Genomic DNA, 138847 nt, shown 5'->3' with positions numbered 1-138847 from the left:
AGACCCCCAGCCCCTCCCCAGCCCAGCATGGGGCTGGGCACAACTGTGGGACCTGTCCTATCGCATGCATGGGCAGTGGGTTGAGCAGGACACTGGTGACCCCTCAGCCCATCCGTGGAGGGCCATGGAGACCAGGCTGGGGACATGGGGACTTTGTAGCAGTGCCCGTGCCCAAGCCCTGGGGCTCCCTGGGCCCCATCTCCCTCCCAAGGCTGCTGGAGCTGGGGGGGCTCCCCCAGGCACAGCTTCAGTGCTGGGTTTGGTGCTGCACCACCACAGGGACAGCCATGCACCCTGTCCAGCATCTCCAATGTCCCAAACCTGGGGGGAGAGCAGGGCCCCTTTGATCCCCCCCATAGCATCCCTCCCACCACCAGCTCGCCCCTGCATCTCCACGCAGCAGCCAGCCCGTTACCTGCAGTCAGCAGCTGGCTCAGGCAGGGGCTGGGCACGGCCAGGTGGGGTGGCACGGGGGGTCCCGGCAGCCTCTTTGCCTTGGTGCCACTGGGCTTCGCCTTCGGCCGCCCACCCCCGCCCTGGGGCAGCCCCCTGGGGGGGGCAAACCTGGGGTTGCCCAGCAGGACACGGGGCAGGAGCTGGGGGGCGGCTGGGCCGGGGTACCCTGGAGGCACCAGACTGGTGGCATAGCCCAGCCCTGGGGCATGGGGGGCAAAGCAGGGTGCCGAGAGCGGGGAGGTGGGGTGAGCAAGGAGCGAGGGCTCAGGTGAACTGGCATAGGGGAACTTGGACCGAGGGGCCGAGGCGGGGGAGAATGGGGGGTCCAGGCCCAGCAGTGGTGCCCCAGGGGATGGGATGGGGGGTGCGCAGGGCGGTCCCGGCGGCTCCAGGCCAAGGCACTTGTCGGGGAGGCCATACTGGAGCAGGGGCTTGTGTCGGATCTGGGGGCTGAGGCTGCTGGGCGCCGTGGCGGGGGTCTCGGGCGGCAGAGGGGCTGAGGGGAGGTCGGGGCTCAGGAAAGCACCATGGAGGCCGAGCTGGGAGGCACCGCTGGGCTGTGGGAGACATGGAAGTGTCAGGAGGAGTGGCTGGGCCACCGGTAGCTGTGAGCCGCAGGCTGGGGCCCCACTCACCTGGAGGAGTGTGCCGGGTGGGAGCGGGGCCTCGGGGCTGGCGGGCAGCCCCCGCACACTCATCATGGGCCCCCCGCCACCAAACAGGGGGTCGGCCATGGGCACAAAGCAGGGCGGCTCCTGGTAGCCTGGTTGCATCTGTGATGGCAGTGGTCGGTGGCCGGTGAAGATATCTGCAGGGCCAAGGGCAGAGTGACGGGCATGAGGGCACCTTCCCAAAGATGGGGTGACAAGCCCCCGGGTATGCCGGGGGTAGCCATACCCCGTTACCGGCACTGTAGGGGACTTGCCAGTCCTGCCTTAACCTCACGGGGCCAGGGCAGCTCCTGGCTCCACCAGCAGATCTGGCACCCGGGTTGTGAAATGCTGGAGGATGGAGGGAAGAGGCAGCCCATGTGCCCCGGGCCAGCCTTGCCACATACATGGGGACAGGAAAACCCACCCAGGGGTGCCACCCAAGGGTGGGGACCCCGTCCCTGACACCCAGCTGGGCGCCACGTGCTCCAGTGCTGGGGCTGCTCCCAGGGGGGTTGCATGGCTATACTGCTCCTCCTGAACCAGCCCCAGCTGGGGCAGGGACCATGACACCCAGCCTGCAGGACAGCCACAGCAGGTGTCTCGGAGGAGCAGGTCACAGCGTCCCTGAGCCACAGGGGACAGTCCCCTGGGGTCGTGGCAAGTGCTCGTCTCCCCGCCCTGGCTCTGCCGTGCGTGCAGCCTGCGGCTAACCACATCCCATGGCCTTCCCGAATCTGAGCCCCGTGACCTTGCCACGACTCCCTCTCCCTTCCTCTCCCCTTCCCACATCCTGCTCTTTCCGCAGGCCCAGACGCTGTGGCGCAAAGTGCTGGCCTGACACTTTGGGCAGTTGCCTCCCCAGTGAAATGAGATCCCCAGGCACATCAGCCCCACGCACGCCTCGGCTCGGTGCCGGCACTGCCACTGCCTGTGCCAATGCTGGCTTGGGCATCGACACTGGGAGGATTTTCTCTGCAGAGGATGACTGTGGGCAGACCTGGGGCTGTGGCATGCTTTCCTGGAGGATGGAGCAGGAACACTGGCTGGGTTTGCAGGCACCTAACTGACAGCACAGGCTCTGTGCCCAAGCAGCCCCCCCAGGACACGGGTGCTTGCATCCCCTCCAGAGAGTGCCTGGCCATGCTCCCAGCCCCTTGGCTGGCATGAGCATCGCTGCCTCCAGGCCATGCTGCTGCTGGCAGAGCCCAGCCGAGCCCACATGCTGCCTCTGCCTGCCCAGCACGCGCAGCCATGCCACGGGCACCGGCAAGACTGCAAGGACTCTGTGCTGACTCCAGGCTGTGGCACAGGCTCCAGTGCCCGGGGTGCCCTGGCTGGGACCCACAAAGGCCTGAGACCCTTTTGAATCTACAGCAGAGGAGCAAACGTGCCAGCAGAGTGGGATTCCATGGAGCTGAGCGTGGTGATGATTCTGGCAGTGCCATGTGCTGCCAGCCGAGGGTAACACTGGTGTGAGATGGGTCAGTGCCGCTGCTGAGCTGCCCCACACAGCCCTCAGACTGCCCTTTCCCCCTACCAAGGACAGAGTCAATGTCTGGGACATGGCAGAGCCACCCTTGCCCCTCCATGGACCACACTCGGTGTGGGCCACGGTGCTGCCAGGCAGGGTCTCAGCCTTCCCAGGGCACAGCACCCAGCCCCACGCTGCCCCCAGCCCCCTACTGTGCCCATGCCAGGCTGTTCCCTGCCACCGGCGTTGAAGCTCTGCGGGTATTTATAGGCATTTCTCGTGCCCAGCTCTGCAGATTCGATTCCTCTTGTGCCTCTCGCTGTGCTGCAGGGATGGAAGATAGCTGGCACCCCCTGAGTGCCTTGTCCTCCCTTTCTCCTGCCCCTTCCCCATGCCACAGCTCTTGCCCACGCTCTTCACTGTCGCATGACCCTGACCAGCTCCCACGCCGCACAGCGTGGCCAGGGCATGTCACTGCTCAAGGGAGAAGAGCCTGTGCAGTTGGCTCACCACACCTTTGGCATTCCATTCAAACTTGGGGCTGCTGTCCAGTGGGATCGGGGCTACAGAGCCCGTTCCCAAACCAAGGATGCTCCAGCATTGGCCCCATCCTCTGGGAGAGCCCTGCAGCATGGCAGGACAATGCCACTCCATGGGATGGCCAGCCCAGCCCCCAGTGCCCCGGTGCCCGGCGCAGATCCTACCTGGAGCACAGTGCCAGCAGGGCACGGGGCTGGGCTGCTCCCTCGCCTCTGCCATCAGGATTTCTCCATCCACCCCACACTGCGCTCCGGCACCCACTGCAGACACGAGGTGCTTCCTCATTCAGAGACTGGTTTGCACGCACTGACTGACAGGCGCCCAGCTCTGCCACAGCCACCAGACACGGTGACAGCCCTGTGACCCAGCGGGAGCCCTGTGCTGACTGTCACGGTGCCCACCCCACACACTTGTGCCACAGTGCTCTGAACAAGGCTGCTGGGGGGATTCCTGTTCCCGAGCCACAAAAAGGTATTGCACGCAGTGCTAGAAAAGTGGCATTGGGGACATAATTGGGTTGGCTGGCACCCACAGCTCTGGCACGCAGCACCCAGCATTCACCTCCCATCTCCTCTCGCCACTCCTCCCATGGCCCTGTGGTCACACCCCCCGGCATTGCCTGTCACACACCTCTGCTCCTACACCTCCGCCATGCAGACCCTCACTGACCAGCGAGCACCCGTGTCCCACTGGCCTGCATATCTCCCACACGCAGCGCTTGGCTGTCATGGGACTATAACCTCTCGTCATCAGGGCGAGCTGCTCCACGCAACATCCCAGGAAATGCCACGTCTGGGACAAAACTCCCACCCACAAGTCTCTGAGCATCCTTCAGGGTGCTGCCCTGCCCTGGGGCACATAAGCCTCTCTCCAGCTGTGCTCAGCAGCCCCTGCATGGGCAGACAAGTAGCCACGTCTGGGAGGCCATCCCTGACCCCAGCTGGGCTTGGAACCCTCCCCAGCCCCATGAGTCCCCCCATGCGGAGCCACTGGGCATGGGCAGAACAGGAAGGGATGCTTTCTTGCAACGTTGTGGCTTGCAGTAAGATCCATCTCATTCCCAGATAGCACCCTTGAGCAAAATGCAGACCTTTTCCCCCGCAAAAAAAAAGACAACTTGGCTGCTCACAGAAATATATTGGTTCAGATGGGCACCGCGGTGCCCCTTGCCATCTCCTGCTGAGCACGAGGCTGTGCCACACCAGCGGCACGAACGGCAGCTGGGCCCACAAAGAGAGATGCTGAGGCTGCTGCTGTGACACTGTTGCGGTGAGGTGCTGCTTGGAAGGGGTTGGTGCAGCTTTCCAGCACCATGCACGACCTCTCGGGGGAAGGGACACGTGTCAGTTTGACCCATTTGGAGCTGTCCCACTTCTCAGTGACTGCTGCCCACAATACGGCACCTGGGGACAGGAGTCAACGGGCCAGCAGTGGGGACAGACCCTCTTCCCAGCACGGCTCACCCTGGTGGGACCTCTGGAGGGAATGAGCTGAGGAGGGCTGGCAAGAGCCTTCCCACCCCACCCATCCCTGGGGCATCCCGCCGCCTGCCCTGGCACATCAGAGTGCCGCAGCCTGCTCCCCGCCAGCATCTGGTCTTGCATCACCCCGCAGCCATGTGGCGCAAGCACCCTTGTTTCCTCCCGCCAAAGGAAGTGGAGACCAGCCGTGGAGCTCGCAGGGTGCTCACAGAGGCACAGAGGGGTCTAGAGATGCCAGTGCTGCCTGAGGCCACCCGCTACCTCAGGGGGCTGCAGCCACCAACCCACACTGGCTCCCACCCTGCAAAGTGTGCTCAGGCCATCGGCTCCGGCACATTCAAGGGCAGAGCTGGTCCCCGGTGCAGCATGCACCAGCAGTGCCTTGCCCTGGCATATGGGGACACTGCACTGCACAGCTGGGACCAGGATATGTCCCAGCTGACTCCACGGCGCTGATGGAGACTCACGGCTCAGAGCCTGCATGGCAGTGCTGGTGGCAGCCCGCGGGAGGATGCTGCCCTTGCTTGATTCCCAGTGTTCCCCTCGGCAGTCCCCTTGTCCCAGCTGGACACCAGTGCCAGGTTTGTCTCTTGGCTAGCCTGGCAGGGACAGTGACTTGTCCCCAGGGGATGTAGCACAGCCCAGCATGGGGCCCCAGCTCTGAGCCAGCCCCTCAGGCTGCTCAGCGTGGGCATGGCCAGGGAGTGGGGTGAGGAGGGGGACACAGCAGCACAGAGCCTGCTCTCTAGAGGTTTCCTCTTTCTTGTGGGGGACAATTGTCCGTCCTCTGTCTGCAGCCAAAACAAGGTGGTTTGGCACTCCTAGAAAGACCATCTGTTTGTAGAAATGCCTTTCCACAGCTCCTGGCCAGGCCAACCTCTCATGGCTCTGACCCAGGTGCAGTCATGCCAAGCCCCTGCCCCGCAGTCTGCTGCAGCACCATGGTCCATGTGTGCTGCTCTTTTCCATGCCAGTGGATGTCCAGTGCTTTCTGGCTGCCCCAGCAGCTCCTGCTGCTGCCTGGCCAACCCCCTGACCCCCCCATTTTGGGCTGTCATGGGGTGCAGAGCATGGTGGGCTATGTGGGTTGTGATACCGCATCCAGGCTGGCTCTTACCTGAGATCTCCATATCATCCAGGCTGGGCTGCAGGGGTGCCAAGTCCGGCTGTATCATGTCAGCATTCCCAACATACGCTGGAAGAGGGCAGAGCTGCAACATCAGTGCCTAGCCACTGCACCCTCAAGACCCCCTCTCCTTCAGGGGTCCTCCGACCACTGCCCTCACACCTGCCTAGCTGCCACCCCGCTGTGGCACCCCAGAGTCATCCTGCCCTGCAGCTGCGCACGGGCAGGGACATGGGTGCCTACCCTGTGAAGACCCAGGGCCATCCTGTCCCATCACCCTGCCCACCAGCACCTCTGGGACCAGCACCCAAAAACCCCACGAAAAGGCTGGTCCTTGGCATAGGACTTGCCTGGTGCTGCAGGAGCTCCAGGGACCTGAGCAGGCAGGGACTGCAAAGAGTGGCCATTGAAGGCAGGACCTGCTCGCTGCTTACCCTGGGGTGGCAGCTGTGCCCTGGGGTCTGGTGCAAGGTCCTTCATGGGGCTAGCACTCCCTGGGCAGCGCAACTGATCCCACCTGGGATGGCCCAGTCTGGTCTGTAGGGAGCCACCAGAGAAGGGGATGCTCCTGTCCTGCCCAAATGGCGTGAGAGCTGCGTTTGGGCAGGGCGGGAGTATCCCCTCCTCCTGTCCCAGCAGAAGGGATGCCAGGGGATCCTGTCTGCCCAAAGGACACAGGGGGCAGCTCTCAGGGGCTAGGCCAAGAGGCAGCAAGGTGCTATGGTGTGTACTGCCCACCTGGACCTCCTCCACATCCTGCTAGAGCATGGTCTGGGGCACCTACCATCCTCGGGGAGTGCCTGGTGGGCGCTGGGCATCTGTGTCATGGTGAAGAGGGTGTCAGAGATGTCTGAGAGGAAGGTGTCCAAGTCGAAGTGCTGCCTACCCCCTGTCTCCTCTTCCTCATCCCCAAGCAGCATGGGCACCACGTTGCAGAAGAGCTGGTTGCACCATTTCTCCGTTGGCCTCCAGACATCCTCATCCTGCATGAGATGGAGCAAAGGATCCAGATGGGCCCCTCTCATGGGTAGGGTCCATGCCTGGCTCCCCAGCTGTTGTCCCTGGCAGCTCCCATGCTCCCTGCAGCATTTATTACTCCAAAGCTTCACACCTGGCATGTTGATGCTTCCAGAAGGGTGAATCCAGCATCCCAAGTGCTTGGCATCCCATCCCATTGGGCTCATCACACCCTGGGGCTTTCATCCACCCTTTCCCCAAGCTGCCCAGTGTGGTGGTCCACATTGCACCGCCCTTTTCCCCTCTCCCCAGCCTTCCCCAGCAGACTCACCTGCTTTGGGCTGGAGAGCTCTCCCTCCCGGGTGGACTTTCGGAGCTGGAAGGAGAAGACAGCTTGTGTGACCCCCCAGCCAGGGTGGGCACAGCATGGGGCGGAGCCAGGGTCAGGGCAGAGGGGGACAGTGCTCAGGAGGGAGGTTCCTGGGGGGCTCAGCGTGGCCACCATGAGTTCATATCTGCCTTTACTCTACAGGGTTTGGGCTGAGCAGCCGCTGCAGCAGTGGGACCGGTGGTGTGTGGTGGTGTGAGGCTGCCAGCACCCTGCCTGCCCATGGCACCCCTGGCCTTTGCTGGTCCTAAATACCGAGCGGCTGGGGAGGAGGCTGGAGGTCGTGGTGCCAGCATGCCTGAGAGTGGGCACCTGGAGTGACGTGGAGCCACTCTGCCTGCCTGGCAGCACCTGCTGCCGGGATGACACACGGCTGCCAGCAAATCCCAGCCCAGCCGCAGCGCTGTGGGTGAGCCATGGCCCTGCCTGACCCACCCAACATGTGTGCTGTGGGTGCGCTGCCAACCCAGCCCCAGATCGTGCACCGGGCAGGGCTGCCGGAGCACACTGCAGTGCCACAGGCAGCTGGGGATAGGGTCCCCACTGAGCTCCCCTCCATCAGCACCACGGAGGCAGCCAGCATCCCCGTCCCGTGCTGGCAAAAGCCTGCAACGTCCTGCTCCTGGTCAGCCACAGCTCCATGCTGGGCACACCGATGTCCCACCCCACTGCCAGCACCGCTGTGGGATGGGGAGCGGCACAGGCAGAGCCACTCACCCGCTTCTTGTAGTAGATCCTCCACTTGTGGTACTCCCTCATCACCACCTCAATGCGGCGTTTCCAGTAGTTGCCCTCCAGCACGACAGCCTAAGGGGGCAGGACAGGGGGTCACAGCTGAGCCCCCCAGCCCCAGCACCCCACAGCCAGGGCTGGTTTCCCTGTGTCACGTCAGAAACACCTTTCCCATCAAATCTATAAAATACAACAAGCTCTGCTCCCCTTATGTCCCCAGCTCCCACCTGTGCCAGCCAGACCTGCTCCTGGCCTGGAGAGCTGCAAGGGACCATGCCCTACCTCTGGTTTTCGGTGCTCATCAGCCTCCGACCCCTCCAGTGGGGTGATGAAGCCACACACAGGGTTCTTCCTCCTCTCCACATCTGTACAGGGGAAAACACAGCTGGCTTTACCCATGGCTCCATAGCTAGGCAGGTGAGGCTGCCTGTGGCACCTGCACATTGCTGTGCTGGTACTAGCCCCATCCCGCTCAACATCACCCAGCATTTGGCAGACGGAGCAGGGTCTGGCCCTGTACTCACACTGGATGTACCATGCTCTCCAGATAGCGTTGTTGAGACGGATTTTATCCCGGCAAAGCAGCCGCAGCCCCTTGAAGTTCTTCCACTTTGGAGACACCAGCTTCCCACTAAAACACCAAGCAAAGCAGAGGCTGAGGGACACCACCCCAGAGCCCTCCCAGTTTGGGGTCTCCTGAGGGTGCCACCTTGAGAGATGCCCGGGGCCACCAGCCTGGTGGCAAGTCTGGAGCAGGCACAGCTGTGTGGCTCTGCTGCAGGCTGCTTGCCTGGCACCCATGGGAGCACCCACAGGAGCTCCTGTTCTCCCTGAGAGCAGCACAGACCTAAACTGGGAGCTTCATAGACCCACACAAGGCTCCTCAAGGCCCTGGGATTAAAGCACAGCACATGGAGGAATTGATTCATTGAGGCATGAACCCCAGGTCCGAGGTGGGACCCCGCTGCCGCTGACCAGGACGACGGCATCCTGGCCCTGGGGTACAGGAAGGGAAGTCTCCCGCCCAGGCGAGACGCCTGGAAACACGTGTTGCTGTGGCTCTTGCTTCATCGAAGCATTTGGGCAGCTATTTCTGACCCTCGTTTTAACACCAGGCAAAGCTTAGAAACGCTGCTTTCAGCTGGGGGCAGGTGCAGGCAGCAGGGGCGGGCAGGGGCAGCCATCTGCATGGGTCTGGGGAAGGCAGAACAGCAAGCTGGAGGACGTTAAGGACATAAGGGACGCTTGCCTGTGCCCCAAGAGGGGCAGAGAGCAGGACCAGCCCTGCCTGCAGCCCAGCACTGCCCTGGGCTCCTCTCTGCACCCATCCCTGCAAACCTGCGCCCCTCATCCCAGCCCCCAGCCCGAGCTGGGCTCCCTCCTTCCCGTTTCCCAGCTCTGGGAGGCAGCCGTGTTTGTTCTGCAGTTCGTCATGGTGGCGGTGATGTCCCTAATTTGCTTGCAGCCTCATTTCACTAATCGTCTTGTTTTCTTCCAGCCGAGGGACACGACCGTCTCACGTGCACCCGCTGGCGGGGCTCCTGAGGGTCCTGCTGGCCCAGGAACAACGTGGGGGAGGCTGGGATCTCTCTGTGTTACTTTGGGGTCCTTTTCACCTATGCTGGCGAGCCCAGCAGCTGCCCTGGCCCTCCAACCCACCAGGGCATGGTTGTGGGGCAATGCTGGCTGCACGGAGGGGCTCTTCGAGAGCACGCTGGGGGCTGCACGCCTGGGAAGCCCATGTCCCTCCCCAGCCACGAATTTGTCCCTTAAATATCTTGGTGCTGCTTTGGGTCCCACTTATCCTCAGCACATGCAGGGAGGAAGAAAGGTCCAGGCTGGGCTGGGTGTAGGGGTGCCGTATACCCCTGTTGCCAGCATCTCCTCGGGTGCACCCCAAGGTGCCATCGGGACATGTCCCCACGGAGGTGCCGGGGATGAGAGCGGTGCCTGGCTAATGCTTTAAGAAGCTGCGCACTTGTTCATTCAAGCTCGTGAAACCTTCGAGCACCCTTGAACAAAGACTCTGGCCAATTTTGCATTAACTTGCCTTGAAATCTGCCTCCCGCTGCACGGCATGGCACAGCACAGCAAGTGGGGCTCCCTCCCTCAGCGGCTGTGCCGGCTCGGCTCGGAGCTCAGCTTGGAGCTCCATGCAGCGCAGCGGGCAGGTGACTTGCCGTAGACAGGGCTGCTGTCCTCGACGTTAGAGCCAGGCAGCCCAAACAGGCAGCAGTGCAGGCAGCAAGACCCCTGTGCTGGCCTTGCATGGCTCTGTGGCCGGAGGGAGTGTGCTGGGGTAGAGGGGAGAGTGTTGCGGTCCCATCTCACTGTGGGGGACAAGGACCGGGGACCCCCTCCAGCTCCAGAGCCTGATGGAGGGGTGTGTCTGGGAATAGGTGCTCCCACCCGCACGGCTGGATGGGGTCAAGCCTCCCGAGGGAGACCTAGCCCGACCCATGGCCCCAGGGGCTTGGGAAGGACGTGTGTCCCTGCGGCTCCAGCCTGAAGAGAGTTAAGGACGCTGGCCACTGTGCTATCACCAGCATTTTGAACTTTCACCAGTGGCACAAGGCAAACAGCGTGGTGGTGCCAAGCCGAGGAGCCAATGGAAAGGATGGGTTTCCCGGGCGCGCGGCCAGATCCTGCTGGTCAAGGCCATGCTCCTCACCAGTGCCGCCCGCCCCGACAGCCAGCTTAAATGAGCAGTCCAAGCCTGCGGTCTGCAGCCCTGCAGCCACAATCGGGCACCTCGGCCATGTGTGAGACGGGGGGGCCATGGCCACGGAGCTGCCATGGACCTGGAGGCAGAGGGGAGACTTTGGGCTTCACCACTAATCACCTTTTTTCCCCATTAGCAATCCTTTCAGTTTTTGGGCTTATCAGGCTGATCTTTGCTCTCTGGTTTGCCTTGAAAATGGCCCCACCCTTTTCTGAAATTTTGTCCCTGGAGAGATGGATGCAAACCCCACACTGAGCCACGAGAAAGGTTTGGGATGCCCCAAACAGGCTGGCGGTCCTGCTGCTGGAGAAATGGGGACACAGACACCACCCACCGGCCAAGGGGTCTCTGTGGGATGGGGTGGAGTGAGAGCAGGGCTCAGCCTGGGATCAAACCCAGCGTGGGTCAGAGCTGACTCTGTTTCAGCCAGTCACACCTTGTTTGCTCCATGATTCACTTAGCCTGTCCAGAAGTTTAAGGTGTTGCAGCCCCTGTTTTTATGGCAAAATGAGTATTTTGCCCTCCATCAACAGCAAGAGGAGCGGGAAGGAACAATCTGGCGAGATGCAGGGCTGCATGAAGAGAAACGGGTGGCAGCAGGAGGGGCACAGCTAAGCTGAGGGTCCTCTGGCACGTACAAGCCTGCTCGATCGTCCCAAGTGCAGCAGGAGCAGGATCCCCTGGGGTCCATCAAAGCCCCCCTTGCTCCTGGGGCTGCCAGGACACAGCTTGGCCCTGGACTGGCTGAAAGAGGACAGCCTTTCCTGGAAGACCTAAAAGTGCACAGTTGATTTCTCACAAATTTTGCTGCTAAACTCATGTTTTTTCTTGAATTTTTATGTTTTAAAGTCCAGAGTCTGGGAAAGAAAGTTAAAAATTTAACCATAATTTTCCTGAAAAGTGCCCCCAAGCAAAAAACAACTGTGTTCAAACCTGACTTCAAACCTCTGTGATCTGACTAAGCTTTTTTCTCTACCGCGTTGCGCTGATGAAAATGCTGCTGTGCGCGCTCGGCTGCTCGCCGCGCTGCCTCCGGAGGGAGCGAGCTCTGCCCCGGCAGGCGCTGCCGTCGGCAGTAATTCAAGGGCAGTGAGGTAACAAAGATGTTAATAGACTGTACTGGGGCTTAGACAGGGACCCGTGCTGTGTATCCACTCCCAGATAGGACTGCCTCTGCCCTTACAGCTCTGCCTCTCGGGCAGCCATTTACCTCTGTGCAAAGTGAGCATGAAGTGCCCCAGATGAGAAGGGAAATAGTTTAAATCCTCTTGCAAACAGTTGTCTGGGAAGCTGGGTAGCTGCAAGCCACGCTAGGTACATCGCCACATATAGTCACTTTGGTGATCTGTGGAGGTGAGACCCCACTGTGCATCAGCATGGGGACAGGCTTGCACACCAGCCCAGCTCCTCTGCACATTGCTTGGGCAGGATCACCCCCAAATCCTTGGGAAATGACAGAGAAAAGGCATGCGGCTCCCTGCCGCTAATGACAGCACAACCACACTGCAGCGTGGATAGGTTTAGCCTAAGCACGAGCCTTCCCCGCTTGCCAGACCCGCTATTGCCTGTTCTGTGGGTAATTCATAGTAGAAGCTGCCCAACCCACCGCAAAGCCCCAAAGGGATCTGCCGAGCCAGGGCTGCCATCGGCACTGAGCTCTGCTCCCCCAGCCGGAGCACCCCACTGCCTTCCAGACAGAGCACAGGCAGCGCCCAGACTGTCTTAGGTCCGGATGAGACTGAAGCCTCATCAAATGGTGGGGGTGGACCCAGAAATCCCAGAATGTGGCCACATCAGCATGAGCCACTTCCAGCAGGTCTGAGCTAGTGCAGGTGAATGCTGGTGAACCGCAGTGAGCTGCGGTGAGCGATTTGCCAGGAGGGCAAAGGAGAGTGCAGGCTAATCCTGAGAGAAGGGCGTCAGGAGAGGGCAGCCCAGTGTGTGCATCACTGGGGGCTCTGCCCGGGTGCTTGCTGCCGCTGTGCACGAGTGCTTAAGGCACAGTGCGTTAGAGAATCAATTAGAAAGCACAGCAAAGCTATAGCAGCCATTCCACTTCTTCTAGGAAAGCCTCGGAGGCTATCAGCTTGCCAGGAGGATGAATCAGTACCGAACCATCATGCAAGGGTGTAATCGAATCCTACCTTGTTTTAAATCACGAGAGGGGCAGAGTTAATACTCCACATCACTTACCAGTCTGATGTTCCTCCTGCTAAATCTCCCCTCCCAGTATTTGCAGGGGAGAAGAGGAGGTTAATCTACATCACAGTCTGGGAACAGTTACAGGAGGCTTCCCCTGAAGCACAAGATAGACGTGTGCAAGGTAAGACCATGGGTGTCTGCACTTTGCAGTTCCCATCTGCGCCCAGTTTTTCTCCCTTCAGGAGGACAGTTCCCCGGGTCAGTCACCCAGGGATTCCCTGCAAAGGGTGACAGGAATGTGTGTGAGCCCAGGAGACCAGCTCTGCAAGGCAGGACACTGGGGAGTGGTGCTGTGGTGATGGGGAGAAAGCTTGCTCAGCTGGGAAGATTGTGCTAAGGCGATAGCATAAACTCCTGAAGGAGCCCAGCTCCACATGCTCAGCTTTTTGGGGCAACCTGGGGAGGCCACGTGTGCTGCAGGGAGGAAGGGATTCAAGAAACGCGGTAGATTGCAGGAGAAGAAGTGGAAGGGAATCATTAAGTCTTTGGCAGGAATGCTGCTGGAAGGAGAGAAGTGTCCTGGAAAATGTGTTCAAAGAGCCTGGGAACTGCTTCATCTCAACCTCCAGCACCAGGAGGAAGAGTCAATGGGGGGAGTTGCCTCTGAGGGATCTGAAGAAACAAGTTACTGCTAGAAGCAAGTCTTGATGTGGAGGGAGTGTTTCTTTCCCAGCGAGGGGGTGATGCGCAGTCCAGCCCATGGGAGGATAAAACAACAGATCCTCGGGGTGATTGCTCAAGCTGAGACAGGACTTCCATAAATGTCTGTGAAGTGCTCCAGAGGGATGCTGGAGAGGGGAGGAATTACAGTTACCTAAATAACTCTTCAGCTACAGCCTTTGAAAAACTACTGTTTAGAGAGAATTTAGCGTATTTGCCTGTGAAATGGTGTGAGCCAGGCATCGGACAGCAAGGAATGGGTGGCTGAAACAGCCACAGCTCAGCCAGCAGGTCAAGAGAAGTGATAGTTCCCCTCAACTCCGCACTGGTAAGGCCAAGTCTGGATATTGAGTCCAGGTTGGTCCCTCCGATAAAAGAGGGAGGTTCACAGAGTGGAGCGATTCTGGAGGAGTATGTTAAGATGGTTGGGGATTAATGTACATGACAGAAGAAGAGGGTGAGTGATGGGTTTGTTCAGCCTGAAGAAGAGAAGGTGATGAGAGGATCTACTTACTGTCTTCAACTACCCAAATGAGGCTATATAGGAGATGGAGCCAGACACTTCTCAGACATGGACCAAGAAAGGACAAGAGGCAACGGACACAAGCTGAAACAAGGGAAACTGCAATTAGAGCTATGGACAGCACTCTTCCCTGTGAGGGTGGTGCAGCCCTGGGACAAGGTGGACAGATGGTAGGCTCGCCAGCCTTGGTCTCCATCCATTAGAGTGATGGCCCTGAGCAACCTGATCTGGTTTTGGAGTTAGCCCTGCCCTGCACAGGGGTTGCACTATGAAGTGCAGAAGTGCTTCCCAACTGATACCTTTCTGTGGTTTCTGCTTTGTTAGGGAGTTAGTCTACAGCGTAACTGCAGACATGTAACTCCTGACAACTGGAGGACATTTGGATGGTCACTCCAGCTGAGGCTGTTCTGCACCAACACCCCTTCTGAGGAACCCTGGCTGGGAGGGAAGGTGTGAAATGGCAGATGATGCAGAAAGGTATTAAATAAGACTAAAAGTAGAGGAGTGCTAAGTGTCTTTAAACTCTGTTTTCCCCCTCTGATACCTCCCTCTAACTACTGCTTACAAGTCTGGCAAAAATGTATTAGCAAAGCTGCCATGGGTTTTCAAAGGGAGAAAAGAAATGCTTGAACAGCAGCTAGCCAGCAGACCGCTCAGCTCTAGAGCCAGAGTCCAGGCCCACCTTTGGAGAGGCATATCCAGCACTGTATCACAGGTCCAGGTTCATATGAACCTGATCTCTGATCAATGCTTATCATCCTGTTTTTAGGGTGCTGGCAAGCTGCAGAACTTGACAGCTGAAAGATGGAGGGGGAGAGCATCTAAGGATGGAAGGAAGGAACTCAAAGAGAGAAGAACCAAGCATGAAGTTTGGAGAACATCCAATGTCAACATTTCCCTGGTTGGGTCCCATGGCCTGCAGCTACCCTGGCTCCATGGCAGACCAAGAACTGCTCCCACAGGTGCTGAGCAAGACGTAGTCTTGCACCAAGGAAGCCAGGAGACATCTCTAGTACTCTGGACTCTGGGGTGGCCATCAGTGGTGGCACTAATGCTTTGTAGCTGATGTGGATCCTCCTGCTGTCCAAATGCAGTTACAGTTTGCGGTGGTGCCAGGCTTGGGGCTGGTGTGTGCATTGTCATTCTCCGTGCGGGAGGGAAACAAGGCCCTGAAAGAGCCCAAGGTATAGAGAGAACTGGAGTGATGGAGCCCTGTCTGCAGTCTAACGGCCAGCCCTGGGTGGCATACAGCTGCTGTGGTGTGCTCCACCTGCCAAAGCACTTGCACCTTGCCCCTTTCCCCTCTGCTGGGGGAGCACCAGAGCTCAAGGGCACATGCAGGTTGTGGTGCATCTCAGGAGTCAAGAGCTTGAGCACCCTGGGGTGGAGCAGTGTCTGCTCCTCCAGCCCCAAGCTGCAAGGCTTAAAATAAGGCAAGTATGGGGCTGGGAGAGTGAGGCCACCAGTGTCTCCCTGTGTGTGGCACTCAGGGGTGACTTGCCTGACTAGGAGGCATGACCCTCAGCTGGATCACCCCATGCTGAAGCTCACCATGCTCCAGCCTCACCAGCACTTTGGAGGAGAGCCGTGCTGCGCTGACTGTGAGCAAACCATGCAATCTGGGATGTGGCAGTGGGCCAAATGTACACAGCTATGTGGCAACTAGTACCCTTGGAGTGCCGTCACAGCACTTGGCGTCACCGGGGCTGCTCTGGCAGCAACCACATATTCCACCGCGTCGAGCACTCAAGGACTTCGAGGCATACCTGAGAGGTCAGCAACTAAATGAGACCCTGTGTGAAACAAGGCAACGGGCAACTCCTCAAGGCTGTTTTGCTGAGGTTTTGTTTTCATGCGGCACCAGGACATTGTCATTTCAGGTTTTCACCTGGATGTTCTGGGAAAGCTGTGCAAGCAGTTTTGCACTGACCCAGTAGAGCAAGTCACCCTGATGCTATGCTTGAGAGAGCCCAAAGCCTTGGCAGAAGAGGGGTGCTGCCTCCAAAAATGTGGACCCAGGCACTGAGACACGATGCAGGCTCTCCTGTTGTCACCAAGGAGCTGTGGGATGAGCAGATCTCTAGCATCTAGGGCTTGGGTGATTTGTGTCGTTGGGGGAACAGTGCACTCACCCACCTGATTTTGCAGGAGATAACGGGGGCAAGCTTTCAGGAGGCCGTGGACAAAGTCCCGTGAAGCCATCCAGCCCTGAGTGCTGCTGCATGTCCTGGAATATCCTCGGGACATGCGGGCAGAGTCAAGGACAGGAAGGCAGGTCTCCTGCTTTGGGCTGGATTGCCAAAGACTGAGCGTTGGCTGCCCACAGGGTTATTGCGGCTCTACAGAGTGTGCAAGACCTGTCGTGAGGGTGCTGCAGCTGGGTGCAGGGACTCCAGATCTCATGGGAAGGTGGAGGAGGGTTAAGCTACTGCAGAGAGAGGAGGAACTTCTCATCTGGCTCTGTGGCCAACAACTCAGCACCAGCTCTTTCTCCCTGAAACCTCCCAGGATGGCGGTTTTTGAGCAGATTGCACATCACAACCCAATGGACAAGAAGACGAGGACACTGTCAGTTGGCAATTAGCAGCAGGATCCCAGAGAGGTTCTAAGCCTCAGACAGTCTCATGCCTTCAAAGAGCTGGGAGGGGTCCATGAGACGCATGCCAGCAAGAGGGATCTTGGACTCACCTATACTCCAGGCTCATGCACTCGAAGAGCCGTGTGAGGGTCAGGTCGATGCTCCGGGGATCAGCCGGTTCGGGCTTGATGTGGTGGTGGCGCCGGCGGGGCAGCGAGTCGCTGTGTGGGGACGACACCATGAAGTGGCCACTGTGGATGACCTGGGAAGGGTTCTGCGCCCCAGCGCTGGGTCCTGCACCACCCGTGGCTGCGTCCTCAGAGTCCGAGTCAGAGTCGGAGACGGGGCACGGCCCAACCGCAGGCTCCGGGAAGGGTCCTGGGAGCCCCACCTGAGCTCCTGCCATCACCGGGCGCCTGCAGGGGACCCCTTCTCGGCCTGCCCCAGTGCTGTGGTCCACGTCCTGGTTGTGCCAGAGCCCTACGGGCGCTGCGTTGGCATCGAGCACATGCCGTTGGGCTCCCTAGCACAGGACACCCACGCCACACCTCCTGCTGGGCCTGCTCGCCCCAGCCCGGGCCACGTCGCCTCCTCCACGCTCCGCGGTTCAGCTTTCGGTTTGCCGGGGCGGCTCGCCGTCAGCCCTATTTATAGTGGTGGCGGCTGATCCCGCCCATGGCGCACCGTCAGCCAGGCCACAGCACCCTGGCACCAGCCACCGGCCATGGGAGCTTCGGCTCCGCGCTGCCGTCTCGATCTTGCAACACGCCTGACAGCCCCGGCTTATATTTCCCCCGCAGAGCCGGGGAGGAGCGGCTGCGGGGCCTGTCCCCCCATCCCCGGCAGCCACGGGTTCACTGGCAGTCGGCTCTGTTTACCCGGGGCTAATCGCTGCTCCCGGCGCGCTGGCGGGGAGAGGAGCGGGCGCTATTTACCTAGTGCCTCTGCCTTAATGTATCTCCCTGCACTTCCAAGGGAACAAATACAGATTAAGGGACACAAACAGGTAGAATTATAGCAACGGCCACCCAGCTCAGCACAAAGCACGCCGAGTCACTGAGCCGTGCGCCAAGCTGAGAAACAGCCCAGGAAAAAGCCTGCTCCGAGGTGTGACCCAGCAGGAGAGGGGATGAAAACGCCAAATGCAAGTGAGGACAATGATGGGTGGGATTTACAGGCCTTGTAGCCGTGCAGTCCTTAAAATGGATCACCTTCACCCCCGAGGTGTCCTGAGAGATGCAGGCAGGCAGGGCTCGCGGCGCCGGCCCCCTCCCCTGCTCCGTGCCAGCTCATCTTTGACGAATACTGGGAGCTCTTGCCAGGGCTTAGCATGTCCCATGCCAGCCAAACCTGTGTCACAAGCACCTCCTCACTGACCAGAGCCACGGCAGGACAAAGTGGATATAATTTCAGGCTTAAATCACTTATTTTCTCTCTAGTTTCTGGCAACTTCCTCCCCAGCTCTACAACTTGGCAAAAGCACGCACGCCTGGAGCGCACCCAGGCGCAGCTTTTAGGCTCTTCCGATGAAAACATGGGATGGACGGTGGCATAAAGCTCACACAGATGGCCACAGGCATCTGTAACCCAGCTGGCCGATGGAGCAGAGCACCCTCCGTACCACACAGGTGGGTCCTGCTGGTGCTCCGGAGGAGTGAGCAGCCGTCCAGGGTATTTTTCAGAGCTGGAAGAAGAATATGCACAAGTAGCTCTTTTGTAGAGCTTTCACGCTGATTGATGCAAACCTCCCTTAGGAATCATTTCTTCATTTTTCAGCCTGATTTGCGTTGCTACGTAGCTCTCTTTTCCCCCTCTGTGATCCATGACAACCATGCCAGTCTGTCCCAAGCTGCCTGTCAAGATGCTGACAAGAGAGGTAATTTTAAAAGTACTGTCTGCAGACATTTTCAAGCAATAAAGGGCACGTGGGTGACCTGGGAAACTAAGAATTAGGCAAGCCATAAGAGAAACAAAGGATATCAGAGATGCGCAGGCTTTCTGGGCGCACTCCTCCGTGCAGGGCCATGCTCCCCAGAAGGGACTTTGCAGGCTTTTCCCCAGGATCATTTGCCATCTGTTCACCAGCTGCAGGCAGACTTCGGCCCTCTGGGACGTATGGCTGAGGGAACTGGAGAAATACATCAGTGAGGCTTTTAGGGACATCATAACTCCCTCATCCCAGGTCCAGCAGCTCTTGTGCCACAGAGGAGGGAAATCTCATGGGTGAAGCGTGCCCAGCCTGAGGAAGGGAATGATGGATCCCGCAGAGGGACCTTGCCCAGCAGGCAGTGGACCACACAGGTCCCACACCGGAACAGGCAGGCTGCAGTGCTGAGGGATTTTGTAACTGGCTGTTTCGATCTTAAAATGTGCGATGCCAAGTACAGCCATATGGATGTAACACAGTCTTGGAGAGAGCGTGGCAAGGGAGTAGTGGTCCTGAGTGCAACGCAAGATGGATGTCCCAAAGGTGTCCCAAAATGTGCGCTGCCACAGGGAAGGTTAGAGATCAAAGTCCCCAGAGCAATTCTCCACAATGATCCCAACACCATGCACAGAGGCAGAGAGAAACGGCCTCTGTGTCTGGGAGGAGAACGGTGTTGGGACAGAGAGGTCAGATTTATTAGTACCTGAAGAAAGTGGGAGTCAATGGGATCTGCACAAGCATGGAAATCTCCATTTGACCCAGCCGGGATGCTGGCATGTGCAGTCACAACAGTGGTGGGTGGGGATGGGTTGGGCTCGAACCTGAAGCGTGTTCAACAGAGGCAGAGGAGTACAGAGCTCCCAACTTAGTCCCTCAAGATGGGGATCCTTTGAAGTCCTAAAAATTCAAAATCCTAAAAAAAGGACTGGGACTGAATCTGCTAGCATTGCTACCAGGAGTAAGGTAGAGAGGAAAAATATATTGTGAAACCTTTATTAAAAACCAGGCATCAAAGTTGGTGGTCCGAATATGTCATGTTCATGGAGACTGGAGAAACTGTATGGTAGAAACAGTGGGAAATATCCACTGAGAGCTTGTTAAAAGGAAGTTAAAAGGAGCAGGCAAAAGGTTAAAAATGTAAGGAGGGCATTTACAGACACTGTGGTGGAGGTTTGGAATAAATATAATCAACTTTACCACAGCCAGATACTAGGAGGGTCAAAAGAGACAGCAGGGACAACAAACAGAGGAGAGGAAACTATTGGATGCCATTCAGAAGGTGGAAATCACCATCAAAATACAAGAAAAATAGAAAGCATTATGAATTTCAGCAAGTGGAATGTAAAATCACAAAAAGGCAAGCCAAAAAAAATTTTACTGAGCATTCTGAGAAAGACAAAAACTAATATTAAAAGCTTGCTCACAGCTATCAGAAGTGGAAAGTCTGTCAGAGCATCTGTAGGCTCCACAGAAGATGCACCAGGGATGCTGAGGGCAGGGAGGGCAGAGGGAGGAGCACCGCACGAATTCATCACGGTGCTGGCAGTGCTGAGGATGCTGTGCCGCAGGAGTAACGGTGCAGAGGTTTCCACCTCCGATCCCTTGTGGGGTTGGTGGCAGGAGTTAAAATTGAGAAGTGAGCACAACGAAGTCGCAGACCTCATCCATCAGATGTATAGCTCCAGACCTCCAGGACCAGAGGACATGGCCCGGGATCCCTCGCCAAACTCCACCAGGACATTTCTGATCTGGTGACAGTGAGCTGTGACCTGTTACTTGCCTACTGAGGGAACGGAGGTGGCACAGAGAGTGTCCATGGAATTGGTGGGAACTCATGGATAAATACAATAATTTGAGGAAGAGCCAATATAGCTTTTTAGAGGAAAGTTGTGATTCAGAAAACTGTTATGGTTGATGGAAGGAGAGGTAGTGTATGTGGACAACAGTGATCTGATCAATATAATGTAATCCAAAAAAGCTTTTAAGAATATCTATCACAGAGTTTTCAAAGACACTGAGCTATAACAGATAATAGCTTGCAAAGCTGGGAAGCAAAGATAACACTAATCAGTAAATTTTCACAATGCAGAGAGATTGCCTATTGGATGCTACAAGTATCTGTACTGGGGCTGGATTTTTCAGCATAGTCATAAGTGATGGAGAAAAGGCAGTAAATAGCATGGTGACAACATTTTCTGGTGGAGAAAATAGTTCAGAACAGTCATACCTAAAGATGGCTGGAGAAAGCTGCAGAAGGATTTCAGGCTGCAGACTGAGTGGGTGAATTTGCCATGAAATAGCAAATTAAATTCAGTGTTGATAAGGGCAAAGTGAAGTACATCCCTAACTGTACACAGTGGTGGACTCTAAATTAGCTATTACTGTTCAAGAGGCAGATATGAGAGTAACTGTAGGCAATTCTCTGAAAACATGCTGAAATTTCAGGAGCAATTAAAAAGTAAAATGGCAAGGAAAGGAATGGGCTTTCAGCAGAAAACATCACTTGCCACGGTTTAAACGAGAGGGTGCTCACAGCTGTGTGCAGTTTTGGTGCCCAGCTCAGAAAAGATGTAGAAGAACTGGAAAAGGACACAGAGGTGAGGAAACTGCTTGATCAGAGGCGGGAATGGCGTCCCTCCAAGAAAAGGCTGAATAGATCAGGACAGCCCACGTCAGAAGAGAGACACATGAAGAGGTAAGTGGTAGGGATGTAGTCAGGAACAGAGTGATTAGAGAATGGTTATTCAGCACTTTTCACAACACAAGAGCTGGGAGCAACAGATAAAGGAATCGTCGGCAAGGTCATCTCAGAATGTTGTGAAACTGATGGAGGACTGGAACTATTAAAATTGGTGGTAAAAACTGAGCAAAGAAAGCTCATTCATGGTGACTCAGGATGCAGGTACAAGCTCACCCTCAGCGTCATGTTGGTGAGCACAGGATGAGACCTTCCAAACCCTCAGGGTGAGAGGCATCTCCAGATTGTCATAACTATTTGTGCTGACCATGGAGGTCTGTTCCACAGGCTCATGCAAGAGTCTGCAGAGAAAGTCTTTGCACCTTCTTTCTTTGGCTGCAGATTCATAAAAGGTCTTAAAAAAGGGCAAACTATATCTTTCTATCGTTCCCTTTTCCCTGTAGAAGATATGCAACCTGCCCCGTGTCTCACTCAGGACATGAAGAGTGTTGTGGAAACTGTGGTCTCACTGCTTCAGACCTTCTCCCACCCTTTGCTGCTTTACTGAAGAGAGGTGGATGTCAGGGACAAGCAGCAAGGTAACTCCTCCATCTCCTGCTTTGCTGTAGTGCTGCCTCTCCCTACCAGCAACCCACTCCCCCCTCTCCCTTCTCAAGCAGCAGAAGATAGCCTAGGATCTGTATTCCTGAGCCCCATCATCCCTGCTCATGCAAGCTCACCACATTTCCTACAAGATGATTCTTAGTCCCACTTTTTCCATCAGGAAGCAGGTAAAATTCCTGTAGGTAGGCTCCATCCCAGACATCAAATGGTGGCCAATAGAGAGGACTGGATTAATGTTAAAGGATTGGACTGCAGGATGCTGGCACATAAAACATGGATGCAATCCAACCAGCAGTGCCTGCAGTGGTTCTCACTTTACAAGGGTGGGCGAAGGAGATGGTGCTATGCTGGTGGTCTTGCCAGATTTCCCATGTGGTCACTGGCTCTTCTTCATCATGGCAGTTGAGGAATGGAGGAAGACACGGAAATCTTTTGCGATGGGCTCACTGTGCCCACTTCCCTCTGGAACAGAGGCTCTTCACCAGGAGCTGGCATGGCCATCCCTTAATTTCTGGGAACATCTAAGCCCTCCGCAGTGCTGCTGTGTGAGGCCACAGGTGGTGGCAGGAGGGAAATCCTGACAAAAGTGTTGCTGAGATGCAGCCCCACCTCAGAGGCTGAGGACTCCTAAGTGGTAGCAAGTTCCAGTGTCATGATGGTATGGTCATCCGCAGTCCTGCTGTGAAAGCGTTCATTTGGGAAGGCTGGATCTCCAAATGGCTGCAGCAGAAACCAATGCACACCCCAGAAGACTCAGAACCAGATACAGTGTGCCTGTTGCTACCTGGTTCTTAGCATTTTCTGTAATCAAGAAAATGTCAGCAACTATCCCAGAAGCCATTATCATCCCAGAACTCAAATCGTAGAGGTTGGAGGAGGTGGAAGCAGGAGGTACTGGTGCGGTTGTTCCACTTAGACTGCAGCATGCTGGCTTGGTGCTCTGTTACAGGGGTCAGATTTATGGCTTTCATCTTATGAGACACTGCAAAGCCACTGAAGGGTCCAGGTGCAAGCTCTCCTTCGGTGTGGCCAAGTACCAGGTACATGAGAAGGTCACCTCACATGATCATTGCACACCAGTGGCAAGGGCTCCAGGGACTGCCTGGGAGACGCACGGCTAAAGCACGGCATTCCTGCTAGAAATAGAGAGCTCGTAATTACAAGCAGTGGAAGTGAAGTGTGGCCTTCATGAGAACTAGCAGGCAAAGGAGAATGGCTTTGTCAGAATCGTTGCTGGCTTTTGCTCTTGAACCGTGAAGATGTGTGACTCACCGTGGGGATCTGGCCCTGTTTCTGTCTCCAGCTGCTGCTGGGAGCGCTCTGCCCTGCCAGCGAGGCCAGCTGGGGGGGACCGCCACTTGTCACAGCCGGGGGCAGTCCCAGTTGTGGCAGTGCTGCCGTATCGCGCTTGCAGTCCGTCGCTCCTCTGCTTCCTCTGCCTGTGAGATGGGGCCGGCCTTCGCTTGTCCTGAGTGCGTGCGTGCCCATGGGGCTGCATTTATGGATCTGGGCAGGATTTGACCAGGTTGCTGTGAAATGGAGGAGAGAGCCAATGCACAAAAGGCAAATTTAGGAACTGGAAACACAGCTCTGTTCCCCAGCAGGCAGACAGGGACAAAGGAGACGAAGCAGCCACTTTCGCCGTGGCAGGAGGCTGGGTGTTCCTGCGAGCCCACCACGAGGAGGCTCCGGGGATGGAGTCCCTATGCACAAGAGCACTATGGCAGGCGCAGGTGGACCCACGGCGCGAGGCACCCGCATCACCCCGTGCCGCACCTCCCTCTGCCCGGCCAGGCTTTGCACAGACATCACCCGGTGTGCTCGCGGCCAGATCACAAGGGAACAGCTAAGGGAAAGTAGCAAAAGTTTTTTGGGGAAGGGAGAGTAACAATTTGTTCTCCAGAAGAGATGGTGGCATGCCAAAAAAATTAAATCCTCTGGAAAAGCTTGGGGAACCCTAGTTCAGAGGCAGCTGATTGTATTCCCTCTGCCTGGAAAGAAATTTTCTGCTGTATATCCATGCAAGGGGATCCTTGGGGCTTTCTTCCTCAGCTGGCCTTGCTCACACTTGCTGGGCATACAGCCTGTGCTGATGGGCTCTCGGCACTCCTTGCCGCAGCAGGGCAGAGCAGCGAACATGGAAAATTGCAGCCTGCAGCTGCATTCCTTAGGCGTGTTTCTGGGCTGTCCTTGCCTGCCAGACTTCCTTCACGCTGGAAGCTGCCTGGCAAACCCTGGGGCGAGAGCACCCTCTGGGGACCAGGAGAGGTGTAAGCAATGAGACCTGACACTTCTCAAACCACTTCTTTTCACATTGACTTTGCGTTTTAAGTGCATTTCATGATGGTGATGGGTGCTAGCTAGCTCGCCCAGAAAGAGGACCCTGCTGGAGAGGGCTAGTTTGCCACAGCACGTCTCTGTTACTACGGGACAAGCTGTCTGCGCCTCTCCGGAGAGAGCAGAAGAGACCTCAGGGTATGCAGCAGCCCTAGAGTTTGTAGAAAAAGCAAGGGGTCACTTGACAAAAGTCACACTGTTTAGGGATGACAAGAGGCCATGTACAAAAGAGACTTTTCTGCATACCCGATGGTATCGTCCTTGCCGTTGCGGCCGGGGAACGTGCTGATGGGAACACAGTGCCGGCGGGTGCCTCTGCTGCCTTCCACCGCATCCGCGGTGCACGGCGGGCACACAGCCATCGGGTCCTGGAGGGGAGGGCGTTAGCAGAGGGTGACTGTAATCACTCATCTTCACATCTATCTCAAGGCAAGAGAGCTAGCAAAAAAAAAGATTTCTAAATGCAACAGGAAATTCCCAAGTTTGACAGCTGAGAACATTTTATTTAAGTTACTATCTCCTACACTGAATATAGTCTTAGTTCTGAAGCGGCAGCTGCCTCCTCTTGCCTGTCATGCGCCTCATGACTCACTGCAAAGGGGACCTGAACAGGAGGTGGTAGGAGGCAGGGAGAGAAATACCGCTTTACAAGGCAGACATGCAGACCCAGTAAAACCGCAGTGTAAAAAGAATCCCGCACAAGCATAACAAGATAATAAAAGAGTTGTTTTAAACAATTTTTATTTGCTAGCCCATGCCTATTTGTGAGGAAGACAGCTCTCATCACACTGAGCCAAAGACACTCTAGAATTCACATGCCATTGTAGACATTTTTAGCACATTAATACCACAGTGGCTGGAAGCTGAAATGGATGGTATCTGCTGATGTGCTTCTGCCCTCAAAGAAGAGAACATACCGATCCTTTCAGGGAAAATGAGAAGCGATGATTTTTGTGGGAAATACTGCTTTGCATCGGTGGGTTGATGGTCTAAATGGATGATTCACTGTGTCCATAGGCTTGACCCTGACAGAGATGATAGATCCTGCTTGAAGACTTCTGCATTTTCTGAGCTGTAATGTTGAGTTCTAACATAAATCAATGCAAAAGTTGGTCTGTTTACTTACCTGCTGATACCTCGTGTAAGAGCTCTTCTGAGCCCTTCCCATGCTCCCTCACTTTGCTTTTTCCTGCTGGTTCAGATCTGAGGCCCTCCTTCACAAACGAGACCTCTCTCACGCTGTCTTAAAACCCCTAAAGACATAAAATCATAGAATCATAGGGTTGGATGGGACCTTTAAAGGCCATCTAGTCCAACCCCTTGCAGTGAGCAGGGACATCTTCAACTTGATCAGCTTGATCACTCAAGAGCCCCGTCCAGCCTGACCTGGGATGTTTCCAGGGATGGGGCATCGACCACCTCTCTGGGCAACCTGGGTCAGTTGTTCACTACCCTCATTGTGAAAAATTTTGTCCTTATATCCAGTCTAAATCTACCCCCTGCAAAACCTTCACCCTCTGTCCTATCGCTACAGGCCCTGCTAAAAAGTCTGTCCCCATCTTTCTTACAAACCCCCTCTCAGCCCTGGCAGCTGCAGGAAGGTCTCCCCGGAGCCTTCTCTGCTCCAGGCTGAGCCCCCCCAGCTCTCCCAGCCTGTCCTCCCAGCAGAGCTGTTCCAGCCCTCGGAGCATTGCTGGGGCCTCCTCTGGCCCCACTCCAGCAGGTCCATGTCTCTCCTGTGCCGAGGGCTCCAGAGCTGGACGCAGCACTGCAGGGGGGTCTCCCCAGAGCAGGGCAGAGGGGCAGAATCCCCTCCCTCGCCCTGCTGGCCACGCGGCTTTGGGTGCAGCCCAGGACACAGTTGGCTTCTGGGCTGTGAGCGCACATTGCCGGCTCATGTCCAGCTTTTCACTCACCAGGACCCCCAAGTCCTTCTCAGCAGAGCTGCTCTCAATCCCTTCATCCCCAACCTGTACCGATACCAGGGGCTGCCCTGACTCAGGTGCATGAGGTTCACACAGGCCCATGCCTTGAGCTTGTCCAAGTGCCTCTGGATGGCATCCCGTCCCTCAGGTGTGTCAACCACACCACTCAGCTTGGTGTCATCTGCAAACTTGCTGAGGGTGCCCTCAATCCCACTATCTGTGTCATGGATACAGATATTAAAGAGTACTGTTCCCAATACGGACCCCTGAGGGACACTGCTCATCACCGATCTCCATCTGGGCATTGAACCATTGACCATTCCCCTCTGGATGCAACCATCCAACCGATTCCTCATCCACCCAACAGTCCACCCATCAAATCACTATCTCTCTAATTTAGAGAGAAGGATGTTGTGGGGGACCATGTCAAAGGCCTTACAGAAGTCCAGATAGATCACCTTTCCTGGGACGTGTTAGGTATACATGAATTGTCCTAAGCCTGCAGCCCTTCTTTGTTAAGCCTGACTTTGTTAAGCCTGCGGCCTTTTGTGTGCTTCAGCTCTTGGGAAGACCAGGCAGTGTTTCATGTGTGCTGTTAGAAAGTCCAGGCACAGGAACAGGTCATGCAGACTTTTTTGAGGGCCGGCTGCTTCCCTTGCTCACCTTGGGCTTGAGAGCCTCCAGGTCACATCCTTCTGCCAGGGGAACATTAGGGCACTAACGGACTCATCCTGCTTCTCCTCGTTGCAGCTGGCGACTGTGGAAGTCACCCTGCAATAAACAATGGGAGTGCAGCAGGGCCTGCCTGCAAGCTACGACACTGGCTGGTACGGCAGCAAGATCCTCCACCTGTGAAGAGCAGTCCTGTGGATGCCAGAGGGATGGACTGCAGGAACCAGGATGTCTTTCCACATGGAAATTTTATGGCACTTTCAAATCTCTTTTCAGTTTCAAAATAGCAAAGGCAGCATGGTGCCTTCCCTCCATGCTGTCATCTCTTGGAAGTCATCCTGGCCCTGGCTCAGGATATGGACTCCCCATGAAGCTTAGGGATGCGAGTTGCATGGACAACAAAACCTAAAACTCATTGCTGCTGCGAAAAGTGAAAATGTTTTGACATTTCCTATGCTTACACAAAACTACTGTGTGCAAAGGCAGAAGTCTGCATGCAGTGTTTCAAGTTTTATTTATGCATTGTTTTTGCCATGCAGTCCCAAATGCCTGTCCTACAGGAAAGCTGAGTTTCAGTGGTGGAAGCCTTCTAACATATTAACCTCTGTGAACACTTCAGAGATTTGAAATAGACTTCAACAATTGAGACAGTTTTTGAATACAGATTTATTTGAATATTTAACTACTGTTAAGACTGAAACGTAGAAGGTACAGAGTGGGAATTTGACTGTGCACATTGATGTCTTGAGCAAGATCTTCAGCAAGTGAAAATTAGGTAGTTTACCTGAAGTTAAGGATGTAAATTAACTTACACAGCCATATAGGTTGGCTGTTTTGCATTTTGTATGAAGCATGCTACAGATCTGGAAACTCCAGATTTTGCAAGAGACTGTTCTGATTATTGACATAATTAAAATGATCTGACTCTGAACAAAACGATAAAGGCATAGCTGAGGAGTAGAGGGAAACTACAGGAGGGAGAAGTGGAAAATGCCTTATTTTCTTCAGTAGCTGGGATATGACCAACCTCAGCAAAGACCGCGGTTTAGCCATGACATGTGTTGCCTTTTTCCGTCTCTTTGCAGAGCCAGAATTAGCCTCAGGTTGGACAGAAAGGAAATGAAAATGCAACTAGCAGTAAGAAGCTGGTTTGATGAGGATGGCAGAAGCTTTGCAGTTCCCGTTGCACAGGCTGCCCCACGTTATGCTCCCCTTGACATTCAGCCGTACAGAATAACACGCCGAGTACCACCACCCGCCCCCGTAGCTGGAGGCACAGTTCCCACTGGAAGTGTCCTGATCCAGGTCTTTAGCAGAGAACTTCATGTTGTCGTGCACGGTGGAAGCGCTGTTTGAGGCCATGGCATCCCCTGCCAACCCCGAATACGTTCCCAGCCTCAGCCGGTAGCCCTGGGACTCATCTTCCAGGCTGAAGAGGTTGTAGTCTGCAAACTTGGTGTTGTTTGCGGCATCCCAGATGACAAACCTGACCTGGTAGACCTTCTGGTTGGAGATCTGGTGGATGTACTCAGTGCCCAGCCAGTACTCGGTGTGCACGTTCCCAAAGCCGTACTTGTAGGTGCTCCAGGACTCGGCCCAGGTGATCTCCGTGCTCTGCCGGTTCCTCTGGATGACCGTCCAGCCCCCGTCCGCCACATTCATTTCGCAGTACACCACGATGGGGTGCAGTCCTGTGGGCTGGATGACGTAGACGCCGCTGGGGCTGCCAGCAGGGACCTCGCTGCAGTCCTTGGGCCAGCCTGGGGCAGGAGAGAACATGAAGGACTAACAGGCACAGTAATACCCCAGTCTGCTTCTCTGACCCTGTGAGAGGGATTTCTAGGAAATGTGCATATGTGGGATTTTGCCAGGGTAGTAAAAATTCTACTGCTGTGTTTCATACTGTAAGTGTAAAAGCAGGAAACCTCTGTAAGGGAAATACAGTGATTAAGAGAATATGCATGTATTTTGAAGGCATAACCACAGAATTTGCTTCTCTTTCTGGCTCAGGCTCTTGTTTCCTCAGCCTTTGCCAGTGTTCAGGTGTTTCTCCTGCCTCATAACCATAGAGGTTTGGCTTGGTGAGTGTCTTATTACATAGTTATGCAGAAGATTAAATGAGTAAGCGAGCTGTTCCCGCAGCCCTGGGATCCACTGCATCCCTGGGGTCAGGAAGGAGAAAACCTCATTCCCTTGGCATTGGACCCTGTGGCCAGCTGCGAACCCCCAGCAAGGATTGCTTGGGAGGCACATCCTCTGCTTGCCCTGTGTGGAGCTCCACAGAAGAGAAGTGGACTTATGGCACGTCAGTAATGGTTGCAAAGTCCTTTGGGATCTTGTCAGGCACGGTTCAGCGTGAAGCTATCACTGGCAATGAGTGATGCCTGAGTGGCCTTGGCACGCGCTGTGGAGGAGCACATCGAATCTTGCCCCCAGCAGCTGAGCTGGGTTATCCCAAGGCTTGTTGCCTATCCGCTGCTGTTGGACCCTCCTTGCCTACACCTCTCCCTGATCCCTGCGGGGTGGCAGGGGCACTTACTGCGGTGCTCCATCTGCTGAGGGTCACTGGCTCCGCTTTGCTGCATGTTCCCTCTGTCTTCATCTGCATTGGGAAAAGCCAAAAGAGTGAGATGAGCAGCTCTGTGCCACAGCACAGAGGTACATCCACCCCCACAGGCTGTTATTCCCAGCACTAAGTTTTTTGTAGGGCACTTCAAGAATGCCACTGGGCTCATTTTTCTTCCTATATGGTAGGTTTTGGTTGTCAACTCTTTAAAGGGATAAGATACTAGGAAGGGTAACACTGCAGTCATTGAGCAACTGCCTGTTTGGTCCACTGGGCATTATGGCTTTACAGAGTTGCATGGAGTGGACTGTATATCCAAGTAGTAGTGATGAGTACAAGGAGCTCATAGAATCATAGAATTTTTGGGTTGGAAGGGACCTTTTAAGGTCATCTAATCCAACTCCCCTGCAATGAGCAGCAGGGACATCTTCAAGTAGAGCAGGGAATCGAGAAGAAAACAGACTATGTGTGGTTTTAGACCAAGATTAAACTGTTGAGTGCTGGTGCTATAAATCTGCATTGCTTCTCAGTGGTGCCTGAAGGGATTCCTGTGTTCATTCAGTTCATGAAGAGCTTCAGAAACCTTCAGAGAGGAAAAGGAGCTCAAAGCATACAAGATAGCAATGGTCTCTTTAAAGAGAAATCACAACACTCATCATCGTAAGATAGTATTCCCCAAGCGCCTCCAGTGACGTGACCTCTATCAGTGATGTGACAAGTTTATTATATCATCTAGCCATGCAAGCTTCAGAAAGCATTTTGTTTGGTCACTTACACAAAATTTCTCTGAAGTTTCAGGGCTACAGATGGACTACAGATGGCAAGAGATAAGATTTTCCTTTGAATATCTACAGCTCTTTAGAAAAAGCTGCCACATACAGTCTTGTCAATAACAAAGAAGGTTGAACTACCAAATCTTATGATGGTTGGTTAAGATCTAAAATTGGAGGAAGATTAGATCAGGTTCTTTCTATTTCTGAGTGTGGCTGCCCTTCCCCAACACTATTTTCCACATCTCCTCTCTGTGCTCCCTCTGTGCATCAGAGGGGTCCTGGTGTGTGGGTGAACAAACAGAGTTTAGTGATGTAAGAGAGAAAAGGCATACCAGAACGGAGCTCATCTGAATGGAGATTAGTGATTTCATCTAGATTTGCTTTTAATCTTTCCAGGTTTTCAATGTCCAGAGCAAGAAGAGGGGCTAGCAGGGCCAGCACGGAAGCGAAGAACAGAAGATTGGAGTGATGGGCAGCTGGAGAAAGAAAACACATGGTGAATCTGCAAATGTAAACCCTCTGAAAGAGAATTGGCTAACTAAAGTCAGCAGAAGTTAAAACAAACTCACTGAGTAGAAAAATCCAAAAGCTATGCTTTTGCTTTATTGAGCAGCAGAAGTATAAGGAACAATTTCAAAAAATAAGCATTCTGCAAAGGCATACAGCCCCAGAGAGAAACAAGTTCACTCAGACTTTGATTACGACGTACAGGTTTAAATTTGCAGCATCCAAAAGTGGGGTCATCCTCTTCAGCTGTGGTCTGGGCTAAAGCAAGGGGCTCTGGGTCCCAGAATTGAGACATGAAGCCAGCATCAGTGTGCGTGTCTTGAGAAAAACATCTAGTAATACAGCATGGCACACCGATTTGTAGGTACCGTAGGTATTTGCTGTTACCTGAAGAGAGCCAGGAGCTACTACAGCAGTGGTAAACGAGGTACAGGGACCTGAGCTCTTGGAAAGAAAGGTGCTGTTGTGGCCACAACGCCAGCGGTACCCTGAGAGTCAGCGGCTGCATCTGCAGTTGTTCCAGAACTGCCCACTGCCACCGAGGCACGGTGCGGAGGCTGGAGGCTGCGCGCTGCACGGAAGCGCCAGGAGGAGAGCACCCTGCGTGCAGCCAGCGGCACCGATCCGGCGCCAGACCCCTGCTACGTGTCACGGGTGGGGCTTCCGCAGGGACGTGCCGAGGAGCAATTAGACTCCTTTGGACTGGACCAGATCAGGACGTTCCCCGACAGTTTGTTCCCCAACAGTTCAGAGCGGGTGTCTATAGCTTGCCCACCCAGCTTCAGTACCCTGAGGGACTTATGAGGATGATGGCGATTAACGCATTAATTAGCCTCCATACCATTTTGTTGTTGTTGTTGTTGTTGTGCTTTGGGCTCTGGTACAAATATCAAATAAATGCTGCCTTTACATCACCACCCAGAGCAGGACGGTTTTTCCTGACATCATGAATGCAGGAGAGGCCGTGAGGAGCAGGAAGCTCACAGAGACCTGGTGAGGTACAGCAGGAATAGGGTCGTCCCCCCGTCCCGAGGCCAGAAGCGGTCAGGGGGAAAAGCAGAGCTGCAGTGCGGGTGGCAGAAGCCCAGTGACAGGCAGAGCAGGCAGGGATGCCCGGGCACACACAGCGGTGCCCTCCCCTCCCCTCCCGTCCCACACTCACCCATGTCTCTGCGGGACCCTGCGGAGCGGGCAGCCGAGCAGGTCTGGCCGGGCAGCTGGGCGGCCAACCCTGCCGTTATATTAGGGCTCGGCAGGTGAGGTGGAGCCGCGGACCCGAACTACAGCGCTCGCCCTCCAACTGTCACCAGGGCTGGAAATTTATGGCTTGTTTGCCCTCACCCGTAAGCGCCTCTGCTCAGGCACCAGCTGTTGCGCTGCGGAGATAAGAGGTCCCAGACAAACCTCAGGAAACAGCACCTGGTGTTCACGCAAAATTCCAGCAAACTGACAAATGCTGCTGAGGAGTTTTCTTGAGGTTGTTATTACTTACGGGATTTGATGCCAAACCCTGTGGGAACATCCTGTGACCTGGTGCATCGCTGGAAATTTCCGTTACACACCCTTCAGCGTCTGCCTACCCTGGCACGGCGCATCACCCCAGAGGGAGCCATGTCCTCCGACACTGCAACTCTGGTTCCCACACACACCAGGACAGCAAAGGGTCCCCATTCCCAGCCCTCACCCCCCCACAGTGATGCAACTGCTTGGCTTGGTGCCAGCCCTCCAGCAGTGAACCAGACCCGCGAGGCAGCCGCGTGTGCGCTGGTGCTGCTGCCCCGGTGCCAGCGCGGGGCAGGTCCCACAGCCCATCCAAGCGGTCCAGCGCTGGTGCTGAAGCCAGGGGTCTGCTGGAGGGCTTAGGTCTGACTTCACAGCTCTGGGTAATGGCCCTCATCACAGAACTGGTTGCAGACTCAAGTTAATGAGGTGGCTGTGGGTTAAGCAGAATAAATGCTTAACAGACACTGAGCAGCCCAGTCTGAAGCCAGCCTTGCAGATGGCTCAGGAACGCGAGGGGAGTGCTAAGAAGGGCAGTGGCATAGCGCAGCCATACAGTGACACCCATACAGAGCCGCAGTGAGGTGTTTATTAGTGGCTTGACACCAGCAGCTGCTGAGCCACCGGAACATATCCCTGTGCTGGCCCCGGGATGCTCCACAGCACCGCCGGGACTGACATGGCCTCTGCTGCCGCAAGGCTGATGGCTGGCTGCTTGGCCCCACACTGCCTTCATCCCCAGGTCCTTCATCCGCAGGTGGCATTGCCACCTCTGCTGTCCTCCGGGACACCAGCAGGTGGGGGTGAAGGTCCCAGTGCCAGCACACGCTGCCACCCAGCCAGCGCCTCGCTGTGCCCTGCCAAGCCTCCGCGCTGGGTTACTCCAAGACTAAAGGACTCTCCTTTCAGTGCGGCAAGGATGACACGTTTCACCAAAGGACACATCTTCCCCTGTCCTACACCAGCGCCCCATAAAATTACCAGCTCCAAAATGACACATGCGTTCACAGAAAAAAGCATTCTTGCCAACTCGATGTTGCAGTAACATCTGTCATGCTGTTTGACAGCAATGAATATCTTAGACCTGACCCAAGACTGCTCCTCAGCAGTTTCCTTTTAATGAAGCACCTCTCTTTTTGTAAGAACTTCCCCAAGTCCATTGATAGACAATCTGGGGCTGTAGCATTTGTCTTTGGTACATGCCTGGCAGCCAAAATTCAAAAAGATGGAAAGAGTCTTCCCAGCCGTTTCAGCCGGCCGCCCCATGCCCTCTGGCTTCACGCCGTGTAGGAGCCGGGCTGGCTCCCCACACCCACCAGGACACCGAGTGTCGGCACCAAAGCCGAGGTGCCAAGCCGTGGCTGACATCCCAGCCTGTCACTGTGTGCGGCCCCGGTGAGCACTGGGGTAGCCCTTCCTGCTGTCACCCTTCGGTGTCTCCGCCACCAGCACTCGATAGCTGTAAAAGAGGTCCCTGCAGCTGGCACCCCACGGCGAGCTCTCCTTGCCCTTGGAGGAGCGGCGACGGGGCACAGGCAGCCTCGGAGCAGTGAGCCCCGTTGAGGCATGCAGAGGTGGTGAGGGGAGCTGAATTATGGAGCGAGGAAGAAGAGGAAGAAGAGGGGACTGAGCCTCCTGTACAGATGGGGACCGGCGTCTGCCCCCTCATTCCTCCCCTGCCCTCATTGCGCCAGTGGGACCTGCTGCCAATGGAAGCATCACCTTCTAGAAGAACAGAGCGTGCTGCAGCCAGCCAAAGACCCACCACTAGCGACACACAGGAGTACAAACTGGCCCAACAGCACTGCTGCAGCCTGGGTCCAGCGGAGTCAGCCGGCCGGTGATGGGTGAGGAGCTGCTAATGCCTCCCAAGGCACTGTATGAAAAGGGGTTGAAAGAAGAGGGGAACAAGGAGGAGACTCCAACTCAGTCCTGAGGGTTTGCCAAAACACCCTGCGGTAACGCGTGAAACAATTTAAACCTCTCCTGACAGATGTGGTCCCAACAGCTGCAGCTGCTCCACGAGCTGTCCGCTGAGGGTGCTCTCCCAGACAGCACGCAGCCTGTGCCAAGCTGCCGGGCGATGCCCCCCCACATGCAGCGGGGAAGAGCAGGAGGTCAGCAGAGCCTTCCTGAGCCTGTTTGCCTCACCAGGACGTATGGGCCAAGGACGGGAAGTGTAGGGGAAGAGGTTCTGCACAGACACCCCCCAGCCTAGTTTTGCTCACAGCTGCCACAAGCATCCAGGGGTCAGGCATGGCCCCTAGGAAAGGCTGCTGCCCTCAGCCTCTACCGACCGAGAGCAAAAAAGGCATCCGTGTTCGCAGCCCAGCTCTGGGGCCGACTTCCTGGCAGCTCTCTGCGGGGAAGGAGGCTGAGACAGACCTCCAGCCATCGCAGAAGCGTTGTGACATGCTGGGAGCCGGTAATGGTTGACAAACCTATGGGCAATATGGGTTTTATCCTCTTTGATCTCCAGGTGATACAAATCTCCCCTGTACCCTTGGTGTTCAAATTCCTTCCCTTCTGTTTGCCTTTTGCCTCTCCTTTAGCTCCTTTACTGCCCTGCAGCAGTTGGTAGAGCCCCAGAAAAATTTAACTCCTGGGCAGGTCCAGTATATTGCAGTTGATAAACGCCCCACAGCTGGGAGGTTTGGAGTACTTTATTTTTCTCAGAAAAAAACATCTTAGGGCCTCTTCATGTAATCTTGAGCAAAGAGAAGTCACCAGATGGGCACACAATGATTAACTTCGTCCATGCAAACAGGGGAGCTGAGATCCTCACGCAGAGGAGGTGTGTGTAGGGAGAGACCCAGGTATAAAGGGACAGAGGACAGCATGGAGCTGAGAGCAGCAGGACTGACTGCTCAGCTCCCAGCGTCCGCTCAGCAGCACCACAGCGATGGGTGAGTTCTCCTCTTCCTCACAGCTCCTTTTCTGTAGCGCTCGCAGCTCCAGGGGATGCAAGTGGAAAACCGAGCTAAGTGACAGCAGTGGGGGACCGCGGGAGCGGGAGCTAACGAGAGTGTCCAGTGTCCACCCCACTCCTCCCCTTTCCACCCAGCCGTTTCTCTCTAGTTCTCTGCTGCCGCTGGGTTATTTCCTGCATCCCTGTAAACCGCACGGTCTGCACCGGGAGCACCAGGTTTTATACACCAAACTCAGCTGCAGTGCCTTGAACTATTTGCTCTGAATGCCTTAACACAGATTTACTTCTTCCCCGTAAAAATATCCTTTTGCCTCCAGACCTGTAGAAAAAAAAAACAAAACACATTTAAGGAGAAACATGAGAAAATGTGACTGCAGGTTGCTGTCTGGTGCAGGGAAGGGGCTCATCAGGAGGGTGACAAAGCCATTTCTCACCTTGCCTCACACCTGCAGGGGCAGAGCCTGCACCGAAGCTGCAGCCCCCACCACCCCGGGAGCCCCCCGCTCCTGCCCGTGCCCTGTGGCTCTGCCTTCCCCGGCCCGAGCTCCCCAGGTGCCGGGGGGTTGATCCTGACGGTGATGGGCACTTTTCTCCCCAGGTCTCCAGGCTGGGACACGCCAGCTCCACAGGGACCTTGTCCTCCTGCCTGCCGTGGCGGGGATGCTTCTCCTCTGTGCGAGCCCAGCGCGTGCGGCCAGCTTGCAGGGCGGTGAGTATGGGTGCTGGGGGGACGGCCGAGGAGCTGCCAGGTCTGGGTGCAGCCGTGCTGCGCTGAGCACGGCCGGGCTCTGAGGTGCTGGATGCACGTGTCCCATGCCTGCAGCCACAGAGAGACAGCCGGTCTCTGCACTCAAAGCTAAGCTGCAAAGCAGAGCAATTCTTCCCTCTCATCACCAGCAGATAAGAGGCTTTCCCAATATGTTCCACTGGTTGCGGAGCACCCAGTGAGATCCAGCACCAGCAGCATCAGCACAGCTGCCCCACAATAACTGGCCAGCACATCCTGCAGTACCGGTCCCTCATGCCTTGCTTGATCTGCTGCCGCAGGGTTCCCCGCAGACTGCAGCCACCTCACCAGCAGCAGCCCCAGCGGGGTGTACGTCATCCAGCCGGCAGGGTCACCTCCTCGCGCGGTGTGGTGTGACATGGACACCGAAGGCAAGGGCTGGACTGTCGTCCAGAGGAACACTTACACCACTGAAATCACATGGAAGGAGTCCTGGACCACCTACAAGTACGGCTTTGGGAACGTGCAGGGCGATCACTGGCTGGGCACCGAGTACCTGCACCTGCTGACGCAGCAGGGCACCTACAAGGTCCGCTTCATCGTGCGGAATAAAGCCAACGTCACTCAGTACGCCGAGTATGACATCTTCAGTGTGGAGAGCGAGGCTAGCGGCTACCCGCTGAGGCTGGGCCGCTTCCTGGGCAGCGGGGAGGACTATCTGACCAGCTATCATTCCGCATACGGGGGCATACACGACAACATGAAGTTCAGCACAACCGACAAGGACCAGGACCAGCACAGCGGGAACTGCGCTAACAGCTACGGGGGCTGGTGGTACGACAAGTGCCAGAACGTCCTGCTCAATGGCAAGAGGTACATCTTCTGGCCAAGAACCTGCTCAAGCGGCGACTGTGCATCCTCCCTCATCCTGGTCAAACCCACAGATGTGTGCTGACCGTGCCGCAGTGCCCAGCCCAGCCTCCCGGGAGTTTGTGGGAGTGCCACCGTCCCCAGCTCAGTGCCCCGTTCCCGTGCCTGCCAGCAGCCCTGTGCCAGCCCCGGTGCACATCCCGCGCTGCCCGCAGCTCCCGCACCATCACCGGCTGAAACGCCGCAGCTCTGGGGCTCCGGAGCAATCGCCCAGAGCCCCGGGCACGCAGGCAGCTTTGCCCAGTGCCGCGGTGCTGGTTGGTACTGGGACGCAGGCGCTGGTTTGGGGTGGGTGTGCCCACTCCTGTCCTGGGGAGGGGGAGACAGTGCAAGTTCCCTTCCCTGTGCAATCGGTGTGTCCCTGCTTTGCTCAGGCCCTGCTCCCTCCCTGGGCCCCATACGCCCCACAGCTCTGCTACCCATGGTGGGAGAAATCAGCTGCAATAAACCCTGGAGCCAGACTTTGCTGTCTTGTGTCTACCTGCTGCTGCAACGCTGCACACACACGTGGGAAGAGTCGAGGTCCCGGGGCGGCAGAGGATGCATCGTGTTCATGGGGGGGGTCCCATTTGCTACATCCCTGTCTGAGACTCATCCTCTCCTTGCTCCGCTCCATGCCATGGCTGAGAGAGCTGGAGCCCCAGCCCCACCCTGCAGCAAGGGCTGGGGGTGTCAGGGTGCCCCTGAGAGGTGTCAGGTCACCAGGAGGGAGGTTCATGCCATGGGGGATCCATCCCTGGGGCGGTCCCCAGGGTCCTCTTTGGTCCCCCACCCCAGAGCTGGGTGCTGGGGGGAGATGCTTCAAGGCCCCAGGGGGTGAGGAGCCCCGGGGTGAGCAGGGGTCTGGGGGCAGCCCCACAGTCCTCAGCCTGGGCTCCCTGCAGTGGGGGGCCAGGGGCTGCGGGGCTCCCAGGGGCAGCAGGGCACTGCATCATGGCCAGTGCTTTCCCACCCCGGAGTGGGTGACGTTGGGTGGCCGGGGCTCGCCAGGACCATCAACACGTGGCTCAGGGGCTGGTGCCGTCATCAGAATTTTGGACTTTTTGACCACGGGGCGGTTTACATGGCACCGGGCCTCCTCGCAGCAGATGGAGTGCAACTGACTCCAAGGGGCAAAAGGATTCTTGCTCATGAGCTGGAGGCCTCATCGAGAGGGCTTTAAACTAGATTTGGAGAGGGGAGGGGATAAAACCAGGCTGACTAGAGTTGAGCCTAGGAGTGGCACGCCAGAGTTGAAATCGATAGCCCAGCTCAGGTGCATCTACACCAACGCACGCAGCATGGGCACCAAACAGGAGGAGCTGGAAGCCATTGTGCAGCAGGACAGCTATGATGTAGTTGCCATCACAGAAACATGGTGGGATGCTTCTCATGACTGGAGTGCTGCAATGGATGGCTATAAGCTCTTCTGAAGGGATAGGCAGGGAAGGAGAGGCGGTGGGGTGGCTCTGTTTGTTAGGGAGTGTTTTGATTGCATAGAAATCAACGGTTGTGAAGACCAAGTCCAGTGCTTATGGGTAAGGATAAGGGGGAAGGCCAATGAGGCAGATATCCTGCTGGGAGTCTGTTACAGACCACCCAACCAGGACGAAGAGACAGATGAGACATTCTATAAGCGACTGGCAGAAGTCTCACATTCGCTGGCCCTTGTTCTTCTGGGGGACTTCAACCTACCGGACATCTGCTGGAAGTATAACATGGCAGAGAGGAAACAATCTGGGAGGTTCCTGGAGTGTGTGGAGGATAACTTCCTGACACAGCTGGTGAGTGAGCCCACCAGGGGAGGTGCCTTACTGGACCTGCTGTTTACAAACAGAGAAGGACTGGTGAGAGATGTGGTGGTCGGAGGCCGTCTTGGGCTTAGCGACCACGACATGATAGAATTCTCAGTTGTGAGTGAAGTAAGGAGAGGGGTCAGCAAAACTGCTACCATGGACTTCTGGAGGGCAGACTTTGGCCTGTTCAGGTCACTGATTGAGAGAGTCCCTTGGGAGACAGTCCTGAAGGACAAAGGGGTCCAGGAAGGCTGGACAGCCTTCAAGAAGGAAATCTTAAAGGTGCAGGAGCAGGCGGTCCCCATGTGCCGTAAGAAGAGCTGGCGGGGAAGGCGACCGGCCTGGCTGAACAGGGAGATTTTGCTGGGACTCAGGGAAAAGAGGAGAGTTTATCACCTCTGGAAGAAGGGGCAGGCAACTCACGAAGAGTACAAGGATCTCCTTAGGTCAAGCAGAGATAAAATTAGAAAGGCAAAAGCCCAGCTAGAGCTCAGTCTGGCCACAGTTGTAAAGGATAACAAAAAATGCTTCTACAAATTTATTAACAACAAAAAGAGAGGCAAGGAGAATCTCCATCCCCTACTGGATATGGGGGGGAACATTGTCTCCAAGGACGAGGACAAGGCTGAGGTACTTAATGCCTTCTTTTCCTCAGTCTTTAATAGGCAGTCCAGGTATCCGTGGGGTATTCAGCCCCCTGAGCTGGAAGATGGGGATGGAGAGCACAATAACCCCCCATAATCCAGGAGGAAGCAGTCAAGGACATGCTAAACCACCTGGACACCCACAAGTCTATGGGGCCTGATGGGATCCACCCCAGAGTACTGAGAGAGCTGGTGGAGGAGCTTGCCAAGCCACTCTCCATCATTTACCAGCAGTCCTGGTTAACGGGGGAGGTCCCAGAAGACTGGAGGCTTTCCAATGTGATGCCCGTCTACAAGAAAGGCCGGAAGGAGGATCCTGGGAACTACAGGCCTGTCAGCCTGACCTCTGTACCGGGGAAGATTATGGAGCGGTTGGTCTTGAGAGTGCTCACAGGGCATGTGCAGGACAAGCAAGGGGTCAGGCCCAGCCAGCACGGGTTCATGAAAGGCAGGTCCTGCTCTCCTTCTATGACCCGGTGACCTGTCTAGTGGATGAGGGAAAGACTGTGGATGTTGTCTACCTGGACTTTAGTAAAGCCTTTGACAGCGTCTTCCACAGTATTCTCCTGGAGAAACTGGCGGCTCATGGCTTAGACAGCTGTACTCTTCGCTGGGTGAGGAACTGGCTGGATGGCCGAGCCCAGAGAGTTGTGGTGAACAGCGTTAAATCCAGCTGGCGGCCGGTCACAAGCGGTGTTCCCCAGGGCTCGGTTCTGGGGCTGGTCTTGTTCAATATCTTTATAGATGATCTGGATGAGGGAATCGAGTGTTCCCTCAGATGACACAAAGTTGGGTGGAAGTGTTGATCTGCTGGAGGGTAGGAGGGCTCTGCAGAGGGATCTGGACAGGTTGGATCGATGGGCCAAGGTCAACTGTATGAAGTTTAATAAGGGCAAGTGCCGGGTCCTGCACTTGGGTCACAACAACCCCATGCAATGTTACAAGCTTGGGGAGGAGTGGCTGGAGAGCTGCCCGGGAGAAAAGGACCTGGGGGTGCTGGTTGACAGCCGGCTGAACATGAGCCAGCAGTGTGCCCAGGTGGCCAAGACGGCCAACAGCGTCCTGGCCTATATCAGCAACAGTGTGGCCAGCAGGAGTAGGGCAAGGATCGTGCCCCTGTAGGCAGCACTGGTGAGGCCGCACCTCGAATCCTGTTTTCAGTTTTGGGCCCCTCACTACAAGAAGGACATTGAGTTGCTGGAGCGTGTCCAGAGAAGGGCAACGAAGCTGGGAAGGGGTCTGGAGCACAAGTCTGATGAGGAGCGGCTGAGGGAACTGGGGGTGTTTAGTCTGGAGAAGAGGAGGCTGAGGGGAGACCTTATCGCTCTCTACAACTACCTGAAAGGGTGTTGTGGTGAGGGGGGTGTTGGTCTCTTCTCCCAAGTAACCAGCAACAGGACGAGAGGAAATGGCCTCAAGTTGGGCCAGGGGAGGTTTAGATTGGATATTAGGAAAAATTTCTTCACCGAGAGGGTGGTCAGGCATTGGAACAGGCTGCCCAGGGAGGTGCTGGAGTCACCATCTCTGGAAGTGTTCAAAAAACGTGTGGACGTGGCGCTTCAGGACATGGTTTAGGGAATGTGGTGGCGCTGGATTAATGCTTGGACTTGATGATCTTGAAGGTCCTTTCCAACCTAGTGATTCTGTGATTCTGTGATTCTGTGACCCGGCTGGCCATGTGTTTTGGCCAGAGGCCAGGGAGCACACGGGGCTTGGGGTGGCACCTCCTCCCCAGCAAGCCGGACCCGTGTTCGCCCAACCTGCCCCGCAGTGAGGGTGCCAGCATGCTGCGGTGGGACTGCACCTGGATGGGCCCGTGGGAGCACCGGGCAATAGTGGGAGCGCTGGGTGACGTCCTGTGCAGGCACCAGGCAGCCCCGTGCAAAGCACTTGGAGCTACCTGTCCTTCCCTGAAGCTTCTCCAGCACCAAAAACTTGCGGTTTCTTTATTTAAATGTAGCTGCATTTTATTAAAATTAATTCCCTATTTGGTGTTTTCCCTGCAATCCCACAGATTTCTTTCATAAGAAACCTGGCACTGCCCTAGCATGGCTGCTCACTCCATATCCGCCCATACAAACACGCTGGAGATACCGAGCAGGTATTTGCAGGTTATAGGTCTTCTTTTAGACACAGGATTTTACTGGAGGTTTCAACAAGAACTGAACTGAGAGCCAGTGTGGGTGAAAACACCCCTCCAGGTGTAGGTGTCAAGGCCACATCTTCAGCAAGTAGGGTTAATTCAGTTTTACTAGGAAATAAGGAACCTTTATCCTTCCCCCCCCAGCTAATGAGGGGGCGACAGAAACCCTGAAGAGAAAGGGACTGGTTCTTTATGCAGCTAAGAATAAGGACATTTTCCCATGAGGCTGATCCAGGCATTGTGTTTCTAAAGCACATTTTATTCTCCAGAGCAGGTATGTTTCAGAAGTACAGGGTTTGCAATATGTTAGTCTGATTATAAAGGAATTAAAATAAAAACAGATCAAAGGGGAAGAACCCAGCAAGGGAAGCGGAGGAGCTCTGCAAAAGAGAAAGAAAAATCTCTGGGGAGCCTGGGGTGAGCCCCGCCGCCACCCGCTCCACTGCCCGCCCAGCAAAGCGCCTGGCAGGGCACTGGTCTGGCAAGGTGCCCGCTACAGACAGGCAGCGATGAAGCCCTAGCAGTAGGTGATGGGTTTGATGAGGATGGCAGAAGCTTTGCAGTTCCCGTTGCACAGGCTGCCCCACGTTATGCTCCCCTTGACATTCAGCCGTACAGAATAACACGCCGAGTACCACCACCCGCCCCCAGAGCTGGAGGCACAGTTCCCGCTGGAAGTGTCCTGATCCAGGTCTTTAGCAGAGAACTTCATGTTGTCGTGCATGGTGCTGGGACTTTTTGAGGCCATGGCGTCTTCCGCGGTCCCCGAGTATGCTCCCAGCCTCAGCCGGTAGCCCTGGGACTCATCTTCCAGGCTGAAGAGGTTGTAGTCTGCAAACTTGGTGTTGTTTGCGGCATCCCAGATGACAAACCTGACCTGGTAGACCTTCTGGTTGGAGATCTGGTGGATGTACTCAGTGCCCAGCCAGTACTCAGTGTGCACGTTCCCAAAGCCGTACTTGTAGGTGCTCCAGGACTCGGCCCAGGTGATCTCCGTGCTCTGCCGGTTCCTCTGGATGACCGTCCAGCCCCCATCCGCCACATTCATTTCGCAGTACACCACGATGGGGTGCAGTCCTGTGGGCTGGATGACGTAGACGCCACTGGGGCTGCCAGCAGGGACCTCGCTGCAGTCCTTGGGCCAGCCTGGGGCAGGAGAGAGGGTGATTTAGTAAGATCCTATGCAACAAGACAGAGGCGCATCCCATAGTCCTCCTGTGGCTGGTTCTGCACGACCAAGACATTAATGAGACCTGGATTGCCTGAGGAGCACGGATGAGTGCGAACACCATCCTCACCTGAGCACACAACGCCTGCATCCTCGCTGTGCCTGCAGTTGTGCTCTCCCCAAGCCCGCAGCGAGCACTCAGTGAGGAGCGGCTCCTCCCCATTGCAGTCAACGTCGTCCAGCCAGATAGTCCCAGATCCACTCCCAAAATAAGCATTACTTTGAGCTGATACTGCCTCTCCACAGCCGAGCTGCCTACACACCACAGCGGCATCTCTTATGTCCCAGTTGTCATCACACACCGTTCCCCACTCATTGCGGTACCAAACCTCCACCCGTCCAGAGCACTGGTTGGAGCCATTCACCAGCCGGAGCTGACCTGGAACATGGAAAACAACAGTAGAGAGGAGATTTGGAAATGGCAGGGGGATGACACCAAAGAAAGCTGGAGCCCACATCAGGAAGTACTTTCTGAAGAAGTGGAGTCCCGGCAGTAAGATGTAGGGCCTTTACATCTCTGATCATGCTCCTGGCTGGGGAAGGAGCCTTTGTCTTCTGAAGTCTCCACTTCCAACTATTTTTGGTGTGTTGTGGCCCCAGAGACTGAGCATGGGTTTGCCATGTGTTCCCTCAGCCAAATGGGCATCAGCCATCCTCTCCGACCACTGCAGGAGCTTTCACCTCCTGGGACTCTGAGTACCCTGGGAGCAAGGCTGAGGGTGAGACAGGGAATGGTGCAGTCTGGTGAAGCACTCTGAGACAAAGGTATTTCACTTCTCCAGTTCTTCACCATGTGACAAGCAAAATAGCTGGGGATGCTGGTGGCACGAGAACCCTTCCTTTCTTCTGCATCCTTCCCACTGACTGTCCCTACCATCCCCTTCTTACCCTGCCCTACCCTTCCTGTGGGGCAAGAGATGTGCGGGGAGGGACAGCCTTGGCTTTGGGAGAGGATCAGCGCAAACCCTCTGGGCTTCTCCACACCTGTACATGAGCAGAAAGGCCCATGACTGCAAGGTCCCATGTCCGCACCCACCAGATGTTTGAGGAAGGGCAGGTGACTCATGCTGGGGCATCTGTCCCTCTTGAGGGATGCTGGCAGCTCGGGGGATTGGAAGATGCCCTCCCTGCTCTGGGGTGGTCCTAGCCATGTCCTGCTGGCAGACATGGAGACCTTCCATGCACCTACCGTTCACTAACGTGTTCCGAGCAGACAGGGTGTTATTCAAGACAGAGTGACTGAAGCGGGACAGGCTTTGGATGCTCCTGGTGAGATGCGGGGCAGGCAGGGCCAACACACAGGCAAGGAGCAGGAGGGGAGTGCACTGGGCAGCTGGGGAAGGAAGGGACAAGATGAGAGTCAAACAGAGCATCCCACTCTCAGCATGAAACATGCGATGGGGAACCAGCCGCAGTGAAGTGAAACAGCTGCAAGTCACCCCAAGCCTGCGAGGACAGCATGGCGTTGCCTGTCTGACATGAACCTTGCAGCTGGACTCCTCCTTGTCCCCGAGATTCATGCCAGAGCCCAAGGTGCCCAGGAAATTTGGGGAGCAAAACCAAGCAGTCACCAGAGAGTCCTTTGTAGATCAGAAGAAACTTGACCAAAGTGTTTCTCTTTAAGCACGAACTTTAACAAAAACCTTACGGAGTATTTTCTGCACCTCCAGCTCACTAAGCAGCTAGATGGTATTTCTTCAGACTTTCCACTACACTCTGGAAAATCCAAAGAAAAAGACCAGGCTGTAATCAAATAAAAATAATGTTATTCAACTTAATTATAATAATAGTTATCCTAAGATTAAAATCTGAACATTCATTTAAAGATGGCATCACAGCTGCACCTCTGGGGGTTACAGCAGTGTTGCATTGTAAAGTATCTGGAAAGGGACAACTTTTCCAGTGGTGTCTCTATTTTGGACACCCCACAATGATGGACCTTTTATAGCAATTGGAAATCTACGATTTTCATACACCAGTAAATTCATTCTTATATTTTTAACACATTTACACTTAGGTTTATGACTCTGCTGGGCTAGAAATAAAGCTCAGCGACTATCTGCCAGGCATGAACCCATCTCTGCTGTGCCAGGGTAGAAGGGTACTCGAGGAGATGAGTTGCTGCAATGTTTTTCTTTGTTCAACAACTTCTCTGCCCCCACTGACCCATTTACATCTGACCTTCCCTCCGTAGGTTTTGCCCTCCTGCTCCTGAGCACAGCCCTGGGCAGACCCTGCTTGCGGAGACCTGCCCTCGCCTGGCCGGGACCCTGACCCTCGCTGAAGCTCTCCCTGTCGCGCCCGCAGCGATGCGAGGTGCGGAGGGCCCCAGTCCCGCCGGCGCGCTGACCGGGTCTGCAGGACGGCCGGCGGGTCTGCCCCCCTCGAGTGTGACCCGGTGGTGGTCCTCTGCTCCTCCTCCGCTCCCCGCTCGCTGGGACAGCGCGGCGCGCAGGTTCCCTCTTCCCCCACCCGACCCCTCCTGAGCTCTCCTCTGCCCCGACACTGCTCGGAGAGCTGTGCTGAGGGCAGATCCAGGGACTTGCACCTCCCTCTGAAACCTTCTCCCTTGCCATGGGAGAAGCAGCATGGATCTTGACTCTGCCCCTGCTTTGTGCCCTGTGTCATCTCCTGCCTCAGTGGTGAGTCCTCCATCCACAGGAGCCAAGGGACGGCTCTGCTGGTGGGGAGGCTCCCAACACCCCCCCCCGCCAGCACTGCTTCTGGGAGTCCACGGGCCGGGGAACCCACCCTGTCCTGCTCCCCACGCTCACACTCACCCATGCCGACTCCACGGGGACACTTGGAAGTTCAGAAAGATACTGTAGATATGCTTTGAGTCACAAGATTTATAGCTTTGCCATGCCAGGGGAGGAGTGCAGCTGACACTGCTGCTGCTGGTCCCATCCTGTTCTCGTCTCGGGGCGTGTTAATGAGCCGCCAGCAATAGGGCTGGAACCTCAGCGGGCACTTCCCCGTGGCTGCGATGTTCATCTGCTCTGATAAGAGCCCTTATCAGGACCTGAGCAAATACAGCCCAGGAGCGGCGAAGGCCTCCAGGCACTTCCCATGTGTCAAGCAGGACTTTTCCTGGATGTGACACCAACGGGTGTTTGGAGATGTTTGCTGAGCTCCCTCCTGACAGGGCACAACCCTGGAGATGTCCCTCCTGCCGGATCTGTGCTGAGGTGAACAGGAGCCAGATGCAGCAAACCAGCACCGTGGAAGACCCCAGGGACGCCCCTGCTTTCTTCTGGAGCAAAGACACTGCGTGGCTCAATAGCGGCTGTAGGCACAAGGCAGAAACAAGCCATGGAGCCATGGTGGCAACTGTCCTGCTTGTCACTTCTGGGGCTCATGTCAGGAACAGAGCTAAAGGAACTGGACCAGTCGAAACGTGAGATTATTTCTGTCTGAGTCTCATGTGAAAGCAGGTATCACTCCAGGGAGCACCTGGTTCTGGGAAAATCTCCCGCCTCTTCCAAGTGAGAGTGCAGAAATTGTGACATCCACATCATGTCCTCTGCATGGGGCAGCCGCGTGCCACCAGCCATCGGTGTGCGAGGCCCCTGCTATCCACAGGACAACCTACAATGACAAATGACACTTTTTGCCCAAGTGAGCATTGAGCTATGGTTGCAAAAATGACTGAAAAATTTTTTTTCCAAAGTCTCACGTTTGAAAAATGACTGAATAATATCAGCAGCCGCAAAATGTCATCTTCTGAGAGAGCAAGAGTTTCAGGACAGAAGGGGCTTTCCCCAGCAAGGTGGAGATGAATGTGAAGGTGAAGCACAAGTTGTATGGCTTGCACTGAGAAGTCCAGGTTACCCCAAGACACTTCCAGAGTTACTCTTGGGCACTCACTTGCAGCTCAGCCATTGGAGCAGAGCAGATGGGGAGATAAATAGGATTTCCAAAAAAGTTAATAAAGCGAATCAAGAAAGCAGGGGATTTTTTCCCCCAGGTACTATGCCTGGTACGTGACGTTTCAAAAACATTTCCTCTCATAACTTACTTCTGCAGAGATGCGATGCTTGGACCATTACCCTAGGAGGGATGGGATGTTATCCCATTCCCAGCACTTCTGCTTCATGACAGGTCCACGTAAATGCCACAAGTCAGCCAGAACTGCAGCCCCCAAGGTGGGCACGAAGCCATGCTGAGCTCAGAGAGGCCCGGAGGAGCTGGGGGTGTCTGACCTGTGGGCTGCGGTATCGCCACGCAGGTGATGCTCTTTCCGAGCTCCGAAGAGGCGCCGGGGACCCGCGGCCGCTGATGACGGCCGGGGTGGGCCTGCACTCGCAGCCCCCCCGCAAGCCCTGGCGGCGCAGCCCGCCCAGACGCGGCTGCAGCGGCTCCGTGGCAGCGCGAAGCTGCCCTAATGCTGGTATAAAGCAGCCGCCACCAGCCCCGGCGTCCCCAGCCCTCCCGGGGCGCAGGCAGGGGCGGGGGCAGCCTCGGGCAGCTCCCACCGCCGCAGGGACGCCCTCGTGTCGGCACGGGCTTGGTCAACAGCCGCTGCATGCCACTGGCAAGCTGTTCTCTGCCGGTTTTGTGGACATTTGTTTCTAAGCAGATATTTCTTCCTCCCCCTCCTTGACTTTTTTCTTTTCCTTATTGACCTCTGGAGCATCTGCAAGATGGGAAATGTTTGTCTCCCAGCTGTGAGGTGTGAGCAGTGTTTTCTTTTCCCAGAAGAAATCTCAAGGCACATCCTGAGTAAAGAAAACCTGAATATCTATGCTGTCATGTACCTGTGCACACACATAAAATTTTACTGTCATTAATGTCACTTTCGGTGCCTATTTCTAGCATCATCAACTTGGATTATGTTTGTGTAACCCAAATATTAATGTGTAGGGAAGATTGAATTCAAAGATCTAATATCATTTGAGTATGGGCAAGAAAGAAATTCTTGTAATAGCTGATAAACTCTCTCTCCACATTCAGCAGGAGAAAGGTGCTTAGGGTTTCCATCTCATTGATGGAGGAACCTCTTCCTCCCTTTTGGTTTCAATGGCTTCAACGCCTGCAAGTGAAGATAAGAGAGCACCATTCTGAACACCTTGCTGCTTGCTGAACCCTAATCCAGAAGCCGGGGCCTTCCTGGTGCGTTTGCATTTGTTTTTGCACAAGTGTTGGTGATCTTTCCTCTGACCATCACCCTTTCCTTCTGCTGCTCGGCCAGTTTGCTCTGCCCCTGCTCGTGCAGCAGCTCCAGCTCACTCATCCTTTCCTCAGACATTGCTGGGGAATTCGAGGCTCTGCCAGGATCTTGAGCAGTGAAAGGGTGGCCCCTGCCTCCCAGGGATATCACACCGGCTGATCCGCTTCCATTTGCTTTCAGCCAGGCCTGTTACAAGGATTTTGCTTTCCCCTTCCCATGTCAGACCGAGCCAGCAGCTGACCATGTCCCCCTTCCCACCCTGTTGTTGGGACACATGCAGGCACTGCTGAACCCCAAAGAGCTGACCCAAGCAGGGACCATCCCCACACCGGCATAAAGGAGACCGTCAAGGTGACAGACCACCGGTGCGGGGCAGAGTCAGCAGGAGGATGCTGATGCTCTCCTGCATCCCTCCAGTGGCAGCCAGCACCGGGGGTGACATTTGCTGCCAAGCAGAGCAAGCTGGTAACAACCACCCACCCTGGGAAACTGCCTTCTGACCCCAAATCTGCATGCAGAGGGGATGGAGCAGGTGAAAAGGATCTTCCTGGCCCCTGCCAGCCCACAACTGCTGCTCTGAAATGTGGGATTAATTAAAATCCACCATGTATGAGGCAAAGATGGTCAGCAAAGGCTGGGACACTCCCAGCTTTTCTTTTCCCAGCCCGTGTGGACTTTCTGCTTCCATGCAGAAATCCCAGAGTTGTATCTGGCCATTAAACCAGGAGGCCGCCGGTCTCCTCCCTTACTAAAAATCCAAGGTCACCACTTGCCCCTGAACTGTCCTAGTCCCTGTCCCATGCGGTTTAAGACTCATCGTGTGAACAAGGCTCCTGCAGCACGTCTGACCCTGGGCTGGTTGTGACCGTAGTGCTCTGCAGGGAGGGAAGAGGCACCCGGCGGTTGTCAGGAATGCGTCAGGGAGCAACGTCGCAGAAAACCCGACCCTGCAGCCCCAGTGGCAGCTGGGGGTCTGAACTACAAGACGGAAACATCTCACAATTGTCAAGAGGCTGTGCCCCTTCCCCATGGCTGTCTGGGGCCAGGGGACCTCCAAGGCTGGTGGGACCCCCTGAGAACCAGCTACCAGAAATCAGACTTCCCCACAACGCTAGAGAGCTGACTCCAGTGGCTCCCACCGCAGCCAGGAGCCGCGTCTCGTTCTCCTGGGAACCCAGCACAGCACCTTCCTGCGTCGAGGTAGCTCCTCTCCCCGCTTCAGAGCGTGAGCCCAGAGGACAACGTGAGACACAGCAGGTACAACATAACCACATGTCACCTACCTGCAGTGTCCCAATTTCCTCCTAAACACTCTCAAGACACAATGTGACCACTGACTGACACGGGAGTGAAAAGGAAAACAGATATGCATAAGCACTGGCCCAGCGTGTAAACTTGTCATCGAGAAAGAAATTGCTTAAAAAGGAGGGATTTAATGGCTAGCAAATGTGGACCAAGAAATATAATCCTCTGAATTGTTCCATGGCTGCCTCCGGCCGCCGGCGAGCTGAAACAGGGGCCCGCTCTGCAGACAGCCGCCGAGGGTTCAGGGACGGAGAAGCATGCTGCTCATTACCCTCCGTCTTCCGAACCTGGACTTTATGCCACGGGTGAACTGATAAGCAAGGCAAGAATGAAATTAAGTGCTTCTTCAGTGGTACCTCCACATCGTTCATTTAAACCACTGTGATGATTTAACACTTTATCTTCCCTGATGGGGAAGGAGAGTCCCTGGTCTGCAATGGGGGCTCTGCATCCATGAAATTTCAGCCTGGGGAAGGGTTGGGATGGGTTGGGATGGTTAGAAGCCACCTTGCACCCACAGGGCAGGTAGTTGCTGGTCTCATCACCACTTTGTGCACTGCACGAACTGCAAGCCCTCAGAGAAAACAGGCTCAAGGAGTTCACAGTGTGTAGATACAGATACCAGGGACAGTCTTTAGCAAAGACAGGTTTGAACATGGCTTTTGAAAGGTGGCATTGGCACTGGGCTGTGTGTGACAAGAGCTGTTGAAGGGGAATTTTATTGGAATTAAAATTTAAAATGTTAGCCAAATTCTTTAATTAAATCCCTTTCCCCCCCTTATTCATATCCGTCTGTAACAGTTGTGCTGAGCTTTGGTACCTCCCCAGTGTCCCCAGCACCTGCACATCAGCCGCGCTCTCCCCGCGGGGGCCAAGCTGCCTCCCTGGCCGGGTTTGTGAGCATCGCCCCTCCGCATAGTGTGCACGTCGCTGCAGGGAGACGGGTTCACAGGGACGAAACACAAGGGCATTTGAGTTTGCCAGCGTTATTGGTAAAATCCAGCTCTCCAGATTAATCCTTCATATTACAAACCCAACAGTGGAAGAAATAAGATGATACAGATGTCTTCATATCATCCTGGGGCCATCCTCCAAAAAAGGCACTTCTAACACCCTTTTACTTTCAAGCCAGTGAATTTTCATATGCACTCACGGCATGTGCAGCCCCACAGCGACGTGGATGCCAGGTTTTATCAGTTCAGCAGAACATCATTTGCGTTACAGTGCTACAACACTTGATTACAGCATCTTCTCCACTCTGCCCACAGACAGGAAATATTTTGAGATCAAGGCTACTTGTCTGATGAAATACCTTCCCAGGCAGCAAAGTGACTTTTCTTCCTACTCTGTCCTAATAATTTGGGTACGGCTACAGGCGTGGCAGGGCTCAGCCAAGCACTGACTGCAGCAATTACGGCTCAGCCCTGCATCCTGCATCTCGGGAGCCCCCAGGTCTGGCGGGGCTGGCCCTTGCCTTGGGATGCTTTCAGCAGCATTGTGGCCCAGCCCCATGGTCCTGCCGTGGGTGGTCTAGGAGAGGCTCCGGCTCCCAGAGGACCTGAAGCAAAGCCTGAGCAGGGGCACAGACACCATGCTAGGAGGAGGCACTGTGTCCATCAGCTGGGGTCACCCAGCTTCCCCAGGAAAGGAAAACTGGTTAAACAACAGCTTGACATTGTCTCCTCTTGGCCAACACTGAGTGCTGTAGTGAGCTGTGTGACTTGGTCCTGGGATGGCTGTCTCCTTGCCCCTCTCGATTCCTTGGTCATGGAAACACAATGCGTTTGGAAGAGCTTCCCCAGCCACGCCCCAGCTTATGAAAAGTGCTTCTTTTAGACTCCAGCAAGTGGGGATCAGCAAAGAGAGGGCAGAGGACCCCTTCTCAAAGAGACCCTTGGGTGCCAAAGTAAAGGTGCTGTGGTCAGGTGCAAAGGCCACCTCTAGGTGCGGAAGTGGCCACAGCTCCCTACTTCTTGTCCCCAGGGGTACAAAAGTGGTTCCAGCACCTGCAGGATGCCCCACAGCTGCGCCTGACCCCAAGGCTGGGTTTCCTCTTGGCAACGCTCAGCTGTGAGCCGATATTTCCTGGACAGGACTTTGGTGGGGTTGGGGTTGAGCTGTTGAGCAGGGTTCATCCATAACATACTTCTGCAGTGCAGCTGCCTGTGCCATGATGCCAGCCCCGAGCCCTGGACTCAGGAGCTACCAAAGATTTGTAACGGGGATGGCATTATTGGCTCCAATAGTGAAATAGTGATTGAAAATATTTAAGTATGTATGTTTGTGTCTGGGATGGCCATCTACAGCTGTGTCCCTCAAACCAGTACCTGAGGACTGGCACTTCAGTGCCAGGGACGGTGCTGCCCCCAGCACACGCCTCTTCAGAGGGAAGGCTGCCAAAAGTCCCTCCTGTTTCAGCAAGACTGCCAGCCCAAAAACATGCTCCAGGCTTGCAGGTACAGAGTAAAGCCAGAGCCTTTTGGTCCAGCTCAACAGCTCGCTGATGTTGGAAAGAAACTAGAGTCCAGCTGGATTAACTCCAGGTTGGAGCCAGAAAAGGAGGGGTGACACTGGCACACCTGGGGGACACCTTGCCATTAGCAGCAAAAAGAAAGAGCATCTGTAGGTGTCCCCATGGGGTCTGCACTCATCACATGTGCTATGAGCCAGGAGCTGGGCAGCACTTGCTGCCACACTGGGAGAGGGTCAGTGGTGCTGGTGCTGTTTGGGGACATCCCCAAGCAGCCCTGTGTGAACCATGGCACATGACGGGGTCAGGGTTTTCCCACAGCTGGACCCTTCTGAGCTCATCGGGTGCTGCTCTACCCACCCCTCCAGGATCCCGCCTGCCTGGCAAGGACACGGACATCACCTCACCGCCAGGCAGGACGTCTCCATTGGAGGTGATGGACTGAAATCCGTCAGGGAAAACTGTGACAGAAAGTTTAGCACAGTCTCCTTGGAATACATCAAAACAGCATCAGTCATCTAATAGGATAAGTAACATAAGCTGTGTTGCACAAAGAGGAGTGCTAACGGGATACCGCTTTATGCAGGAGGCAGTTTGATGTATCTGGGCCACTGCTAACTAAATCCTCCCTGAAGTCCTCTCTTTGTGGCTCTTCTGTCTCCAGGATTAAGCAGCTCTCTCCTTTTTATCTGAAAGCCATGAGGCCATCGGCTGCCTGCAGCTCCCATCGTGAAGCAGCGCAGGAGCCCACGTTGCCCTTCGGGGAGCATCAGTGGGGACGGCACAGTGGTTGCCTCGGCCACCCGCCCAGGGGCCGTGTCCTGCTCTCAGGTCCTGCTTTACTTATGGTGGCTCCTGCCTGCAGGATGTCCAGCGAGCCAGCACTGAGCCTGGCACCGTGTGGTCCAGCGGGCACTGGGGTGCATGGCAAGGCCTGATTTTGGTTCCTGACAGCTACCTGGGGTGCAGGGGAGAAGCACATCATGACCCACATGGCCAAAGTTGCATTTAGGATGATAACTCAGGCTTGTCCTGACTTTGGAGCGCTTGTGGCAGGGTTGACTTCTGCTAGTCCGTGAATATTCCCCAAAGCCAGAAGTCTTCCTTGCAGAGTCACAGGGCAGGAGAAAGGAGGAGAAAAGAGACTCAGAGAGGATTGAAACGCCCTTCTGAGAAAAACTCATAGCAAACTCCGCTGCCTGTGTCTCGGGGGATAACAGGCCAAGTGGCCCCAGAAGGACCCAAATGTCCTCCAATTTTGTGCAGCTGAGGCATGAACCAGAGAAAGATGTCCCATTTTACACCAGTGCAGAGTTAAGCAAAGCCCCGCACAGAGACAAGCTCTGAGAGCAGCCGCAGGACTTTCCACCAGCAGAGCCGTCGGGGTCCATGCACGGCCCCTCACACCTGCGCAGGCATTTCACCCCGCCAAACCCCACTTCAGCAAGGCAAAACCTCCGTTTGCAAGACCAAGCCCTGCAGCAGGGCCTCCTGCTGCAGCCCCCCGTTTCGGTGCAAACATTGAGGGCTCCAGCTGGGAGGTGCTCAGCGGCCCCAAGCAGGGCCAGGGTCCTCGGGCCAAGCTGCAGTCCCCCCGGAAAGCGGTGCCAGCAGAGCACGCCCTGGCCCGGCTGCCGCAGGGCCGTGGCGCTGCCAGCCTGGAAGAGCAGGATGGGGTAACTGGGAGATCTGAAGGGTCGCAGGAGTTGACTGAGGAAGATCATTGCTCAAGGCATAGGAACACAAGAGGAAATAGTTTTCAAGCTCAGATCCCATGAACAGCCGATAGATCAGCAGGATGCTGTGTCCAGGGATCCTGTGTAATTAAAGGTTCGCCAAGGGAGGGGGTAAGTGACCCGAAGAAGGGCTTTGCAAATCAGCAGGTCAAACTTCTCTGAGTCAAAGCGTGTGTTTGGAAGCTGCTGGGAACGTCACCAGTGCAGCATCTCCCCAGGTGCCCTCAGGCCTGGCAAGCCAGGGCATGAGCCTCTGCACTGCCTGGCCATGAGCTGGACCAGCAGCATGGCCAGTGAGACCCACGTGTCACCTCTCCCCCCATTCGCCAGCTTCTTGCTCCTCTGGGTCACCAGCTCCTCAAACTCACTCTCCAAACACGCAGGTACCAGACTTGTAAATCTTCTGCTCTTGTCTCTGAAGAGGGAAAATCTGAGAAAATCCTCAGAGAGGCAGCTTTGTCTCCTCCTTGTATTCAACGCATTTTCTCAGATAAATCCCCTTAGTTCCACCAGGGTTTAACAGGAGTGGAAGGCTGTTTCAAATGAGTGCACTTATATTTCCTATAGGTATGTCTTTCAACTTTAAAACAGCCTTTTTAAATGCCAGTGCTTCTTAAACAGCCCTCAGCCTGAGACAGACATCAAAGGAAGAACTGGCTGGTCAGGAGAGCAGGCTGCCTTCTTGTCCTAAGTTGGCAACAGAATCACGAGGTAGCGACTTAGTCCCCCAACTAATGTGAATATTTCATGCTGAAAGGGTTTTCTACAGTATCCAGTCTGAGGAGGTTTTTGGGTGTGCATCTCTACATAGTGAGATGCCATCTGGCAGCTATGATGTAAAGGCACCGGTCTTCTATATTCACAAAGAAACACTTGAAAAGAAGCTCTTTAGGGTTGAAAAAGTTTGAAGAACAACAAAGTTTTCCATCCTTAAGTAGAAAAGTGACCAAGAAATGACTGACAACTTCAGTACAGTATCGTATAACAATGAACATTTGCAAAGTTTAAAGAATAAAGACTACAAAGCATCTACTAAAGAACAGAATTTCAATAGGGGGATTTTTAGAATTGCTTAAGTGATTTTAAAGAGGAAAGGGATGAAGAGGTTTCACTTCCCAAAGGAGTTTATGGCTTTGCAACATGACTGCAACCGTCATTTTTTGGAGTGCTGAGCAGTGACATTGTGTCATTGTGACAGCACTTTCTATTACAAAGTTATGTTTCTACCCTAAAAATAATCCCCAGAAGTTTTTTTCTTGCTTTGAAGGTCAGATCTTTCCCTAGCTGGTTTCTCATGCCAGGGATCTTCTCATTTGAGAGGACATTCTTTTTGGTTGACTCTCTTTGCGCCCAGCTATTTCCAGATTTAGAGGCTCTATTTGCAGTGGATTTGCGATCTGAAGTCCCCTTGCAGATGCTCTGTGCAGCACCACATCACTAATTCTAACACTGATGACTGTCTTTCTAGGAGAGCAATAAAGGGAAGAAGAATTTTGAAGCTGCATCCCAGCACAGGCACCTGGGAGGTGAGGCACGTCGGCTTGTGCCCAAGGAGCTGGCATTGACTGACGTGTTTGGTGTTTGTCCGTTGTTGAGATAGAACCTAGATGGGTTCAATGATGGATTTCCTCAATGGGTTCAATGTCTTCCTTATCAAACAGATCATTTGCCATCATCCCAAGTGTAAAATCATTTTATGTACCTCCTGATCCATAATGGCAAGGACAAGTCTGCGGTAACCCAGGAGTAGATCCCAAGTTGTTGCTGGTTATCTCCAGCAGCCTCTGTGAAGGGCTGTGCATCGAGGAAGGCTCCTAGCACCCTTCCAGCAACTCTGCCCCTTGCTCAGCTCTGCTGTTCCTCCCTTGCGCAGAAAACCGTCCCACTGAGAATGTTGCCTCTCACAGACCAAGAAAGGTGAGTGAGTGCGGGGATGGGAAATGGAGAGAAGGCACAGCCCCTGAGCTGGTCTGGAAAGAGAACGGAGAGCCCTGGGTAGGACAAGGCTGACTTGGTGTCCTGGTTTCAGCCAGGATAGAGTTAATTTTCTTCACAGAAGCTAGTGTGAGGCTGTGTTTTGGATTTGGGATGAGAAAATGTTGATAACGTGCTGATGTTTTGGGTTGTTGCTGAGCAGTCAAGGACAGTTCAGCTTCTCATGCTGGCCGACTAGTGAGAAGGCTGGGGGTGCACGGGGAGCTGGGGGGGGACACAGCCAGGACAGCTGACCCAGGCTAGCCAAAGGGATATTCCATACCATATGACGTCATGCGCAGTATATAAAGCTGGGACGAAGAAGAAGGAGGGGGTGGAGGGACGTTCAGAGTGATGGTGCCTGTAGACACGAAGACACCAATAAGGATGTCCAACATGAGGGCAGCTTTCTTTTCCTTCTGCCTTCCCAAGAAACCATTACGTGTGATCCAGCCCTGCTTCCCTGGAGATGGCTGAACACTTGCCTGTCCATGGGGAGTGGTGAATGAATTCCTTGTTTTGCTTTGTTTGCGTGCACAGCTTTTGCTTTGCCTATTAAACTGTCTTTATCCCAAACCATGAGTTTCCTCACTTTTGCTCTTCTGATTTTCTCCCCTGTCCCACAGTGGGGGAGTGAGCAAGCGGCTGCGTGGGGCTTAGTTGCCGGCTGGGGCTAAACCACAACACTTGGGGATGCTGGTGAAGGTGCAGGAGGATGGGGACTGAGGAGAAGTATGACAGCTGGAAGTGGGGAGCAGCCCCCATAGATGGGGCTCCTGGCAGGGGCAGGGGTTGGCAGTGAGGGTGAGGAAGGAAGGTTCCCATCATGAACTCTCCACTTGAATGCTAAAGGCACCAGCCATGGCTCCAGCTGGGAAGAGGTAGCTGATGGTCAGGCTCTATTACAGTGGGCTCAAACCTTGTAAGGAAACTTTCACCCAGCTGTCATTAAAGCCTTCAAACTTGGAGGAATCGAAGCCACACAGACCTCCCATCTCCAGGTCATCCATGGTGATATCTCCTTGACATTGACACTGTCCCATTGCTGAGGTTCACACCATTAACATGTACCCAGGAACACTTGCCTGCTGAGCACTGACTGTCCTCATTGCTGATGGCTCACCACCCCAGTTTTGGTATCTCACAGAACAGGATGGGCCATCGGTCACTGCAAAGATAACCCTTTCCTTCCCAGCAGAGCCAAACGTACAGCCTACAACTTGGGTTTCCTTTCAGGACTCAAACCATTCTTCAGGAAATGTCTGGTGCCGTCTGGGGACCACATGCACACATTGTCCAAATGCAGGACTGCCATCTCCTGGGCAGCTGGGAAACTTGGTGTGCAACCGCCCCGGAAAGACATTGCGGAGAAACTCACAGGCCACGTGGCTGAGAAGCCACTGCGATGGCAGGTGCTGCCCATGAAGACAAACCCAGCCTTTGGGTACTTCCTAAGCAGCTTCAGCAGGAGCTCCAGGGTCAATTAACAGCTCTGTGGCCAGTGTGTGTTTAACCTGTGCACTAAGCAGAGCACGGTTCCCACCGCTGAGCAATGTGGTTTGGCTCTAACGCAAAAATTAGTGGACCATCATGTACTGAAAGTCCCTGGAGAGCCAACTGGGCCCGAACAGACACCTTTCACCATCCCACGGCACCTTTGCTGCACTTTCTTGCACACCCTTTCTCAGGCTAAAAAACAAACGGGGGAAACCAGACCTTCACCAGACAGTCCTGCACGATGCCAGAGGGACGCCGTGCCTCGGAGCCATGGAGGAACACGGCCCCGCGCTGGACGCAGGGCAGACAGGCCTCCCCATGGGACCTGCCTCCCTCCACCCCTTGCCCTGCCTCTGGCTCCCCTGGGGCTACTCCCTGCCCAAGCACTGGCCCCGTGCCTGCCCCACACGTTGTCATGCCCCACGGCCGGACCCCTCACGTGGGCCCACAGCGCCTGGGCCCATAGCGGGGCTGTGCTCGCTCACCTCTGCCTTTGGGCCAGACACCTGCCCCCACACTACACTGCTCGCCAGGCCTGTACCGGCCCCCCAAACTCCCAGACACCCCTCTCCTCATTACACACCAGTCTTCCCTCTTCTCCCCACCTTTCCCTGCAGCCCAGAGAGGCAGGCACGAGCTACGGGGAATTTCCGCCCAAGCAGTTTAAGGTCTAACAAAATCACGTGTAATGAAGCCAGGCTTTATGGGAAGCACCCCACCATCCTTTTCCACTGTCTGTGAACTGCCTGTGCATTGAAAATAACTCCTATAGCACCTTGCAGAAGTAATGGGAATCCTCAACAGCCGTTCTTAAACTCACCTCTAGGTTTACGGCATTAAACATTCGTTCTGGTAGCAGCAGTAAGTAAGAACAAGTTGTGACCCTAATAAAGCTTTAGATACCTCAGCATTAATTTTATGGTCTATATATGCATGCAGAAATTAGGGGAAGACGCTTACTTGGAATAGAAAAACCATGGAGGCATTGGCAGTGCTGCCAGAGGATCATTTAGGACAGCCGGGTGCTCCCCCGCTCCCTGTTCACTTGGCGTGGTGGGATGACAGCAGGAAGCCAGGTAGCCCCGTGGGTCCTACCCCTGCCCACGCACCAGCCAGGATGGGCAGGAGCGGTGTTGGCAGCACCATGGCAGGATGCAGGAACTGCCTGAGAAATGAGGGTCAGGGAAAGGCATTTGCTGGGACAAAGCCAAGCAGAGGATGCACCATGGGAACAGAAAAGGAGGCTCTAATCGTGTGGACAAACTTGGAGGTGACCAGGTTGAGACGAAGCCAAGCACAGCAGGACACCAATGTGCCTCTTCATGTAGGAAGGACAAGCCCAAATTTAGTCCAAACGTAGAAGCCAGGTTAAAGACACCAAGTGTAGCAATACAGTGGAAACAGAGAGAGAGAGACTGTGTCTAGCGGCCCTGTACAGACTGTTAAGCCAGTTAAATACCCACCCTGTGACTGCATTTCTCCTATTAAGTGACCCTGTGAAGTCATTTCTTGCTGCACAACATGGCACTTGGACAGGAAAATAATGTGAGATCAGCTTTGTGCTCCTCCGCACCCATGGCCAAGTGAGGTCTGGCAGTCACCCACCGGCTCTCTCCAGCACCTTGCAAGAAGCATCCAGGGTGCAGCTGACTTCTGTTGTCAGGAAACCATCTTCTCCCTCTAAGCATCCTGCTGGGTCCCTACATTGCATCACGTGGGGAGCGAGAGAGAGGTACAGCTGATTTCTGTATGCCAACAACCACTGCGTTCAGTACATTAGCTGATGTGTTACAAAGCACAAACCTCTCTCTTTCTGACATTACAAACACCTCAAACAAACAAATGCCCTGTGAAGTTAAATGCTTTTATTACTCCAACAGCAGAAATGATGTGGACCTTCTTCTAATAAAGCAATCTGGTAAATACATGATAATAATTACATTTACAATCTGACAAATAATACATGCAAGATCCAGATACTCTCCTGTCTGCTACAGAAATGAGTGACGCCGTTGGCTCCGTCGCTCAGGAACAGATCTGGTTCCAGTTTGTACATCCACTCGTGCCAACTCGCCTCGGGCAAACGGCGCCCGGTGCAAGTGGGCAATGTGAGTGTACGTGTGCCTTGCAGACAGTGAGGGGAAAAGGCCAAGGAACAGAGGCACAGGGGCTGGAAGAGTGACATGGACAAGAAGTGGGCTTCAGAGGACTGTAGCTGTCAGGGCTGGAGACAGGACAGAAACCTGAGCTTTGCCTTGGGATGGCTCTTATGAGCTGTTCTAACTTACATTGAAGTAAATTATATTTCTTAATAAGCTTCAACCACATTTTGGGATAGCTTCAGGATTTAAACAATACATAATTTATACATAAAAGGGATCACTGTGGACCAAAAGTTACTGGGAAAGTCACGAAAATATCAAAATCAGCTGAGTCCTGCTCCTGTTTCTCAACAGAGGTATTTTCCACAGAGACATGAAGACTTGTCAAACACAAAAGCTGCACTTTTATGGAATGATAAAGTTTTCCATGTTGTACTTATTCGTAGGAACATAAAATTGACATCATCTGGTATCCTGGGTTACAGCTGAGGCCTGAGGACACAGCATGAGAAAAGAGATAGGAAAGCTCAATGAGGGAGAACCCGCAGCAGTTTAAAACAGCAATGTATCTGATTAATCACCTTCCGCATTACACCCCGGGAAGTTAGCGGTGAGTTACACACACTCTAGGGTCCTTTCATCCTGCTAAGTGACGGGAAAAGGCCTTTGTGTTCCTGAGAACTGGGCTGTAAGTGAGCACCACTGAAGACTTCTCCATCACACCAAAATGGGTTTTCCTTCATTCAGTCCAAAGGGACAGTACAAACTTTAATTAACTCAATAGCTGTCAAGAGCTCGGAGACCTGCAGATTAATGGTGCAGCTGCAAAAGTTCAGAGCATCAGCAGTAAGAGCCAGCCCTGCCACGCTGAAGACTGGCAGGGAGCAAGAAGAGCTGGCAAAGAAACTCGCCTGCCCTCCCGGTGATGTGCTAGTGCCAGGGGAGCTCCTCGCCACGTCTGCACAAAAATGCCAAAGCCCAGAAAACGCGCCAGCCCGAGCTGCCCGGTGCATGATGGATGCTGGCCATTTCCAGAGGGCTCCTTGCACAGAGCTGCAACTTGGAGTTTGGGAATAGGAAGGGAAACGCGGTGAGCTCTGGGGCCTGTAGGGCATCTCTCCTGGGAAGGGGTAGTACAAATAGCACAGAACTTGTCTTTTTCCACATGCACATGCATGGGTTGTAGCAAAGCACAATTCCTGCCATGCAATGGCCAGTACCACCCAAAGCCCTGAGCCCCTTGCAGCAGAAAACCAGCAACACAGGAATGTCGCTCAGGGAGAACACCAGAACAAGCCTGCTCAGGATCCACAGGAATGGAGAACCAGAATGCAAGACACTGACAACCCTATATATGCTTCTGCATATCAAGCATGGCCGTGTCTCCCGGATAGCTTGCAGGTCATATAGCTGAGCTTGTGTGAAGTTATCTCTGACCAAGTGAGGAGAACCCACATCACCCAGTAGGTACTGGTTTCTCCAGGAAGGCACGTGGATTCTTAGCACACCAAAAAAAACCACATGGGGCTTTCCAGGATATACCTTCACTATGGGCTTTGTGACCCTCAGATGACAAATCCTGTGTGGGTGCAGAACATCTAATACTCAACTGTCTTAACTCAGAGTCCTTGTCCCAAACCCCAGATTCCCTTCCCTGTCCTTCCCTGGGAGCTGGACTTGTTGGGACTGCCAGTGGCCCACTTGCTGCCAAAGGACACATATCAGATGGATCTTCCTTTCCTTCACAACTAGGGCACACAAACAAAAAGAGGTAGAAGATGCAAAAACTGAAGCAGTAACTGGAGATGTGCGTCTGTCTCTATGTGCATTATGATCTGCTCTTGGATTTCAAGGTCAGGTTGGACAGAGTGCTGAGCAACCTGCTCTAGCAGAGGATGTCCCTGCTCATTGCAGGGCACTTGGACTAGACAACCTTTAAAGGCCGCTTCAAACCCAAACTGTTCTATGATTTTGCAGGTATTATGGGGTACTTTTGCACAAAATATGAACCTGCCATAGTGCATTGGTTCCCATGTGCATAACCAAAAAGCAAAACCTTTTGGCTTTTGTTAGGCTGAGAATGGCAAGCAGACCACTCTGTTTCGAGCCCCCAGGCACAGCTGCTTCCCACTGCAGACACCCAGGTCCGCACTGAGGACAAGATGCCTTTTTCCTCACCTTCAGACTTCATGCCCTTGGTTCACCTACGGAATCTTCTCAACTCTCATTCCAAACCCATGTTTCCTGTGCTGTGTCTCTTATTGGGACAGGCAGGCTGAGTTGCGAGAGGTCTTGAAGGAAGTGAAGTACAGACACAAAGTCTCTGCTGCCCTGGCAGACGTCGTCATGCAGCCCCGAAGGGAGGCACAAGCCTGGTGCATGGTACAAACCCTGCCTCAGGGTGTCCTCTCTCAGCAGCCCTGGGAGGGGAGCAAAGAGAGCAACGAGCATGGGCTGGCAGAGGAAGGTGGATCTAGAGGTGGAGACCTTTGCTCCTGTTCAGCCACAGGGGAAAACGGCCATCGCTGTTTGGCAAGCACTGGAAGTGCTAATGCAGGAGCATCCAGGTGTGGAGAAGGATAGGAAGGGTGGGCAGACCCCAATGCACCGAGGGGTGCAGTGGAGTGTGGGATCACGAGAGGGTAACTGGATGAAGGGAAGGGAGGATGGGCACGAGAAGGCAGTCCAATACCACTCTGTTGCTGGGTCTTTTGTTCTGCCGGAAGGCAGAGGGTGTATATATATTACTAATAAAGAGCACCTTCCCTCCTCAACTCATTGCCTGGCCCCTTCAAACATAAGAACAGCTGAACCAAATCAGATCAAGGGTCTATTTAGCCCAGCATCATCTCTGTGGTAGCTGCTGTGAGTCTCTAGAGAAGTGCAAGAAGAGGGCAATGAGATGTTGTTAAGGGAGAAGCCGCTGCCCGAGCGTTCACACACCGATCGAGGAGTCGTGCACACACCACCCGAGGCTTTCACTGCTGGGACCGGAGTCCCTTCGCAGCAGGTGACTCCAGTGAGCTGACGGGTGCCCCTTTCGACTCCTCGCACACACACACTCACTCGCAGGCGCTTCCTCTTCCCTCAGGCTTGACCCAAGGTTTCCTGAAGCAGAACCCCCAACATGACATATGCCAGATGATTTTATTAGGTGGCACAGCGGTGAAGAATAGCTCGAGCTTGGGAGCTTCCGGAGAGGGACCCCGAACAAAAGAATCTCTGGGCAGTAAAACCCTCACAGTCTAAGTTCCCCTCCCCTCGCCAGATGGTTCGGTCCAATGGTAGTATTTGGGTCTGGGGTCTCCTTGTTCCTCACTGGATCCTCTCACTCTCTGCAGTGGGGCTGTTCTTTTTCTTTCCTCGCGGCAGCTTCTGCTGATGGATGTGACTGTCTTGTCTCTAGTTTACACCTGTTTTGGGGCCTTCCCTCATGTAACTAAGTCAGAATTCAGTGTAAAAGTTCATCAATATCTAGGTGAAAGTTCACCGCTTGCAGCCTAAGGCTTTTTACTAACGCTGTACAATGGATTCCGTTTGAACTAGGGAAGTGGCTCCTATAACAGTTATAATTTCCATGAGAACTTTTTAGCCTGCAAATACCTTGAGCTGAGGGATTCTCTGGGCTGGATGTGGTTTCTGTCCTCTCTTGCCAGCTATTAAACCAGTAGGAATGGTTTCTTGGCTATCATAGGCTTTCCTGTATTCTCGGAAGCACAGGACATCATTTATAGAAGCTCATAAATAGCAATGGGTCTCCCATCATTACCAGGCTAGAGCAGGGGGGCTGGCAAAGATCCTCCTGCTCTTCAGGGCTCCGTTGGACTAACCCTGCAAATCGCTGCCTGTCGCAGTACTGCAGCGTGAGCAGCAGCGCTGCACCAAAGGCCTCAGGGCTGAGAAGCAAGGGGGAAGGTGCGGCAGCAGAGTCTGCTGTTATCCAGGAACCTGGAACCTGTAGGGAGTGAACCTGCAGCTGCACCGGCTCCCATATCCCCAGGTCAATACGGCAGGATTTCCCCCAAGAACCAGGCTCCTGGCTCTGGTATCCAAAACATTTTCTGCCACTACAGCTGATTTTAGAAGCAGCGGTGGAATTACTGAGTTTGTGGGCAGGTAGAAGGTTCCTGATTCTCTCTGCTGCGGTAACAGGAGTGAGTCTTTGTCCCAAGAGAAGAGTCAGAGGTATCAAACATCATCCTAGAAGACAGTTTGAGTTTTGTATACTTGGCAAGTGCTTTGGCGAGGCATTCAACTGGGAAAGAAAATTTCTTGATCGCTAAGAATCATTTTACTAAGAAAAATTTTGAAAGAAATGAATGTTTTGGTGGGTAATTCAAATATGGAAAAAGAACAACAGCAAGCTCTGCTTATGTCTTGGCTTCAGGCATGTGAAGAGGTTGAGGAAGGTCACTTTGCAGAGTGCCGTGAAAATACAGGAGAGCTGTCAGTGTGATTTCATATGGGAACAAAATGCAATTTCAAAGCTTTTTGGAGTGTGTGAGGAGCTAAAACACCTGCTAAGCATACCCTGTGGAGTACACAGAGGAAATGGCGTATCTTCATTTTGGCTAAGGAAGCGGGGAACTGGCACTGCAGGGGTCAGGAGAAGCATAGCTGTGTTACAGCAACAGTAACAGGAAGGCTCTTTGCAATGCAGCAAACAGCCGGGTGCACTCTTGCACCTAGAGGGTTGCAAAAAACCTGCCACAAGCTCTTAGAGATGCGATACCATCTACCAACACAAGGGCTTTGTAGCGTCTTTGTAGAGGGGATACCTGTTCCTTGAACCCTGCACAGATGCTGTACACCACTTTAAGTATACTGTACAGATGCACACAAGGTGATGTTGTCCTTGAAAACGAGGGGACATTTCATGGCCTTAGAGTTGCAATTGCTCCCAGAAAGGAAGTGGGCCCGGAATAAACTTTGCTGCTTGAGGTGAGGGGCTGGGCACAGACACACACCCAGATGTGTTCGTGAGTCAGCAGGGCATGGCTCTTCAGCACGCTGCGTTTCCTTTTCTGCTTGGAAGTGTGTGTTGCAGGGCACAGCATCATTTCCTCAGCACAAAGGAAGGAGCTCAGCCTCCAGCAGAAGGTGCTCTGGAAGTCTGCAGTGGGGTTAGCTGAGGCTCCAGGCTGGGCCAGGGCACAGCATTCTATGGAGGGAAATGTCTGGAGTAGATACATTTATTTATCAGATATTTTCTGCCAGTAGGAATGTGAAGTGTTTCAGATAAATATGATAAGGGAAGGAAATCCCAGTGCATACTAACTGCTTTTCACAGTAACTGTAGAGTGCACGTACTGAAAACGGGCTGAGATGGAAACCAGCTTTCAGTCAGAAGCTAGGCTTTGCAGGTTGAGAGCAGCAGTCACCAGCACCCTGACTCCCAGGGGACTTGCAGGGTCACTACCAAACAGAACAGGAAGACAAGAACCAAAGTCAATCTTAGAGCAGCAGCTGTGCAGCAGCACCTTCCTAAACCTGTTCAGGCCAACAACCTCCCCAGCCTGCACACTGCCGGAGCAAGATCACGTTTGGAGCTCTGGTTCAGCATGTTAGATAAACTGAATAGATAAGGAGGCTGACATCTGAAAGCCAGTGTTAACTGCACGCCTCCGGCAGCACGGATGCACTGGCAAGTGAATGTGCTCCGTGTATACCTGATGTATGACTTTCACTGTTGCTGAGTGATCGACCCTGTTGACACCAGAGGAGCACAACTGAGCGATGCGTTTGCCCTGTGTGTCACATCTGCTGACTCCTCCTGAGGAAAGAAGCCATCTTTCTAGTAACCTGCTAGAGAAATTAAGACTTCAGAAGTGAAAATCATGCGAGACAGGAATACCTCTGTTAGTCTGAAAGACAGGGATATGGAGTCCATCCCTGGGTTGTTTAGCAGATGGATAAATGGAAAAGAACAAGCTCTTGTTAGGTCTGGAGATTCACTTATTTTTCTCTCTGCTCAGCTTCAGCTTTTTTAAAGCAATGGGAAGTGTTAGGAAGCAGGTGCTTTGTCTCCAGGGAAACCCTCGAGGGCTGTCAGGCTTCTCTCCAGATCAGCTCAAAGGTCAATACCACGTCGCACTCTGCACCACACTCAGGGAGGACGCTTCAGTCTGCTTCTATTCTGCAGTCCAGGCGTGAATCACAGAGAGAAAACACAGCAACCATCAGAGGCAAAACCACCACTGTGCACTGAAGGAGGAGATGCGGCCAGGGCAGCCATGGCGTGACAGCCCCAGCAGCAGGAAGGCAGGCAGCCAACAGCAGGACGAGGTGGAGATGACAGCCACGAGCCAGGGCTGCAGCAAGAGGAACTGCCTAGATACCCAGGAGGACAGTGTTGAATTATTTTGGCTGAATTATACAGGGGAGCTGTTTGGGGTTCAACAGTGTAATCTCTGGATTTAAACATGGATAGGGTAACCTAGGGAGGGATTTTCATATTCTCTGACCCTACCCAAGTGCTGCAAAACACTTAGCAAACTTCCAGATCCACTGTTTTAGTTTCCTCCTGTCAGGTTGGCTCCTTGCTCCACTGAATCACTCTGCACCCAGCCCAGCTTGACCTCCTTACTCTTGGGCCTGGCAGCAGGAACTGGGCTCCAGAGACGAGAACAGCAGTGCTGCATGCGCTAATGACTGCATCCAGAACAACTCCAGCTTGTATCTGGCTTTTTAACAGCCATGTCACATTAATGGCCCCCAGCCATGCTGTGATCCACAAAAGCACCCAGACTTTCTTCCTTCCTCCAGCCAAGGAACTTTCTGCTTGGAAGTTCTTTCAGTACACAAGTTTGTACTCTGCATTGGCTTGTTTCTTCTGAATGAAATTCCCCTCGATCCTCCTGTACCTGACCCTTCTCTGTACAGCCTCTCCCAACCTTGTACACTGCGTGATAAATTAACAGAATTAAGTCGTGCTCTAAAAACAATTCCTTGTGAATCTTTCTCCTCACCATCCCCCTCCAGTAAATTGTCATCTTTTATTTAGCAAGGCCCTTACCTACCTCATCATTCGTACAAAGACTTTGTTGGCTGGAGGAAGTGGAGAGGTTCCACACTTCATGGCCTGGCAGAGCTCCAGCTGCTAGTGAATTCCCAGGGAGCGATTATATTGCTGTCTGCTTTCGCTGCTGGCTGGCAGAGTGGAGAGCAGGGGACATCTGCTGTTTTTACCTGCCCTCTTTGGTACTAGATGAAGCCTTTGGGATAAAGCAGTAATTCCCACATTGATGTTTTACACAGTTATGCTTTTTCAGTAGAGATTCACAATGGAAGAATGTTAACATTTATATTCCAGGTTGTACAAAAGTCATACCTAGCTTTATGGGTAGTTTGGGGAGTTGAATTTATCTCACACAGTTCTAACTAGTTTGTCAAGGCTGCTTTTTTTCATCCTGAAGGAGCCACAGCAGGGCTATACAGCACAGACCTGCTCCTCAATGCTGTGAAGCAGCAGCAATCCAGAATCACTGGAATATACTTCTTTAATGCACAAGTCTGCTTTCCCAATCACTGAGAGAGGGCTTAGAGGGAGCACTGCTGGGCTTGTACTTTTGCTGTGACTGCTTTCAGCAGGCAATGCTTGAGCTGCTGCCTCTTTGAGCCCTGGTAAACACTGATGATACAGAAGCTCCACATAGATCGTTCCTTATGGGGGGGGGAGGGGGGGAAGAAGAAACCACAAAAAAACTCAAAACACAACTCCCAACTTTTTGTCTTCCCACCCACGGGGTCCCCAGGCCTCCCGCCCCACTGCACCCCAGAGCACCGCTGGAAGCGGGCACGGCCTTTGCCGCACAGCCCGGGACCACGAGGTGCCACGGACCACCTCCAACGCCGGTCCCTCGGAGCACCGGAGCCCTCCCCGGCCCCTCACCGCCGCCGCGGACCGCGACCCGGAGCCGGCTGCCGCAGCACCGCTGCGTGCTGGGCCGCTCAGAAGGAGCCCCGGCCTCCGCACAACGCTGGCTGCGCGAACGGACCAGACGGGCGGCACCGGCCGCGCCGCCCCCGGGCCGGCTCACCGGAGCTGCCACTACACCGCCGCGCGGAAGGCCGCCGGGGTGCGGAGGGGGCGCGCTGGCGTGACCCGAGTCCGCGCTCGCTGAAGGTCGACAGCTACCACAGAGAAGCAGAACCCCACAATGCCCCGCGCGCCCCTGCCCCTTTAAGAGGTGGTGGGCGGCACGAGCCGGGCGCGGAGGACAAAGCCCGGCGCGCGGCCCCGCCGCTGTGCCCGGATAGGGGGGCGGGGTCGCGCCCCGATTGGTCGCCGTGGGCCGGGGGGCGGGCGGATAACGGGGACACAAAATGGAGTCGCGCTCTCTGCCACTTACATAACGCGACCTCTCACCTCGCGCGCGGTGCAAGCTAACTTGCTGCGCCGGCGGGCGGGGCCAGGCTGAGAGATTGGCGGGCGGCGCAGCCAATCCCAAGCCGGTAGCGCCTGCGGCCCGCCAGTAGGCTCTCGGGGCCGTGGCGGCGGGGGCGTGCCCCGCGGGGCGGGAGGCAGGTTCGGGTGCGCGCGGCGAGGCTCGGCCCGCCGCCCGCCCGGGAGGGGGAGGGGAATCTCCCGCCATTTTTCAATCCTCCCGCCCGGGTCCCGCCGCTGCCGGGGTCGTCGCGCGAATCCGCCGGCTCCGGCCGGGACCCCGCCTCGTCCCGTCATGGCGCCGCTACTGGGCCGCAAGCCTTTCCCGCTGGCCAAGCCGCTGCCGCCGGGGGAGCCGGGGGAGCGGTTCGTCATCCCCCACACGCAGGAGGCCTTCCGCACCCGCGAGTATCCGCTCGGCCCGGGGGCGCGGGGGGACGGGGATGGGGCGGCGGGGACGGCGCGGGCTGCGGCGGCGCCGCTGTCACCCGCCGCGGCGGCTGGCCCCGGGCCGAGCGGTCCCGCCGCTGCAGCGCGCGGAACCGGCCTCCGCGGCGGCCCCGGCCCTCCCGGGGGGCGGCGAGGCAGAACAAAGCGGCCGCGGGGCCGTTAGGCTGCTCCGGCGCCGGCTCCTCGCGGGAAGGGCCCGGCCGGCGGCGGCGGCTCTGCCCGGCCCGTGAGGGGAGTCCGGCCCCCGCTGCGCCGCGCTCGGCCGTGGCGCCGGGGGGCGGTTGTTCCCCGACCCGCTTTAAAACGCGGACGGGAGGCGAGGCGGGAGAGCGGGGACAGCCCAGCTCCGCGGGGCTGAAGCTCTTGGAGGCGGCGCGGCCGTAGAAGGAAACTTAACGGGCAAAGGCTGCCGGGGACCGGGAGCTGGCAGCGTGTTCAACTGATACCGCTAGATAGGGATTGATGAATGCAGGTAGCACAGGATTAATGCAGTTCTCGAGGGGGTTTGCAGTACAAATTTGGGGTGTGTATCCCGTGGGTGGGGGGTGGCGTTCAAACTAGAGACACCCACAAGGAGGAGAATAAAATAGTGACAGAAGCAGCACGCCTGTGGAGAGTCCAGGTGTTCGTTCTGCGTGTGAGTATCTTCTGGGCTGCTTTTGCATGACAAGCATTTTTTATTAATGATTCCATGAGAGTCAGCGAGTGACAGTCCTTGAGCGGCAGGAAGTGGACGTAGGCAAGGCAGATAACTGTCACCGGCGCTGTGCAGCCATGAAGGCAGACTTCAGGGCTGGAGCAGCAGGACTTCTGCGCTGTAACCTGCAAACTGCTGCTTCAGGAGGCTGGTTTGTTGTTTGTGTTACAAGGATCAAAATCTGAGGAATTGAGGACTGAAGGAAGGACTCGAAGCGAGGTGGAAATGCATGAATATAGGAACATACCTCGGAGATCTTGGTGGTGCAGAAGACAAAGGAACTCCAGAACTTGCACAGACCCCTGTATTGGAGAGTGTCTTGTTACTTCAGTATGAAGAACAGCCAGTGAAAGCCCCCAAGGAAGGATTAGGTAGCTTTTGAAGAGGAAATGCATATCTGAGTGCAGATAGGCATTGCTAATGCATTCAGCTCAATAAAATGAGATTGGGTAGAGTGTTAGATACTTGATTTTTGGCAGTATTTTAAATTAAAGCATTCAGTCTGTGACTCAAAAACCAGCTATTGTGGTGTGTGCAAACTGAAAGTAGCTCAGTCATCCATCTGACCAGGCAGAGACCTGTTCTCTCTTCCCCTACGAGGAACTATCAGTGATCAAAAAGACAGCTTTTAAGCATAATTACTACTTTTGTAAACGAAGATATGGCTTTAAGGTTCATCTACCCTGTAGGAACAGCACAGAGGAGTTAAGGGTCACCTTCTGAGAGCACCAGTCTGTTGCTATGGCTCTTGCGGATCTGTGAGTAGATAGAGGACATGTTTCAGCAGACACTTGTACAGTATTAACATTAAGGGAAAAAGGATGGTTTCCACTCCTCAGAGGGGATGGCGTTAGCTGCAGGGTGAGAAGGAAAGATGAAACCAATGCAAGCACTGGGGTTCTAGAGAGATGCTCTTCTCTTGGAGAAAATGCTTCATGGAGTGCCATGGGAGGCAGACAGCCTAGCATGTTCTAGAAAGTTCATCTTGGCAGATAGACGTCATGAAGCTAAAAAGAGAAACTAAGTAATGTTGGGTTTCTGTCTTTCTTTGTTGACTGTGTATAATATAAGCTAGACAAAAAGTGGAACAGAAAATTGCAAATGACTCAGTAAGTTCAAGGGAGATGTTACCTAAGGAAGACTTTGGAGGGGTTTTGTGGTTTTGGTTTTGTTTTTGTCATTTCTGTTTGTCCTAGATAGCACTGAGGAACGGCTCTTGTGGATGGGAGCGGTCTGCAGAGGGGCCATGTCAAGAGCTACCTGAGTCTTTGTCCAGAGCAGTGCCCAGTGTTGTTTATGCCAAGGCCTGGCAGAATATAGTCTCCTGAAATTTTCTTTTTTCCACCTTGAAAAACTATTGATCAGTTCTTCCCCTAAAGGGTGTACATAGTGCAGAGCTATGAATGAGGTATTTGAAATACATAAAAAGTTCTTAAGACTCTTTGCTTGTTTGTTTTTTCTCTTTGGTTAGCATTTGCAGCTCTAGATTGGGTTGAACAAAAAATGGAGATTGGGGTATTGTATATGAGGAGAGATGTCTGCCCTGTGGGCATGTGTTAAGAAAGTGTGTCTGGCAGCAGTGGACAGATGGATGGGCTGGTCATCTGAGCTCAGGTGTTTATTTGGGTCTGATATTTCTTTGTAGCTTTATGTGGCTTCCTTTGACTGCCAAATCCCCTGAAAACCTTTTAAGAGAAACCATGCTGTGTAGAGTCCATTGTGTCCTGGTGAAGCCTTGGGCTTCTGGTGTCTGAGTCAAAGTGAGCCATGCTAATTGTGTGGGGATGGGAGGATGGCTGGGTAATCAGAGATAGAGCAGATCCTCCAGAGCTCCTGCAAGCATGAGTCTATGTTAGGTGTCAGGCAAACACTTCATGTGTGGTACAGTCTTGTCTGGTTTATGTCACTTGTGCACTTGGTCTGTGACGCACATAGCAAGCATTTGATGTCTACCAAAACACTGAATTTTGTTCCCTGGCGAGCAGGTCATCTCTTCTGTTAGTGCGTGGGACTGCTGCAGTATGTATTCTGCTATACCAGCTGCAGTTGGAAAACCATGCTGCCAGCTCCAGAAAGGTGCTTGGTTCAGAGAGCTAACCAGCCTGTACTGGTGAGAAGGGACTATTCCAGCCAAAGCTTTCCTTCAGCCATCAGAGTATGGTTTTGGGAAGCTATGTTGCTTTCCTCCGCAGAGAAAAGCTTGCTGTCTGTCTTTGGTTAGCTTCTTTGTACAGTAAGGAGCACAGAGAACATGAAGAATCAGGCTGCATTTGGCATACAAGTTAAAGGCTGCCATTCACGTCTTCACGTGTGACATAAGCCAGTTAACCTCTGGCTGAAAGACGGCAGCACCAAAGCACGGTCGTGTCACACTCTGCAGTTCTAGGAAAACTTTGCCACCCACCCAGGGAGTAGTGTCTTACAAGTATACTGACTTTCCTGGTAAGTTTGCCTTTTTAGTTAATACAAGTGGAAGCAATTAGGATCCTCTAAAGCTATTTTGGAGTTGATACTCATTTCTGGGAGAGCATTAATAACCCAGGAAGAAGTAAACGCTGTATCTGCTTAATAGTCATCTTGTGCCGTGGTTAGCTTGTTTACTTTAACCATTTTTCTTTAAAAGGGTCCCTTGTTTTTAATGTAACTTTGTTTTCTGCCTTTCAACATTAAGTGTTCTTCAGCGTGATGCAAACAGATGTGATTTATTAACTGTTAGACAGTGGGTAGTCATCTGTTTAATTTAACACGTGTGTTATTCACGGCTTTTTGGGGAATGTTCAGAAGTAGCTGGTGTCCAGGATTTTTTATTTATTGTTGTGCTGGGAATTTGTGGCAATGGCAGCTCCAACTGTGCAGAGAGATGGGTTGGTTATGGCATACCAGTAAGCCTTCGCTTGTAGTCCTGAATCAGACCTGCTGAACAGCCTGAAATTTGTTGGGTTTGTTTCCAGTCTGCATGGAAAGGACAAACAGCGTATGTGTAGTGGAAAGTTTGAGCTATAGTAAACTTTGCAAAACATTCTCCTGCCTTTTGGCTTTGTGCTGGCCCCAGGATTTCAAAGCAGAACCTGGCTTGGGAGCTTATGGCAGAGCACAGGCAGGGTGGACACTTGTGGGCATGAGTCTTGAGCACTGGTTAGGGAATGTGTCCAGGGGTCAATGTTAGACGAGCTGACCAGCTGTAGGTGGAATTAAATTGCATTTGAGAGGCAGAGCTGAGCTGGACAGGGAAATAGCTATACCTGCCCCTCTTAAATTCAGTGTTGATCTGTGAAGTGTGGGTCCTGATATGGTGGGGTTAAACTTGTTCTCGTCGGTGTGTACAAGGAGGGGAAAATTCTTGTAGATCTCCCTGTCAATATGGGAAATGGTGTTAGGAAAAAGTGTGTCTTTCAATTATTTTTCAGATGGAGATCAGCATTTATTTGCTCTCCTTGCTAGAAGGAAAGGAATCTCCTCACGGGGCTAGAGAGAAGAAAGTCGATAAATGTAGGGGGGAAGTAGACCGTAATGTTATTTCCCAGCTGTATCTCAAATATTTATTTATCGTGAGGCTGCTGAAGGTTTATTAAGGCAATGTGCTGAGCCCTTAAGAAGTGTGTCTTTCCTTTAGCATTCCTGTTATGGCAGCTGTAAATCCTTCATATCTAGGTGGTGTCCATGGACGCATGGAAGGAATGCCTGGGAGAGAGTGAAGGTGGGGTTGCTGAATAAAGCTGAAGACGCTTGTATGTTTAGGCTTCTGTCTACAGCAAGGATTGAATTTGATTTTAACTCTTCTTTTTGTGGGAAAGGCATAGGGAGGAATAGTACTGTGGTTGCAGTTTAGTCATTATTAATTGCTTAATTAATTGGTTAATTGCTGTAAATATAAGCAGGACTCCTTGTTTCTTGTTTGATGGGGGATTTTTCTCTCGCTTTTTTTTTCTTTTTTCCTTTTCCCCCTTAGCTTAGTATCACTAAATACGTTAAAATCACTTCTGGTCTGGTCAGCGGTGCTGTGCAGCTGAGTTCCTTTAAGCTGTTGTTACTCCGTGCCACTGTCGCACCACAGCGATGGCGCTTCCTCCCCCTGCGCTGTAGCACCTCTTGTTTCTGTGAAAACTTAAGCATCTTTGAAACCTCACGGAGGGGTAAGAATTGACCAGAGGCCTCAGAATGAAGTGGGCGGGATGACTTGTCAGATCGCTCTTCATCTGTCAAAGACCAGGGAACTCCACAAGCCTGGCTGTCAAAAGTTGGGGAACTGCAGGATTTCTCCTTGGTTTTCTCCTGCTCCAGGCAGAGGGGATGCTGTCAGCAGTGGCAGCCTCCTCGAGGTAGCTCTGTTCCTGGTTTATACTCTTGCATAACACCGGATGCTGTGGCTGGAAGATACCTGTGTAGCTTCTGTACCTTGTGCTTTACTTCAGGGCTGTGAAGAAATGTCCAAGAAAATTTACTTTGTTGGAGTTGTAATTTGGCTTCCTAATACGAATATTAAAAAAAAAAATCGTAAAAATAAAAAAAAATAGGTTAGTTGCACTAAAATTTTTGTGAGAGACAAAGCATATGCAGGATACGATGAGTGATTTGCTGTGGCTGGTGGCTCTGCCTTCGCAGGAGCGTGGAGCAATCTGCTTGTTCCCACAGAGGTTCATAATTAGCACTTGTGCTGCAGCAGGCTGAGCCGCTGTCGTTGGTACAAGTGTGCTTTGTACTCTGCGCTTGCTTTTCTGCTGGAGAGCACACTGAAGGAGAAGGGAAAGATGCTTTTCCTGCCTCTGTGATAATTTCTCCACTTAAGTTACTGTCGGTAAGCATATGGCAACTTAAGCAGGCTGCGACGGGGTAAATCGGTATGGATTTACATTATGCTAGCTCTTCTGATAATTGTGCCTGTACATGTTCTATCCATAGAAAGTGTGAAGTAGCTTATATCTGTTTTCACTGAGAGTTAATTACTGCTTAAGTAGAACGGGTAGAGCATAGACACAGATGCTAACAACAGAGTAGCTAATGCTGTAATTCATAATGCTGTCCACCTCGGTGACTTGCCTGTGCGCACATTAATCCTAATGGCCTGAATAATTTAACCTTAGGGCTGGTTGTGATACGGGAAGCAGGTGATGAAGTTGGTGAGAAGGGTTGTAATGTTGTGCTAACGCAGGAGGCTGCTCTTGTTGGAAACCAAATGAAAGGTGGCTTTTCTAGTGATTGCAGTTTCAAAGCTTTTGGATTTTTTTTTTTTTTCTCAAAAGGTTGGCTGTACTGGCTAGACTGGTAATTTGCATCTAGAGTTTGTAACACCACCCCAAGGCATTAGTAGTAGTAGTAGTTCACTGACAGTTATTGTCAGGCATTTAGTGGTAGCCCATGCCATGTGTCCGGCACGTGCCTGTGATATTGTTTGTGCTGTTTTCCAATGAATCAGACTGGAAAAGCTGAAAAGTAACTTAGCCAAGCCACAAAATGTTCAGCAGTATGTATTGCCCTTGTGTAGTTCAGCTGAAGTGCCGGTGGTGTGGTACCTTCTGTATGCCAGTGTGGAACAGGATGGGCATTTCAGCTGCAGAAAGCTCCAGTGCATCCTGGTCGGAAAACCGATCAGATTTAATGCAGCATCTCCATGGTAGATGCAGGGTCGAACTGTACTGTAGCAATCCTCAGCTTTCATGCATTCCAGTAGTAAGGGTTTAATGGAATTTGGTTGTATTGTGCTACTGTGATGACGCTTTCCAGTGCATAAATCCTGTTTTCCTGAGCTGCCACTTCTACAGAGAGTATGAAGCACGTTTAGAGAGATACAGCGAACGAATATGGACGTGCAAAAGCACAGGAAGCAGCCAGCTGACGCACAAAGAGGCTTGGGAGGAGGAGCAGGAAGTTGCTGAGCTGTAAGTACCAGTGAAGAAATTGGTCTGTGTCTATCTTTAGGCATTGGGGCAGAAGAGTGGACTTGGGAATGATATGTGATTGCAAGTTTATGAGGTGAGGTAAGTAGCTTTTTACTGGCTCTAAGTAGATCTGGGGATTCTGGAGTTGAAAGCAAATTAAGTCCAAATTTGATGCCATCGCTGATGCAGTTGAGTAATGTACTTATTTAGTGCTGTATCTTGGTATTACTTGACCTAAAATAGTTCAGCATATGGTACTTGGCATATTTTAAAGCTCCTTGAGTAATGGGAATTTTTCGGGGGGGGGGGGAATCTTGAAGGAGCTAAAGTAAAAATACAGTAAAAAGAGGCCATTAAAGTGTTTCACATCAGCCAGGCCCACAGCTGTAATTTTTTTCCAGATTTGCATTGCAATCACTTGTTGTACTACATTAAAAAAAATGTTTTAGAGTGAGATTTGGGGGATCTGCTCTACTTGAAGCGATGAAGAACAAAGGGAAACAGCAAGAATGATTATTCTGTTCAGACCACCAGTGTTCCTCCAGGCCGCGTGTCCTGACCTCCCGCTCTAGCACACAGCACAGGCCCCAGTCCTTGGTTGAGGTTCAGCACAACCCTTGCCGTAGAAGTGAATTTTCTGTAAAGGTGCAAGTCCTTGGCTCAACCAACATACATAACTTATTTTGTGATTACCAAATTGTAGGAATTACGCCAAACAAATTACATGTTTTTCTGTTCTGTGAATTGATGACTTGGACTTCTGTGACTTTTTTTTCCCCTGGATTTGAACTGGGGAGGTTGTCAGCAGTCCTACCTAGGAGGTGAAATTTTCTGCTGCTTCTCTTTCGTGAAGAATCCACCTTTCTGATTCATTGGCAAAAGAGTTAACAGCCTTAGCCTAAGGAGAAATTCTCCATCGTTTGAGGTTAATGGCATCCTTAAAGGTAACAAACAAGAAACCCATTTGCTAATAGTCCTAATTTTCTCTGGGGGGTGAAGTACTAGTCTTCGCTGCTTCCTCCCTAGTGTTCTTGTTTGAGAGGATGGTGCACAGTTGGCTCCATAAATTTATAATCCTGAGTCAAAAACTACTGATCTAGTGTCACTTACTTTTGCTTAACAATGTTGGATTGGTTGGCCACTTCTGAAAACATTAAGAAATGTAAATGAAATATAAATGAAAGATTTCTCAATGAGAAGTTTAGCTATAGTCTTTCTAAATGGGGGGAAAAGACTATGTGAAATGAGATTTGGTCTTGTCTCTTCAAAGCAGGATTAAAAGCTTCCCAGGCAGTTTTCTGGCTGCTTTAATACCTGACAGTAGTCTAAATAAAAAAAGTTCATTTAGGCAGTTTGCTAAAGGGATAAATTTGTTCATGGCAGTTGTAGAACGGCAAATATAGTTGAGGATTGTCGGCAATGCATCCCTGAGTCTGGGAAGTTTTGGAAAACTTGAAACTTGAAAAAACTTGAAAGAGTTTTGGAAAAATGGAGAATTTTGTTCCTCCTTACAGTAACTTGAAATGGACTCTACTTTTTAGCCAGAAAGCTTTATGCAGTCTATTTCTTAGCACTCCTATCAGCTAACTGACCTGATCTTTTAGAAAGGAAATCAGTCAAGTAAACTTGTAACAGTCCTTTCTTTTCTTTGAATTAAAAAGTTTGAAGATGATAACATGGTGAAACACATTTTCTCTGGAAAGATAATTTGATTATGTAAGCCTGCCCCTATCTTCTTTACAGCGTTAGCAGTCTCTAAGCCCAGAGTTTGGGAAAAAAGAAATGCTAAATTTTCATCAGCATTGTTGGAAGGAAAAAAATTAAAGTAACAAGCCCCAGAATAATGACATGGTCTTTGTATATATCTAACATCTAATAGGGAGGCAATAATAACCTGCAAGAAAGGGTTCAACGGCAGCGCTGCTCTTCCAGACTGCTTTATGGTGTCCCTTCTGGGAAGGACCAGTACGATTTGTATTGTCATGCCGATTGATGCTTTGGAGGGGTGCTGGGGGGTGGGCAGCAAAAAACCCTGGGATGCTTGCATGTTAATGTGGCATCTGCCTCAAACATTGTCCTGGCTGTTAATGTTCCTGGAATTGCGAAATGAGAGGCTACTTTGCATTTTGACTTTTATTCCCTGAATAACTAAAACTTCTTATGTGCTTGCCTAGCTTGAAGGAGGAGTTCCCCGTCTGGTATGAGAAACTGGTACTGGAAATAGTCCACCACAACACTGTATCTTTGGAAAAGTTGGTGGATGCAGCTTGGCTGGAGATCATGACCAAATTTGCACTGGGAGAAGAGTGTGACTTTGAGGTAAGGATCTGTTTTCCATTTTATCCCATGCTTTTGCACAGAGTTAATTTTTGATATCTAGAGGCAGGAGAAGTGGTGAAGAATGTGTTAGCCACTTACTTTATCAGAGAGATGGTGAGAATTTCTGTTCTAGGGGATCCCAGTGACATCACCTGCTTTTGAATGCAGAACGGTTCCACATGCACGTGGATGACCCGTACTGATGGCAAGAGAAAAATGACTCATCTCTATGTGGGGGGCAGGGAATAGAGATATATTTTGTATACTGCTTATAGTATGTTACGGTCTGTGTATATATTTAAATATATATAAATAAATATTTTAATTACATGTAGCTAAAATTGATAATCTGTAGTCTTTTCACCTAACATGTTCCCAGAAGAAGTAGTCATCTTAAACTAATGTAGCTTGAAGTCAACTGCTGACAGGTATCTAATGATGCTGTAATAATTAGAAAATTCCTCCAAAACTGGAAATGATGGGGAAAACAGAAACTTGTTAAAAATGAGGGAAAGTTATAAAATTTTCTCTGTTAGCAATTTGTTTAGGACATACTGTCTCAACTAGGGCTACTGAAAGAGCATGCTTGCACCTTGCACACACAGTCTTTCCCTATGCTTGAAAAAGCAGCATTATTAAACACTGGAAAAGCTTGTGGGTTGGCAGTTCTTTCTTGACAATTTGTACAGAACTTCCAGGTGGGAGTAGTAGAAAGAAATCCTGTAATTGTTTCATGAGAGGGATCATGAGCTTCTCTCAGGGAGGATGTCAATTAAGTGTTTTGCCAAATTACGGTTTGTAGGTTGTCTCAGTTGCTTTTTTTCCTTCCTCATAGCATTAAAGCTCATTAGTTCACATGTCTTGCTCAGGTTCAGTTTTCGTCAATGTTTCTGTGCAGGTTGGTAAGGAGAAAATGTTGCCTGTGAAAGTTGTGAAAATACATCCCCTGGAGAAAGTTGATGAAGAGGCCTCAGAGAAGAAATCTGATGGAGCCTGTGATTCCCCATCCAGTGACAAGGAAAACTCCAGCCAGGCAGCCCAGGACAACCAGAAGGAAGCTATCCTGAAAGAGGATGACAACAGGAGGGAAAGTATGAGTAAGTAGTAAGATGGCATGCCAGTAGGTAGCACCTGAAAGTGAGTATTTGAATTCGTGACTTGGGCCTGGGCTGTGAATGTTGTATGTGATGTTTAAACAGCATTATGTAATGAAAATCCTGAAATTGTTGCTGTTAGCGGTGCAGCTTTGGTGGCATCAGTGCTGTTGTCTTTCAACTGTTCTTCCCTGTTTTAAAGCAGAAAACGTGCTGTCGTTCTGAAGTGTAATACCGAGAGCTATGCATGAAACGTATAAGCTTCGAAAGTATAAAAAAGTGTATTTTAAAAAAAGGGGAGGGTGAGGGAGGAGCGCAACAGCAAAGGTTCGTGCAGAATCATAAAGTTCTGTTGTGATGTTCATCCTCAGAACAAACATCTCTAGTTCTAAAGCCCGTTGTTCTGCAGTCAGAGACAAGCCCTAATGTTCTTTCATGTCCCCAGTTGACATAAAAAAATTGGGTTTTTTTAGTTTGCTTTATCCCCTTTTCAATTTTCGAATGCTGTAACAAAATTCATGCAGAAAATTGCCTATTATTTTTTTTCTAAGGATTCAAAATAATGCATGCTTTGAAACATTGTTCCCCTCTTTCATACCTGTTCCTCCCTGCTGCAGAACTAAATAGTGGATGTCCAAGGCTTTTCTTGACTCTGAGAAGGTACTGTTGAAAAAGGGGGGAAAAAAAAAATTCATGTCCCGTTTAACTTCCTAAAAATGGAATTATAAGATTCTTTAAAAGAGATTTCAAAAAGTGTTTTAAAACAAACAAAATCCCAAACCCACATCATAGCTCTAATCTGGAAAGCTTAATTTTAAAGGCACATAAATGTAAAACTATTTACATCTGTAAATAGCCACTCCAGCATCTAGGGAAGGTGTATAAAGCCTCCTGTAATATGGAGAAGAGGAAACTCAGAAAACAGCCCAGCAAGCTAATAACAAAGTCAGGAGTGGAAAACAAGTTCTACGAAGCTTGTCCCAAGCTTCATAGAAGCTTCATAATTGTCAGCTGCTTCTGATTGGTACTGGAAAAAGTTATGAGCTGTTTTGATATCATTGCAGTGCTCTGTATAACCAGGAAGGAAAAAAAGTGTTGCAGAAATGATCTGGACTATATACTCATCCTTTGGAACAGTAGTATGCTTGGAGAGGGACTAATGCACACTATTTTTTTAATTAAATTTTATTTTTAATTGAGTGGTAGTTCTCTTGAACGACCTTATAAAAGGCATGGGAAGTACCTTTTGCTTCAAAAATGCTCACTGACCAGATTTACAGCAGCATTTTTGGGCTGGGGTAGTAAAGACTACCATAATATGTTGTTCATTGGTGTGCAGTATTCTAACGAGCTGTGTTCAGCTGTGCTCTTACTGACATTGCCAGTATTGACATTCCAATTGCTCTGAGACTGGAAGAATACTGCAGGAATGGGAATTCCTGCTCCTTTTTCAGCTGATTGTCTGACCTGTGTTTAGTTACCTCTATAAACTGGGATTGCCCTACCTTTTCTGTAAAAGATTTTCAAATTAAAGGTGCTAGCAGTAAAAACAGTAAAATATAATAATCAGTAAAAACAGTAAGCACTCATTCTTTTAACTCTTCTCATACATATGCATTTATTAAGAGGATATTTTATTGCTAATGCTTTTATATTTTGGATTATAATAGAACATACATTCATAGTAAACGCATTACTGACTCTGGTATATAGAGTCTGTTAAAATAACTACGTAGCACTTGTTAAATTTATACAGCAAACTAAGAAATAGTAAAGACTTGCTTTCATTTAGTGGGTTCAGGCCCTGAACTGCACCTGCAGGAGACCGTGTACAGTATCTGGAGTACCTGGCCACGCTTCCTTGACTTTTTCTTTCTAGTGAGTCGCATGCTTGACCACCAGTAATATGGGTTGAGGTCATGATGCAGGAGTGAGCATTCAGAAGTGATAACAGGCTCTGCATAACAGTGTGTGACGTAAGAGTTGTATCTTTCTGTGCACACACGAGGGGGCAGAGTTACCTTAGCATTTTTATTAATGCTTATGTCAAACTTGCTGATTTTGTTAGCTGAAAAAAGGGGCAGAAAAAGAGAGCTTCAGTCACTCTGGTTAGGAGTATACTGTGCTTCAGAAGATAAAAATAAGGCTTTATACCAGCTTTATTGCATCACATGTGCAGTCTGAAGTGGCTTTGTATTTTTAGTTGCTTAGGGAGTGGACTCTGGAAAATCTACAGAAGTGAGAGGAAAGGCTAGTTTTTTCCTGAACATGGATGATGAACAACTGAAAGCAGGCTCTGCAGCTTGGACTGTACTTGCAACTAATACTGCTTTGGAAAATCCAAAATAAGTGGTGGATAGGAGGAGACAACGGCATATGGATGCTTTAGGAGGTTCCAGTAGTGTAGTGAATGTAAGTTTTACTACAGTACAATACAACAACAAATGAAGTATGCTTTTTGTAAAATAACTTTAAGAAGGAATGTGTAGTGATTTCTTCTTCCCACCCCTGAGTATCCAGGCGCACTTTGATGGAATTCAGTGTAGTCATCTCTATTTCTAGAATCTAGAAAGTAAATCATGAAACTTCTAGTGTGCTATTGAGCTGAAAAACATAGTTCAGTATTTGTGAAGTTGCCAAGATTTTTAACACAAATGTGAAACCAAAGCAGGCAAAAGTTATGTCTCAGCCTGACTTGCAGTAAGAGGATTAGACTCCTTTCACACATACTATTATGAAATTCAGGGGGTTTTATTTTAAAGAAATACTCCTATAATGAGTGATGCTTGGAGCAGAGGATTCTACATTGTGTTATCTGAAATGTAGCACTAATGTGGAAAGTAGCTGCACATTTGTGTATACAGTGCAGTGAGCCTGTAGCATCTATGGTCTGTTCCCTAACCAAGATGACTGATTCTGGAAGGGGCTGGGGGGCAGAACCTGGTTTTATACCATGTAAGCTATGATGCTGCCGAACTTTAAATGCTGTAGGGCTTAAAATGGGACAATGTGGTTTTTTTTTTTTTTTTTAAAGTCACTTAGGTCTAACATCTACTTGCATTCTGCATATACTTAGTAGCTAATTATTCTCATCTATCATGCTTGCTTAGTGTTTCCTTTGAGTTGTAGCCACAAACATAAAAACATTTGGGGATCACTTTCTTCAGTAAGCTTGGATTTTTGTCTTAAATGATTAACATCTGCAACCTGAATATAGAAATAATATACTTGATATCAGCTGCCAAGAAGATGTGATGCCTTTGTACTCTTTCAGTTACACCTTTCTTGAGAATAAAAAGACTGCTTGCATAAGTATGCTTAAAATCTCCAGCTAAACTAGCCCTTAGCTAGCCCTTAGCTAAACTAGCACTTAGGGCTCATCATTGTAAAACGCTTAATGGCCACCAAAGTTCAATGATTTTAAAAGTTCTTAAATTTAGAGTCAGTAATTCCTGTAGTAGAATTATTTCAAATATGGCATGGCAGAGACAGCTAGGGCTTTTGACAGCAGCTCCCTAAGCAGGTTACTGGTTAGGTTATGAAACCAGTCCCTCCTTCATGATTTTTATAAACATTTTCTCCCTTTGCATAGGTATTTGCAGCTTACCATCTGTAAAGAGATGGGTTGAAATGCTGCAAGTGATCCTTTATACTCCTTGAAGTATAAGTGTCACCTCCTACTTCAGAGCTGTTTATGGACTCCATTCCCAGCCGGCAACTTCAGGATATTTCCAAAACCCAATTTGGGATTTTTTCCTGATGTTCTAGTTTAACCAAACACTGTATTGTTAGCAAGGGATGGGGTGCCCAGTCCAGGGATGGTCAAGATTCTTTAACCTTTTCGGTATTCTAATACTAATGTCTTGCCTTAACGTCATGCAATTAATGCCTTGCCTTGCTTTATCAGACGATAGAGCACGTAGGTCTCCTCGGAAGCTTCCCACTTCTTTGAAGAAAGAAGAAAGGAAGTGGGTTCCACCTAAATTCCTCCCACACAAATATGATGTCAAGCTGAAAAATGAAGATAAGGTGAGTTTTCTGCTTGAATTCTTTCTATTATAACATGAATATGCAAGTTTTTAATTAAATAATCATTAACGGTGTGTCTGTACAGCACAACATAGTACTTTCTGCTGGAGCCATGGTATTGGAAGCAGGATGGCTGTAGTTGTGAGGCTGACCAGCCTGGCTGTTTCCGCATATAATTGCGTTTTGTGCCAGAGAGGTCTTGACAGTTCCCTGGTACCACATACTGGTACACGCTGAGTCGCAGTGCTACAGTAGCTTTAGAGTGGTTGCTGTTAACCGGGTAATCTCTGGTCAAGCAGTTAATGAAACTTGGTCAGAGGTAGACTAGTTAAATTGTGAGCGGCAGTTGCTGCTCTTGTTCTAACAGAGCTTCTCTGAGAGTTGTAGATAGCTGTGCTTCAGGAAGCTCTGTAGCTGCAGCACTGCTGTGTGCTTTTTGTCACTGTGTCACAGCAAACTGCTGTGTGCTGTTAGCTAATTTGACAAGAGAGACAGTGCTGACCTCAATTTAATGAGTACCACTTGCAGATTACTCCTCTGGTCTCAGGAAAAAAATTAAAACCAAATAAAGACTAATACATAAAAGCTTTTAAGTTGGTACCAAGCACAAGCTGGAGGAAGGTCAGAGATAAGGCAGTGGGCTTTGGCAAGAAATCTGCAGCATAAACTAACTTTTTTTACTTCTTTGGCCAACTGAATCTCCTGCCAGTCTCCATTGTGCATCTCAGTTCTGCAAGTTCTGTTTGGTTTGTTTTGAGTCATTGCAAGAGAGCTTTGAAAGAGCCAAGAGTTTGTGGACGTAAAGCAGTATAATGGTCCTTGCTCCTTTTAGCTATATGATATGTATTTATAATGTGGTTAGAAGTTAAATGTTAACAGTCTGTCTCTCTGTTATCTCCAAGATCATCAGCAACGTACCAGCAGATAGCTTAGTCCGTACAGAGCGTCCTCCCAACAAGGAGATCCTGAGGTACTTCATCCGTCATAATGCGCTACGGGCCGGCACATGTGAGAACGCCCCGTGGGTAGTGGAGGATGAGTTAGTGAAGAAATACTCTCTCCCCAGTAAATTTAGTGATTTCTTGCTTGACCCACATAAGGTAAGGATTCCTAAAAGTATCATCTTTGCTTTCTCACCCATTCCCCACCCTTAAGCAATCTTGGCAGAGAGTTCAGTGTGCCAGTTAGGTTTTGGTGCTCCCGAGCGTAAATCAGCTTAGAGAGATGCTTAGCTGGAAGGCCCACTCTTTTGATGGTTGACCTTTTGTGAGGTGACACAGCTTGAATGTCTGGAACAGTGGTCTGCTTTGAAAATTTGAGGTGTAACTGCCTTTTCTTGATTCTCCCCTCCCCCCCAGTAGTTTTCATTACTTGTCTACAAGTAAGGACATGATTTCCTGATGTAATATTTCTTGGTGGCAGAGCTAGAGTCCTTACCTGGTAATGTCAGTTATTGGACTGTTTTCATGGATACAATGCAAGAGCTGGATATGTTTGACTTGATGATGCTTGGTTCTTGTATAGTGCTGGATTGAGTGATGGTAGATACCACAAATTTCATACTGAATACTCTAAGTAGCACTGATGTGGGGTTTTTCTAGCCCTGATGACCAGCCAAACATACTGTTAACCCAGTAAATGCCATATCTTGAAACCTGCTGTTTTAATAAAATACATCTTTGGGTGTAGAAAGCACTATTTTGTTCATTTAGTAAATTCACATTTTCATGGACTCTGTCTTTGTCAAGTGCTGTTCTAAAACTGGAAGAGAAGTGTTTGCTGTATCGTTTTTTCCTCACCAGGTTGAGAACACCCTTTTCTAGCAAGCTTCTATGGACTCTTCTGGATGCTTGTAAATTTGCTTAAAGGGAAAAATACATTCTTTATATTTCAGCTATGTTTACCCTTGCTGTAGTATTTGGAGTCATTGCCTTAATAGAAATTAAAGTATTTGCTGCTGGTGTACAAATTCTTTTATTCAGCACACTGATGGATGGAGGTGTACCTTCAGTATAAGAAAAAATACACAACTGTAACATCTTTGGTTGGACTTCATGAAGTCCTTAGCTTTATATTTATGGCTGGCGCTTTCCATAGCATGTTTCCCACTTGGCATAGACATTGAATTTATGTTGAGATTGTTGTTGCCCATCACTTCTGTGCTCCTTCAGTTTTTCTCTGGGTGGTGAGCTGGGTGGGCTCCAGGACTGAACCCTGCATGACTCACTTAAGAAATCTCTGAGCAGAGGAATAGTTTTTGAAATTCATGTCAGCATTTTCCAGGCAAACCCCCTCCTCACAGCCTTTTCAGTAGAAAGTAAGTGGTTTTATGTAACGTAGTAGGAAGCATTTAAAAGTCTTTAGTGTTTCATTTCATAAAGTTAAATGTGAACTTTCTGGAATGGTAAATGCCCCATCCCTGGAAACAGTCAAGGTCAGGTTGGATGGGACTCTGAGCAACTTGGTGTAGTTGAAAGTGTCCCTGCCCATTGCAGGTGGTTGGACTAGATGAGCTTTAAAGGTCCTCTGCAACCCAAAATATTCTATGAGCTAATGACCTCAACGTAGTGACTACAGTGTGGCATATTGAAAGCTATTGCAGAAGCCTGTTACCCTTTAACTTATTGAGTACTCCTTGTTCATTGGAAAAATACATTGAAAATAAACATAGGCAAAAATAATTGACAGAAAAGGATCTAGATAACCTTTATTTATATTTAAATATTAATATTAAATCATTCTTTCTTTAATTTTAGTATATGACTCTCAACCCCTCAACCAAAAGGAAGAGCTCTCGATCACCTGACAGAAAGCCTTCTAAGAAATCCAAAGCTGATGGATCATCCCTGGGCCAACCACTGAGCCCCACTCTGTGGTGCCACGTGCATTTGGAGAAATCCATTATTTGCTCGCCACTGAAGGTGAAAAACTCTAAGAATTCAAAATGTCCTAAAGAGGAGCTGGAAGAGGTGATGAAAATCGTGTCACCTGCTAAACTTGGTTCTAACTTTCACATTCCAAAGAGGAGCCGACTGGGGAAGGGCAGCAACAAAGCCTTGGACAAAAAGCAAAGAGGCAAAAGGGTTCTGAATGGACAGAAGTCATCAGGGAAATCAAAGTCTCCTAGGAAAGGCTTGAAGACCCCTAAGATGAAAATGAAGCAAATGACACTGCTGGACATGGCTAAAGGTACCACTAAGGTGTCCAGGACTCCCAGGAATTCTGGAGGCACCCCTAGGTCTTCCAGCAAACCTCAGAAACATCTGCCTCCTGCAGCACTCCATCTCATTGCCTATTACAAAGAAAACAAGGACCGGGAAGACAAAAAAAGTGCTCTTTCCTGCATCATCTCCAAAACTGCCAGGTTACTCTCAAATGAGGATCGTGCCCGACTCCCTGAGGATTTGCGAGGGTTAGTACAGAAACGCTACGAGCTTCTAGAGCACAGGAAGAAATGGGCCACCATGACAGAGGAGCAGCGAAAGGAGTACATGAAGAAGAAAAGGGAGAAGCTCAAAGAGAAACTGAAGGAGAGAGCAAAGGAGCGGAAGGAGAAGGAGATGAAAGAAAAACTGGAAAAACAGAAAAGATATGAGGACCAAGATCTTAAAGGGAAGACCTTGCCTACTTTTAAACTGGTTGATACTCCAGAAGGACTTCCGAATACTCTCTTTGGGGATGTCGCAATGGTGGTGGAGTTCCTGAGCTGTTACTCAGGGTTATTGATGCCAGATGCTCAATATCCCATTACGGCAGTTTCCCTGATGGAAGCACTTTGCGCAGAAAAGGGAGGCTTCCTATATTTGAACCGAGTCCTGGTCATTCTCTTGCAGACCCTGCTGCAGGATGAAATTGCTGAAGATTATGCTGAGCTGGGAATGAAGCTTTCTGAAATACCACTTACTTTGCATTCTGCTTCCGAGTTGGTTCGCCTGTGCCTACGCAAGTCAGATGTGCAAGAGGAAAGTGAGGTCTCGGATAATGTAGATGAAAGCAAGGATTCTGCAGCTTTTGATGATAACGAAGTACAAGATGAGTTTTTGGAGAAACTGGAGATATCGGAGTTCTTTGAGTTGACTCCTGAAGAGAAATTGCGGATACTTGGAGCACTGTGTCACCGGATTCTAATGACGTACTCGGTGCAGGACCATGTGGAGGCCAAGCAGCAGACGTCAGCTGAGCTGTGGAAGGAGCGCCTAGCTATCCTGAAGGAAGAAAATGACAAGAAGAGAGCAGAAAAACAGAAGCGAAAAGAAATGGTGGCCAAGAACAAGGAGAACGGGAAGGATGAGAATATGATGGGAAGAAATGAAAAGAAAAAAAATGAGATGATGAAAATAGAGCACCGGGTAGAAATAGAAGCTGATGATATGATCAGTGCTGTGAAAAGCAGACGCCTTCTTGCCATCCAAGCCAAGAAAGAGAGGGAACAACAAGAAATACAAATGAGAGGTAAGAAAAATACCAGAAGAGTAGAGTGTTTGTATGTTGTGGCATAGAGGGGGAATAAGTTAATGGCAAAATTGACAGCCTATTTTCAAAAGCATTATCTGGTTTTAAGGGATTTCCTCACTGGAGAAGTATAATTCACCTGCTGTGGTTCCTATGGTAGCTCAAAATCTGGAATGCTAAGAAAAAGCAATAACTGCTTCTAGCTTTTTATCTGTGGACATCTTTTATACAGTACCTTTCTAATTCTGTCAGGCTCAGGAAGGTTGGAGAACAGCAAATCTGTTTTGGGGACAGAAAACAAAAAAATATTCGTCTATGTCCAAACATCATCTGACTCTTACGTACAGAGGAGATACTTCCTCCTTAAAAGCTAGTTCTTAGAGCTGCTGCTGGCCTTGCTGTCATGTACATTGTCAGGTTGATGCTAGCAGCCCTTCTCCTTGACAGGACTTAGGCAATAAATTCCAGTTTACACTTTCTCACTTTAAAGAATTAGTTATGGAGTTGTATAAATATAAACTGTCCACTCAAACCTCTATAAATCATGAGTTTACCAAACTTTGGCTCTGTGTAAGTAGTGTTTTTACTAATATGAAGAGCAAAATACTTTGGTATTACACTTCAGTGATTTGTTGTTGTTGTTGTAAATGTGGGTACTGGGCAGATGGAAGTGGGTAGCTGTCCTGGTTTCAGCCAGGATAGAGCTGGTTTTCCTCACAGAAGCTAGTGTGAGACTGTGTTTTGGATTTGGGATGAGGAACTGTTGATAATGTGCTGATGTTTTGGGTTGTTGCTGAGCCGTCAAGGACAGTCCAGCTTCTTGTGCTGGCCTGCCAGCGAGCAGGCTGGGGGTGCACGGGGAGCTGGGAGGGGACACAGCCGGGACAGCTGACCCAGACTGGCCAAAGAGATATTCCCTACCATACGACGTCATGCCCAGTACATAAACTGGAGTTGGCCGGGGGGCGGGAATCGCTGCTCGGGGACGGGCTGTCGATCACGGGGTGGTGAGCAATTTCTGTATTGGGCATCACTTGTTCTTATACATTCCTTTGTTGGTATTATCATTGTTGTTCCCTTCTTTCTTTCTGTCCTATTAAACCGTGTTTATCTCAACCCACGAGGTTTTTCCTAATTCTCTCCCCCGTCCCGCTGTGGGAGGGAGAGTGAGCGAGCGGCTGCGTGGTGCTTAGTTGCCGGCTGGGGCTAAACCACGACAGTCCTTTTTGGCGCCCAACGTGGGGCCCGAGGCTTGAGATAATAACGGTTGCAGGTCACAATATCAGTTTGATTTGCATCATGCTCTCGTCTTTGCTGTACATGTTAAGGATCGGTGTTGGTTTCTGCGGGCTGCTGTACTCTGCAATGATTAGTAATGTCTCGCCTGTGAATTTTGTTTTTAGAGCACTGACCTTGAGCTTAATGTGGTATCATCTGAGCTCTGTACTAAAGCCATTACTGTATTTTGGCTACAGTCTTGTGGAGACGATTAGCAATTATACTTCTGCCTCTGAAAGGTTTTTTATGGAGGAAATGCAGAATGGTACCTTTGATACCCTCTATCATAACATTTCCTCCTTCATCACAATAATTTTTCAGTATTTTGAACACCCTTGGCTGGTTAAAATACCTCTATTGCTACTTCTGGGGAACATGGTTTCAGTTTTGTCTAAGGTTGGCAAGCAATTTAAGAATATCACCCGGAGATCTGCCCCAAGGCTGGATAGTTATGAATGGCAGGGCGTGTGGAACAGCATGGGCAAATGCCTGGGGCGGTGGGCACCTCCGGTGTTTTGGAGCTTCACTCCCGAACAAGTGCAGAATCCTGATAAACTAGCAGAATATCTGGAAGAAGTATGCTGTCAGCCTGGTAGCTCCAAGGAGACACAAATCATTGCCATGTGCTGGGGCCTGGCCCATGCCTACCGAACCCTATTTAACACTATGCAAAGGGGAGAGAGGCTCTCTGGGTCTGATGGCAATGTGGCAGGCACTGTGACTACTCCAACGTCTGTAGCAGGCACTGTCACTACTCCAACCCCCACGGCGGGCACTGTCACTACTCCAACCCCCACGGCGGGCACTGTAGCTACTCAGACTGTTGCAGCTGAACCAGAGGACCAGCCCATCCCGGTATCAGTTGCCCCTGTACAAAAGAAGAAATCTTGGAAGCGGAAGTCAGCTCGTTTAGTAAGGAAGGAGGAAGATCCTGCTAAGAAGGAGCCAGAGGAAGAGAGTGAGGAGGCAGAGTGCTCTGAAGCAGGGCCATCACAAGCACGGAAGAGGGAAGAGAGCGAGTCATCGCTTGAAGAGGAGGAAGAGGAAGAACTTATAAAAGAGACGGTAACTACCCGATCTCTATCCCTGAGTGAATTGCGAGATATGCGAAAGGATTTCAGCCGTCGTCCAGGTGAGCACATTGTCACCTGGCTGCTCCGATGCTGGGATAATGGGGCCAGTAGCCTGGAATTAGAGGGTAGGGAAGCCAAGCAGCTGGGATCCCTTTCTAGGGAAGGGGGCATTGACAAAGCAATTGGAAAAGGTGCACAAGTCCTCAGCCTCTGGAGACGACTCCTGTCGGGTGTGAAGGAAAGGTATCCCTTCAAGGAAGATGTTCTATGTCACCCAGGCAAGTGGACCACCATGGAGAAAGGTATCCAGTACCTGAGGGAGCTAGCGGTGCTGGAAGTGATTTATGGTGACTTGGACAATGGACAATCATCCAAAGATCCAGATGAAGTCAATTGCACACAACCTATGTGGCGGAAGTTTGTACGGAGTGCACCATCATCATATGCCAACTCATTAGCAGTAATGGCCTGGAAGGACGGAGAGAGACCAACGGTGGATGAATTGGCTGGCCAACTCCGGCAATACGAAGAAAGTCTCTCTTCCTCCCTACGGGCCTGCGTCTCTGCTATAGAGAAACTGTCCCGAGAGTTCCGGCAATTCAAAGAGGATATGCCCTACCCTCCACCCATACGGACCAGTGTCTCAGCCATTAGGAGTAAGCGCTCTTCTGTTCAAGAGAGAAGATATAGAGGATACACACCACGAGCCACCCTGTGGTTTCAATTGCGTGACTACGGAGAGGACATGAGGAGGTGGGATGGAAAACCTACCTCGACCCTAGAGGCACGAGTACGCGAGCTGCAAGGAAAAACAATTACAAAAGGGGGTTCAGGTTCCTCGAGGAAAATTGTCGCTCCACTTTCCAGTGGGCAGCTTCCCAGAAAGAATAGAAGAGCTGATCTCACCTCTGATCCTCTTGAAGGGACTTCTGATTCCTATTTACAAGAAGTGGGTAACGAGTACTATGAGCAGGATTAGAGGGGCCCTGCCTCCAGCCAGGCGGAGGAGAGGGACAACCGAGTTTATTGGACTGTGTGGATTAGATGGCCTGGCACGTCAGACCCACAGGAATATAAGGCTTTAGTGGACACCGGTGCACAATGTACCCTGATGCCATCAAGCCATATTGGGGCAGAACCCATCTGTATTTCTGGAGTGACAGGGGGATCCCAACAGCTGACTGTACTGGAGGCTGAAGTGAGCCTAACTGGGAATGAGTGGCAGAAGCACCCCATTGTGACTGGCCCGGAGGCTCCGTGCATCCTGGGCATAGACTACCTCAGCAGAGGGTATTTCAAGGACCCAAAAGGGTACCGGTGGGCTTTTGGTATAGCTGCCTTGGAGACGGAAGAAATTAAACAGCTGTCCACCTTGCCTGGTCTCTCAGAGGACCCTTCTGTGGTGGGGTTGCTCAGGGTCAAAGAACAACTGGTGCCGATCGCTACCACAACAGTGCACCGGCGGCAATATCGCACCAACAGAGACTCCCTGATCCCCATCCATGAGCTGATTCGTCGGCTGGAGAGCCAAGGAGTGATCAGCAAGACTCACTCACCCTTCAACAGCCCCATATGGCCAGTGCGAAAGTCTAATGGAGAGTGGAGACTGACAGTAGACTATCGTGGCCTGAATGAAGTCACGCTGCCACTGAGCGCTGCTGTGCCGGACATGCTAGAACTTCAATATGAACTGGAGTCAAAGGCAGCCAAGTGGTACGCCACCATTGATATTGCTAACGCGTTTTTCTCGATCCCTTTGGCGGCAGAGTGCAGGCCACAGTTTGCTTTCACTTGGAGAGGTGTCCAATACACCTGGAATCGACTTCCCCAGGGGTGGAAACACAGCCCTACCATTTGCCATGGGCTGATACAAACTGCACTGGAACAGGGTGAAGCTCCAGAGCATCTGCAATACATTGATGACATCATCGTATGGGGCAACACAGCAGAAGAAGTTTTCGAGAAAGGGAAGAAAATAATTCAAATCCTTCTGAAAGCTGGTTTTGCTATAAAGCAAAGTAAAGTCAAGGGACCTGCACAAGAGATCCAGTTTTTAGGAATAAAATGGCAAGATGGACGTCGACAGATCCCAATGGATGTGATCAACAAAATAACAGCTATGTCTCCACCAACTAGCAAAAAAGAAACACAAGCATTTCTGGGTGTTGTGGGTTTCTGGAGAATGCATATTCCAAATTACAGTCTGATTGTAAGCCCTCTTTATCAAGTGACCCGGAAGAAGAACGATTTTAAATGGGGCCCTGAGCAACGACAAGCCTTCGAACAAATCAAACAGGAGATAGTTCATGCCGTAGCCCTTGGGCCAGTCCGGGCAGGACAAGATGTTAAAAATGTGCTCTACACGGCAGCCGGGGAGAATGGCCCTACCTGGAGTCTCTGGCAGAAGGCACCAGGAGAGACTCGAGGTCGACCTCTAGGGTTTTGGAGTCGAGGATATAGGGGATCTGAGTCCCGCTATACTCCAACTGAAAAGGAGATATTGGCGGCATATGAAGGAGTTCGAGCTGCCTCAGAAGTGGTTGGTACTGAAGCACAGCTCCTCCTGGCACCCCGACTGCCGGTGCTGGGCTGGATGTTCAAAGGGAGGGTCCCCTCTACGCATCATGCGACTGATGCTACGTGGAGTAAGTGGGTCGCGCTTATTACACAGCGGGCTCGAATAGGAAATCTTAATCGCCCGGGAATCTTGGAAGTGATCATGGACTGGCCAGAAGGCAAAGATTTTGGAATATCACCGGAAGAGGAGGTGGCACGTGCTGAAGAGGCTCCACCATATAATGAACTGCCAGAGAACGAAAGGCAATATGCCCTGTTTACTGATGGGTCCTGTCGTATTGTAGGCAAACATCGAAGGTGGAAAGCTGCTGTATGGAGCCCTATACGACGAGTTGCAGAAGTGGCTGAAGGACAAGGTGAATCAAGTCAGTTTGCGGAGGTGAAAGCCATCCAGCTGGCTTTAGATATTGCTGAACGAGAAAAATGGCCAGTACTCTATCTTTATACTGACTCATGGATGGTAGCAAATGCTCTATGGGGGTGGCTGCAGCAATGGAAGCAGAGCAACTGGCAACGCAGAGGCAAGCCCATCTGGGCTGCTGAATTGTGGCAAGATATTGCTGCCCGACTAGAGAATCTTGTCATAAAAGTACGTCACGTAGATGCTCACGTACCCAAGAGTCGGGCCACCGAAGAACATCAAAACAACCATCAGGTGGATCAGGCTGCTAAGATTGAAGTGGCTCAGGTGGATCTGGACTGGCAACATAAGGGTGAATTATTTATAGCTCGGTGGGCCCATGACACCTCAGGCCATCAGGGAAGAGATGCAACATATAGATGGGCTCGGGATCGAGGGGTGGACCTGACCATGGATGCTATTGCACAGGTTATCCATGAATGTGAAACGTGTGCTGCGATCAAACAAGCCAAGCGGTTAAAGACTCTCTGGTATGAAGGACGATGGTTGAAATATAAATATGGGGAGGCCTGGCAGATTGACTATATCACACTTCCACAAACTCGCCAAGGCAAGCGCTATGTGCTTACCATGGTGGAAGCAACCACTGGATGGCTGGAAACATACCCTGTGCCCCATGCCACCGCCCGAAACACTATCCTGGGCCTTGAAAAGCAAGTCTTATGGCGACATGGCACCCCTGAAAGAATTGAGTCAGACAATGGGACTCATTTCCGAAACAACCTCATAGACACCTGGGCCAAAGAGCACGGCATTGAGTGGGTATATCACATCCCCTATCATGCACCAGCTTCCGGAAAAATTGAACGATACAACGGACTGTTAAAGACTACACTGAGAGCAATGGGTGATGGGACATTCAAAAATTGGGATAAACATTTAGCCAAAGCCACCTGGTTAGTCAACACTAGGGGATCTACTAATAGAGCCGGCCCTGCCCAATCAAAACTTCTACGTACTGTAGAAGGGGATAAAGTCCCTGTGGTGCATGTGAGAAACATGCTGGGGAAGACAGTCTGGGTTACTCCTGCATTAGGAAAAGGCAAACCCATTCGTGGGATTGCCTTTGCCCAGGGACCTGGGTGCACTTGGTGGGTAATGCGGAAGGATGGGGAAGTCCGATGTGTACCTCAAGGAGACTTGATTTTGGGTGAAAACAGTCAATGATTTGAATTGTATTATGTTAATTGTTCAGAATGACATTACTACTATGGCTGCTATCTACCATATCAATGGTATTATAGTAAGAATCACCCAGACTGATGAAGAATGAGCTTCACTGAAACCAAGCAACGTGCAGCAGTGATGAAACCAGAACTGGCTTCAGCAGCTTGCGCCCAACAAATCCCTCGAGATCGACATCTTCGACCTGCAGATCATGGACATGGACCATGCCAGATGACAATCCAACACCACATACCATCTCCCCTGCCCTGAGAGACTGCTATGATGGATGAAGCCCAGAGTCATGGACTGACTGAACTCCATAGACATTTTAAGTGATGGCCCATGGACTAAGAGAGTGATATCTGTGTGTATATATTAAAGGACAGGAAGAGTAATAATGAATAATTGGAATGTATTGAAAAGTATAGGACCTGGGCATGACGTAAATGGTATGGAATAAGGGGTGGATACTGTCCTGGTTTCAGCCAGGATAGAGCTGGTTTTCCTCACAGAAGCTAGTGTGAGACTGTGTTTTGGATTTGGGATGAGGAACTGTTGATAATGTGCTGATGTTTTGGGTTGTTGCTGAGCCGTCAAGGACAGTCCAGCTTCTTGTGCTGGCCTGCCAGCGAGCAGGCTGGGGGTGCACGGGGAGCTGGGAGGGGACACAGCCGGGACAGCTGACCCAGACTGGCCAAAGAGATATTCCCTACCATACGACGTCATGCCCAGTACATAAACTGGAGTTGGCCGGGGGGCGGGAATCGCTGCTCGGGGACGGGCTGTCGATCACGGGGTGGTGAGCAATTTCTGTATTGGGCATCACTTGTTCTTATACATTCCTTTGTTGGTATTATCATTGTTGTTCCCTTCTTTCTTTCTGTCCTATTAAACCGTGTTTATCTCAACCCACGAGGTTTTTCCTAATTCTCTCCCCCGTCCCGCTGTGGGAGGGAGAGTGAGCAAGCGGCTGCGTGGTGCTTAGTTGCCGGCTGGGGCTAAACCACGACAGTAGCATAGCTCATCTAGGTTATTTCCCTTCTGAAACAGTTGAGGGACAAGCATCTGGCATGGAGCCTGTCTTACCTACCTTAGCTGGAATCTGGAACTATCTGTTCTAGAAGATTAAGAGTATGTAAATAACATGGAATACCTTGAGGCTCCTAAGGAAGGAGACTGGATACAACCATGCCCCTCATTGAAAGCAAATAGACCTTTCAGATCTTCTGTTAAGAACTCAGTCTTGGAAGTATCAATAAACTGCTAAAGATCTGGAGTGCTGTCCTACTTCTCCAGAAAAACAAAATACCAAATATCTAATGTGCTGTAGCTGAATGGTCTCTTAGCCCCCATTCTTGTAGTATTCCAGCTGTTTGACAGCAAGTTCAAGTTTATGATAAGATTTTACTGCAAAATGAAGTACAATTTGGACACTACTCCTTGGGATACTTGTTGTTGTTCTCACTTGGCAGTTTGTACTAGTTATATATGAAGAAAAGCAATATTGCATTGGTGGAGATAAGAATCATTTGACTTGCATGCTGGGGAAGTTTAATTCATTCTTTTGGACTCCACAAGGAAAACTAGGTCTCTCCGGCAGGGAAGGAAGGATTAAGCCTATCCTTAAGGTTGAATTCCTATTGCTTCCTTTCCACTAACAAGCCCCAACATTTCAGACACCCAGGGCTTCTTTTACCTGTTAAGCAGTTGCTACCAGGCATAAAGGTACCCTCAAATTACCAAAGATCTGGGTTAATGTTGATGGCACAGCAGTTAGGGCTGCGGGGTTAGCAGCTCAGAGCTGATCTGTTCAGGACTTCAGACTTGGGAGCTGGTGTGGTTTCAGTATGTGAAAAATAGTTCTGGATAACCACAACGAAAACTGCATCAGTGTGCTCCTACCTTCTCACAGGCTTTCTGTGGGCTTTTTCAGCATACTGGCTTTCACACCAGTTGCATTTGCTTTTAATAATGTCAGTATCTCCGAGGGAAGTAAAAGAGTAGTTGCTGACAAAACACCTATTGTGCAGTGGTTCATACATATATTCATATATGTATAAGAACCACTGCACAATAGGTGTTTTGTCAGCAACTACTCTTTTACATATATATAGATATATATCTCACAGTCAGAGGTTTCTTTTTCACCACTCTGGTAACATCTGTAACACTGGAAGCCCTAACCTCTTTCAAGTTACACCTGTCGAGATTGCAGCCAGTCTCAGCTAGTCTCAGCTCAAAAAAGAACCCTGTGTAAGAAAGCATAAATTTATCTTTTTTTCTTTCTTGACTTCAAAATAAGTCAATACAGAACTTCCTGTTGGGATAACATGATTAAAATCTGCATTTTCTTGATAGTAAAAGTCAAGTCACTTCCATTTCCATGTTACTGCAGCATTTGCTAGTTGTTCCTTGCCTTATCACTCCATGAAGCAATAGCTCCTGTACCGTGTGTTGGAGGAGAATGGAGGGCTGGAAGCTTATACAGCTAACAAAGCCTGCTAGAGAGAAAAGTACCAACTGAGACTAGCTTGCCATCACAAATGAAAATGAGACATGGGGAGGAACCCTTTAGTTTGGTGTCTTTGCTCTCATTTTATTGGAACAGTTTTGGCATATGAGTAAATTTAAATTTCTTCTTTCCTTGCTGCTTCCTTATGCTGGCATTTGATGGTATGTGCTGCAACTGGTCTTTACAGTTGGATAGAAAGAATACCTCTCATGAGTGCCCTCGATATCCCATGTTGTAAGCATTGAAGAGTTTGTTGGTGGTATGGCTTATTTTGGTTGGAGTCTTGGCTCTTGAGGGGAGGGTAGTGAGAAGGAGGGAGGTATACCCTGTGCTAGCATCAGGTGACAGCAGCAAGTCTTGAGAAGCTGTGAAGAGAAATCCTGGGGGAATCATCACCTCTGTCTCCTTCTAGTGGAAGATGAGAACGGTACTTCCTGTAGTATGGGTCTCCTGATGCAGTTTGCTGGGCTCAGATTTAGGTGACAAGAGGCATTTGGTACTGTGAGAGTGGTTGTTACTACTTGTTCTAAAATTTTAGTACTTTGACATAGGGAGAAGTCATAAGTTTTAGGGAGGAGCTGGGATTTACAGACATATGGGTTGTGCAGCTGCTTGTGTTTGGCAGGTATGGATTAACAGGACAATTCTCCCATACTGCAATTACTGTAAGTTGATATGTTGTTGGTATATTATTATATAAAAGCTGATATATCGAGTTGGTAACAAATACAAGGGTATGTTTTTCAGCATGTCTCCTCTAATCAGTCAGGATTGATTACATTGGCAGGACTTCAGAGACTTACCAGGTATTTACTAATCAACTGTTATCTGACTTATCTTGATATAGAAAATGGGTGCAAGAGAAGGTGTAGGTAGTAGCCCTGGGAAAAGTCCTAGCAAGAAGTTAGCTTTCTCCCTGGGACAGCAGCCTGCATATGACCTCTATATGCTCACTTTTACCTGCCCCACTCCCCCTCACCCCTTTCATACAGTTGCATTCCATCTGCTTCAAACTTTCCTTTGTGATGCAAAGATAAGTCTTCATTTCTTCATGCTTTTAATTTTTTTCCCTCAAGTTTTCTCAGGACACAGAAGAGTGTTGCCCATCGCCTTTTGTGCGAGTCCTGAAGGGGTGATATTTTTGTTAGGCTTGAGATGAGGCTCTGAAGAGCCAGTGTGCCTCAGTTTGACATTTTGTTCCTTTTTGTTCAGGGAGTTCCTGGTGAAAATATGCTTATTCTTCAGAGGCGGGCAAAAGTGTAGAGACACTCTTGAACCATCATGAGAAGCGTAAATCCTGTTTTGTCTCTTGGCAGAAGCTGCCTTGCTTCTTGCTCCTTACCTAGAGATGTGAAATGACATGTTTTATTCTGTAAGACTCTTGCCAAGGAGTCTGTGATGCCAGGATTTAGGCCACTTCATATTTTTCTTTCCCCTCTTTCTTGTCAACAGCCATGGATATTGAGAGCTAAAATTCCAATACTTCTGTCATGAGTGGGAAACCTGAGGTTTCTGTCTTAATGCTCTTCCACATCATAACACCTCGTGCTTTCCCATATATGCTAGGAAATGTGACTTGGTTGCTGTTGTGAGGCAATCGTCCTGGAAGAGACCTCTGGTGCCAGATCTGGTTTTTTAGGTAGATAAAGTTGTGGGGAGAGTGTTTCCCGTAGCTGTAATTATGGCAACGCAGATGTCCGTTAGCCATGCTGACCTCTGTGGTGTCACAGCTGGACTACTCCCAACACTTGAGCTGGCCAGAGCAGAAGTCCTTGTCGTATTTGTGCTGCTTTAAAGATCTTTGACCCTGTTGTTACATGAGATTGCATAGCAATGGATGCCACTTTGTTGATCTAGAATGAGAAATAATAATTACTGATTTCTGCAGACTTTCCTCAGCCCAGTTCATCCTTATGCCTTGACTTCTTAATAATCCTTGATTTTTTTTTTTTCTAGAATGGTGAGTGGAAAGTAAGATGAAGAGTGGATGGCTGTGCTAAAAGAATATTAACCAAAGTCACCAATAATTTCAATAATTTCTTTTTTTTTTTTTTTTTTTTTTACCCCCATGGTGTGGTGAAATAAAAGAGAATATTGATGTCTGGATATGATAAAAGAAAGCTAATACTTCTCTGTGCTAATTCCAACAGTGAGGATGGAGAAAGAAGCAGAGGAAGAAAGAATCCGGAAGCATAAAGCTGCAGCTGAGAAAACTTTTCAGGATGGAATTGCTAAAGCAAAACTGGTGATGCGCAGGACCCCAGTTGGCACCGATCGTAATCATAACAGGTAGGAAAGGAAATGATCCTGAGCTGCCAGCTCTCCCCTCTGGGAGGAGCTTTGTCAGAGAGCATCCCCCAAAAGTGATTGATACGGAGGGTGTTGAGAGGACTCCCTGTGTATTGAGCCATGCAGGAGAGCAGAAGTTTTTTTGTGTATATAGAGTGTAGTGGCCCTCACTGGTTTACATGGCCAGCTTTGAAGCCTTCCTGTGGAGGTCAGGATCCACTAGCCAGTGGAGCTTCAAGTACTCGCATTAGTGCTCAAGAACCTAATTACCATCATCTTTTTTTTTCATGTTTGTTGTACAGGAAAGCTCTTAGGATGGATTTTAATAAAAGCATTTCATGTTTCTCAACTGTGCTGATATAAAGATATACACGTGTTCAGTTTTTGAGTCAAGCACACAGATGCTTCTCGCCTCTATGCAAATAAAGGTGGATGTATGTAACTAGGCAGGAGAGGAAAGAGGTAGCTGTTAACATGTATGTTTCCTACAGGTATTGGCTGTTTTCAGATGAGGTTCCTGGCTTGTTCATTGAGAAAGGCTGGGTACATGACAGTATAGACTACAGGTTCATCCTTCCCCATCAGAAAAAAGAAGATTTTAAAAAGGACTACAGCCCAGGAGGTATGATCAGCCTGCATCTCTGTGGATATTTCCTTTCTTGCTGTGAATGAGAACTGTCTAGTCTGAGTGTTTTCATGGGGATACTCTGATTTATGCCTTCTTTAAACTCTAGAAGCCTGCACACAGGAGAATCTGATGTTTATGATGATCTCCCTCCTGCTGCTGCAGGTCTTGAGACTGCCTGCAATGTACCACATAAGAACCATGGGATACAATCACCTCTTAAAAGTAGTGAGGTTGATGTCAATTGTGGACTAATCCCTCTGGTTTACTCTGAACCTGCTGAATTGCAGTGTGCCAGGCTTCTTGGACAAGTAATCAGCTGTGTGCTGCAGAGTGAGGGTATCTATCACAATGCTAGTGTTCCACTGCTGGCAAGAGTCCCAGATTAACCTGTGAAATAGTATCAAGCAGGACAGTCTTCTAGGTACCTATAGCTTTGCTGACTGAGGCCATTTTGGCAAACAGCCCTCTTGCACATGTCCTCTCAGCTTGCTGTTCACCTTGGACTGAACGTTCAGGTGAGGTGCAACGACTATCTGAAGTTCTGGTGCTTCCTCTGTAATTTTGCCAGGCTGACTTGGAGCCAGGGTGGTGGAGCCTTGCAGGCAGAACTTGGATATGCACAAAAATCAGTCTGTAGAGAGGGAAATGTAACACTTCTGTTTGGAATCATGGAATCATTAAATGGTTTGTGTTGGAAGGGACTTCTTAAAGATCATCCAGTCCAACACCCTGCAATGAGCAGGGACGTTTTCAACTAGACCAGGTTGCTCAGAGCCCCATCCAACCTGACCATGACTGTTTCCAGGGATGGGGCATCCACCGCCTCTCTGGGCAACCTGGGCCAGGGTTTCACCACCCTCATTGTGAAAAATTTCTTCCTTATATTCAGCCTAAATCTGCCCTCTTTTAGTTTAAAACCATTACCCTTTGTCCTGTTGAAACAGGCCCTGCTAAAAAGTCTGTCCCCATCTTTCTCATAGGCCACCTTTAAGTCCTGGAAGGCTGCGATAAGGTCTGCCCAGAGCTTTCTCTTCTCCAGGCTGAACAACCCCAAGTCTGTCCTGAGCAACCCTCAGCCTGTCCTCATAGGAGAGGTGTTCCAGCCCTCTGATCCTTTTTGTGGCCTCCTCTGGACCCTTTCCAACAAGTCCATGTCTCTCCTCTGCTGAGCACTCCAGAGCAGGACACAGCACTGCAGGGGGGTCTCCCCAGAGCAGAGCAGCGGGGCAGAATCCCCTCCCTCAACCTGCTGGCCACACTGCTTTGGGTGCAGCCCAGGACACCGTTGACCACCTGGGCTGCAAGCACACATTGCTGGCTCATGTTCAACTTTTCATCTACCAGGACCCCCAAGTCCTTCTTGGCAGGGCTGCTCCCCATCCCTTCATGCCCCAGCCTGTACCAATACTGGGGGTTGCCCTGACGCAGGTGCAGGACCCTGCACTTGGCCTTGTTGAACCTCATGAGGTTCACATGGGCCCATTCCTTGAGCTTGTTCAGGTGCCTCTGGATGGCATCCCGTCCCTCAGGCATGTCAACCGCACCACTCAGCTTGGTGTCATCTGCAAACTTGCTGAGGGTACACTTGATCCCACTGCATATGTCACCGATGAAGATATTAAAGAGTACTGGTCCCAGTACGGACCCCGAGGAACACTGCTCGTCACTGATCTCCATCTGGACATTGAGCCATTGACCACTCCCCTCTGGATGCGACCATCCAACCAATTCCTCATCCACCCAACAGTCCACCCATCAAATCCATATCTCCAATTTAGAGAGAAGGATGTTGTGGGGAACTGTGTCGAAGTCTTTGCAGAAGTCCAGATAGACAACGTCTGTAGCTCTTCCCTTGTCCACTGACGTAGTCACTCCATCATTGAAAGCCACTGGGTTGGTGAGGCAGGACTTGCTCTTGGTGAAGCCGTACTGCCTGTCTCAAATCACCTCCCTGCCCTCCATATGCCTTAGCATAGTTCCTAGGAAGATCTGTTCCTTAATCTTCCCAGGCACAGAGGTGAGGCTGACAGGTTGGTAGTTCCCAGGGTCATCCTTGCTACCTTTTTAAAAAATGGGTGCAATGTTTCCCTTTTTCCAGCCTCCAGGGACTTCCCCTGACTGCCATGACTTTTCAAAGATCATGGAGCGTGCCTCGGCAACTACATCAGCAAATAGTTCTTGGTACAGAAGAGCATGCTGTAAGCTGACTCCAGCTGCAGTTTCAGTCCTGACCATTTCTTGCTTTTGAAGCATCATAGGCTGATATTGAGACCATCTCCAACAGTACTGCATGCAAGAGGCCATACTGAGTTAAATCAGAGAGCTCTCACCTGGTGGTATTTTGTCTTGGACAATGGCCAGAGTAGACATATGTGGAAGAATGGAACAGGTCAAACCTACAGGGACATATTTCATCCAGCATGTAACTTTCTAGCCATCTGTGTCTTGGTGACTTCTTAAGCTGGAGGTGGTATCATTCAGTGGCCCTTGATGGTTATATTTCCTTATGTGAACTTTTTTCAAATATTGACCAGCTGTGTTCCTCTATACCAGCTTGCTGCCAGCTGTATTAATTTCTCAACTGCTGTCTGTGTATTTACCCAGCTAGTGTGCAAGATTTCAGCACGTTCCTTTTGAAACTTAACAAGCAAAGTCTTAAATAGGCAAAGGTTTAAATTCATGTGAAACTGGTCTAGGATGCTTAGAAATACAAGCACATCCTATTTATAACTTAGTTCTAGAAGTACTTTGTCAGTATATAGCTAAAAAGTGAAACTAGTTTTATGTATTTGAAATAGTAGGAATGCTTTTCTTAATTTTATGTATGTGCTTTATGATGCACTAATTTCTTTTAAAATCTTTTTAAAATCCTTTTTTTTTTTTAATTCTATAATTGAATATAATGTGAACTTTAGCAAACTAATGCTGGATTAGTTTTCCCTAACAATTGTTTTACTGGCCTATATGCTGCATATAAACGCTTGACTGGAGACAGGTTAGTTTTTGCACAATAAAAATGCTTACTAAGAAGGAAGATGAATGAGAATACACTTGAGCTTGTGCTTTTCTTTTACAGACAAGCGGAAGAGCGCAGCCAGTGATGGCAGAGCGAGCAAGCTTCACCGGTCTGTGCATGCTGCAGACCTTCCAGCGGAGACGACTGCACCCAAGCAGGGACAGAACTTATGGTAACACATGCTTTTATACTGCAAAGTACTCTAAGCATAGAGGTCAAGGAAACTAGATAGATTTCTCTTGATAGACTCTACTATATATCTATTACTCCTTCAGTACTTAGCAGTTGGATTAGTTTAGCAGCTCTCCAGGCCTCTGTTACTGATATTATTACTAGTAGTGAATGGCTAATAGGGCAGCCAGTCCAAGAGCTGGTGGAACCACTATAATCAACCTAATCAGTCAGACTTAAAGCCACTATAAATGAAGCTGGTAAAATGCTACTTTTCTGTATTTAAATATTTTAGATTCAGAAGAATTGTTAATTTAAAAGAATTGCTGTGCATTTTTTTCAGTATTGGTAAGCGTTACTTTAAAAAAAGAAAAGGGGGGGGGAGCAGTGACCTAACTAAGTGTGGGGTCCTTGAGCACATGAAATTGAAGTCTTCATTAACATCTTTGGAGACAGGCTTATATCCTGGGTGTTCTTGTACTATGTGAGGTGTGCAGAGCCATCTGTCAGCTCGTCAGTGTCTTTCTTCCTAGGTTTCGCAGCAGACTTTGGTGGTGTCCATTTGTTCTTCTATAGCACCATATCAAGGAATTGTTTTTTGTTGCTACTGGTAATTATAGCTTAGCAAAATTATTCTTCCATGTTGACAGCCCGTTATCCCTTGAATGCTTCCCAGTGCCAAGCAGTAGCCACCAACGTGTCTTCTAAGTGAATCAAATCTAAACACTCTACCTTTGAGCATGTTTGCTTGTGACTTGCTCCAGTAATTTGCCCTGCCAATGTCTTTTATCTTTGAAGAAAATCTCCTGTGTCGACTGTTGCTCTGTGTGGTAAGGAGTGATCAGCAGTGTCCCCATGCCAGAAAATACTGGCTACAGCTTTACCTACTAAACTGCATTTAAAGGACTCTGTTTTTGTGGGTTTTTTTGGTTTTTTTGTTTTTTAGAAAACCCTGAGAACTAACTGTCAACAAGTACTTGCTCCTGCAGCTCCCCTGTTAGCAGTGGCTTTTCCCCAGAGTTTTCCACTGCTGACACACAAAGTGGGGTTACTTGGTCTTTGATAAATATGAGCAGCTGTGAAATAACTCCAAAGCATAGTTCCACTGCTGCAAGTCAGAACTACTTTACTAAAGATGTTCCTACACCCCCACCAGGAACTGTCAAAGAGACTGAAATTTCTGGATTTCTTGATTCATCTAAAACACCAGCATTGAGTGCTGACTCTTTGTATTGCTCTACCCCTTCTCTTTCATTGCTAGCAGGTCATAGGAGACAGCAGTGTTTCCCCTGCATACCTTCGCTCTCTCCAATATTGCCATGACAAGGCTCCACCCTTTTCTCAGTCTAGTCCTTTGCACATCTTGTTACATGGTCAAAATTCAAGCAATTGGGCTTTCCTAGGGAATGGGTGCTAAATGGGAGGTCATAGAGAACAGTACAATCCACAGGGAAGTGCCCTCTGCTCTTTTAACTACCTCTTCTAGTAGTTGATCTTCATTGAGCAGAGATGGCAAGATGTGTTCCAGTAGAAGGACAAATTATATCAGGAAAACAGTACCTTTAAATTAATAGTACATATTGCTGTAAACTGAAGACAACGTAGAGCCAAATTGGATGAGTTAAGTAACACAGAATCCCTGCAACTTGTAATTCCAGGCCAAACTTGAAAAAGCATAGTATTTGATATTACAGTGTTAAATTGCTCAGTCAGGTTGGCATGCTGAGAGAGATCAGAGTGGTTGCAAAGGTAGGAGTGCTTTATAGAGTAACTAGAAATACAGCCCAGGAGAAGTAGCTCTTTGAACCAAGTCCTGTACATTCTCAGGACTGAATTATATTCTGTTACTAAGAGCTGCTTTGTCTGAAGTGACCATAGTATGCAGTATTCTCCTTTTTTAAAAGAGAACAACAGAAAGAATTAAGAAGCTTGTTTAAAAAAAAGAAAAAGCTTAAGGTGGCAGACAAAAGCCTAAAATGCTTTCAAAGAGGATTGTCTTAAAGTTTCCATACTAGATGGTCAAAAGCAAGTGCTGCCTCTTACCTTTGAAAAAAATGTTTGAGGAAACTTGGAAACAAAACAGCAGTAACAATAGCAAAACATTCTCAGTATGGTTCACATTAGGATAAGGGAGCTATTAAAAGTAAGAAGGCCTACTTAAAACCCATGGTTGAGCCTAAATGAAGGAAATAAAAAGGATGATGCACTGAAGTACAGACAATTTTTTTTTTCCTTGGGGAACAATCTAGCTTTACAAGATCTGTTGTAACAGGGCCTGCCTTAGGATAAGAGGGAAGCTCTTCTCATGAGTGAATAATTGGCTAAGAAATAAGAAACAAATTACAGAAATACTTGAATTTATATGTTCAGCAGGGAGTTGGAGAGTAATGTTAGAGGAGAACGGGGAAGTCTCCTAAAGAAAGCAGATTTTTCTTTTGATAGAGAAGAAAGGGATCAGGAAATTAAAGTAGCAAATGGCAATTTTGAAATAGAGAGGGAAGTACTACTTCAGATCATACAGCTGGTGTAAGCAACTCACTGCTACCAGCTGCTGTGGATCTTCAAATTTGTACCTGTTCAAAGCATGGTTGGACAAATTGCTGAAAGAGTAGTTCACTGAGGAGTATTAAGCACAAAGGTTCTGGTCCTGGCACACAAGGAAGTCCTCAAGCCAGCAGATGCTAAAATCTGTAGGGGCAGGTCAGAGAAATGTCACTGCATGCCTGTTCTGCCCTTTTGCCACTCAGAAATAAGATACTGAGCTGGGTGGGATTTTTTTTTTTTTTTTTTTTTTGGCCTGGCTGTTATGCCACCGTGTCTTTGATTTCTGTTCTTTTTTGGTACCTGCTAGAAAGACTTGCTAACTATCACAGCACGTGCTGATTTTTTTGCTGAGAGTATTGTGCCTGTGTGCATTGTTCTGCCAAGCAGGTTGGCAGTGTCAGGATATCAAGGTAAAGCAATGCAAATGGAAGATCTAAGACAGATGTAGGCCTTCAAGCCCCCTTCAAGCAGGGGGCACGATGGCAGCTTTTCAAAGAAAACATAACCACTTCTAACTTAGCATTCCTTCTGTGCTGTCTGCATGAATTTCTCCTAACTGACAGGGCCACCTGAAGCCATTTCTGCAGATAAGCAGTAAGCTTCCTCAGCTGAAAGGCTTTTCTTTAAAGCTCTAGAACTGCAAAGAGTCTGTTTGCTAAGTACTGATCTGACAGCTGTCACCATGTATGGGTAAGCTTCCACAAAAAGACAAATGACAACCCGAGAACTGTTATTTCAGGAGATAGCCAGTAACTAGAACTTCCCTCTGAGGAAACCCATGCCTCTGTTACAGTACTTTCTTCTGTGGCCATTGCCATTGATCTCTCCAATCTCAAGGACTCCTGTGAGCATAGATGATTATGGAAGAGTCTCCTCCTTGGCTGCTTTGCACATTGTTCTTGCACACCCTGAGAAGCCCTGAGACCATACTGAAGTCCTTGGGTATCTACAGCTGTTTGGATATGAGGACTGGTTCAGTATAACTCCTGATGTTAGCATGTGGTACATAGGAAGTTTCATTTCTTTTTCTGCTTTAACTCCTGCCATCTGTCTGTTCTTCCTAGTATTACATCTAACATGGGATTGAGAGTAGCCTCACAGTGCACATAGAGCATCTTTAGCTTTACTCTGTTATACTTAGATCGATAAGACTTTGAAATGAACACCAAATTAACTCCATGAATGGTTGTATTTCACAGTCCTGCCCCTTTTCCCCTTGAGGATGGGAGCTCGTAGGGCATTGATAAAGGGAGAAATAGATTCCAAGAGCTACAGAAACAGTATCTCATGGAGGTGGTTTCTGCTTTCAGTACTTGTCCTCAAAAAGAAGAGGGCCCAGTGTTCTGTCCTAAAAGTGCAGAGGCTGAATCGTTGTTCTCACTCAGAATTATATGTGCTTGGTAAACGTCTGTCTTCTCCAGACAGATGGACCAGTCCCATTTCTAACATTGTGCACCTCTTTCACTGATGTTGATGCTTATTAAAAAATCTCCCTATTTAAAACTTCTGGGCACATGGTCCTTGAAAAAGTCTTTTGTCCATACCATAGTGCTTCGTGAGCTGTGTACATACTGGTCTTCCCTACAAGAACCACGGGTTAATCACAACCTTAGCAGTATATTAGTGTGCAGGAGACTTCTCGTTCATCCTGGTCAGAAAGCAGTTGAATTTTGGAAATAGTGGCATCTCTGCAGAGTAACTCCCGTTGTTCTTCATCTATTAGGAATACAGCATGATATGGCGGGTCCCCTCAGCAGACAATTTGAGTTAACCATGAGTGGGTGCTGACAGACTCCATTCTCACGCCTATATTCTACAGATGGAGTTCCCCTGTTTCCGCCAACCCTCCAGAGCAGGTACTGATCCTGGGCTCCTCTAGATGTTGTCCTCTTGATTTCTTCATTCCCTAGTCTGCAGTCCAGGTTTTATACCTTTCTCTCTGTCCCTAACAGCCTGTAGCCTGAGAACAGGTAGGAATATTCAGCCTGAGTGAATACTGAGAGCTCCTTTTGACTTGATGCTTGTGCTGTTTGTCTCTTCTGTTTTGATTGCTGACCAGTCTGCTGGTTTGTGCTGCCAGAAATGTAGGAAAAGAGTCTAGGCTGTTATCTAGGGATGTGGGAAGCCCTTACCCCAGTCAGGATTTCCCCCTTTCAGATCAGTTTGAAGACCACCATCTGGTCTTGACTTTCCCACAGGCACCTTTCCCACCGCTCTGGATTGTGTTATTAAGCTCTGTGTCAGGCCACATGAATGGCACCAATTGCTTTCCCCCGCCTCTTACCAAGACTCACAAGCTCATGGTCCTATTGCGTCCCCCATTTAAAATGCCAGCCCTGTCTTGCCATACCCATGCTCCCAGCCTCGTGCTGGTTGAGCCCTAGTTGGAGGTGCAGGTGGTTCCCTCAGGTAGAGGGAGTGTGGAGCTAGGCTGAGAACCATGAGCTGTGGCTGCACAGAGCAGCAAGGTGTCACCAATCAAACTAACACGAGTTCCTCTGATATTTTTATATTTTGCACATTTGAGTTCAAGCCAATGTAGAACAGTTCCCTCCCCCAGAAATCCCAGTTCTTACTCTCAGGGTGAATTGGAAACGCTCCAGTACCTGTTGCAGATGTTCTCCCTTCCTTGTCCCATTTCCTTTTCAGCAGGAACAAAGTTGTGCTTAACCCGAGCTTTCTTAAAAGGATCATACCTGCTTTCTCCAGCAGCCTGTGTTGTCCTTCCCCAAACCATGTAACACTGGAGAATCCAAGCGCCATATGCTGTTTCCAGTGCCTTTTCATTTTTACAGTGAGACAAAACTGTGCAAGGAATTCCCCCCGTAGATGTGCAGCCATGGGGGAAAGCTGAGAAAGCCCAGGCATGGTCTCCTCAGATATTTTTCCAACTGGATTCCATGGTGTATCACCAGCAGTGACTGATGTTGTTTTGTCATGACCTAGGCAACCTTTTCAGCATGCCTGAGAAATAGCCCTCTGCTGGGTATCTACAGGGCAACTGCAGATATTTGGTTTATGAAGTTTATGATAGCGATAGTTTGGTATTTTGAAGCTTGGTTTATGCCATTCCCGTATTGTGACAGATCCTTCATCCTGAAACATGGCTTAGGACCAATCTCAAGATTTGTTCCAAGGGTTTGGAAGCAATTTGATACCAAATATTCTAGAGAAATTTCTCTTTATTTAGCAGAAGTCCAGCAGACTTAGGAATGTTAGTCCTTACAGTGGTCTGTCTGTAATTGAGTCGCGTTCTTCCAGGGAATGTAGGAATGACAGCCACCATAACTGGCATCTGTAGGAAAAAGACATGTTACATGTTAGAGGTTTGTGTGAATGTCTGTTGGATCCCATGACCAGCCCTTAATCGCTACTGCTTTTGAAGTGCCTTTGCTAGACTCTAGTAGGCAAAAGATATTTGGAGCTGCTCTGTGCTGCTTCTTGCAGGGAAGGTATGCAGTTGATAGTGGTGGCCAAAAGATTTGATCTCAGTGTGCAAAGTGAGGATGCTCCACAGGGTTGGAGTATACTGGAGCAGGTGGCTGGCAAGAAACTATTATTCTTCAATTTTTAAGCTATCAATCCTGTGTTTCATTAGAGTCATTAATTTATTGACTGGATGCAGATTGTTAGGCCATTCCCCTAATATGAACATACTAGAACTCTGAAATATTTTCAGCTATGATATTTAGTAAGTATTTCTGCCAGAAAAATAAGCATTGCGGATACTGTTATTCCAAGCCAGAACAGCATCTTTCTCTAGTTGTTGCTTGGCTCATCTGAGCTTGCACCCAAGAAGAAAAATTAGATCTGGAGTCTTCTCTGTGGCTGGTAAGGATCACATAGTGATCCTTTGCAATTGTTTCCGTATAAGGTTGATTTTGCAATTCCCTCACTTCCCTCTTCTAAGGAGCAATCCTCTTCTAGAAGATCTGTAATTAGTCTTATTTTCTATACATGAGCTCTGAAGCTCACACTGAATCCCCGCCCTCATCAGGTAGGGAGGCTCCATGGCATCCTAGAACAGAGTTGGAAAGAAAAAAAGAGGAAAAGAGCAGAATTTCAGGCTGTCTTAAAGCCAGTTTAATTCTACAACCCAGCATTAAAACTTGATTGTACTCTGCTACTGCAGAGAGAATGCCTTATATAGAGAACTCTGCAAAAGTTTTCGCCTTTTAGAGTCAGCCAACTGCTGATTACCATTGCTGTCCTGAAGGACTTTCTGAGCAGAAGAAAGGTTTAAAGCTAATGAATATGGTTTTCACATACTGCATTTGAGCTTTCAAGTTAATGTGAGCTTCTTAGAAAGGAGGACTTCCGCACTTGCAGCAGCCATAGCCTTCACAGTCACAAGTCTACATCATCAGCAATTGTGGTATAAGCTGGGACATACCCTTTGTTAATCTGGGGACTTCTTGGGTTAATGAAAGAAGTCGAAGGCTCTGCAGAAAGTATGATTAAATTGCCATGTTATGCAGTGCATAGCATGTTAATCTTTTCTAGTGCATCTAAAATGACATTTGGATTACTTAAACTGACTGTAACTTAGGGAATCTAATCCCTGGGGTAGATGACTAAATTCAAATCCCAATGTTTTAATAAACTTAATGGGGAAAAATCTATAAATCAGTTCTGTGTTTATTTTGCTTTTATTTTTCTTACCCTGGAATTGGCTGCAACTGGGGACCTTGAAACAAGGCCAATCTGAGTCAGAATGCTTATGCCAGCATTACTGGAAGTGTTTCACCTTGCTCCGTGGGGTTGGAATATAGGTTACTTGTCATCCCTGCCTACTTGTGAACTATTTAGAAGAAGGAATTGTCTTGCCACAAAGATACGTTAGTTGATGTTGGTGCATGTTATATCTTTCAGGTTCCTCTGTGACAGTCAGAAGGATTTGGATGAGCTGCTGGATTGTCTGCACCCCCAAGGAGTAAGAGAGAGCCAGTTAAAGGAGCGTTTGGAGAAAAGGTGAGCCTGCTCTTTTTTCTGTCTGCCCGCTCAAAGTCAAAGTGTATCCACGTCACAGCAAGCCTTTTCATTCCTGGGGCAGCGTTCTGCACTTTGCTTTGATTGTGCCTGTGCTGAAGAGGGGAGGATACTGGGGATGAGAAACTGCTGTTTTTCTTGGGCAGTAACTGCAGGTTCTTGATAAGTAATGCCCTAAACTGTGAAGAGGTTCTGTTAGTCTGAAATTGCTCCTTGCAACTGGAAACAAAGGCAGTGCTGTTTCACTCGCAGAGACAGAGCTACCATGTGCTTTCAAGCATCTTTCAAAAAATGTTCTGCACTGGTGGAGCATGTAGATCACGCTAGATATCGTTGCTGCCCCAGTGCCTGCAGAGCTCACAAGGCACTGGCCTGCATGTATTCAAAGGTTGGTTTTGATTTTCCAGGTATCAGGACATCACGCATTCTATCCATTTGGCGCGGAAACAGAACCTGGGCCTCAAATCCTGTGATGGCAACCAGGAACTGCTGAACTATCTCCGAAGTGATCTAATTGAGGTTGCAACTCGGCTGCAAAAAGGAGGGCTGGGATATGTTGATGTGACACCAGAATATGAAGCAAGAGTGAGTGAACAGGCAAAGTAGTACTGAGCAAGACAAATGTGAGCTGATACTTTCTGTGGAAGGTCTTGAGTCTTTGGTCTCCTCAGACAAGAGGATCAGGAAAATCAGTTTTCTCTCTTTCTAAACTACTATTTCAAGATTACACAGCTGCTGCCTTGAGGTCCTTTTGGTGTAGGTGGGTCATAGTTTTGGAGCTAGGTGTCCTGCACAGCTGTTAAACGTGGTGGGCTTGTTTATGGAGCATTAGCAGAACTCTTCGTAGCTGATTTTTAGCTTCTGTATCAAAGCCAGCATATCTTCTTGAGACAGCAGTTTTCCATTTTGGACATTTTTTTTCATAAATTCAGACCATTTTTAGACCTGGGGTAATGATTGTGTCTCAGTTCCAGGACCAAAAGGATGTTCTGTTCATGGGTGTATCAGCACAAGGAAGCTACTGTACAGTGAACTAAAGTATGAATTTTTAATGCTCTGACTAGTTCAGCCTAACTCGCATGAGCATTACTGGTGCACGTGTCTTTAGGAGGGGATATATCTGCCTGGTGTGGGTAGAGTACACACTCCTGTGACTAGTGCATGCTCCTGCTACCAAAGAATGACAATCCTCTCAGCCTGCTCTCATAGGAGAGGTGTTCCAGCCCTCTGATCCTTTCTGTGGCCTCCTCTGGACCCTCTCTGACAGGTCCATGTCTGTCCTGTGCTGAGGGCTCTGGAGCTGGACGCAGCACTGCAGGGGGGTCTCCCCAGAGCGGAGCAGCGGGGCAGAATCCCCTCCCTCGCCCTGCTGGCCACACTGCTTTGGGTGCAGCCCAGGATACGGTTGGCCTTCTGGGCTACGAGGGCACATTGCCGGCTCGTGTCCAGCTTTTCATCCACCAGGACCCCCAAGTCCTTCTCAGCAGGGCTGCTCTCCATCCCTTCATCCCCCAGCCTGTACTGATACTGGGGGTTGCCCTGACGCAGGTGCAGGACCCTGCACTTGGCCTTGTTGAACCTCATGAGGTTCACATGGGCCCATTCCTTGAGCTTGTTCAGGTGCCTCTGGATGGCATCCCGTCCCTCAGGCATGTCAACCGCACCACTCAGCTTGGTGTCATCTGCAAACTCACTGAGGGTATGTTCGATCCCGCTGTGTCATGGATGCGACCATTCAACCAATTCCTCATCCACCCAACAGTCTACCCATCAAATCCATAGCAATATGCTGATTCCATAACCATGTATGGTAGGTGATAACAGGGCATTAATATCACATGTATCCATTTGCAGGACAAACCCACTTAAAACAGCACAGAGAGTGATGTCCAACTGTTATGTAATCATATGCTCTTCGTAACAGGTATACTCACTGGAGAGCTTGAAGGATTTTGGGGAGTGTGTGATTGCACTCCAAGCTGGTGTTGTTAAGAAGTTTCTGCAAGGTTTCATGGCCCCCAAGCAGAAGAGAAGGAAACATCAAGGAGAGGACTACATTGCCAAGGCTGAGGAAATAGATGAAGACAAGAAAATGGCAGAAGAAGCTAAGGTATTGTTCATTTCAGGGCTCTGTTTTGGTCTTGTAATGTAAGTCTTTGAGCAGAGACATACATTTCATTGGATACTAAATCCTGAGCAGCTTCTCCCCGTTCCAAGTTTGGAGAGCAGTGGGTTTGTTGTTTATGGGGACAGGTGTTCCCTGTTTATTTTGAAGAGTAAAGGTACTGGCAAAATGAAAATCATACTGAGGAATTACAGTTAATTTTCTCTCTGTGAACAGGAAATGGGTCAAGTCAAATATTTTACTTCCTTCATGCAGTTCCTCACACAAGTTGGGTACTTTAATAAAAGCATATTACGGAGCATTTTTACAGAACTTAATAAGAGTTGTATCTGTCAGAGAGGACTGATGGTGGCTTAATGCTTGTGATCTGTAAAGAGGAGGAGAGACATGTTGAGCTTTTGGTGACTGCAAGGGAGTTAAGTTCAGGTAAATATCAGTGTTATGCAAGAAGAGACGCAAGTCATCATATGCATGGAGACGCCTACAGAAGATGCCAAACTGTGAGTTGCACATAGCTTGTCTGGACATCTGGGCAAATAAGCCATATATGCCTGCGATAGAAAAGTGGTATTGTGAGGGTAAATGCATAGCATTCCAAGACAAAGCTCAGAAGGGATGGAGAAGAGCTGTGAAGGATTTGGTAGGGTCTTACAGGAAGTTGAGCTGTACCAGTGTTTTATCCTAAAAGGCATACTAGTACTCGTGGGTAGTTTCTATGCACTGAGTTGAATGGGACATTGACCCTTGACAAGACTTTCCCCACTGGCCCCTTCAAAGTGCTCTGACCTGTTTGATCACTGACTTCAGCAGAAGTAGCAAGATCAGAATTGGATCAATAGAAGCATTTGAAATTCCCAACTTAAAAAAGAAATATTAGATGCTTGACTGGTGCTGACATGTGGGTTTTTTGGGTTTTTTGTTTAAAGCTGTCAGTGTATGCTGAACCCTTGTTTGAACATAAGTCTTTGCTATGCTGTGGCATTGCCGTGTTAGCAGGATAGGCACTTAGAAATTTTCACATTCCTCAGTTGTCCTGAAGCATTTAAACTTTGCTGACTTTTCATCTTACAGTCTTTAGTGCAAAGGGAATAAAAGGCTACCTTATCCTAAAAGCTGTCAGCAGAATACAGAGCTGTAAAATCTGTTATGTCTGGGACAAAAAGGACCTGGATCATTACATTTCCTGTATCTACAGCAACACCATATCATGCCTTACTCTCATGTGTCTTACAGCTATAACCATAAGGGTTATACCTGTAGAGCATGCCTTAAGAGTAACATCAGATTTACTACAATATCTAAATGGGTAGTAATTCAGCAGCGTGAGCTCTGTATTTGAACCCTGGTAACTCTGTACTATTGCTAAAGCTATATCAGATTTAAAACCCAAGCTTTTATTTGCCTGAAAATTGAGCCATTTTGATCATGAATAATTTGTCTAAAGTGACTGCATACTTAGCTATACAGCTCAGCCTTATAGGTACACAGATTTCAGTATTGCCAGTCTGAGTGTGTGGTCATGCAGGTCTCTGCCCGGGGCACCGACTTTTGTGTTGTGCCGATGTCTCTGGAACATTTATTTATGCAGTGCCTTCTTTATCTGGCTCAGAGTTTTCTAGACATTCATGGTTGTACAAGCAATGTTCAACTTTATTGTTGGGTTTTTGATTTTGTTGTTTAGTTTGGGTTGTCTTTTTTTTTTTCTCCCCTCAGTTTATCTGGAATGAGCTTTCTTTTTTGCTAAAGCAGAAAACATTTATAGATGACCTTGAAAGAGCAGCCCACATTTTAGATATAGTTATCGAATAAAAAAATGCACAGCTTACTGTTAGGCTTTTAGAGACAAATCTCCTGCATAGGCCAAGAATTATGAAGTCTTTTAGAGCCAGAACTGCACTGAGAGTACCAGGTAAAATACAGCATAGCTGTACTGGAAAAACATACTTAATGTACTTGCAGACTATACGAGCAAAATTGCAGTCCTGCGGTATGGTTATGTCTCATTTTTCCTGTGAGAAACAAGTTATGGCTTAATAGGCACCCATTTGCTGACATAATTGTCTATACTAAGGGTTCCTGCTGGCTCAGCTATATAGCTAGAGATCACGCTGAGTGGCAAAAGATTGCAATGTAGACCTCGCTTATGGCTGTTTCTGACAGTCGGTCTTGTGCCCCTGTGTTTATACAAATGTTCCCATTTCATTGGCAGTAGCACTCTGGACTATCCCAGAATAGGACCGGGAATATGTGACCTCTTTGCAGTGTGACATTGCAGCACAATTGCCTGAGCACAGTGAGGAGCATGGGTAGGTTATCCGCCTCCGCTGCTTGCTGTCAGCGGTGTTTGCAAGGGAAAAGGCTAAGTCAGTCTTCACCAGCAGACAGTACCTCAAAGAGCAGATTCACAACCAAGCAGTTACAGTTTCAGCTGTTCAGAGGGATTTCTGTCCCCTTAGGATACCAGGTGAGAGCCTTCCTAGTTGGACATTTGTCCACCTTCACCAAAGCAGGCATTTTCTGTCACTCTGAAGTTGAAATGTGACTGAGGATTTCTCCTCTAGTATTTTTGTGGGGGTTTTTTGTTTTCCCTAATGGATTGCTCCTCTCCAGTCAGGAGGGTATTTAAGTAACGTCTTTCCTGTTTTGCCTAGTTGGCAGTCTGAACTCCCTTGGTAATGGTACTGCTAAAATGCCATAGTCTCATGATGCTTGGGAAGCAAGGCTAAAAATCTGTTAAATTCCACAGTCTTGGGGAGAAAAATCTAAGCAAAACTTGCCAACAGCTTTTGCAGATTTATCTTGGCCCAGCAGTTACCCAGTATATTAACAGCAAAACCCATGGAACAGTTACTTGGAAAATCAATTACACAGTATGTGAAGCACCTCAACAATGTTCTGCAAAGAAATAGCACAGTGCTGTGTGATCTGCCACAGTAGGCTGTGCAGGTTTCCGTTTGTCTAGAATGTCTTGGGCTCCAGGTTCCACGCTAGGAATGGCAGCAAGGATGTTGGCATTTTAGAACAGATCGTGTGTTTTTCCAAGCATCTAATATATGCTGTGCTTCCTCAAATTCAGTGGGAGGAGAATGTGCAACTCTGCAAAAATCCTGGGTTTTGTTTGGCTCCCAAATTGCTGTCAGCTGCAGAGTTTAGGTTTTCCCATCTGACACTTCACTGTTTGTTTTTTTCATTCTCCTGGGGTAGAAGAACATGAACTTGAGTCCTATTATGTCCCTGTCATGTCTAGGCCATCACCTCATTGTTGTAAAGCAAAGGATTAACATTGGAGTTGAACATGCAGGGGCTCTGGATTATTTCTCTGTTCTAGTGCATTTCCGATTTACCGCAACGTTGTTTCTAAACCTCCAGAGCTGAGTTTGAGATTTCGCATGTGGCTCGCTATGTGCAGACTCCAGCAGTTGCCTTGGTGCAAATCTCGGGTTTAATGCTTTCATCCTCACTTGCAGCTAATTCTGGGATTTCACATGCGCTGAGGTCATCTTGTCTCAGGAAAGCAGCTGGTTTCATATTTGGGGCTCCAAATGCTTTGCCTGTCAAATCTGATTGTAGCTGATGTCATGGTGGTCCCCTTTCCCAGCTGAGCAGCTCGGGGGCCCAGGAGGACCAAGCGTGTGGTGGGTCCTGCTGATGCTCCCGAGTGTCTGCAGTACCCACTGGAGGGCAGCATAGGCTGCTCCGATCCACCACGCTCAAGTGGTGCTGCCAGCTGTCTCCTAACTTTCATCGCACGCTTTACAGTGCTAGATTTCTGCCTTTTATTTTCTTAGCCTGATGATTATTTGGGTTAGACTTTCAGAGCAGGAATTTAGTGGAGTTCACACAGGTTGTTTCAGCCTGGCCACGAAATGCAAAAGGGCTCTACTGTTATGAACAAACCGTCTGATCCAGTGAGGCTGGTTATGGATAAACCACAAACAGGACTGCTGAGGCTATATACAAGGAAAGAAATACAGAGTTGAGTTTTGGTTATTAAGGACCCCAGCTAAAGGATATAAAAACATTTTTAGACTGTAGCAAGCTGTGTCTGTGTGCTTCGTTGTAAGTTGTTAGGTCTGTCTGCAGGTTGCTTCAGCCATGGAGAAGTGGAAGACAGCAATCCGTGAGGCCCAGACCTTCTCCCGTATGCATGTGCTGCTCGGGATGTTGGATGCCTGTATCAAGTGGGATATGTCGGCAGAGAATGCCAGATGCAAAGTGTGTCGCAAGAAAGGTAGGCATTCCTGCCCCACGCCTGCGTAACAGTCAGACGCTGTCACCTCTCCATGCCCTGCTTAGGCAACATGCCCTTGTAGTCTGTCACTCTGTCTTTGGCTGTTTTTTGAGTTTTGAAGGTCAGGGTTTAGTTAGAAGCATTGATCTCACAGAAGCATTTGACCCTGAATCCAATAAACCATTCTTACGAAACCAGTCCACAGTCTTGCAGAACATTGCAGAGCTGCTATCCCCTGGATATGTAGAGTACTTGGACACAAGTCATCTACAAATCCTTCTGGGAAGACGTGCCACTGTCCGTTCCCTGGTTTCATTTTTGAGTTGGAATGATCTTTGGGTCTCTGAGCCTTGTCAGTTAATCCCATCTTTCACAGAAGGAATGAGCAAGGAGAGGTTGGGAAGGTCATTATCCTTTGTAGCCGAGTGGGAGAGAGAGGTGGGGTGATGCTGCTTTGAGGCTGGAGTGGAACTGCTTGATGAGCTGAAAGAAGCAAACTCTTTGTCTCTTGTGTAAGAGCAGAGAAATTAAGCTGTATGCCTTTGGCTGCTGCTCTGATAAGGCTGGGAAAATAACCAAAAAGGAGACAAGGGGCCACCTTCTCTGTATGCACTATAGGATGAAAGGCTTTAGAGTCTTGCAGGTGGAGAGGGAAGTAGAAGGGGTATCACCAGTGACGGAGTGCTAGTATTTGTTCTGCCACAACCTCTCCTTTTGCATGCAAGCCTGTAGGAGAGAGCTTGGTAGTGCATTCTGCCTCATCATGTGCTTTTTGTCTCACTTTCCATTTGCTGAAACACTAGTGGGAAATGAGGACAGACAGACCTCTGGGGGAATGCTGGGCCACTTTTGTTTACCAGAAGGCTATGCCATCCACCTCTTCAAAGAAATAAGGGCTGAATTGGTGCAACATCCTCCTTCACTGTGGAACTTCAGGGATATTCCAAACCAATGCAAAAACTGTCTGCTCTCCTGTTGAGAGGGTATTCTAGCGAGATGTAAGAGGATGCTCACCTGAAACTATAACAGATTATAGTTTCACAGAATTTAGGAACTGGAATGTTGGAGAAAGAGATGGCAGGCTCTCTGCACTTGTGTTTTTTTCCTTTTCAGTAAATGAAATAGCTGGCTCAGGACTGTCTCCCTGTTTCCCTGCATCAGTGAGAAGCACAGAGAGACCAGTTCTGCTGCATACTGGTTTTCTTGGTGGGCTTGCTACCTTAAGTAGAAAGAAGATGCTGTGCAGGTTGACCAGATTGAAGCTACAATAAGAGTAGCTGCATTCATAGCTTCTTGCTAGGCTTTTGGGCATCACTGTAGCAAACTTCTCTTTCCCTGTGTTTGGCTTGAGATTTAGCCTGGGTGGAACCTATCTGGCAGGTTTCTACCTTTGCCTCAAATGAAATCTTTGCAGGGCAAGGGACTTTGCATTGTTTTGCTTGTTTTTAAATGCTGCTGGTTTCCACTGCAGTGGTGGACCGAAGAAGGAAGGGTCCCTGCTGTCAGAGGATACTTTGCATCTTTCTCTTGCTTTGTCCTGACCTCCAGTGCTGCAGCAGCTTCTGCTTCTCGGGTAGAGTGAGGCTGTGGCACTCATTTACAAGCAAGTTGCACTCTCCTAGGTGAGGATGACAAGCTGATCCTGTGTGACGAGTGTAACAAAGCCTTCCACCTGTTTTGTCTGAGACCGGCGCTCTATGAGATACCAGATGGTGAATGGCAATGCCCAGCGTGTCAGCCTTCCACTGCCAGGCGCAACTCACGGGGCAGGTGAGTGACCTTCCTTTCCTTTGCGTTGCCACTGATGCACAGTTCTAGCCATGCGTTCACAAGATGACCAAAACTGCCCGAAACAGAGGCCCTTTAAAAGGTTTGGAATTGCCTAGTTAACTCAATTGCACTAGCACACTAGAAAAGCAATTTTTTCAGGCTGTAACTTTAGCACACCTGTGTTGTACTGACCCATGACAACTTCAGGAGTTTTAATAAATAACTTATGTGTGGCAGTGAAAACATGCACAAAGTATCAACCAGAATTGGATATGCTAAAGGCTATTATTTTCTTTGATTGTGCAGCTAGTTGGATTGCTTTTCATGGGAGCGTAGTTGATAGCACTGCAGCTCTGTAGTCCACTGGGCTGTTACTGTTGTGTTTGTGTCAAGTTAGAGCAGACGTTACTCCAGGCTGCAGCTCAGCCCCTACCGTGCTACTAAAAATCAGGCTACAAAATGCCACTCTGATGGTTTTCTGGACCTGATAAACCTTAACAAGGCAGGAGTCCTTACAGGGCTGCTGAGGGAACATGATTTGAGGAAGAATCAAAGTTGTTCTATGCAGCAGAAATCAGTAGTTACCTCCTGACAGCAAGGGGTTGAACTGGTTTTGGAATTGCAAGCTTAAAGTTAAATGTATGTGAGATGTATTTCTCTGTTTACAATGTATGTCCTCTGCTGATTGTGACTGTACTGCATCTACCTGCCTGTCAGCAAGGTCAGGCTATCAACTGGCATCTGAAGCACAAGCAGTGGACAAACATCCTCCCCTCCAGGGCAGCAGCACAATAAGAGGTGTACTAGCTTGTAACATGCAGGTGGTGTAAGGCCTTAAGAGTATTACTTACTCCCTGGGCACCATTTAAGAGTTCATCAGGCTTGTCCAAAAATGACAGGGCTTCAATGCAGCTGTTCTAGCCTGAGATCATGGTTACTTTGATGTGGCAGAGTCACCTGCAAGCTGCTTGGCTCCTGGACGAGAGCCATCAGGTGGGGTAACACCTGTCTTATCTGCTTTCTGCTCTTGTTTTCCTAGCTGAGCAGGAAAAAAATGTCAGCCTGGGAGCAATTTTGTCCCCCCTATACTGTGGGAGCTTATTTTTATTCCTTTTACTGCTCAAGATTCTCTTTCTCCAGAGGGTTGAGACTCCCACAATAGCTTTGCCTTTGCCCTCTTTTGCCTATGCATACTGTTTCATTTTCCTGTTTTTGTAATAGTTTGAATACTTTAACAGATACAAGCAAGAAGTTGCAACTGTCCTGGGCAGGGAGTCGCTGTGGCTTCTGGCATCAGCACATAAGGAGCCTGATGCTCTGCTCACTCATAAGTACGAGCTTAGTTATGAACAATACTAAATGAAGTCTTTTTCCTATAATGCACATGCAAGTGGCATGACAGTGGAAGGAGATAATAGGAAAATGTTCCAGCAGAAACAAAAAAGGCCCCCTTTTGAAACTACTTAGGCCAGGCCTGCAGACCTGTGTGAAACAAGCAGCACGTCCTCTCAGGGAAAAGTAATTGCACAGCAATCAGTCATAAAATACGTTATCACGTGGTTAAGGTGCCTAGAACGGCAAAAAAAATAGACAGATTCTGCTGTTGGAGATTTTCAGCCCAGATGTTCAGACGATAGCCAGGGAAGTGTGCCCTTTCAGCTGTAGCTACAACTTGATACTCTGAAATACAGCAGACTGCTTCAGTCTGAGACTGGGTGTTTATTTTACGCTGAGGTGGTCAACAAGTCTCTGCCTGTGAACAGTACACAGGGCCCAGGGCCTCTGATGCCCAGGCTCTGGTACAACAAATATGTTTACCTGACTGTAGGAACTATGCAGAGGATTCTGCTGAAGATGAAGGGGAAGAAGGTGAGGAAGGTTCTGATGAACCAGATGCTGAGGAGGAAGAAGAGGAGGAAGAAGATTATGAAGTTGCTGGACTGAAATGTAAGGCTTTAACCATGGAGGAAAGTAATAGAAAATAGTACAACTCTGCCTTCAGTGTCCAAAGGTTTGATCCCATTTGGGGCTTGTGCTTTTCCTCACACAGTACGGCTTCTTACTTGGAAACATTGGGAGATGTCACAGGGGAAGGCTGTGGTGGTGCTGTATGTTACCTGGGGAGCAGGAGTGAGCTCTCGTCCCTTTGTGATAGGGTCAGCACTAGCAGAGATCGAAACTGCGGTGAGCTCTCGCTCGCTACCCAGTCACTGCCCTGGGAACACTGCTGAGACCATTAAGAACACTGCGAGGTGGACAGCAGAGGCTGCAGCAGGGCAGGGCGAGGCAGCAGCATTATCAGTTACTGGTATTGGCAGTCTCTGTGCCTACAGAGTTTGTTGGTAAGCTGGATGCTGTTAGTAGATGCTTACGGAGCTTTAACCACAACGCCCGTCCTCACTTTTTCCCTTCCCACCAGCTCATAAATGCAGGATTTCTAGTGATTTGGCAAGTAGGCATTTTCAAATAGTAGGACTAGCACTTCCTCTGCCCATTCCTGTGGGAAGACACAGTACTCGAGGTGTAGTGTGGCTTGGACTGCCAGCACCCTTTGGTTGCATACAGAGACTACTTGGGATGCATACTTAGCTCATTCCTGTGCAGCTGAGTGGAATAAAATAGCATTTCCTAGACTCCTCAATGACTGCTTGTCCACTTAACCACTTTTTAGTATGTGTATCCACTTTGTTTTTAGGGAAATTTGACTCTGTCTCATCTGGGCAACTTGATGCACTGAAAAGATCAATGTTGGAATGGCATGCTGCCAGCATTCGCTTTCTGTCAAAATGCCCTTGACTTACATAAAATTAACTTCAGAGTGTCTTAACCAGGGCGGATGGTGGAATCTGGAGACTAGGACCCAAAGGATTATCCCATGTTCTTTCAAGGGTTTACATCCAAGTCTGTCAGTCTTGATTCCCCTGCTTTATTCTGGTTTCAGGGATGTTCACTGATACCCTGGCTATGGACACTGCTTGTTGTTCTGTGGTGTATCCATGTCCACACTTGGAGTGTGTTCAGCCTGTGTTGCGTGGCCAAGTCAGGAGCTGAGCCAAGGTTTCTGAACAATAGCAAAAGAGGGTTACAGTCACTAAAAATAAAGTGCTAAATGCAACCCCTGGTTTTAAAGAGCATTAACGTGGAAAGGTCACTGTGGAAAACTTTTGTTTTAATAGAGAAGTCCTATTAATCCTTGTGGCGTTTATCCTGAGGGATATAAAATGTTGGATTGTCAGACATTTAACACATGCGGCACACTTGACACGCAAGCAGAGCAACAGCAGGCAGACGTCCCACTGCCCTGACACACGCTCCTCATGCGGGGGGCCCGGCGAGATGATTTATTTTACAGGGCTGGATTAGAGGACGCAGATGAAGTGTACAGTGCGCTGGATACAGCTTGCTCAAGCAGTTGTGACCAGGTGGAAGGAGCTTGGCTGGGGAAGAAGACTAACACGTTCTCCTGATACAGAGGGGTCATGGGAGAAACTTAAGACAAGGGAGTGCGTCAGCACACTTGCATTTCCATCAGTGTGAAGCTCTGACAGGCAGCCTTAACAAACGGGCAAGTGCCTTTCTGTGGGGTACAGTGCAGCAGCCCTGGTCTTGGGGAATAAAATCTCATTGTTTCCCGCTTGCAGCACATGGAGCAGCTCCCGGCTGCAGTAACTCGACACTCTCCCTGCACACAGTTCACTTTTCAGGGGGGCTTAGCAACTGGCTTATCCCACTGTGTGGGCCACTTGTAAATGCTTGGAAAAGCACCCACCCCCAAATCAGTGAGGAGCAAGGGGGCAGCAGGAAACCGGGGAAACTTCAAGTTTCTGCTCCTGGTGCTTTCAGAAAGGATGTCACAGTTACATTTGAGACGACTGCCTGTGCTTGCATTACTTCCTCTGCCTTCCCTCCAGCCTCGATGCATCAGGGTCTCAGCACTTGGTTCTGCAGGCAGAGGGGCTTGCTATTACAGCCCTGGGCAAGCCTTACCTGCAGCAGAGAGGCTGGAAGCTCCCAAGTCTCCCTCAGAGCTCAAGGGTCTGCGGGTGCTGTTGGCTGGTGTGTGTGACCACCCTTTAGCAGAAGGCTGTTGCCAGACCACAATGGCCACTTTTTGGACAGGAGGCAATTTAGCCATGTATCTCATCTGGAGAGGGTATCAAGAGCACAGCTGACATGAGCATGTGCTGTGTGAGGAGAGGCTGACAAGAAGCTGGCTCATTGCAGTCATCTGTGGGTTCACTAGCTCCTCTGTGCTGTGAGTGTCTGCCTGGTGTGTACGGCTGGGCAAATGGCTTATGATCTCTGCTTCCAGGTTAACCCATTCCTCTAAGCCCGTGGCTTATATGTTTCAGTGAGACCCAGAAAGGCACCCCGGGGCAAGCAGAGCACAGCCATGTACTCCTCGAGGCAGGGAAGGCACCAAAGGAAAAAGCAGTCGCTGCACCCTGCCCGGGGACCCCGGCAGCGGGCTGCACCTGTCAACGGCGCAGACATTGATGAGCTGGTAAGAGCCAAACTGCTCCCCGGAGGCTGCTCGCATCGTGAGTTATAAACGAAACAGGTGTCAAGCTTCCTCCCCTTCCCAAAGAAATACCCTGAATCGTATTGTGAAACCCGGCTGGGCTGGGGGCGGGTTAACAAAGGAGGCATATCCTTAAGGGCCTGGTACGAACGGAGCACAGATATGCCAGGCATCTTTCCCCAGCCGCTTTCACACATTGTCCCCCTTGAGTAGCAGGCAGCCTGCAGCTTGTTAAAGGGTTTTAAATAGTGTCCATATGTCTCTGCAGAGAGGTGAGGGTACTGAGGGGGTCCTGGATGGTCAGAGAATGCCAGCAATGTTGGACCCTTGCTCCCCAGCCTTGGCCGTTTTCTGACAGTTGTTGTCCCTATAGTCACTCCCCAGTCTCCAGGACATAATTTGGCTGGTTTAGGTTTCACTTGACATTTAAAGAATAAAACCTTATGCTCCCGAACAGAGCATTTTGTGTGTGCGTGCATGTGAGGTGGGGTGGAGCTGCAGCATGCTGTGCTGTTTGTCCTGGTGGAGGGACACACCACAGGGGATACACCAGGATTCTCTAGCCCCGTGGGCCATGTCACGACTGTCTGCTAGGTCTGCCATCTGTCCACTGACCAGCACTAGTAGTGCTGGTGTATCCTGTCACTCTTCCTGAGCAGTCTTGATAATGGTCTTTGGGCTCACTGCTTCTTGTGCTTCTTGCGTGGGTGAGCTAGCTAGTGGATCTGCAGCATCCTTTTAGCTGGTCTGTGTTACAGATTGGAGGGCAACCAAGCCAGCAAGCCCAGTATGGGCTGCCACAGCCAGCTCACAGGGAGACTCAAGTGGGGAAAATCTTACAGGAACAGCTGGGTCAGGATCTCTGACAAAACACTGACTTGGGGAAAGACCGCTGTGCTGGGACTCTTTCACTTAATTGTTTGTCCTGGGAAGAGACCGAAGATGGCTCAGGAATGGTGCCCTGTGTTGTGGAGCCTTCCCATCATCTGACATACCTAAGCAGCGATGCCTTGTGAGCTGTGTGCTCAGAGCTGAGGGGATGTCCCTGTGCTGGTGGCTGACCTGCTGCAGATCCCTGGGCAAATGGCTGACCTTGTGTTCAGCCTGTGTACAGGACAGCAGTGCTGGAGGCATCAGCTGCTCTTTGGTATTTGAAATGGCATGGTCGGCTCTGCAGTGTCAGTACAGCAGCACAAGTGCTTTCTCCCTCTGCCTCTCGCATGCTGTCTGCCAGAGGCTCGGAGAAGGCAGGGAGAGGGAATTTACACTCCATTTGCTGTCATTTATTCTTTGGCTGCTTGTTTTGACCATGCTGTCTTCGAACCTATCTTGAAAAAGCTTGCTGCTCCTGGAGGAAAGACAGGCTGCTCGTGAGCTATTCCCATCAGAGCTTCTAGATGGGGCTCCTGTTCTGTAACTCAAGCTGCCACTGCATGTCTTGGCTGTTACCATCAAAGGTCCTGCAGCAGAGCAGTTTGCCTCTTGATTATTGTGGAAGATGGCTGCGTTTGAAAGACTTGAACTTTGTTTCTGCAGCAGTACTACATATCCCTACCTCTTGAGACACTAGCTCGTAAGCGAGAAAATTGAAAAGCTCTGCTAAGAACCAGCTGCTTTGTCCTCAAAACCGTTTGCTGAACACTATGGCCTGCAGTGGTTCCCCTCCTTTTAACAGCATCCTTTGTGTGGGCAGGTCCTTCAAACAAGGAAGACGGCACGTCGCCAAAACCTCGAGTTGCAGAAGTGTGAGGAGATCCTCAGCAAGCTGATCAAGTACCGCTTTAGCTGGCCCTTCAGGTGAGGGCAGGTGGCCGCCTCCACGGGCGCAGGACTGTCTGCAGGCAGTGTGTAGGAGTGGGTTGGCCATGCTGCAGTCTTGCCGGATCCACTTGCTGGCTGCGAGACCAGGGTTTCAAAAGCCAGTTACAGATGGGAAGAAAGGGAGTGAAGCTGCTCCAGAAGAAACCACCATGCGCTCTCAGTCCTCTGCTGGACTGATGATGTGGGGCCCTTCTGAGGTGGTGTAACAGAGGGTGGTAGGCTGTGGGCTGAAGAGGGGAGGCTGGGGTGGGTGCTTTCTGCAGCCTCCAGGATTTTCAGGGTGCTCTGTAGGCATTGTGACAGAGAAGGTGGCTCTGCCACCTGCCAGTCCCCATGCCTGGACCAGCTCTCTGGGCAGAAGGACAAGCTGCTGTCCTTCCCATCATCGTGCTGTGGCCACCATGGGGCTGACACGTCTGTAGCGCTGTCAAGGTGCTGCTTCGGTTTGTTATGGCACTGGGGGGGTGCAGGTGAGGGCTGCCGCTCGAGCAAGGGGGGTGCGGTTGATTCTCGCTCCTCTACAGCTCTGCTCTGCGTGCGGCCGGGGCCATCATTTTCCCCCTATCTTTGTGGCTCTTCGTTCGGCAGGGAGCCAGTGACCACGGAGGAAGCTGAAGATTACTTTGAGGTCATCAGCAACCCTATGGACTTCCAGACTATGCAGAGCAAGTGCTCTTGTGGCAGTTACCGCTCAGTGCAGGAGTTCCTGTCTGACATGAAGCAGGTGTTCTCCAACGCCGAGTGCTACAACGAGAGCAGGAGTCATGTACTGTCCTGCCTGGAGAAGACGGAACAGTGTTTGATTGACATGGTGCACAAACACCTGCCTGGCCACACATATGCACGCAGGAAACGCAAGAAGCTCTCTGCCAGGTGCCAGGGACTGGAGGAGCAGGAAGGGGACAGTGAGTCAGAGCCCCTTGAACATTCCCGGGGGCGGAAAAGGAAGAAATGAGGGATGGGGAGTCTAGAGGGAGAGCCAGAGCTGGAGCAGGCCTTCTGGTGCTGCTGGGCAGCAGGATGGGTTGTCTGGAGGGAGTTGGGAAGCAGCAGGCATGTCTGTTTTAATCCAGCCTTCCCTTTGGCCCGTCCTAGTTTTAATTTTTCTGCAATTTTCTCAAGTATTTGGTCATCCACTGAGTGAGCAGAGATGACTTATTGCTTCCTGCAAAATCCACAACGCTCTTAATGAGCCTGTCCTGCAAGGAGGGGGAAGGTGGGAGGGTAAGGGCTGGGCAGGGGAGCACGAAGCCTACTCCAGCTCAGGCGCTGTCGGCTTCCTTGGGATGAGCCACTTCCTCCCCTCCGTGAGCAGCCAGGGCTGGAGTGCGGAGGGACCTCTGCCGTCTGCTGCCTGTGATGTGAAACCAGCCTTGAGCTGGTGCAGGGAGGGATCATATTGCTTCACGGAAGGACTGGGTGCGATTAGGCCAATGGGCGGCTAGTTCTTGTATGTATATATTTATATGGTGTTAATTCTGAGCCCCCAATGAAGGGCTGCATAGGGCAAGCAAGCACTTACATTTATGGAGATACGGCTTTCACCAGCATCCTAATGCAATTGGCTTTGAGGTGCTCTTGCTTTTCCCCTCTTCTCTTGAGGAGCGATCTCTGGAGATTGTGCTCCGAAGGGGGTTCTTCTGAGCTCAGCTCTTCACATGTACATGGCAGAGAGGAGGCAGTTGGCTTCCCTGCTTACCTTGACCAGCACACAATCATGTAGCCCTTTGGATGAACCGAGTGCCAGAAGCATACTGGGGAGCATGGTTTTCTGCACACCCTGTAGGGAGCTCCAGGGCAAGGGGAGCAGCAGAAACATGTTATGTGTAACTTTTTAAATTAATTTTCTAGTTAAAAGTGGCTTGTTTCTAGCTGTCATCTTGTACAAAGAACACCTGTAAGATACTGTTGTGTCTTGCTTTGGCACATGTACAGTTTATATGAAATTGTGTTTGCTTTATATTTCCCCCTCTCTTCAAGCTCATTTTCATACCAGTAGCTGGAGTTACACTGGGCGACTTGTTGGCGGGGGATCTCCCAGTCCCTCTCTAGCCATGCTCTCACCATGTTTTGCAGTAATACCTTCCCTAGCTCCCCTCCCTCACATTCCCCCAGCACGGTGAGGACCGTCCCACACAGGCCAACCAGCCCCATCTTGCTGGGAGGCTCCTCTGCTGCAACCCCAGCAGTGGGTCCTGCCGCCCGAGATACTTTCTTCTAAGTTTGTGGTTTTTTCATCACCTCTCCCTCTCCATCATGACAGGTTTTGATCATACAACCAGGGCTTGAACTTTTTATTATAGAAGTCTTCAATTTGGAACAAACCAGCCACAGGGCTGCTCTATACTGGTTTTGTAACAGAAAAGCAAAAGCAGCTGTTGCAGCTCCTGTGGTTTAAGAAGAAAAGAATCATCGATTAAAAATTGTGGCCTAGTTTTGTGAACTTTTTAGGTTTGGAGTTTTTTTTAACAGGTATTTGTTTCAGTTCTGGACTGTTGATGGCTGCAGAGACTAGGCAGGTTTCCAGCCACTTCCCTCTTCCCCTCTTCCCCTCTCCCCAGCCTCAGCTCCCTGCCCCACAGAATAGCACTGACATTTGTATTTCGCACGTCCCCTTCAGAGGCTTGGTTTTGTCATGTCCATAGAGAACATTTTCTGCAGGTCCTACATGGTGAAACCTTTGGAACTGTACGTTTTTTAAAAATAAATTGTCACTTGGGTGGGAGGGGGTTTCTGCTAAGGGCTGTACTTGTAATAAATTGGAAACTTAAAAATAAACATTATGTACTTGTGTTTGTAAAACTGGCTTGCAGCAAGTCCTTTGCAGGTACCCTGTGTTCGTGTGGGACTGTCTGGGATGTCTCGCCTCTGCCTTCCCCAGAGCCCCCATCAGACACGATATCACTGCCTTCCGGAAGGAGAATGGAGCTGCAGAGCCAGGGATCAAGGGAACAGCAAGTCTGGGTCAGGTCAGCTTACAACTGTGAGGAACTGTCTTCTAGGCCTCCTGCTCAGGCTCGGTTATACCATCGCCGGGGCTGTGCCTTGGCTCCCGGTGTCTCAGCCAGGTTGTGCCATGCCCTCTGCGGCAGGGCTGCTGTCGCACACCGCCCGTCCTTGGCTGTGCTGGGCAGGAGGTAATGTGCCGGCGTGGACGTGTGTGCTCTGAGCTGGCCTTGCTTATCATCCTCCCCAGGGATGACGACAGGGCTGTGCTCGTCCTGCCCCTGGACAGGGGGAAGTCCCCGGGATGTGGGAGCAGTCCTCAGGCTGGCCACCCCTTTTGGTCCCTTGTCTCCTGCGGGCTGCCAGTGTGACGCTTGTCCTCCTGCCCCAGGGTGGCACTTGGTAGCTCTTCTGAAGGGAATACAAGGGGGTGATGGGGAAGCTGAAATGTTTCTACTCTTTCACCCCAGTGTTGCCTGGCTGGCCATCAAAACTGCTTCCCTTGTTTTGTTGATGTGTTTTTTCCCTTGCTGGCTGCAACTTGGAGCTCAGTGAGGACCATTCCTGGTGTGTCTCCGAAAGCACGACTCCCAGCCCGCCACCCTGGTCTCTAGCAGCCTAGCGGGGACAGGCTGGGCTTTCTGACGTAGCGAGCTTCAAAGGCAGCATGGCCTGGGGAGGTGATGAACCAGTGCCGATGTACCACCCATAGGCTGCGAAACAAATGTGTTGGCTGAAGTTTTGCCTGCATTTCTGCTAGTGCTGCACTGCCAGGAGGGTGATGGTTTTTCTTGGGTGTCTTCATCGTCTTCGTGGCTCAGGAGCTGAGCTGGGAGTGCTTCAACAAGATCTGGCTCTGCTGGGCAGAAGAGATTCTCTGATGGGTGTGAGGGCTTGAAGGTGCTCGGCAATGGACGGATGCTGCTTTCCCCAGAGAAGCCTCATCCCCTCTCCACAAGAGGTGGTTTGCCTTGCTGGGCATGCAACAGGACCTGGGTGAATCAGAGCGTGACTCAAGCTGGGATGTTTCCAGGCCTCAGCGTGGAGACCTCACATCAGCATCTGCTGTGAGACCTTTTCAGACACTTGCTTTTTATAGCAGCCCCTGCATGGCATTAGTGTCCTGTGCAGGAGCTATAAATAGCTGTCCCCACGCCTGGCAGGCGAGCGTGCGGGGCTGGCGGGCAGCCATGGGCTGGGGGACGGGCACTGGCCCGGCTGCACACGCTGTCTCACCGGGGCTGGCCCGTGACCAGCCCTGGTGGGGCACCTGTATTTTCTGGAGTTCCAGCATGGCCTCAGGAGGAGGCCATGAGGGTGCAGCAGGTGAGAAGCCGTGAGTTTGGTCCCCCTTGGGCTTCCTCATGGCTTAATCATTAATATTAGTCAATTAATAGTCTGGGTAACTCGGGACTTTCAGCACGTGCCCAGAGCACAGCGACTTTCCTTCTGCTGCTCAGTCGGAGGGAGCATCCTGCCATGTGAGGGGCGATAACGGCCACAGCGCAGTGAGTGCTGGGGGCACTAGGCTCGACTTCTCCATGCTTGGCTGAACAAGGACCTCGGGGTGTCCTGAGCCTGCTCTCAGCCAGTGGCAGCCCTGGCTCAGCCCCTGCAGCCATCCCTCCTGCAGGCACTGGGCATGGGGTAACCGTGGCAGGAGCGCCCAAGCTGGGGGGCTGCCCCTGCAGCAACGGGGCAGGGCTGAGCCTTGCTTGCCCTTGCAGAGGGCAGCAACCTGCTGGAGCCGGGTGTTTGGCAGCCTTTGAGGCTGCTCCAAGTAGGATGGGGATGCAGGGATGATCTTGGGCTGGGGGATACGGAGGAAGGCTGAGCCTCCCCAGCCAAGGGTTGAAGTAGCAGCTGTGACAAGGGGACAGCCAGTGTCCTGGGCCCAGAGCCCTTCCAAGGGCCAGGTCCACTTTGGGGCAGGCTCTGTGGAAAAGCTCTGTCTCCCCAGTGGGGCCAGCCATGCGCAAGACCTCAGGGCTGGCTGCCTCTGGCGGAGCCGGTTGGGCTGCCGGGGCTGATAGCATGTGGTGGTCAGGTGCTGGCAGGGCCGGTTATCTGGGCGAGTGCTGGAGACGCAGCGAGTTACTTGGCAAGTGCTGGGGTGCTCAAGGGCAGGCTGTCCCTGCCGGGCACCGCAGCCGGACACATGCACACCCCAGTGCCATCCCTGTGTCGCGTGTCTGGGTGCATGAGCCAAAGGTGCACTGAGCTGGCTCAGGGCTCAGCGCTGCGGGGCTGCCTGCCTGCAGCCTGGGGGGTGTCTGGCCCATGGGCTGTACCCCGGCACAGGGACACGGCCCTGCCGTGCGTTGTGCCTGGCTCCCTGCGCTGGACTTTGGATCCTGTCCCGCAGCCAGTATTGACTCTCCTGCCCCAGGTCATGTCCCTCTTATCTGCCCAAACAAACCCTCCCAGGGTAGCTCACGAGGCTGTAGTCCCCCCCGCCAGTGGTGGGGGCCAGGCAGGGTCCCTGCCCTGGCACTATCACCAGCCTGGGGAAGGGGCTGGGTGCCAGCCTGCCTCCCAGCACCCCAAATCAGGCACCAGCCCCTTGCCATCTCCCCGCACTGTCGAGGCAGTGGGGGCTCCTTCGCACCTTGGCTGCCACCCCAGCTCCCAGGGGAGGCGAAGGCTTTTCTTAGATCAGTCGCTCGACTTCTCCAGCCGTCCCGGCACCCCTGCGGGCGGCGATGAAAGGCGCTTCGCCGCATCAATCACGCAGCACAAAGCCCTGGCGCAGCGTGGCAGCGGGCAAGGGGCCGCCGAACCCAGACTCTGCCACCACCTCCAGCTTGGAGCAGGGGTCTTACACCTCTGACATGGGGCTCTGAGCCACAAGGGCTTCGCTGGGGTGGGGGCTGAGGGCTGTTGGTGCAGGCAGCAGGTGCTAATTTGGGTGCTGAAAGGAGGGTCCCTCGCTGGCTTGTTGCTCCCTGGGCAGAGGGACGGGGGCCCCAGAAACCCTCACTGTGGCCCAGCACTGCCCCAGCCTGCGTGCTGGCTAATTAATGGGCAATTAGATGATGGGCAAGTCTGAGCATCACCAGGGCTGCCTGTGTCCCTGCTCACAGCCCCTTGCCCACCGTGGGGCAGGGGCAGAGCCCACCTCTCCCCGCCCAGCACTGGGAACCCACTGCACATCCCTGGGGGCAGCTGGGCAAACCAGCCCCATGGACTGGACCCTCTGTGGAGATGAGCTGCCCCCCCCGCCTCCGCCGCTGAGCCCCCAGCAGATCCACCCTGTCCAGGAGGACAGTGGCACCTGCCACCGCTGCCCACCTCGTGCCCTGGCCAGCCCGCGGTGAGGACGGCCCCGGCTCCCCCCAGGCGACACCAGCTGAGGCTTGAATTTCCCTCCAGACAATGGGGAAGGCAAGCTGGGATTGTAACCGGAGCAGGGGATAAATAAAGCTGCCCAGAAGTTTCCATTACCCGCACCTTGGGCTTCTGTGTGGGACATCAAAGCTGAGCCCTCTCTGCCCAAAGGTCCCACGTCCCCAGCCCATCATCCCGGCTCCTGGCCTGCTGTGCCCTGGGTGCCGGAGCGCCAAGCCCCCTCGCCTGGCACCGAGGCCTCGGCAGCCGATGGCACCAACACAAATCACCTACGGAGCACGGAGCGGAAAAGATGATTCATTAGCGTGACAGCACAGGAAAACCCTCCTCCTCAGCCAGGAGGTGGCGAGTGCCAGGACCAGCCCTGGGGAAGCCACGGGGGGAGCTGGACACAGGGAGCCCCCCCGTTACCATGCTCCCGCCGCAGCCGGCGGCACCCCAGCACAGCACGCTCGTCTTTCCACAGGCAGGAGAGCCCCCCGGGCCCGGCACACACCCACCGCGGGGATCGTGGCCCCAACCCGCTGAGCTGGGAGGGCTCCTGTGGGGCTGCTCTCGACCCCCTCAAATTCCTCCAAACAGCACCAGGCTCGGTTGTAATAACACATCCAGGGTTTATTGTTTTTTCCATTCCTCGCAGCTAATGATTAAAAAAAAAAAAATCTAAAATAAATTACAGAATTAAATAAACACGGACTGGATTATTCCCCTCCCTGCCCCGTCCCCACCGCCCCGCCAAAGAAAGCGTTAGAAGAGTCACTGGATTTGGCAACAGCAACAACAACAAAACAACCTCTAGGAAAAAGCAGCTACTTGTCAGGGTCGAGCGGTGCCGGGGGGGTCCCGCAGGCCTCACCCCCCCAAACCAGTGTGCATCCCCCCTCCTGCCACCGCTCAGCCTCTGCCCTCGGCCCCAGCGGCGTCCCCTCGCCCCTTACCCGTGAGGCCGGCTTCCCCCGGCGCGCTGTCCCCGGGAAGGGGGCAGCCCCCGCTCTAGACGTGTGTCGGGTTGTCCAGATACGGGTCCGTCTTGGTCATGTGCAGCATGACTGTGGGGGCTTTGTAGTGGCAGTGCACCCCACCGCAGCTCACCCCGCTGCAGGGCTTGCCCCTCGTCCTCATGCCCAGCTTTCTGTTGCACAGGCTCTGCCAGGTCTGCAGCGTCTTGGAGCTCCACACCCACACCCCGCTGGTGATGCCCACTACCAGCGACATGAAAATCTTTAGCATAAAGACGGCCACGGTGGGCACCGAGGCCTCCAAGGAGCAGTTGGCGGCGCGCCGGCCGGGGAGGTGCAGGCAGCCGCGCTCCAGGGCCCTGAGGTTCCAGTAATCCACGTTCAGCCGCTCGTAGAAGTAACAGACAATGACGCAGGTGGCTGGGACGGTGTAGAGGATAGAGAAGACCCCGATCTTCACCATCAGCTTCTCCAGCTTCTCCGTGTTGGTGCCGCCCGTCTTCATGATCTTCCGGATGTGGAAGAGGGCGACGAAGCCCGTCAGGATGAAGGAGGTGCCGATGACCAGGTAGCAGGAGAGGGGGATGAGAACGAAGCCAGTCAGGGCGCTGACATCCATGCTACCCACATAGCACAGCCCCGTGAGCTCGTCGCCAGCCACCTTCCGCATGGTGAGGATGATGATGGTTTTCATGGCCGGGATGCCCCAGGCAGCCATGTGGAAGTAGCTGCTGTGGGCCTCGATGGCCTCGTGTCCCCACTTCTTCCCAGCAGCCAGGAACCAGGTGAGGGTGAGGACAACCCACCAGAGTGAGCTGGCCATGCCGAAGTAGTAGAGGATGAGGAAGACGATGGTGCACCCCGTGCTCTCCAGCCCCTCCTGGATGATGTAGAGCTCACCGTTCTCCCGGTCGCAGGCGATGTTCTCGGCCCCTGCCACCGAGCGGATGATGAAGGCCACGGAGTAGACGTTGTAGCACATGGAGAGGAAGATGATGGGCCTCTCAGGGTACTGGAAGCGGTGGGGGTCGAGCAGGAAGGTGAGGACAGTGAAGGCGGTGGAGACAAAGCAGAGGGTGGACCAGACGGCCATCCAGATGAAGGCAAAGTCCTTGTCCTCCCGGGACCAGTAGACGTCCACCCCGGGGGAGCACCTGGGTGCGCAGGAGAGGCTCTTCTCCACGTACTGGAACTTCTCCGGGTTGTCGCAGGCCCCCAGACCGTTGGGTCCCCGGCCCTCGGCAGTGCCCGGCGGCCAGGGCCGGGGCGCCACGGGCAGCATGCCCTGGCCCTTGTGGGGTTCGGCGGCCGAGGCGTTCTCGGGGGCCTCCATGCAGAGGGCGTTGGGGTCATTCTTGGTGGGCAGCTTGCCGCAGTCGAGCGACTCGGGCCAGCCGAAATTGAACTGCTCCATGATGGGGACGCACTTGTGGCGGGCCTGCTCGCACATGGGGCGGCAGGCGGGGATACTGGCGCTCACCTGGTCGGTGCACATGGGCGCGTAGAGGGAGCAGAGGAAGAAGCGCAGGTGGACGTGGCAGCCGTACTCCACCAGCGGCGCGAACTCGTGCAGCTTCAGGGCGGCCTCGCGCTGGCTCTCGTGGCCCAGCAGGTTGGGCATGCGGGTCAGGTTGTACCCGATGCCCCGGCACATGGGGATGTCGACGGGCTGGCACCGCGCCGCGCGCCCCCGCGGCCCCTCCAGCCCGCCCAGCTCCAGCCCGCGCCCGGCCGCCGCCAGCTGCCACAGCACCGACAGGGCCAGCCGCAGCCGCAGCGCCGCCATCGCCCGGCCCCGGCCCCGGCCCCGCGGCTACAGCGCCGCCATCGCCCGGCCCCGCCGCCCCCGCGCCCCGGGGACGGCCGCTCGCTGCGGCGGCTGCTGCGGCGGCGGCGCCGCGCCGGGGCAGCTCCCCCCGGCCCCGCCCGCGGCCCCGGCCCCGCGCGCCATGCGGCGGCGGCCCCGCCGAGCGCCCCGCGCCGCCCCGCGCCCGCCGAGCCCCGGCCGCGCCGCGCCCGCCGGCCGGGACGGGCCCGCCCCGCCCCGCCCCGCCTCGCGCGTGGACACGCCCCCGGGGCGGGGCCAGAGGGAGACGCGCCTCTCCGGGGGCGGGGTGGGGCGAGCGGCAGCGGCAGGCGGAGGGCACCCGCACCGGGACCCGCACCGGCACCCGCACCGGCACCCGCACCGGGACCCGCACCGGGACCCGCACCGCGGCCGGGGCTCGCAGCCGCAGCGGGACCCGCAGCGCCGGCCTCACCCGGCCCCGCAGGCCTGGGGCACCCACGGGTGAACACCCCAACACAGCCCCCACGGCTGTGGGGCACCCGCACAGACTCCGCACCCGCCATCACAGCCCACACCCGGCCGCCGCCGCCCTCACCCCCAGCCCTGACGGTCCCGCACACCCGCCGCACCCCCAACCCTGCTGACACACACCCAGCGTGCACAGGCACACACGCACACACAAACACACATGCACAAGTGCACACACACACGTGCGCACACCCCAGCCAGGCACAGCACACGCTGTGGCCCCACACACCCGTGGGGCCAGCCATGTGCACTGGCACACGTGTGCACACACCCCTTTCCCGCCCTGGGCACAGGAACACGCGTGACCTCGCTGGTGCCCCAAACCCCCCGGGTGCTGCCGGGGCCCAAACCCGCTCCCAGGGACAGCAGCAGCATGGTGGCGTTTCGGGGGTGAGTGGCTGTGCACACCTGGGCGATGGTGCACAGGGCACAGGCGGCCGCGGGGGGCACACACCAGGGCAGCCCCTTGGGACCCCCCTTCCCCGCAGGCTGGCGGGGTGACGTGCCACAGCTTGGGGACAGAAAGTGCAACTTTGGTCCTGCTGCTGAGAACTGGGAAATTCACATCGCTGCAGTGCACCCACACCCCGCACGGAGCAGAGCGGGGGCCTGCACACCCCTTGGGGGCCGTGGTGGGACAGTGGGGACCGTGGGAGGTGGCTCAGCCCCAGCGCCCACAGCACAGGCTGGGAGAGCCATGGCCCTGCCCAGCACCCTCCGTCCCCCGCCGCCACCCAGGCAAGGCTGGCGGCAGGGCAGGGTCCCTGTGCCCACGGGCAGGGGACAGCGATGGCACCCAGCACTGGTGACGTGTGAGGCCAGGGCAGCTCCTGGGTGTTGGCACAGGTCACTGTGGCTGAGCTGGGGCTGCCAGCCCATGAAATCCGGTGTCCCACTCGCAGGGTGACAGATCACCCATGCCAGGGGAGGCTGAGGGTGCCTGGCTGGAGGAGCCAAGGGCGCTCAGGCCAGCGTTAACAACATGCTGGGGCGGGCAGCACCGCTGGGGACGGGCTTTGCTGCCCATGCCACCTCCACAAGATGCCACCAGCTGCCTGCCCTTTCCCGGAGCTGCCAATCCCACATTCGGCCCTGCGGGATCCAGCCATCCCAGGGGCAATTCGGGCAGGGCCCCTGAGATGCCCTGCCAGGACACCCGGCCCCGGTGCCTGCCCGTGCCAGCAGCGGGTGTGGGCACAGGCTGGCGCCTGGGGGTCCGGGCGCCGCGCTGCTCCCAGGCATTCCCGCAGCCCTGCGATTTCTTTAGTAACAACATAACAGCCTGTCAACGCGGCTCCTAATCGCCAGCCACATACTGACACCCCGGCCATACATTATTTAAACATCCTCGATTCGGCGCTATAAGGAAATTCCATGGGAGCCGCTTATCGGTTATTGTAACGGTGCAGGAGATAAGCCGTCGCCCTGGAATTTCCCTCTAGCTTGGGGCAACTGCTCCCCCGGCTCTGGAGCCCTGGGAAAAGTGTTATTTGGGGTGCTGGAGGGGGCTTTGTCCCCTTGGCCACCAGCTCTAAAAAAGCACACGAAACACACAAAAAAGGGTTTCGGGTATTTTGTGCTGCGGTGAAGGTTTGGGGGCAAATCATCACCCACGGGGGAGCTGGCAGCCACAGCTGTGTCTGCCATGGCTGGGATGGAAGTGGCACCCACAGGGTGCTGGGACCTGTCCCTGGGGTCCCTCACCCCATCCACCCCCCCAACCCCAGGATGAGGGACCCAAGGGTGGCACTGCCACCGCTCTGGGGCACCCTAAAACCCAGCTGCTGCCACCAAGGCTTCCCTTTCGGGAGCCGTTTGCTCAGGAAAGCTTGGAAACATCACCTGGAAACAGCCAAACATCTCAGAACCAGCTCTGGCTGCCCCGTGAGGGTCCTGGGCGGGTAGCAGGCACAGCAGGGCCCACAGGCAGGGGCTGGATGGGACCCCAGGGTGCCAGCCCCACCATCCCAGCTCACCCCCACGGGTGCCCTCGTACCTCCAAACCCTGCCGCCTTGGCTGCAAAGGGTTAATGGGGAGAGGGGGGGTCAAGCTCACAAATAAATGTATTTTAATTTAATTTTGCTTTAATATGGAAAACTGTTGCTCTTGGCAGGAGGTGCTGCAGCCCAGCCAAGAGCAACACATGGATTTTCAGAGTCAAGGGGCTCCTTTTAATGCAGAGGAGCAGCCGCCCCTAACCTCCGCCCTGCACCTTAGGGTGGCACCCTGGGGTGCTCTTCCCCCACCCCGACACCCTACTTGGGTAATCCATGGGGTGCCCAAGCCCTGCCCCAGCCTCAGGGACCTGCAATGGGGACAGCAAAGCTCCCATGGAACCCCTCCCGGAGCTTTATCCCACCCACAGAGGTGGGCAGGGGGGTACCAGGGGTGTCACCAGCATCCCAACCCTTGGTCACGTCTTGCTCTTCCGTTGCACCACAGCCCGTGCCTCTGGGGAGCGACCTGCCCATCCGTGTTCGCACCCCTGGGGTACGCCGGGGCAGCCGGGGAGGGGACAGCATGGTGCTCGCCGCCGGGATGGGGACATCATGGCCGTGCACAGAAGCCGAGATCTCCAGCAGGTCTGGAAGCCTCGCAGTGAAAACAAGAACTCCAGGTAGAGCAACACAGCAGATTTACGGCCTTGGAAGTGGCCCTGGGCTGGGATTCCAATATCAATAGCTGGAAGAAAGGGCTCACAGAGGCTGCACAGAAACCCTGCCCGGGAAGCGGCCAGGCCGGCGGAGCGGGGCCGTATCGCAGGAGCCCGGGAGCCTGTGGTTCCTGGCAGCAGCTTTGCCCCATTTCCTTTCTTCCCGTCAACAGCGCTTGCAAACCTGTGCAGGAGCCTCAGCGAGGGGAGGGGAAGGAGAGCAGGAAGCACCCCGGGTGGAGAAAAATCCCCCGCTGCCGCCCCAGCGTAAAGAGGGGCTGCAGCAATGCCCCTCTTGCCCAGCCATGGATGGTCCTCCCTGGGCCACGGGGTTTGGGGGATCCCCTTGGCACCAACAATGGGGACAACCCCGGTGGGAGCTAGCAAAGGGGGTGGTGGAGCTGGGGAGAGGGTGATGGAGCAGAGGAGGGAATGATGGAGCAGGGGAGGGAGCAGTGGAGTAGAGGAGGAGGTGATGGAGCCGGGCAGGGGGTGATGGAGCCAGGGAGGGGCTATGGAGCTGGGGAGAGGGCAATAGGGCAGGGGATAGGGTGATGGAGGCAGGGAGGGGGAGGTGGAGCTGGGGAGGGGACAGCCCTCGCCCCTGCCCCTCCCCAGCAGGCTCTGCCCTGCATAGCCCCCAGACCCTCGGTGGTCCTGGCTCCCCACAGCGCCAGGTTCACAGGCTGGGGCAGGGAGGGAAAACCCAAATAGCAAGGAGAGGCCACTGGCCGTGCCCAGGGGCAAACCCGGGCTCTGCGGCACCCCATGCTCTCCCTGCCAGCGGGGGGGGAGGGCGATGGCACAGCCCCGCGGGGATCCGGGGGGGATAATTTTCCTGAAGAATTTCACAGGAATAGCTGGTGTGAAAAGCCAGCGGCTTCAGTTTCAAAGGGATGCCGGTGCTGGGGCCGGATGGGCTGGCGAGCAGGTGCAGGGGTCCATCCTGGGACCACCCCACGCCGGGCACCCCGTGGGGCTGCGGGCTGGCACCCATCCGGCCGGAGGGGCAGCTGCCCCCTGCGCTGGCCGCCGTCACCCTGGGGACACCCTCCCACGCACCAGCAGGAGCGATCCTCGAGCCTGAACCCTTCCTACACCCAGGCACAGTCCTGTGTGAGGCAGATGCACACACGTGTGCACCAGACTGTTCACGCCATGGGGCGAGTGATGCTCTGTGCCCCACGGCCTCCGTGAGCGGCCTGCCAGGCTCCCCGCCGCGCGCAGGCAGCAGCAGGCTGGGAAGATGGGATTTTGGGGGACAGTCACTAAACAAACGGCCGGAGGAACCTGACACTGGCAGGAGGAGATGGGTGAGCGTGCTGGGATCCTGCCCAGCCAGTGCCAACGGAAGGGAAAAGCCATTTCTTCCCTGATTCTGTCCTTAGAGCAGCGAGACCCCGTCGGGGGGGAATTACCAGCCCCACTCGCTGTACACCCGACTGCAGCTATTTTGTGGTTTGTGCCTGCGGGCAGGAGCCCCCTCCCGGAAGGGCACTGTGGGCACGGCAGTGCCAGCGGCATCAGGCAAGGCAGGGAGCACTGGGCACCCCAGCCCCACGTCCTGGGGGGTTCTGCTGGCCCCCAGCCAGGCGCTGACACCCCGTCACTTGCTGCTGAGACACCCGGACACGGGCGTGTGTCCCCTGGAGGACAGGACTGTCCCCTCCCTCCCTCACCCCGCTGCCATCCGCGCTCCCAGTGTCCCGGCTGGCACAGCACGCGCTGGCACGCTCCCCAGCCATGCCAAAGGCTCCAGAGGGTCCCCGAGGGGCTGCATCCCTGCCCGCGCGGCGGTCCCGGGCACAACCTGCCCGCTCACGGGCTGCAGCGCCCGCACCTCTGCACCACACCGAGGGGCTGCAGAGACGTTTCCTGCAGGACCCCGGAGTTTTCTACCCCTTTTCCCCCGGGTGCGCGGTTTTGGTAACTCGAGGAGCTGTTCAGAGCCGCTGCCTGTGTCTGCCTTCCCTGCCTGAACGGGCAGCTGTGCGGCTGCGGGCAGTGGAAGGAGCTGCAGGCGCAGGTGGCGAGGTGCTGGGGCTGCGGTGCTGGGGGTGCTGTGCTCAACACCCCCCTGCTCCATCCCATCGGCACCCCCCTGGACCTCTGCCTGCCCGGGGGCGTCCCCCTGCCACCCTGGGGCGGTGGGTGGCCGCAGCATCCCCAGGTCGCGCCGTACCCTGAGCTGTCCAGGTCACCGCCTGGCCTCGGGTCCCCTGCGTGCGTTTGCGGTGACAACCCCAGTCCACGGTGCGGGGACACGGGGCCAAGGCTCAGGGACACGGGGGTGGCAAGAATTCCCCAGGGGTGCCCGCTGCAGCCTGGTCACCCCATCACCCTGCAGCTGGGGAGCCGTGGGCACCCTGCGGCACCGCAAACTGGGGGTGGCATGGTGAGACAGTCCTGCTGCCGGGCAGCCCAGCTCCTGGGCCAGGGCCACAGGGTCCCCGGGCCGTGACACCCCCGCCAACACAGCGTTGACACGAAGGCAGGAGACACAGGGTGCAGGGCACGTCCCCATGCCCCCAGGAGCCCTGGGAGCCCGAGGGACCGGCACAGGGATGGGGACCCCCTGCAGCTGTGGGCCTCGGGGGAACGGGCAGGGGGGCAGTGGGGTGCCCCAGGGGAGCCCCGGCTGGGAGCATGGTGGGGAGCTGGCTAGCAAGGGGACAAGAGGGGACATTGGGCAGTCCCCCCCCACCGTCCCCACAGTAGTTAAGCTGGCGAGTGCGTCTGGCAACGCAGCTGGCAGCACGCCAGGCTGCTTACAGACTTCAGGGGGGCTGGCACGCATTGTCCCTGGCTGTGGGGAACTCCTCCCCGTCAAAGGGGAAGCTGGACTGAGCAATGCCCTGCCCCCAGCCACCTCGCTCACCCCTACAGGCCCCTCTAGGGGGAGAACAGGACCCAGGTGAGCCTTGGCAGCAGGCGTTCACTCTGAACCCTACCGATGGCAGTATCTGCAGTTTGCAGCTGTTGCCTGATGGAGGCAGGTGAAGGGCTGGAGCTCCCTCCCAGCTGGCTCATCCCTGGGAAGAGCAGGTCATACAGCGGCCAGACAGGGCTGTGGGGCGCCTGACTGGCCCCCAGCTGACCTTCAGTGCCCACCCCTGTTTCATGGCAGCCCAAGGACAGGCAGAGGAGGTGCTGTGTGCTGGGAGCAGGCTCTGTGGTGCTCCCAGACAACGTCCCAAGCCAGTACAGGAGCTCTTTCATCTCCAGCCCCGCTTGCCCCACAAAGTGAAGCTTCTCCCCCAGGACGCCCCATGCACGGTGCCACTGATCTGCCCGCTGCCAGCAGGCGGGTGTCAGCACCGGTTAGCGGTGCAGGCACAGACACACACGGCCCTTTCTTCGCCCCTCGGCCCCGTGCGCAGCTCGGCACTGGCAGGCAGGTCTGTGCCGCACAATGCACCTCCTTGTTCGCCCCGGCCCAGGGCTGGCTTGCGGGGAATGGCAGGGAATCGCCTCCGTTTCCTGCTGGAGTTTTATTACATTCACCGTATAAATAAATAAATACGATCCAGAGGAGAAGGGGAGAACCACGGGCAGTCTG

At 51.6% G+C, this 138847-nt stretch overlaps 6 protein-coding genes across 6 annotated transcripts in view; 2 read left to right on the top strand and 4 right to left on the bottom strand.

The window, feature by feature from the left end:
• The window catches only part of MLXIPL (MLX interacting protein like), a 22355-nt gene extending 4962 nt beyond the window's left edge, over positions 1–17393 (bottom strand). The window contains exons 1-8 of the mRNA XM_082008697.1: positions 16600–17393; positions 8329–8435; positions 8087–8169; positions 7790–7879; positions 7016–7060; positions 6512–6710; positions 5719–5796; positions 416–1264 (exon numbers count right to left, since the gene is read on the bottom strand). Coding sequence (XP_081864823.1) covers positions 416–1264; positions 5719–5796; positions 6512–6710; positions 7016–7060; positions 7790–7879; positions 8087–8169; positions 8329–8435; positions 16600–16895 — 1747 coding nt within the window. The 5' untranslated portion in view covers positions 16896–17393. The remainder of the gene's footprint in view (positions 1–415; positions 1265–5718; positions 5797–6511; positions 6711–7015; positions 7061–7789; positions 7880–8086; positions 8170–8328; positions 8436–16599) is intronic.
• Positions 17394–27752: 10359 nt separating this feature from the next.
• Positions 27753–31663, bottom strand: LOC309411988 (fibrinogen-like protein 1-like protein; the record flags this gene model as incomplete). Its single annotated transcript, XM_082008767.1, has 4 exons — positions 27753–28411; positions 29191–29253; positions 30323–30466; positions 31660–31663. 4 exons carry the CDS (start codon positions 31661–31663, stop codon positions 27783–27785), a joined length of 840 nt encoding a protein of 279 aa, XP_081864893.1. The 3' UTR covers positions 27753–27782.
• Positions 31664–34253: 2590 nt separating this feature from the next.
• On the top strand, positions 34254–36608 carry LOC309411987 (fibrinogen-like protein 1-like protein; the record flags this gene model as incomplete). The annotated part of the gene is made up of 3 exons (XM_082008766.1): positions 34254–34422; positions 35525–35635; positions 35974–36608. 3 exons carry the CDS (start codon positions 34254–34256, stop codon positions 36606–36608), a joined length of 915 nt encoding a protein of 304 aa, XP_081864892.1.
• Positions 36609–41662: 5054 nt separating this feature from the next.
• Positions 41663–45157, bottom strand: LOC309411986 (fibrinogen-like protein 1-like protein; the record flags this gene model as incomplete). Its single annotated transcript, XM_082008765.1, has 3 exons — positions 41663–42291; positions 42444–42752; positions 45154–45157. 3 exons carry the CDS (start codon positions 45155–45157, stop codon positions 41663–41665), a joined length of 942 nt encoding a protein of 313 aa, XP_081864891.1.
• Positions 45158–67308: 22151 nt separating this feature from the next.
• BAZ1B (bromodomain adjacent to zinc finger domain 1B) lies at positions 67309–125894 on the top strand (the record flags this gene model as incomplete). Its single annotated transcript, XM_082008440.1, is given in 21 exon segments — positions 67309–67421; positions 73920–74036; positions 76211–76355; positions 77254–77452; positions 81357–81478; positions 82381–82578; positions 84235–85930; positions 97109–97247; positions 97739–97869; positions 100952–101063; positions 108479–108577; positions 109003–109180; positions 110520–110705; positions 114804–114951; positions 116574–116721; positions 118550–118668; positions 121074–121225; positions 122937–123040; positions 123653–123969; positions 125537–125604; positions 125607–125894. Coding segments are annotated over 21 exon segments (4536 nt in total). The 3' UTR covers positions 125652–125894.
• A 3798-nt stretch (positions 125895–129692) lies between these two features.
• Positions 129693–132103, bottom strand: FZD9 (frizzled class receptor 9; the record flags this gene model as incomplete). Its single annotated transcript, XM_082008559.1, has 1 exon — positions 129693–132103. One exon carries the CDS (start codon positions 132101–132103, stop codon positions 130352–130354), a length of 1752 nt encoding a protein of 583 aa, XP_081864685.1. The 3' UTR covers positions 129693–130351.
• Positions 132104–138847: the final 6744 nt, after the last annotated feature.

This window comes from Phaethon aethereus (assembly GCF_964289735.1).
Source record: "Phaethon aethereus genome assembly, chromosome: 19".
NCBI lineage: Eukaryota > Metazoa > Chordata > Aves > Phaethontiformes > Phaethontidae > Phaethon > Phaethon aethereus.
Note: the sequence above shows the minus strand (reverse complement) of the source record. Positions and strands in the feature narration are given on the sequence as shown.